Source organism: Gopherus evgoodei, chromosome 8 (genome assembly GCF_007399415.2).
Source record: "Gopherus evgoodei ecotype Sinaloan lineage chromosome 8, rGopEvg1_v1.p, whole genome shotgun sequence".
Lineage (NCBI taxonomy): Eukaryota > Metazoa > Chordata > Testudines > Testudinidae > Gopherus > Gopherus evgoodei.
The window spans coordinates 68,676,128-68,820,306 of NC_044329.1; the positions used below are offsets into that span (position 1 = coordinate 68,676,128).

Here is a 144,179-nt window from a genome sequence, read left to right on the forward strand (position 1 = left end):
AAAAAATAGAAATACTGGGCCTGTTCCACGGCTGCTGTAAATTGACATAGCAATGGAAGTCAATGGATTTTCTGAAATCTCTGCAAATTAAAGCTCATGTAGCCCAATTCTCCACTGCCCTGCATTTTGTGTAATCATTTTCACAGGCCGGATTAATCTTTTGTGGGCCCCGAGGCCCTGCCCACGCTTGGCCTCTTCCCCCCAAGGGCCCGCCCACGTTTTGCCCGAGGCCTTGTCTGCCATTCGCACGGGAGGGGATGGGGCGGAGATGAGTGAGGGCGGCAGGGGACAGAGAGGAGTGAGTAGTGGGCAGAGTCTCAGGAGGAAGAAGCTGAGTGGGTGCAGGTCCTTGAGGTGGAGGGGAGGGGTGGGACCACAGTCCAAGCACTGGGGCCCCTTCTGAGTGTGGGCCTGGCACCGCTGATGCCATTGTAAACCCAGTGCTGCATTTTCACCTGTGCAAAGTGTAAGTTGCTTCCACGTAAAAATTCTCCAGTCCTCTACGCTGGTGGTAGCATTCTGTTTTGTACGCACTTTACCCCATATGGAAAGGTAGACCCCCTGTGATATTCACTGACTCCCCACTGCCTAAACAGTTTAACTCACTAGGGAGCCATAGTGCTACTTTCTCTTTCTGTGGTCACACATCGAGCCTCAGAGAGAAAGTTAATGCTGTAACTAGCTGTTGGCCTCTTAGCTTTGATATCCCAGAGTGCAATGGCGTATTAGGAAAACTCTGATGTCTTATAAAATTAGAATTTGCTGATTTTTCCATTACACAATTTGACTTTGATTGTTAAAAGTTCAGAAACAGCAACCTATGCCAATGGTGTGCTTGGCCTTGTACAAGAAACAAAGGAAGATATGGTCCCTGCCCCAAGGAGTTTACAATCTATAAAAAGGAATTTAGACTCCAAACAGTTTCAGATCATGTCAAGTTTTATAATAACTCCCTGGAGTTCTTGGGTTTAAATCTTGCAAACCTGGAACAATACAGGCCTTTGTTACTAAATTTTTAACAGAAAGCTCACAATGTGAATTAATATCGTGCCTCATTAAGTGATTTAACAGACAGTGTTAAATGCCATGGAAATACATGTCAGTTCAAAAATACATACAATCATGAATTTTTGATTGTTTTTGAGTAAAGAATCCTCTATCTGATTAAACTTTATATGGTGCATATTTGTAAGCTTAGAGGTGATAGGGTCACATCTTCACCTGATGTAAATTGAAGTAGCTCCATTTACTCCCATGGAACTATATCCATTTGACATCCACTAAAGCTCTGACCCATATGATGTTCAGTATTTTTTTTTTAAAGAATTGGTGCAAAGACATTCCACCTTTGGGATAAGTTTTTTGTCTATCTGTTGTGTTTTTGCTTGCTTGCCATGCGCCTGCTTGATTGAAGTTTACAATATGGTCTGGTTGGGAGGGAGGGAAGGGCGGCTGTGTGCTGAGCCTTGCGGCTTTCTAGGCCAGGCTGAGAGCTTCCTAAAGAGGCTCTAGCCTGCCATTCTTTGATCTCTTGAAGATCTCTTGACAAGGGGGCAGGGCTAACTTGGAAGAACAGCCAGCTCATAAGTGACCAGAGGAACTAGCAAACGGGAGTTTTGTAAGGAAGTTTAGAGAGGACATGTGAGAGCCAGATAAACATTCTTTAAACCTAGGCCACTGACCAGCTGTCTCTCTTTCCCCCTCACCTCCAAAAACACACAAACCCCTCAAGAATAAAAATAATCAGGGAGCAGCCTGACAGTAGAGCGGGAACTATTCAATTTATTGCACTGAATACAGCTTGTATGATTGCCTGTCTTGTGGGCAGGTGGCATATATGTGTATTTGGTGCAAGTAGCTCATGACCCTCAGAGATTGATAACAGGCTCTTGAGACCAAAGTGGCTGAACTGACAGAGGTAAGTGAGACAGGGAGGTCCCTACATGAGGCTTTCTGGGACACAGTAGAGTGCTTCCACTCCCAGTCTGAGGTAGCACTCTTATCTCCTATCTTAAGTATAGGGAAAACCTGTAATATCTCAGATATTATTTATGCACTTTTCCACAATATGCTATTTGGACAATCTTTACATAATTTATTGTATAAGACTAATAAACATAAATGAATGAGGCTTTCTTCCCTTTTTTAGCAATCCTCTGAACTCATGGTGCTGCTGGTAAATGTTGGTAATCTTAATGTTGATCACTAAAGTGGTGGTAGTTGGTTCAAACCCCCAATGAAAGAGGCAATCCCAGCATTTCTCCCCCTTTAACCTCTCTTCTGCTCTTCACCATCCAACTGGACCCTAATCAGCTGTTGGATACTATTCCAGTGTCTGCAATGAAGGAAGACATCTGCAGTCCTTTGCCTACAGCAGGAGGGACTAAAATCCTCCAGGACTGTGCTACCCCCTGGTAAATATTAGAAAGAGACTAAATATTCTATCATAGGGATGTGTCAACTTTTTGTGGAACTGACTGCCAAAATTCAGATTCAGTATATTGGTAGGTGGTAGTATGAAAGCCTTAGACAACTACAGCATGTTGACTGCCTAGATACAGAACAGCACAAGAAACAAAATATAGGTCATCCATAGCCATTTGGTATTGAGTACTGTCATGATAGGAATTGCATTTTTGCAGAGAGACTGTTATCAAAAGTACTTTTTAGACCAATGTTCAAATGTTATTCATTTAACCGATATTCACTTCAATAAGAACTAGGTATTTTTATTATGGCTGTATTGTCAGCTTAATATGTTGATTCATTATGTTCTCAGAAGGATATTTTTTCTTCCTCAGTATAGCTTGAAAGAATACATGGTTCATGAATGACCAGGCACTGGAACAGAGCTAAGTTACAGAAAAGCTTTTGAAACATGAAATTCTTTTCAACTCTCCTTCAGTTCTTCCGCAGAAATGGTTTAAAATGATCTATTTGGCTGAATTAAGGAAGTTAAACATTAGTGCAGCAACTTATGAAAAACCCTCTTGACTTCCTGGAAACTGAAAAGAAAAAAAAAGCGGCATTTTAAAGAAGTAGGTAAGATTGTCTCTGACATCACTTAGCTATATAGTGAGATCGCGAGTGGTTAGTCTTTGGGTGACAGAGGAAACTGCTCCCTGACTGATAAGCAAGCACTGCAATGTACGTGCACAGTTATTCTGCTTTTGATTCAAGTTTTGCCGAAAAATACTTTTACAGAAAGATAACAATTATTTTGCTTTCCAGAGAGACACACATGCTGTTTCATAAGGATACTCCTGCTTTCCAGATATGACCATGTTTTTGTGGCTTGAACTCTTGGCATTTGGCTTTGCCCTTCTGGACAACAATGTTTTTGTCAAAGGTAGGTACCAACTGATATTTCATGTTCTAAATTTGGTTCCGTAAAGTTCTTTTAGCAAAACAGAATGTTGAAGCTTTGCAAAGAGGAGAACTGACAACTTGTCCAGAAACTATAAAATATTGGTACTGCAGCCATAATGTGGCAAAGGCTACACTAGAACAGGAAGACGTGGCTTAGAATGTGCAAGAGAAAAAATGTTTCCTGTGTAGCCATCCGTGAATATGTATAAACTTTTTTAAAGAAAGCTTTGCATTTTATATTTTAATTGTCTTTTATTCAAATAATTTTGAAAAAATAATTGATTTGGAGCTCTCATAAATGTCGGTTCAGTGGAATCCTAGTTCATTTTTTAAGAGTCAACATTTTATTCCTTCACTGTTTAAAAACATTAAAAATATCACTGAAGGAATCTTTAAAAAGTAAAACTCTCTTTGTATTTAAGACACTCCTTGATGCCGATGGCATGCAGTTCCTCAAATTTAGATTCATATTGTAAAGAGTCTAGAAAAAAATCCCAAAACTGACTGGGGTGATGGGAAATTGTAGAATTTGTGTAATTACCATTGACAGTTTTCAAGAAATAAAGTAATTTTGTTGGGACATCCACTTTGCAGTTAGTGAAAATTAATTGAAGGGACTTAGAATTTAGAATGGTCCGCAACTATTTTCCATTATAAGTGAAGTTAGCTCAATCTTCACTTGTCAGACTTGAAAAAGAATGGTATAGTCTAAGGGCCTGATCCTGCAACATTGACAGCTAGGTTTAGTGCTTGCTAATGTGAGTAGTCAATTAAGTCAAAGTAGTAAGTATTACAAATGGCCATCAGTGTCTGTAGAATCTGGATCGTATGATGATACAGTTTTGAATTAAAGAAGGCACAGTGTTGCAGCATGATTGCCCCCCACCCTCTATCATCCTTCCAGTTAGCTAGTTTATATAACTGAGGATGTCCACGCATTCATGTTAGCTACGGCAGCTGTTTGTTAAGCAATGTTCATCCTAAAAGTGGTCCTTAATTCACTTAATTCCAGATAGTAGCAAATGGCATGGTCTGATTCTCCGCTCATCTACAGCCGTTTTATGCAGGTATATTATTAATAATTTATTATTAATTGATTTCAGTGGAGTTATTCCTGATTTACACTCTTGTAAGTGAGAGAAGAATCAGACCCTGAGTTGCTAACATGTTTTTAGCTGGTTTGGAGTCTGGGTATTAGTTGTGTAATCTTTGAGAGCCTATAGAAGGTGAGTACTAAGTAGATCTGGTTAGTCGCTGTTGGATATTATATGGAAACAAGTGAATCCTGCACTATAAATAAAAGAGACGAATTCTCTTTTTTTATCTGCTCTCCCATTTCTCATTGTTATAACTCATGTCTACAGATGCCTGCTGCTCCCTTTTCTTCAGCAAGGGCAGGTCGATGCCTGCCTCCATTGCAACCCCTCTTGTGGGTCGGTGCAATGGCTAATAGAGGGGCCTGTAAGAGGGGATGAGGAGGAGAGGATAGCACTACTTTTCCTCAAAAGACAGATTTTATCTTCTTTTCTGCATAGACTGGTCTGGCTTCTGCCAGTTCCTCCCTATCAAGTTGCTAATACAGTTGTTATAGGAGCCACAGAAGGCGAAAAACAGAATAAAGTCAGTAAAAGTTCAAATACTGAAATGGCATTAAAGTATTGGAGAATTATGAGGGAGAAAATATTTGGCTTAAAACTTTGCTCAGTCTCCATTTCTTGGAAGGAAGGAATTCTTTCCTCTCACATCTTCCTCTGTGATTTTGGGCAAGTCACTTCACCCCTTTGTATCTCTGTCTCCCCTTTTGTTAAATGGAGATAAAGCTATTTACCATCTTTGTAAACCATGTTAAAATCTACAGATGAAAAGTGCTGTACAAGAGCTAGTTGTTATTGCTTGTGATTAGCCGTACCATATTAATTTACTGAATTCACTGTGTCAAATATCCAACAGTATAGACACTGTAGGTCCCATTGGGACTAAAATCAAAGATGTAGCAGGGAGGGAGCACAGAACACCAGGACTCTGGGATCTGCACTGTCTGCCTGTTGGTTACCAGGTGGAATTTAAGGCGTTGCTTTTACCTATATAATTTGGCACGTGCTTATTTGAGAGACTCCTGTCCCCATGTCTTACTGACACAAATTATGGTCAATCATTGTAACCTTCCTTCCCCCCTTGTGCGAAATAGTTTACATTTGACTTTCAAGACATATTTAATGCCTATCTATTTTTCCTGTTATTAGGTAGGGAAGAGTTTGATGGGGGTGGACCTTTCTGTTAGGACAGGTGTATTGGTGGACTTGATATTTTTTGTATTGGTTACCATTGGCTGGTAGGGATGGAGTAGGTGCTAGGTCCTATCTGGAGTGGTTTGTTACCCGAGGGGTTATACTGGGAGGGAAGGAGAGGGTCTTTAATCTTGCTGCAGGAATAGTTTGCTGATTATTGTTAGTCAATGGTGAGTTTGTTGCTGGATTTGTCTTTACATTATGATTTGTGGCCAAGATTCAAATATGCTTAGTGATTTTTTGGGGGAGGAGGGGAAGGGGTTCAATTTGTGGGGCCCAATCTGAGATGTTTTAAAACAGCTTGATTCTCTCAAAGTGTCAAGCACCCACTCTCTGCCAGTCAGACCCCTGTAAGGTTGGGCACCCCTACATTGAGGCATTTAGAAACACTAGTCACATTTAAGAATCTTGACCTATGTTTTTAAAGAATGTCAAAGAAAGCTAGAACCTGGGAAAGGTGCCTTTTTATATATATATTGTTAGAAATTTCAAGAATTTCTATAAGTGGCCATCTGCAGTGTGTCAATAATAAATATAGGAGTAATATTATTTGTAGCTGTTCAGTACCCATTTTCCAATGAACATTGAAAACTTCCATACTGACACTGAAGTAAAACATCTCCAAGTTACCAAGTGCACTTAGGCTCCATTCCTGAAACTTGGTCTGTACAGGGAGACATTTGTATCCACGAAACATCCCATTCAGGTCACTTTTTCAATGTGGTGTCCGTCGCTCTCAAGTCCACTTGCGCAGAACAGCTTGTAATATCAGGGCCTAATGCTGTCTGGCATATGCTATGGGGCTTTATAACGATCAGTGTCATAATATGCTCTTTTGTCTAACTTGGTTTTCTGACAAACAATCAAAATGTAAGTCTTGTATTTCCGGGGTCTATCTACAGTGCATATTGAAGCATATCTTTATGAAATGCTACAATTGTTCTCAGATTTTTTTAAACTCATGCTGGCTGAACATTCTCTCATCCCATGGCTTCAGGCCATCCTTTCCCCCCACTAAAGAATGGGTTTGGCAACAGTTTTCACAAGCCTTTTACTCACCACTGATCCACTTCCTTTTCACAAGAAACTCCAAGTTCCACTTAATAATTTGGGTTTGACTTTATTATTATTATTATTTATTGTTATTATTGTTATTATTTATTAATTAAAAGTCTTCTGCAGGCTCAGGAAAATCACTGCCTGAACAACTTCCAACCTTAACGGCTAATGAGCTCGGTCTCAATGCCTTTTCTTCTTTGCTTTAGCCAGAACCTTTGGCAGAGCTTCCCTACATCTTTGGCCTCCTGAATGGCAGATAGTCTGAAGGATTGTGCTGGAGTGCAACTCAGGCTACCCTTCTGGAAAGATCTAGTGAAGCCATGTTGTAGTTATAAATTATAACTGTTGAACGCCCATGGTAATGCTGGGACGGTGCAGTTGTTAGAAAAAACAGAATTGCAAAAACAAGAGCAAGATATTAGAAGAAGAATAGGGGAAGAGAGAGTGTTCTGAAATACACTCTCTTCTGTGACGCTTTTCACTTACAACAGCCACCTGTCTCTTGAAGATGTGTAGAGTATTTCACTGTGTTGTTTTCAATAGTGCATGTAGACAGCAAGTTCTCTGAGGCAGGGACCTTGTTTGTGACAAGTCAATGACTTTTCAGTGCTCTGCTCACTTCTGGTATTTCAAAATCTGATAATAGATGGGAACCAGAAGCACGAAAAACAACAGAGGAAGGAGTGGAGGGTAAGAGAGACAGAGAAAGGGAGGGAAGAGTGAAGAGCATGTAATATGATAGGATTATTGTTGAGGTGTATTGGCTGTTATCTAAGGAATATAGGGAAAGGAATGTTGGTTCAAGGCCAACAAGTTTTCTTTACACCCTGCATGGCAGACCTCTGATTCCAACCATATAATTCATTTAGATTTCATCATTAAAGCATTTATATTTACAAACTGAAATGCAGCAAACCACATTTAGAATCAGAGGGGTAGTGTGTCAGTCTGTATCCACAAAAACAACAAGGAGTCCGGTGGCACCTTGAAGACTAATGGGTTTATTTGGGCATAAGCTTTCATGGGTAAAAAACCCCACTTCTTCAGATGCATGAAGTTAAAATTACAGATACAGGCATAAATATATTGGCACATGAAGAGAAGGGAGTTAACTTACAAATGGAGAACCAATGTTGACAAGGCCAACTCAGTCAGGTTGGGTGTGGTCCACTCCCAATAATTGAAAAGGAAGTATCAATACCAAGAGAGGAAAAAATGCTTTTGTGGTGAGCCAGTCACTCCCAGTCTCTAATTAAGCCCAAAGTAATGGTAGTAAGTTTGCAAATTAATTGTAGCTCTGCAGTTTCTCTTTGAAGTCTGTTTTTGAAGTTTTTTTGATGAAGTTTTAATAGGTGTTTCTTTTCTTGAGAAGCTGCACAGAGGTACATTCTGTACCATACTGAGAGTGAGATGCAGGAGAAGACCATAAAGAGTTTAACGCCCCGGTGTCCTCTCTTCGTATTTGTGGTCTAGTTAGATATTATATCTAATTGTCAATTTTCCTGAGTTCTGCCATGGCTACCTCTCTTTGCCTAAATGGCTGTTGCCTCTTAAGTCTCCACTCAACCATGACCAGGGCCTTAGTTATTTTCTCAGTTAAGCTCTTTAATGGGGATTGGATTGCCAGGCCCATCCAGGAAATGGCAGTACAATCTAGAAATATGTCACCTCGGGTAGCCTATTGCCTTTTCCATTACTTCAGGGTGCCCACTGTCACACATTGCTGTTATACTCATGTCTGATTAACAGTCAAGAGGATGTTTGATTTCAGCTAGTTCATGTAATTTCAGTCAGGAAAACCACTCTGAGCTAGTAGGCAGTTTTTGCATGGAATGTTTACTATCTTTGAAGCTGAAGTCAGGCACTGAATCGGTCTGGAATCAAATTGATGCAACATAACGATGTAAAGCCCTGAAATGGTAAAACATTGATTTCTTCCTGTAAATATCAAGATTAAACAACAAAAACAACCTACAGTGCTTTGATTTTCTCAGCTGAAATGGAGACTCAGACTGCTGCATTGTGTATCTAGATATATTATTTGTGCACTTTCAGACAGGTCATGTTCACTGGTGTTTCAATAATATGTTAAACCATTTTATCTATTTCCAGATTTTTTTCTCTTTCTAATAAAAACAGATTGGGTGCTTCAGTATCAGGGTTTTAAAAACTGACTTTGTGAGCATTTCAGTGTCATTGTCCATAATGTTGTATAGCTACAGAACCTATTTCCTTTCTTTTCTTTTCTATTTCTTTCTCAGTACTGTGCTCCTAGTTATTCCTTCTATGTCAACGTACACTCAGCTGGTATGCTTTCTTGGATTTCTGTTTTGCAAATTCAAAGACTTCTCTTACAACTGTGCTCCTCATTCACAATCTCACCACTCTATAGACAGTTGTCAACTCTAACAATATATTTCATTGTGCATGGAGGACTTTTTTTGTCACAAAAATGTGGACTCTGTGGAGCAATTTTTGAAATAGCCTTTGAAATAGTCTTTTCCTGACATGTGATGAAACAGGACACATGCACAAATCAGACTAATAGCATTATAACACTGGGGGTGGGGAGGGAGAGGTCAAATCAAAGAATATTTCTGTACTATGTATAACAAGTAGCAGATCATTAAGTATATTAGCTATCTCTTAGCACCAGGAAAATGTAAGGCAATACACAAGGATAGCAGTAATTTCTGTCTCAGAAGGATTGGTGTATAGGCATATGGTATTAAGACACTTTCAGATAATTAACTAGTTACTGCAAAGGCACTCACCCCCTTGAAACTGTGAACAGGTTACCTTAAGCAGTAGTGAGTTCCTGAACTGCTTCTAGATGGTGGGAGATAAGAAGGAATGAAGTGGATAAGAAAAAAGGGGGAAGATAAATGATAGAGTATGGCCAAGTGGCTAGAGCACAGAAGTGGGTGTCAGGTTCTGTGGATTCTATTCCAGGCTCTGTCACAGACATGTTGTATGCTGTGTAGCTGTAGCCGTGTTGGTTCCGGAATATTAGAGAGACAAGGTGGGTGAGGTAATATCTCTTATTGGACTAACTTTTATTGGTGAGAGAGACAAGCTTTTGACTCTCAGAGTACCTCTCCCTGACCTGAAGAAGACTGGTGTGGCTCAAAAACTTCTCTCTCACCACTAGAAGCTGGTCCAATAAAAGACATTACCTCACCCATCTTGTCCCAGAGACATGTTGTATGAACTAGCTTGTCATGTAAGCTCTCTAAATCTCAGTTTCTCCCTTTCTAAATTGTAGATAATACCTACCCCATGGTGATATTTTGAGCCACAATTCATTAACGTTTAACAAGATAAAAATTATTGACTACCCTTAAATTATCACAAAAGAGTTACTCTGAAGAAGCTGTCTGATCTCAGGAAACATTGTCTTAGGACATAGAGCTATCCACAAGAAGTGCAGAAAGTATAAAGCAAGTGACTGTCTGAATATATGGCAAAGGATTGATCTCTGCCCTCACACCTGGAGCATAGGAGCCGACAATGGGAAGGTGATGTTTTTGCAGTGTAACAACTACTCATGTAAAAAAAATTATTCTGCGCAGCCATAGTCAAATCAGTGGGACTGTTCTGAGAGTAAAGAGCTACTCAACTTGAGTAAAAGTAGCAGAACCAGGCCCCATATGATTAACCCTCTCTTGTCTCCTGTAAATTACATATAGTCTCCATTTTAACAAATGAGGAAATTGGGATACAGAGAGGTTAAGTGGAATGACTGAAGTTGCACAGTGAGTCGCTGTCTGAGGACAGACTGGTATGGTGGTGTCCTGGCTTCCAATCTACTTCATAAATCAGAAAACCATGTCCCTCAAAAAACCATAGATATAAAAGGCCTGATTTTGAAAAGTGTTTTCCATTTTGTTGATGTAAATGCTACCATAAGAATGTCAAACTGAGAAATGCAATTTAGATGTTTAAATGGTAGCATTTGTGGGTACAAATTATTTCAGGAATCAACTGGTTGCACAAAAATGGAAACTAGGTCAAGGATCTCTTAGAAACCAGACCTCAAAACAAGGTAAAAGAAAGTTTTCCCATTCTTACTTCTGGACTTTTCTCCATTGGTCAATAGCTGATTTGGCTATTGCAGTTCCATTCTGTATCAGTGTCTTTTCTATATACTTCTAGATAATTTAAAAATGAATGTAAGGTAACATGCACAAATACTAGAGAAATCATTTTGTTTTATAGTGCTTTGGAGCAGATACACCAAAGAGATTTTATTCTCAGAATCAGTCCTCCTTGTAAAATTTATGTCCCATTAACATTTTATTTTAAAAAATTGTATATAATTTTAATAATTTTATGTTTGGTACCTTGTTGCAATGATAAAATATCATCTTAATTTTTTGCAATCAATGGAAAGAACTGGAGAAATATATACAGTATAAAAACTGCAATAGTTGTAGCAGTTCTTTATATGGGAGAGGCCTTAAAATGGATAGGCTATTGTTAGGCTCAGTCTTGTTTGCTGGGTTTTTGTTTAATGCTTCTGTGTTCAATTGTGTTGGCTCATCAGAATCAAAAGGCATTTCTATATCCTCTGCACCTGCTTCACGTTTCATATAAGAAGCATGGCATATGGTTTAGGTTTCAGTGAAAGATGTGAAATGGCAATAAAGTTATATAGATGCTAGGGGGTTCTGGGTCAGTGCTACTCCTCATCTAGTAGTGTTTGCTAGGGCATTTTGATTGCCTGAGTAGTGAATTAAAGGACTTAGAAATAAAACCTACTAAGAGCCTCCCCAATAGATGCTCTTTCCCCTTCAGAATATTAGGGTCTATGATAACTTAAGTCAAGGTGAACTCAGGTGCTGGAGAGGACACAAAGGCTGGCAAAAGAGAGAGAGCTCTGATTTAAGAAGCCCTGGCAGGGATATAAGGTCTAAATATGATGGTGACAAAAAGGAAAGACTGGCATGTGGAAAGACAAATTTTTCTTGGATGACAGTGAACTCAATGTTTTGAGGGAGACAGAGGTAAAACTTTCATGAATTTCAGTGAAATACAGCTATTGATCTCCTGAGTTTGGCATGTTATATTGTTAGGAATATTGGACTGTTTGACCACTAGAATAGAATCAATGAAAAAGAAAAGTGTTCTAGATGAAGAAAGATGGATTTTTAGGGAGTCACAGTATGATATGAAAACCATGCCTGCAGACTCCTTTTTGAGTGGAACATAGGACATATTAAAACTATTGCAATGTTTCAGTGCAGTTCAGGAAGTAACTTCATATCTTTATAGCAAAACCCACAAGAGTTCAGGAGTGCTTTGTTAGATAAACAAAGATCAAGATGTTCTAGCTGCATTTGTCTCCCTGTCATGATTAACGTTTGATCTACCAGGTTTAGTTGTAGTTGAAGACTATCCTGCATATGCTACTATTTGGGATTTTAGTACATGTGGCAGTGTTGGGGAGTGGGCATATATGGACATGATCCTGTGCCATAGTGGTCAATAGGAGTTTTGTCACTGTTTTCACTGGCAGCAGGATTATGTCAAGGGAAGGATGGTCAGCAAACCAAAGCCTCTAAAAATGACTTTCTACTGCACAGAAATGACACTTTACCCATCACATTACCTCACACCATTGGCCCTCATTCCTCTCATTAAGTCTCTTGTTTTCTCTCCCCACTCAAAATGTTAGTCACCTAAGCCTCACCTCCACAGTGACGTCAATGGAAAGTCCACAAAGGCAGCAGCACGACACATTCAAACTTACAAGTATTATTTTATCTCTGTATTTTTTTTCTTTAGTAGTTTGTTGAATTTTCTTTAGTTTCCTATGATAAGATAATGCTAATACCCATGCTGTTGGATTATATTCACAATAGGATAGTTTTTGGGTCCTCAAATGCTACAGCTTCGCTTCAGCATTTAATTTCCCATACAAGGTATTCAGGACCAGCATCTACAAATGGGGCAGTATGTTCAAAAGAGCTTGGCGATCATTCAGACATCAGAATTTAAATTTTTATTGCTCATTATATTGTAGATATTCCACCTGTATGGAATGCAAGTGTGTAGTGGTACCTACATACAGGGTGACCAAATGTCCCGATTTTATAGGGACAGTTCTGATTTTTGGGTCTTTTTTTATATATGCTCCTATTACCCCCACCCCCTGTCCCAATTTTTCACATTTGCTGTCTGGTTGCCCTACCTGCATACCAAAGGAAAAGGACAATATTCTATTCTATTCTTTCCTATTCAGAATCTTGTCCCAGATTCATCACTGATCTCTGAGCACCCATAAAACCAAATATAATCATAATAATAAGGAATTAATTCTCACTCCAGACATGTCATTGCCCTAAAAGATTTACCTACACAGAAAAGTATTGTACTATAACTCTTCACCCTTCATCAAAAAGAAAAATACACAAAATATATGTATGAAGGGAAATACAGGATTTAACAGCTAGAGTCCAAGGGTTTGAAATCACATTTCATGAAGTGCATGTTGCAGATAAAGTGAAGCCAAAGATAGCATTGGAAATTGTCTTCAGTGAATGAAAGTATGGTCCAGATCCACACTGCATCATTCAGTATTGGAAGGAGATATTTATTGAACTAAATAATTGGAAGTGTGGTGCTTAGCACTTTTGAAAATCAGGTCGTATGCAGCTGTATGTGCACTTTGGAAATGTTTTACTTTCAAATTGCAAAGGGATTTGAGTGGCTGAGTTTATTAGTAAGATAAAAAATGTTCACTGAAAAGGGATTATGACAAAGTCTTGAAATACTGAAGAAGATACGTGGTACACTAAAAAAGCTGGGTGAAATTTTTTCAGTAAATAGTATTGTCACTGAAAAAATGCATTTTGGGGATGGGGGTCTGAAACTACATGTTCAAATTTTGGTCAAATTTGATGAATAGTTTTGGCTGATTTATTTTGAAAAAGTAAAAAAAAATAGATTTGACCATTTCTAAATGTTTTGGTTCAACTTTTTGGTTTCAAAATGTTTCATTTTGAACACTTGAAAATGTTTCTTTTAGTTATTTTTGTTCCAAAATATTGTCCCATTTTGAATTTTGGCCATTTTTTTTAAAAAGCCACAAGAAAAAGGTGAAAAATGCCCCCCAAATGACTGTATTGAAACAAAAGAGGTCAAAAAATTCATTTTAGGTTGACCCAAAATGTTTTGGTCAGTTCCAAACAAAAAATTTGTGTGTCCTTGCTTTGATGAAATTTTTTAAAAAATATCCATTTCAATTCGATTCAAAGCAAATTTGGGAGAATTTTTTGCTTTGGCCCCAGAATAAAAAATATTTGCTCAGATTTATATAGAAATTCTTTAACGACAATAACCATTTGCTCTCTCTGAAAATAATCTGTCACATTAGCTTGTCTTACAGTTGACCTACAACTTGTCTTCATGATAACTGGCATATTAAAAAATGGGCAGCACCACAAAGTCTATTTTAAAGTCATTTAAAATCTTTATTGTAGACTTTGGAAGCCACAACAGTGATTGAAAGGGTGATACATCATCTAATTTACATCTGCCATGCTTTCACTCTTTGCTCAATGATATTTTCAAAATGTTCCAAAAAATATATCATTATATTTTGATAAATATTTGTTCAGAAAATGGTTTAAATGTAGAAGGACTGCGTAAATGCTTAAAATTATACATGTGCTTAAGTGGTTTGCTGAATCAGGACCTAGAGACTAAAGTCATCAAAAGAAGAACAAAGAACAGCCCTTCTGATATTTTCCTTTCCATATGAGATGCTAGTAATGCTTCCTGTTTGTAACATTATAAAATAATGATCATATATTGAAAAAAAAGCAGGTAACTGTGATTTACTAGGTATAATTGTGTCACAGGTTCTGATAATGATATATACCAAAGAGCAAATCTCAGCAGCTTATATTGTGACTTACTAGAACTTTGAGACTGAACTATAACCCCATGCTTCAAAATTTGCCTGTTTTCTATTAAAATATGAAACAATATAGTTTAGGACGTTGATCTGATACCAGACCTACTATTTTCCTGTTTCTTTTGAGATGATGCTCCCTGATTCGAAGTCATCTTTTGGCCCCTGCTTCTCTTCTATTGAAGAGCTATACTTCCTTCAGTACCTTATCCTAGCCTGAAGGGACTTTGCTAAATTATCCTTATCTGAAATGTCTGTATGATAGCCTGGTGGGAATAACTAACTCTGACAGAGGACAGATGTTTAGTATAGTTTGTGGAGTCTTGCTGTTAGTGGTTGTGATATAAAGATTTAGTAATAACTGTACTAACTATAAACCAGCCAGAATAAAATTAGTATTAGTGTTTTTATGAATTTCTTCCTCTTTCTGTCTTTTAAGGTGTTTTGTGAGACATTTTGCTCCCAGAAAACAGAAATATTTTTCATATTTTAAAAATAGATCTAATGCAGTACTGTTCTTTTTATTATAAATAAATTATTTTGCTAGGTTTAGACATTGCCAAAGAACATAGAATTAGAATTTTGGTGTTTGAGTTTTGAATTGGCTAAGGACAATATAACACCAGTTTGACAGAGAATTAAAATCAAACAGAAGGCCACTAAGTTTAAAAAGTAGAATTTTATGATCAAATAATTCTCCTCACCTGATACATATTTTATACAAAGCTCTCTCTATTTTTTTTTAATAAAAGCTTTTGGCCTCAGTACACCACCCTCACTTGAAAAGTATACACTGGTTGGACAATCAAATGTAAAACATTAGATTGGAAACTATTTAATCTGTTCTGGGGTAACAGCTACTAGAAAAAGGGAAAATGAAGTCTTATGTCAACTATTCAGAATATATAAAAGCTGTTCAGAAAATGTCTAGCATACTTCATGTTACCGCTTTTAATGGCATAAATGAGTATAAAATAGTTAGAATATGTTTCAGTTACTCTGGATCAAGTTCTGATCTCAGCTGCACTGATGTAAGATTGCCTTCTATGGCATCACTCTGGCAGTGGGAGGCAGAATTGGGCCTTCTTTTCTTTGGATTGGTTAGCACTTTGGGTAGATATGATGCACTCCCTCAGCAGGTTTACTAGGCACAGAGTGTGTTTACAGTGACTTGTGAATGTAAATCCCATTTTCAAAACTGACATAGGCTACGTCTACACTGCACATCATATATAGCTACAAAGTGCAGTGAAAAGTGAGCTATGTCCACAATGTGGTTTGTAACTACACTTGCCAGTGAAAGGCTCTGGCAGCGGGGAGGCATCAGGCAAAAGCCTCAGCAGCAGGAAGCTGCCGGAGGAGCCTTTCCCTTCTACCTCCCACTGCCAGAGTCTTTCCCCACTGCTGGAATCTTTCCCTGCAGCAGAAAGCTGCCTTTCCCTGTAGCAGGGAAAAGTACCAGCAGCTTCCTGAGGTAGCTTTCCATGCTGCTGGAGTCTTTCCCTGCTGCTGGGACCAATCCCTGCCACAGGGGAAGGCTCCAGCAGTGGGCCACTATGCTGATCAAAATAGCAGTATAGACTGGCAGGCGCTGCTTGGGTATGTAGAAAGCCCTGTAGGGTATATACCCGGGTACATAACCAAAGGGATCAGGAGTCTCTTTACTCTCCTAAGCAGTGGCTCACTGACTACACTGCTTTTTATACTCATGTTAGCAGTTATGTAGTATATGTACTCTACAGGCTGCATGTGCATGTAGATGTACCTTTAGGCCAGGGGTAGGCAACCTATGGCAAGGGAGCCAAAGGCAGCACACGAGCTGATTGTCAGTGGCACTCACACTGCCTGGGTCCTGGCCACCGCTCTGGAGGGCTCTGCATTTTAATTTAATTTTAAATGAATCTTCTTAAACCTTTTAAAAACCTTATTTACTTTACGTACAACAATAGTTTAGTTATATATTAGACTTATAGAAAGAGCCCTTCTAAAAATGTTACAATGTATTACTGGCCTGTGAAACCTTACATTGAAGTGAATAAATGAAGACTCGGCACACCACTGCTGAAAGGTCGCCGTGGAGAGGCACTAAGGATCCTAAATGTCTGTTTTGAAAATGGGACTTAGGTTCCAAAGTTACATTAGGTGCTTTTGAAATGAACTCTGATTATCATGGATTTCATTAAGATAACTGCAGTCTTTATGTAGAAATAAATAATTAGAGCTTGTTACTATAAGTCATTGGAATTTTTGCCTACTTCAGGTCTGAGTAAACATTGAGGACTTGATCACCCTTTCCTGTGAATAAATCTCTGAGAGATGTTCCCTTTTTGGAGTTTCTCCAGAATCATTCCACTAAAGAACAAATAAGGTGTTCTGTCCCTAGATCCCATAGACCCTTTCAGATCTGTGAAGATCTTACACTAGATCAAGAGGATGAGTCTATACTGACATTTTGTGCCTCCATAATGGCATGGAATGTGGTACCAACACAAGGGTTTGTCCTTATCAACAAATACCCCTGGAATCCTTTCCCAGTGGATTTCCCACATCTTAGGGGTGGGGGATGCTAGGGAAGAGTTAATCTAGTCCAGGCAACATTGACTCTTTTGTTAGATGTATCACTGGTGGCCAAACAGGAGTTGTGTATCCTGATTCCATGCCCTGACCTCCCTGCCCCTTCCACCTTTCTACACATTCATCCTGGGTCCTGTGGAGAACCCTTCATGGAAATGGGATGGTCTTGTAAAAATGTGGGACATTTGGCTCAAAGGGTTTTGATAGCTCTCAGCACTCAGCTCCTGACAGGATAAAGTTCCAATTCTGAGCACAGGGCTGAGTAAACACAAACACCTCTGTGTTGATGTTGTCATGGAAATAACGGCCTTCATTTTCTCACTGATTACATCTGCTTCATGTCTGAGGAACAAACATTGAAAACCTGGAACAGTTTTACCAGAATAGGTAGCTTCTTTGTTTCTAAATGAGTATGGAAAATTACCTGACCTTTGATGGATGTTTTGATAATGGCAGACATACAGACCTATTATCTGTTTTCAAGAAGTGTAGGCAGAATGGTACCATTCCTGCATTATTAATAGTAGTAATAATAATAAGAATGAACAGGTAATTCTTTTAGACACATCATGGAATCTCTCAATAGAGCAGTTCAGAGGCACCATATCTCTTTTTTCCAGATACAGAGAATACAGTTCTGTTCTGCATTCATGAATAGCTGTGTTAATGCTAAGTAATCACTTTGTTTTTTAGTTAGAAGCAGTGACGTAACAAAGAAAATCATATTATTTCTCACTGATACATTTTATTCATATCTTAATAGTGGTTACCACTATAATGGTTAATAGTGGTTCTCACTATAAGGCATTTATTCAGAAAAAAAAGCCCTCAGTCCTGCAGGCCTTATGCTGACAAACCTCCCTTTCATGTGAGTTGGAGGTTTGCCTAATACCTGGTCTATACTTAGCAGTTAGGTCTATGTAGCCACATCAGTCTGGGGTATGAAAAATGTACACCTCTGACTGATGGAGCTATGCTGATCTAACCCTCTGCGTAGATGCAGCTATGTCAATGGATAAATGATTCTGTCAACATATTTGCCATCATTGTGGGAGGTGGTGTTTCTACACAGCTGGAAAATCCTTGCCATTGGTATAGGCTGCAGCTACACTTCAGGGTTAGGCTGGCATAGCTATGGCGAGATAGCTATGCTGGTATACAGTCCGTAGCATAAACATACCCTAAGAAAGGATGACAAGGCTGGTCTTCTAATCTTTTTCGAAAATATTAGAGTTTATAGTGATTTACAATCTATGTTCCTGGCCCTGCAAACATTTGTGCATATGTTTAACTTTAAACACTGACTTCAGTGGGAGAACTTAAAGGAGTAAAGCTAAGCATGTGCATGGCATTTGTAGGTTCAGAACCTAAATATTTGGTAACAGCGTAAAAAAATATAAAATATATTAAAATTACAACTCAAATATTTACTCCATTACATAACTACATGTAGTAGTACATTTCAGGCTTACCATAAAGTTAATAGAATTATTAGCATTCTCTCCAGATCCAAGTCTTACGTGCATAAGCACAAACTATAGAAAACCTTCTTACAAGTTAGTGGGTTTTATCCTAGATAGATTTCTGCATTCAGGAAATAACTTGATCTCTAGTAGTGCTCAGTACATACATTGCAGTGGATATAATCTCAATGGTAACACCATTTTAATCTTCTAGAGAACTAGCATAAGAAATTGAAACATTTTCCTCGCAAGAGAAACACGGAACGCTTTATAGTATTATATTAATTTGAAGCATATTCATGTGGTTGGAGGGGACAGCATTTATTTACTGAATTTAGGGTGCCATATTTGTTGTAAAAAATCATGTTAAAGATCAGTTTTCCAATAAAATACAAAAGAAATAACTTTGGGGCACCTATTCATCATTATCAATTACTTTTGTTACTTCATGCATAGTAGGTGTAAAAATATTGCTTTCAGGGCCCCATAATAGTTATATTTAGCTGTTACAGAGCCCTTTTCATCCATGGATCTCAAAGTGCTTTACCAAGGTATTATTATCCCCATTTTTAAAGATAGAAACAGGTACAGGGAATCAAAGTGACTCACTGGCAGTCACCAGTAGAGGAATAGAACCCAGGTCCCTTGCAGCTGAGTCAAGGACCCTTTTGATTTGGCTACATTGCCTTTCTTAAAGTAGAAGGTGGGAGATCTACAGGTAGGAAATATTATTTTATTCTTGGGCTTTATAGTTGTTTGGGACAATTTATGATTATTTCATAAATGAAATGGAGACATTTGTCAGCAAGCCCAGAAGTTCAAGCCAAAAAAAGAAAGAAGTAACAGTGTAAAAAGATAGGGGCATATTGTACCATCAGCTTTTAAACAGAACAGTCTGTTCATTTTGTGCTTGTTGGTCACAGTGGAGCTGATCCCTTTGCAGGGGGCCAACACAAGGCCTATGGACCATTCAAACATGACTTAAGCGGCTTTGCAGAAGACCCATGCTAGTTCTCTGTATAGGTATAAATTTTATCCTAAAAGATGGATGGGAGAGAAAGCTTATCTTGAGGATCAGCAAAGACAAGGCCTGTTTTACTGGGGAAAGATGAAAAGGTATTAATATTTCTTGCTGGTTCATTAAGTACATTTCTTGCTGAGAGAAGACTGCTATTGGCTTCAAATGAAGTTCTCTGCTTTTTTCCAAGTAAAGGTGGGATGCCAACTGGCTGTTTTGGAATAGTGAGTAAGATCAAAGGTCAAACCTGCTTCAAAAGTCCAGGAGCACCAGCAAATGCAAAGCTGGGAAATAGGAACAACACAAATAGTATCAGCCACTTCTATATTGTGACAGATGCACCAGCTTTACTTCATTTTGTGGTTTGGAAACGAAGCATCTAATAAAGCACATGAAGAGCAAATGAAAACTAGCATGAACTGGGATATAAAGATAGGCCCTGGGCATTTGGCCCTTACTGAGTATGTCTACACTGCAATTATACACCTGCAGCTGGCCCACGTCAGCTGACGAGCAGTTGTGGTACTTATCGGCAATGTAAACATATCCATTGAGGCCAAATTCCTATTAAAGGCAATAGAAGTTTTGCATGTGCAAAATACGAGTAACTGGAAGATCTGGATAGTCTACAATGTTTTATGAAACTGCATTAAATGTGATTGTCTAGATTGTTTAGTTGTCAAACTTCTGTTGAGTGTTGCTGCTGAAATATAGTCCTGTATCTTAACCGACACCCATAAAATGACAGACCACATATTCGATTTCTATCAAACCTAAGTGTGTAAAATAGTATTTCCATTGGATACTGAAGTTTAGCTAGTGTGCATACGGACCCAGTATTCATGCTGTCTTGCTACAAGCAATATTATCATTAAGGAAATGACCTGTCATGCAATTTGCTGTAGTGTCATATTTCAGAACAAAAAAATGCTCCAACGCTTTCAGCTTAAAAACAGCCCTGGCCCCCACCTCCTCCAAAAGACTTTTCCCCACATTGATACAGGAGATTTTACTTTTGTGATGAAGACTGTTGGGACTGAATGAAGTAGGATGATCATTTGAAGTACTGCATCTTGATTTCCTTGTACATAAATTCTGTCCAGAAGTTTCATAGAGCAGTTGTTAAGTTAGATGCCAAATATGACTGGAAACAGGTTAGAGCTTGGTTTTGCTGAACACTGATGTTCCCTGTGCTGCACACACTTCTGATAATTGTTGATGTAAAATCTGAAAAAAAAAGTCGTTTGACCTCTTTAAATGTTTCTTTGTCAAAGATGATTGGATTCTGTATTCACCTCAGTTATTCTAATGCCCTTTATTTACAATCTTACTCATACTTTTTGATACTGTTTCTGGTGCATTATATTGACCAGAAAAGCTGAGAACTACCATTTTAGTTGATACTTTCTTGCAGATGAAGCTCTGAGGAGAGGAAAACTCACCAAAGTTTTCCTTGTAAAGTTTCCTCTGATTTTTTCCCCATCGGGATAGGAGTTTCTCACTCTCCACAGAAGAAGCAGAGAGTTCAGTTCCAAAACTCTAATGATCCCCCAAATCCTGTGTATCTTGGGGATGTTTTAGAGGCACTTTTGTCCTGGGAGTACATAGCTCTTCTTCCTATTATATTGACCAGCCATGCCACAAATTTACCATGGTCAAATCCAACTCCTACCACAGGGATCATGTCCTGAGTGCATAGTATCAGCAGACAAGTCTGAGTGAAATTGGGCTGAGGTATTTTAAGATCATTATGATTAAATTTCATCCCACTGATTTTAATCCCAGAGAAGACTGTGGCTCTTAATGGTTATTTTATTTAAAGTCAGTTCAACAATGCAACCTTATTGAAACCAGCAATTTCAGAATTAAATTGTCATAGTCTTTCTTATGAAAACAATATACACCACAAGCATCTTATACTTATCTTAAGTAATATTTTGTGATGTTCTTAACTTTTCAAAATAGACTGCGTAAAGTGTCCACTTCTGTAGTTTATTCTAAATTAAAATGATCATTTTCACAAGGGAGAACGTTTTAAAGAAAGTAAATAAGGAATTGTTATTTACTCCTTCTCAAAACATAATAATAATTGGAGATATACCTATCTCCTAAAACTGGAAGGGACCTCGAAAGGTCATTGAGTCCAGCCCCCTGCCTTCACTAGCAGGACCAAGTACTGATTTTTGCCCTAGATCCCTAGGTGGCCCCCTCAAGGACTGAACTCACAACCCTGGGTTTAGCAGGCCAATGCTCAAACCACTAGGGTCCTTAAATGAAATTAATAGGCAGTATGTTTAAAACAAACAAAAGGAGGTATTTCTTCACACAACACACAGTCAATCCATGGAACTCTTTGGCAGAGGATGTTGTGAAGGCCAAGACTATAACAGGGTTAAAAAAAAAACTAGATAAGTTAATGGAAGATAGGTCCATCAATGGCTATTAGCCATTTTGGGCAGGGATGGTGTCCCTAGCCTCTGTTTTCCAGAAGCTGGGAATGGCAAACGGGGTATGGATCACTTGGTGATAATGTGTTCCGTTCATTCCCTCTGAAGCTCCTGGCATCGGCCACTGTCGGAAGACACGATACTGGGCTAGATGAATCTTTGGTCTGAACCAATATGGCCATTCTTATGTTCTTAAAAAGAAACTCTGTAGGGTAATAATGCAAATTATTAAAAGAAGTGAGAAAGTTTCTTGTTAAATCATGACATTCTGTCCACCTAAATATATGTAGTGTACTTAGAAGCAATCTCAAGTGATATCTATCATTATTCATAATTAGAGTTGCTTGTAAAAGTACCAAAATGTTTGTTTTTCCCCATAATATTCTAGAACTGTATAGTATTTGGAAATGAAACTAAAACAAAATGCCTATGTGCAAATGCCCTAATTTCCTGATTACTATACTTTGTGGCCGAGATTTTCAGTCATGTAAGGGATTTGGATGCTCAGTTCTCATTACTCTTAGGTAACTTTGAAAATTTCACTCTAGATGTGTTGCATTGGAAAAAAAGCTACAACATGCTATCCTGTGTCTTCACTTCTATTCTTGAACAACAGTTCAATGGCCTTTTTGTACTGATCTGGAGTTCTCTATCCAGTTCCTATTGGACAGGTGTCCATATCACACACCTCCTCCACATTTTTGCAATATTTGGCAGTGTTATCTGAGAAGCCAAGAACTGAATGGGCATAAAGCCCGTATCTGGAGGTGGCTTCTACAAGCCAAGATTGAAGAACAATGGCAGGACTATGTGAGGAAACTGGAACTTCCACTGCTTGTCCTATACCACTAAATTTATGATAATTTTTTGCAAATATTCTTCATTCACTAAACTTTCTCTCTCTTTATTTAAAGTTAATTTAATGTGCTTGAGAGATTAAACCACAATAATATATATAATTGTGCAATAAAATGCCTTACATACTAGATTGGAATCTTCTATGAGGCTTCTATCAATTCAAAAGCCAATTAAATATAGTTCTATAGCCATGAAAACATGTTAAAAAGGGAAGATGAGTCATTGGCTAATCACACTCTCTGGGGTTTTACTTTTGCAAAATTCTACATTTCAAACCATGTAGGCTGAAGTGTTAATATTTTTTAACATTGCTGCAATTCACTTTGCCTCAGTGAGGAAGTTAACTCACTTGTGGGTTTACAAGCAGCCCTGGCCATGGGAACCGATAGGGTGCTTGCTATAGAGTGCAAGCCAAGTGCTAGCTGCTTGCTGAAATACAACCGAGTGATCTGCAAAAAGGAGATTAAATTAAGGCACCCACATCCGGTTGACTCTAAATTGTTCTAGCATGCTGTCCCTTATCCGAAAATAAAAATGAAATCCATTAGCTCCAGTTACCGCTGAAGTACTCAAATATTAAAAAGTAATTATTTATTTCTTACATATGATGTACAGTTGAACCTGTACCTTGCCCCAGATCCTCATTTGGTGAAAATCAAAATATATTCATTATGTCAGTGGAGCTCTGAAAATTGTGTCAGGTTGTCATCTGCCCTTATTAGTTTTGTTTGTGAACATGGACATTCCTCTTATGTTCTTTTTTTAAAGTATCTATCTTGATCGTCCTAAAAACATTATTTGTTATTAGTTACTGTGTCTATTCTTATGAATGCTTATAAAGAAGCAAAATGTACAACACCTAAATTATTAAAGAACAATGAGAGATAAATATTCTCTCTTTGAAATATACAAAAATTGCAGTTTTAGTTACATTGTGGGCAGTGGATCAGCACTTCCTTTTCGCTGTGGTTGACAAGAACAAGTTTGCAAATGTGGTATGCTCTGAAGAGATAGAATGTAGAGTGTGGGCAGTACTTTAGGAATCCATTTTTTCTTAGGAATTCTAATTGAGCATTTATGTTTGTGATGGGTAGGAGTCTGGCAGAACTGAAGGTCTGTAATTCTTCTCAGTAAACTTCAATTGAACTTAATCTGGATCAAGAGGCTATTTCTGAAATTCTTCTAAAGCTCAGGGGCGATTTTCTTCTTCAGGCTGCTTCTGTTTAGGCATTGTCTGTAAGGGAAACCAATAATTTTGACATTTTTTTTCCATTTGTACTCAAACAATAAAAATGTCCTAACTGAACTGATAGCTGGTCAGAGCTGGGGGTTAAAATGGGCTGGGACCATGTCACTTGTGTCATACACTTCTTCACATTGGAAATCTAAACTACTGCCTTTATAACAAGCTGAACCAAAATCCTTGATCTGATCACCTCTGAATAGAGAGGTTCCTGAAAATGGGATTGCAATCCAATTTCTGTAGCATTAGCATTTTTAATTAGGTGGGGCAGAAACAACCTAGCTGGGAGAAACCAAATAGTCCAAGCATCCTAGACTGAGCAAACTGAGCTAATAGTTCTAAACATCTATCATGATCCTTACTACTCCTGCATAGAAAAGGGTCAGTGTTTGACTCTACAGGGCAGAGTCTCTGCCTTATTATACTTTAAGTGGCACAAAGAGAGTGGACACTGGTCATATCCATATAGCAGGGGATTTTCCTGGGGGGAGTCATCAGTGAGTTCCTAGACCATCCTTCCGGCTGGTTGCTTTAGAGTAGAAAGTGATGGGAGTAGAAGGAGATGGAAAAGAGGCATGATCAGAACATACTATTCTCAGCTGGCAGATAGTCCTGTGAGGACCATTACAGATGGTGAAAATTAGATCAACCCACTACCCTGCTCAAAACTGCTCCAAGGTAAGGGGCCCGGCAGAGAATCTGGGAGCTGCAATTAGTTGAGAAAAAATACAGAAAGTAACCTCTTAATACACCCTTCACAATATCATCCTAATGCTGTACAGAACTCTATTATGAAACATTCTAGGACTGAAAGCTACGCAGACATAATTTTCTCAGTCTTCTTTTTTATAAGTCATAAATATAGAAATGCTGTCAATTTAGGTAGTAAAAGTAGAAACTGTGAAAGAAAAGTACAGACTGAATATTATGCAGTGAATAAACTGTTTGACAGATTTTGTCGTTAAATACGAAATGCATTTAACAGACAATTTTAATTTTTTTTCAAGTACTCAACCTCCTCTTAAACAGGTCCCGGGTCACACAGGTTTTATATATGACATCACAGCCCAGGTTACTGTCACCAAACCATCAAACCACAAAGATGGAGTGTGACTTCACAGCCAGCCAATAGCCATACACCGCTGCAACACATATGGCCAACAGGCAGAAACTGCACCAGCTAGAGGGAAGTGCTCTGATTGTTAGGCCTGTAGGATATGTACTAAGGTTGACTTAGACGGAAGTTGAACTTTATTTATGTAACAGGCTAACTGTAATGATAGCCACATAGTCAACATACAGAGACCAAGTATAGCAACTAAATATAATGTACCTGCAGCATATAAAATAGATCCAGTTATGGCTAATCTTTACAACAACACACATCTCCACTACTTCTGTTATAGGACAGCCTCCATGAGCTATCACTAACAGAAAAATTAGCCAGCTTAGGCTGCTTAATGATTGCATCAGTGGTTGCATCAGTAATGAAGTCTATAATCTCTGTTGCAATGCATTAATTCTGCAGCAGACACTACAGCATAGGCAGGGCCTCATGTATTTTCCCAGACATGTGGGAAGAAAGACAATATGCAAGGGATGTGATTTAATTAGGCTTCAACTCTATTAACTTAATTCACCCGGAACCACCCAGCAATAACTGGTACAATGTAGCTCATGATTCCCTCCTGAATTGTTTTCACTTCATGGAGGGCTGCTTTCAGTCTCCCACGCCTCCACAGCTAGTATCCAATCCATTATTAGTACCCAAGAACTCTCCCCTTGTCTGAGCATTAAGAGGATGAGGCAAGGGGTTGTCTCCTCACTATTACTAGAGGTTAGGAGCCCCAAAACCTTCCCCAGATTCATTAGGAGATGCCTTCCCTAGGGGCCACTTCCCATTCTGGTTTATCAGAAAACTGGATGCTATGTAACAAGTACTTGCACCTGCCACAGGTAGGCACCAGCAATTAGCCTTATTCCCAGGCAGGTTCCCAGATAGTTAAGAGTTCCCTCCCTAACATCAGTCACAAATATATCCACTCCCTGGCTTGTTATCCCTGAATAACTCAGGTACCAGATATGATATTTTTGGTGGTCTATTACTGATCTTCCCCATTCCTGGTGATTCATATGTCTTCTGGCCTTGTCAGCCTGTGAAGGCCTGGGGGCTCCCTGCCCTCCTTTTGTTGCAGCATTCCGGAGCACTAAGTCAATTCCCTTATACTCTGCTTAAATATTGTACTGCATTTGTAATGGAGTCTGTAGTCACTGTTACAGTGCATTGATTCTGAACAGGCACAAGGACGGCCTCATGTATACTGTGACTATGGAATTTCCCTCAGAATCTACTCTTTGAAGCAGAACCATGTTCTAGAATCTTGGGTTTCACTTTTTAAAAAGTGTTTCTAGCTCTTCTGGTTGTGTAGAAGACTTTGAAAACTTGAACTGAGTGTAAATGTGGTCAATCTGAGGCTGCGGACATCCTGAAACAATAGCTCTCAGATGCAGGAACTTTCTGATCCAGTATAAAATGTTGTTAACTTTGAAAACTACAGATTTCAACATTTTAGCGAGAAATGTTCAGTTGCTAATGTGTTTGTCTCATAATCCCATACTGCCTCCAGGGCTCTGCCGTCTGTGTGCTGCCTCTAAAGGTTTCCTCAGTTTTTAATTTCAATGAAGTTGCTTCAGAATTTCTAGTCTGCCATACTGAGGGGCTACAGACTCCAGGGACCGTGACACAGAGTTCAGGTCTAGCTTGCTGCAGATTACATCGGATGTTGATCAGAGTAAACTTGATTTAACAGCCATAATGGCGGACACCCTTGGTGCAGGCCATCCCTTAAAATGTCAAACTGTTACAAACACAGGAGCCAGTCTGTTTGCATTTAGTAGTAGGCAGAGTAGTGGTTCACATGTACACATTAGCCAGTACGGATGAAAGTTGATTAAATGCTTTATCAATTCCCCGAATAACAAGTACAGTTATTTCTTGCTAGGGTGATCCTAGGATTAGAGTCAGGTCTGCAGCTTCCTGCTGCAGCAGTCCTCACAGGGTCCTGATTCAGAAAACCATCGCTGTTCACAAAAGTGCTTAAGCATGTACCATTGAAGTCAGTGGTTAAAATGAATGCTGAAGTGCTTTCCTCAACATTCATCAGAACTCCCTACCTCTGCATGTCTTCCATTACATATGTGGTATACAGTATATATACAGCAGTGTGCATGAATACCTTATTTTAATGGGCTCCCAATCCATTTATTTATAGAAAGCTACAATGAATGGATTTTAAAGAGTAGTAAATTATTCTCTTTCATACATTCATCTGCATTAATTTCAACTAGATTTCTGTGGCGTTTAGGCTTTGAAATGATGAAGTCTTACCACCTTTGGATGCATCAAGCCTCTTAAACCAGCTTTTCCATCTGTCGTCACAGTCCTACAGGTGGTATTACACATTCTGCTACCAAACATCTTTATTTTTTGTGGCTACAAATCAAGGTTTGTTTTGTTGATAAAATAAACAGCTTTGATGTCCTTCTGTTTGTAAGAGTTTCTTCTCAAGGTTGTGAATTCTTGCTGGTACTATCTGAAATGCCACTGCATGCTTCAGAAAATGTCTTATTGTCCAGGTCAGGAAAACGTTTACAGGTCTGCTAAATTCCCTGGTTTACGTACCTCACTGCTGTGTCTGTGAAAGAGAAGGAGTTTGAGGGTAACTGGAGCATGAAATCAGATGTTTTCCCAGCTATGGCCTAAGGGCTTTATCTGGGTCCCTATATTTTTAAAAGTCTACAACATGCTTTTATAAAATAAATCGCTGTGTTACATTGTATACCTGATATCTTTGCTTTCACTTTTCTTTGCCAGCTTTTTTGCTTAAAGTACTCATGCAGCATGTTTCAAAGCATTAAAAGTGAAGTGCAAAGATTTTACAAAAAGCTTCAAATATTGCGTGTTACATTCAAAAGAAGAAAAAATAGTCTATCTATGTAAAGAAAGTATTTGAAACAATATTAATTTAAGTGTTCTCACTAAGATCATGAGAAATGTGAGTTTTGTGCCACCCAATTTCTTTGGTAAGGTGAGTGAACATCACAATCCTATAAACAGATTGCTAGAGTTCTTCCATTTTGAATCCCAATTTTCATTTTCATAGATTTCTCCAAAAACTTCCTTTTGTACAGAAATGTTCCTGCTAGATGTTAAAATAAAATCAGATAAGCATTTTTTCTATTTTATCTACCACGTCTAGATACATTATTCATATTGAAATCAAGGTTCGTATTTCATATAACATTTGATAATAGCCTGTGGGGAAGAGAAGGGAAAGTATTTTGGACACACTTAAGTGTCTAAAGTTAGGTATCTATATCTGACTTAGGCACTTAAATAGCTGGCTTGATTTTCAGAGAGGAAGAATACCCACAATTCTCTCTAACTTCACTGGTAATTATGGGCACTCAGCACACTGCTGAAATCAGGTAATTCATGACACTAAGATGGGGGGAGAGGTAGATATGCTGGAGGGTGGGGATAGGGTCCAGAGTAACCTAGACAAATTGAAAGATTGGGCCAAAAGAAATCTGATGAGATTCATCAAGGACAAGTGCAGAGTCCTGCACTTAGGACAGAAGAATCCCATGCATCACTACAGGCTGGGGACCGACTGGCTAAGTAGAAGTTCTGCAGAAAACGACATGGGGATTACAGTGGATAAGAAGTTGGATATGAGTCAGCAATGTGCCCTTGTTGCCAAGAAGGCTAACGACATATTGGGCTGCATTAGTAGGAGCATTGCCAGCCGATCGAGGGAAGTGATTATTCCCCTCTATTCAGCATTGGTGAGGCCACATCTGGAGTATTGAGTCCAGTTTCGTACCCCCCCTACACACACAACTACAGAGAGGATGTGGACAAATTGGAGAGAGTCCAGTGAAGGGCAACGAAAATTATTAGGGGGCTGGGGCACATGACTTACGAGGAGAGGCTGCGGGAAATGGGCTTATTTAGTCTGCAGAAGAGAAGAATGATGGGGGATTTGATAGCAACTTCAACTGCCTGAAGGGGAGTTCCAAAGATGATGGAGCTCTGCTGTTCTCAGTGATGGCAGATGACAGAGCAAGGAGCAATGGTCTCAAGTTGCAGTGGGGGAGGTCTAGGTTGGATATTAGGAAACACTATTTCACTAGGAGGGTAGTGAAGTACGGGAATGGGTTACCTAGGGAGATGGTGGAATCTCCTAAAGGTTTTTAAGGCCCAGCTTGACAAAGCCCTGGCTGGGATCATTTAGTTGGTGTTGGTCCTGGTTTGAGTAGGGGGTTGGACTAGATGACCTCCTGAGGCCTCTTCCAACCTTAATCTTCTCTGATTTGTCTATGATTCTTTGTTCATGTCATCTAAGCTCGCTTGCAATTCTTTCAATTGCTACCCGTTCCAAGCTTATCAACTGAAGATCAGAGGCGGATACAGAGTGGCTTCTCTATTAGTTGGATTTGTTGCTTTTTGAATCATAATATTATCTTCTAAAACTCTTTGATTCCTGTTTGGCAATTTTTTTAATCTAACAGATATGTGAATAGTTAAAATCTCTCTTGGGTATAGGATCATGCACGTTAGTACACTGTGAAAGTTGGTTTGTTGGTTGGTGGTGTTTTTTGTTTTTATTATTTGTATTGTATCTTTCTATGCATCACCATTCTTGGTCCTTTGTTTCCTCTTATTTTTCTCCATACAACCTTTCCCTCAGAATTTCTTTACTACACTCATCAGATTCAGGCAGATTCTTATTTTTCACCTACATTTTAACAAAACTTTAGACCCCAACTATGGATGTTACATTTCTACAGGCAAGTGCTTCCTCACGGGAGTTATCTCTTCAAAGGGAGTGGGATGATGGATGTAAGTGCTAGACAATGTGGATATGGTTGTTCAGTAATAAAGCCCTTAGGTTTTAAAGCACGTGCAGTGGCTACTCTTGCAGTAACATCCTAGAATGTCTTTACAGTGAAGTGAGGACTCAGAGGGAGGGTTCCAGTTCTCTGAATGAAGTATAGTGCTGAGGCTAGAAATGACACTGCTGAATTTGCTGGGGTCTTGTGATAGGAATGCAGTTAGTTCACTCTAGGTATTGAGTATCACTGTATGTGTATGGAAAAATGGGAACTGAGTAGACTCTAGAAAAATATAGCAAGTGGGGGATTAGAAAGGAAGGTTAAATCTGATTCTGTGTAAAATAAGATAGTTAAGAATCCCTAACAAGATGAATTAACAGAATCAAAAATCCATTCGGGCTGTTTCTGTCAAATACTTCATATCAGGCCTGAACCAAAGCCCACTGAAGTCAATGCAAAGACTCCACTGATATCTGCGGGCTCTGAATCAGGCCCTTACATCTTGTCATGTATAATCTTATCTTGCACAACAAAAGATTGAAAAGTGAATTTTGATTTTGAGGATAGTTCTGCCATTAGCCAAATACCTTCATAGCTCTGTCTCTATAAACCAGCAGAAAGAAAACAACCAGTTTTCAAGTCTGATTCATTTTGTGGTAACATTCATTTAGGAATAGTGAGTAAATTAAAAGCTGGTGGTACTCCCTGAACACTTCTTTCGTGTTTCATTTACTTAACCTTTTTCAATTATTTTTCAGTTATAAAAATTAATCCCCTTTTGTCTGACTCTAGGCAACTTGTGATGCGGCATTTCGCTGCACCATAAGTCATAGGTATGGAGCTGAGCTTAATCTGCATAAAGACCAAGTTCTGCCATGCCATTGCGTGCCGAAAGTAAGGGTGCTGAGAGTGAGATGGCACACTCTGGTTTCCATTATATACAGAGTTTATAGTTTTGGTCAATGGCTTTCAGCACCCCACCCCAAAATTGGTTCAATGCCACTGTTTGCCATCCTTACTCATGGTGAGTAGTCCCAAACTTAAGATACTTCCACCTTTGCTCACATTAAAGAGTATACTCTGTGACTTGTCCCATTTTCTTCAACAGCACTACTTGTGGAGTAAGGTACTGCCAGATACTACTAAGATGGCTCAGCATGATGAGAGAGCAAATTCTGGGCAAGAGGGTACTACCCAATAAGAGCGGCAGAACTAGAGGCATAAGCAGCTACAGTCTTTTGTGTATTGCTCTCTATGGTACTTATATGGTCCCTATTATCTGAGCACCTCACAATCTTTAATGTATCCTCATAGCACCCCTCTGAGGCAGGGTAGTACCATTATAACCATTTAGAAGATGGGGAAATGGAGGCACAGAGCAACTAAGTGACTTGCCCAAGTTCCCACAAAGTCAAAGGTGAAGCAGAGAATTGAAACCAGGTCTCATGAGTCAGAGCGCAGCACCTTGCCTCTGGATTTTCCTTCCTCTTTGTACATCAGTGAGAGGAGAATTCCAAATGAACGTAAGAACAGAGACTATATAAGAAGATTTTTTTTATAGTTGACAAGCCTTTGTTTTGCAAGAATAGTTTTACACGTCTGCATTTATCTAGTTTATCTAGTGAGCTACATACAGCTTGTTAAAAATGAATCAATGTACTTGATTAATTGTATTCAGCCAACTTTAAAATGGACGAACCTGCCAAATGGCATATACAAGCATCAGGAATGAAGTTGAAATGACGTTAAGCTTTTTCTGCCCAGCTGGATGGATTTTTTTTAAAGCTCTCTACCTTTTAGGAAACAGGTATAGGATCTCTATCAGTCAGTGCTGGTTTGATACTTTTCTTAATGTTGGAAGGAATTTGGGTCATGGAAGATGAATGAGACTAGCAATGCAGTTTAGAGCACAGTTTTTTAGTGATATGAGGGCCGGGATTCAGATTCAGAAAGCACAACAACTGCTGAAGGATCAGTCAGACTCAGAGCAAGAAGTTGTAGAATCACAAGTGACAGTTCACTGGAAAATAAAGTTCTTTTGGAAGGTTTGATGTAATTTTATCTTTATTCTGTTTCAGATATCTCTGTTGTTAAGGTTTCTTCAAAGCCCTCCTAGGGCTACAGCAGGCAGAGTAGTGGTATAATAAAAACTATACTGCACGTTACAGGTGTAGTGCAATGGCATACAGATTCCTCCATTCTGAAATAAGACTGCTATATTTGGGCCCCCCCCCCCACTCCAAGCTTGAAATGCACAGCCCTAGAGGAATTATACAGATCCATTTTATCATCTAAGCAGTCAGGTACAATTTGATTCTTGCCTGATTCAGATAAAATTCAAGTTGTCTTCTCTAAGGCCCTGATATTGTTCCCATTAAAGTCAATGGCAAAACTGCCATTGACTTCAGTGGGGCAGAATCAGGTCCTAATTTGACGATTGCTCCATCAGTAGTAAAGTTAGAGTGGTCAGGTGTCCTGTTATTAGGGACTTTGTCTTATATAGGCAATTCAACCTCCAAAAGGGACCCAATTTTTCATACTTGTCCGGTCATCCTAAGTAAAGTATCATTGCAACTCTCAAATTATTACTCCATCTCTATTAAGTGAGTCTTTTGTCTAAATATGTGGCGATATTTTGTGCTGATTTACACCATCCCACCCTTCACTTCAAAAGACCCCATGGAGTCAAATTTTGCACTGAAATGCTGTCCAATTTATTGAAGTCAATAAGGTATAAGTTAGAATCTGCAATTTTACAGTAGATACATTAAGGGCCAGATCCTTAGTTGGTGTAAATCAGTACACTGTAGTCCTTTGAAGTCAATGGAGCTATGCTGAAATACTCCAGATGAGGATTTAGTCCATAGTAATAATCTCTATTGATTAAAAACAGTTTTAAACCTCCACCTACAGTACTTCTATAGCACAAATGACAACACTTTGATTTTGCAATTACAGTGGGAAATGCAATAATAACTTACACACATAGGTAACTGCATACTCAGTGCCCCCAGGAAATGTGCACTTTTCATAGTCTTGTTGAATTACTAGTCTGTCAGAATGTGAACATTGATTTGCTGACTTACCTGACTCTATGGAAGTACTGTACACAGCACATACACACAGACATTTAATTGCACAATTAAATAAAAAGCACGTTGTGTTGCATTGTGGTTTTAGGAAAGACTCAAATTAAATTGTACTGTACTGCTGTAACTTTACCCATTATATATTGGAAGACTTACAGCATCTACTTCTTTGTACCATTGCCTACCAATTTGCTTCTTAAATGTACTTAACAGTTTGTACAGATGTCCAGAGGAAGTGCTGCAATGTGGAAACTTTAATATTTTAGACAAATACGAGGTTTATTTACACTCTCTATATTATGGCTTCATTTAAAAAGCACACAAAAAATATACAGGCAACAACAACAAAAATCCAGTAGCCAGAAATTTTAGTGTGAGCACTTTTAAGAATAACTGCAAGGAAGTTTATATCTTCATACAAAACAAAACAAAACAAAAATCCCCAAACAGATAGAGGAGGAAAGTGATATATCCTTTAGGCTATATCCTACTGGTGGGGAAAGGAAGAACTTGTGTTAAGGTATTGGACTGGGACTCGGTGGAGCTACATTCTGTTTCTACCATGGACTTCTTGTGTACCCTTGGGCAAGTCACTCTCAAGCTTGTCTCTCTCCTGCCTTAATTTCACAGCTATAAAATTGTGACAGTACTTCCTTTCTCCGACCCTTTGTCCCATCTTGTCTATTAAGACTGTAAGCTCTTTATTTTTGTACAGCACCTAGCACAAAGGGTCTTTGATTTCAGTTGGGGCATCTAAGTACTACTGTAATAAACTAAATAAACTTTGAAAAGAACACCATCTTCTTAAAAGTGTTACATATTTATGTTTATAACTTTTCCAAAAAGATTAAAATAAAATAACTGGAAAATGGCCTTTTTGTACAAAAAATATACACCAGTTGTACCCAGCATTATTGGAATGTAGTTTCCAGGCAAAAATAGTTTCTCCCAATATTTTCCAGATCACAGGTAGCACTAGAATTGTAATGGAACTCAGCGGAATATAGTTAGAAAAGAACTGAGAGCCAAACACCCCACAATTCCAATGAGATGGTCTGACGTGATGAGCACCACTTCTAACTCTATTCTGATCCATTACAAGGCACTGCTGGTTTCAGCCTTCTACCCCTTTCAACCCTCTTCAGGGCTGTGCTCTCTCCTTCACCTGTTCAATCCCCACCCCAATGGTGCTAGGAGAAGCAGCAGTGAGAATACTGGGGGGGGGTCGGTAGCTTAGTAATTATTTCCCCCCATTTTCTTTATTGGTCACAAGCAATAGGCATTTAGCAGTTTCAATCCAGTGTCCCTGGTGGTTCTGTCCACAAAACCATCATCTTGGTACAAATGCTAGTCTGCTCATAGTCAATTCTGGAAAGGAAGATCAATAATATAGCAGTGCCGGAAGATTCATTGCTAACGCTGGGTGGTGAGACTTGCAAAACAAATATTTAATGTTGTATCTACTTAAGTATAGCTCTCAGCTTCTCACTTTCATGAATACTGCAAATATTCAAAAGGAAAAAGCAAACAAAGATGTAGGCTTTCTTTGATTCAACATGGAATTGCCAAGTAAACATCACAGTGTCAATAAATACCACTGAAATTGTTTCATACGGCAGCCTATACATATACAGTCTTGCTAGCTAAATATTTTAATCTTTTCTATTGCATTCCTCACATACAGAGGATGTTTATGACTGTGCACAAAAAACAGCATTTTGCAAGTGTAATAAATATTACGCCAGAATTAGAGCTGCTCCCCTCTTGCAGGCATATTTCATGTGTTCACAAATACTCCCTGAACAGCACACTTCATTGTATTTCCAAAGATTACCGGTGTCTTCATGTTGGAAACCTTGCTTTCTATCATATAAGTGGTCCTGTACAACTAAAAATAATTAGAAATGCAAATTTGGTGAAAAGAAGTTAATCAGGAAACTACATGACTGCTCTAGAGAAGTTGTGGTTTAGCACCAAGATAGAGCTGATTACTTGAGCATGCGGGTGCTATAGTAACCCAGTTTCACCATTTGGAAGCGCTTAAGCTCTAAACCACAGTACACTGCACCCTCTTCCTTTTTAGTAGGGTTCTGAAGAAGAAAAACAGAAGTAAACAGAATGAGAGAAACCACAGAGCAGCAAAGGCGTTGTTAGCTGTAGTTATACAAGCAGTCTATGATACTTGCTCTAAGCCTGTGAAGATGATGGATGACATTAAGTTTAATGTGTAATACAACTGACAGACTTGCTTTTCCTGTATATCTGATAATAGGTGGGATTCTTAAGTAATTATGATTCTAGCAAAGCTTTGTTTTTAGTTTAGATTAATTATGTGCATGGCAAAACTTAAATTTGTATTGCTGCATTTCTTTTTTGTATTTCTTTAAGGGTTTAGGGGAAGATTCTCAGGAGAGCTGATTGGGAGTTTTCCAGTCGAATGATTTTCTGTCAGAAAATGTAGTTTCTTCAAAACTGAAGTTTTCTCTGGGAAAATTTTGATTCTTGCCAGAAAATGTTGATTTTCTATCTGGCAAATCTAAGTGAAATATTTCATTTTTGGTTGGCTCAAACAAATCAGCCGAATCAGAACATTCATATTTTGAACTGACCTGAAAGGCTTCATTTTAGATCAGTTTAATAGAACTTTAGTTTAGCATTTCCTTTGTGTAATATTGCCAGATGAGACATGTAATTTCTCATTATCTGCCATGCTTTCCCAGGCTCCCTGGAGGACTACATCTTCCATAATGCAGTGTGGCTTCATGCTGCGCAGTACCTCATGTGAGTCACATGACTCTGGGTGCATTATGGGAGATGTAGTCTGGCTAAGTTATGCTCAGACCAGCAGATCATACCTCTGGTTCATAGAGGTGAATGCCAGCATCAGGTTCCTGATCTACAACTCCAATAAGATAATACACCACTGTGAGTAAATGCAGTTTAATATTGAACTGATTTGAAAGAAAGTGGTTTTGGACAGTTAATAAACCAACACGAAACATTTCTATTTTGGAATGTCAAAATGTTTTGATTCAATCAAATATGTCAAAATGAAACATTTTCCAGAATTTCCTTTACATGATTTTCAAAATTTCAGGTTTTGGTTCCAATTTGGGAATCAACAGGTCTGGGCACAGAATGGCTTGGAACAAAATGGAAAATATTTTTCAAAACAATTCATGATAAAGAATAAAATCTGACTCTATAGCCCTGAACCCCAAACACTTTTGCACGCAAGTAACTTTACACACGTGATTAGTTTTATTGATTTTGATGGAGTTCCTCACCATATAAAGTTACTCATACGTAAGTGTTTACAGGATCAAGGCCTGGGTTTATACGGGCTATTTGTAAAGTAGCACCAATCTCTTAACTTCCTTCACAAAGAAACAGTAAAGTCTTAGGGCCCCATTCTCACTTACACTGAGGCTCTTTACACCAGGCTGGCAGTGTAAAGGGGCCTTAAAATAGGCATAAATTACATCTCATCCCACTTGAAGTTTAAAAATAATTCAAAAGAGGCCTGCTAGAAGCAGCTTCTAAGGCTTCTTGCCCTACTCACCCTCTCCCTCCCACCAGTTGCAATTCACTGTTAGCGTGCAGTGGAGCTGACTAATGTCTAAATCTATTCTGTTTTCTAGAAGACCCACACAAACAGCTTTCCTCTCTCCTTCAAGTAGGTCACATCCTGCTGCATCCTCTGCAGATGTGGAAGGCTCTGACTCTGAAGAACTAATGCAGCCTACCTTCTGCACCTCAACTCACTCCAGAGCTCTCCTCAGTGGGGGCTCCTGTGTTACAATGTGCTGGACATTTGAGGGGTGGTAGGGAAGGGCGGAGGTGGGGATTTGCAACTATGCAAAATCACTGACCATTTTCCCCTGTGGAGGGGGAAATCACATCATCTGCCAGTGATACTGCAGCCTTTAGACTGAGGGGCTTCAAAGCCTGTCGGGAAGGATAACTTCCCCTTCCCTCTCCCCACACCCACAAATCACAGTCACTTTGACTTCACGACTCAAGGAACTGAATTAAAGTAGTTAAAAGCCAAATATGCCATTGGTGTTAGGGGGGCCCAACTTCATTGGCTGCTTGTGCTTGTGTGCAGCAGGGAATGCAAAATTGTTGCAATTCAACACCGGTATGTAATGAGGGGATAATTCTGGGTGCCAGTAACCTTGAGGACTAGGCACAGTCCTTTGCATAGAGCCATAGTAAATCTCAATCCACTTGCAGGGCCGCCCAGAGGATTCAGGGGACCTGGAGTCTTCAGCGGCTGGGGGCCCCTGCTTCGGCGATAATTCAGCGGTGGGGGGTCCTTCCGCTCAGGGACCCGCTGCCAAAGTGCCCCAAAGGCCTGCGGCAGAGGCCCTCTGCTGCCAAAGTGGGAACCACAGCTGAAGTGCCCCGCAGGGGCCCGGGGCCTGGGGCAAATTGCCCCACTTGCTCCCCCCCGGGCGGCCCTGTCCACTTGTGTGCCACTTGTGCGCCTGTAACGTAAGAAAGGGGGTGGAGAATGCACATGTCTTTTGAGACATGGATTTAAGTGCTCAGAATAATCTGATAGCTAAGCAGCATTGTTTTCAGTTTTTAATGCAGAATTGCATCTCTATCCTGCTTGTTAGATTTCTCTTGCACATACACATAATACCCCACACTTGTATTGGGTAAGGTTAATCCCTAAACACGTTAGTCTGAATCTTTTCAAGCTTTTTTGGTTGGAATTATTCTTGGATGATGTGTTACATCTGTCAAATTAGTCTGATACAAATAATTTGTATGTTGTCTTTTCTGAATGGACAGAATTATAAGTAGGTTATTTGAGTGACCATTGCACAGTATATCAGGTCCATAGTCATGGTTCCAAGCAAAAAGCTGTTGCTGCTGTTTATGAATGTAGTTAGTACATCTTAAAGTTCCGGGGATTTCAAACACTCAACTCTTTTTTAGCCTAGTTTCTTCACAGCAGTCCTTGAATTTGCTCATCTTGTTTAATATTTAAAAGGTCTCTTTAAAATATAGTAGTCCTGCTTTTCCCTCTTTGGGCCTGGGCGTCTAACTGCTTCCAAAGGAAAGTACTGTCAGCTCAGGTGTTCTGGGTTTATAACCTTGGGAGTCTTCCTTCCCCATCTGAAGCCTTTTCCAAGAAGCAGCTGCAATTGTGTCCACCAACTAGTGGCCAGATGTTGGAGTGAACTAAAACAATTAGCCAAGTCTTCCATCTGTTGGCTGGACTTGCTGTGAATGTGCTTTCTGCAAATTATCTGAATAAGGATATAATCTGGACCTTCATGGTTAATAGGCTGAAAATCTATTAGGTGAGCCAAGAGGGGGAGGGCTACACATGTCTTAGTTAGAGGAAACTGTTTGCATCCCTTACATTTTCCTCCCCTTCCAGGTGCTTATATGTATGAGTCAATAACTTCCACATCATCTCAAAAATTATTTAAGGTTTGATTAAGTCTGAGATTTCATTAAAGGTTTGGGATGTTCCCTATTTCATCCAGACTGGGTTGCCAATCCCTTAATGTCTCAGTGATTGTCAGACTTTCTTACAACATATTGTACTTTTTGTATTCAGAACAACTTAGAGCTTTGGAGATATCCTTGAGTTTCATTCCAGCTATGAATTTTAGAAACATGCTTGCTGATTGATATGACCGGGGCAGAAAGTTGTGACTTCAAGCATGATTTTGCCAGTACAGTCACTGAAATATTTTGAATTGTAGTGTATCACGTTAGGAAAAGTAAATTCATGGTAAAAATACATGTATTGGACTGGAGTAATGTTATTTTAAGATCAAGTACCCTGTGATCTCCATTTCATCTTTTTAAAAGGATATATTCAATTTGTCTGGTATCTCACAACAGGATTATAACAGGAGATACAACTGTACAAGGTTTGAGAGTTTTTTGGTGTTATGGTGCCACCTACTGAGTTAATACTAGCTGCATCTTATTCTGCTACTATAATAAATTAAATTAAAAAGAAAATATGCGGCATACAGAATGTTTGTCATAAAATTGCCACAATAATCTGTTCAGAGAACAATACAAGAAAAGGAAAGATAGCACTATTACCATCATCTGTAGTAAAGCTGTTTAATAATAATACTTAGCAGTAGTCATCATCAAAGAGATTTACAAACAATTAATGAATCCTTCAAACATCCCTGAATGGTAGTTAAGTTAGTACCATTTATTCCACATTTTTAGAGGCATAGAGAGGTTAAGAGATCTGCCAAAGTCACAAAAGGAGCCAGTGTCACAGAGAGGATTAGAACTCAGTGATTTCTGGTTCCATCTTGTGCTCAGATCAACAGATTATACCTCTCTTGAAGCACTACAGCTTAAGAGTGTCTGAGCATATCTTCATCATATTTACACTGGAGATGGATGAACTCATTGTGGGCATTTCAATACCTTCTAAATAGAATTTCGCTTTGACTTGGTTTGCAACTCCTTATTCAGTTCCTGCAAACATGCGTTCAAATGGAGTTCTACCTTTACTATGAAAGTTCAAAGAATGTGAAATTTGGGTTCAAGGCTAAAACCAAATTAATACATTGAAACAAAATTAGATTTTGGAATAGTTTATGAAGAATAAGTAATCTGCTTGAAAGTGACCAAACTGTAGAGCTCAGATATGTAATTTAAAACATTTAAAGGCATATTCTAATCTACAGGTCGAGATTTGCTGTCTTATCTCATAAGATTTCCAATTTTGTTCATGTATTGCATGTATACAAATGTTAATAAAGTAGCTGCCTATCCATACGCAGTAGATATGCACGTTCAAGAGATTTGGATAGTTCAGATGAGCATCTATACTTTTGGATATGTGTCTGTACCCAGTCTCTGAGCTTGCTGAGGTTCAACCATTACTGCCTTAATAGCAGTGAGAAGTGTAAGTGGTTTTGGAGTATCTGTGGTGGTGCTGTATGGTGGATAACAGGAATGAACCCACTAGAAAAACCCTACTCATACACATTAGTACTAGGATGGCTGTTTCAGCATTATTTTTCTACCAGTTTTATTTTAGTTCTAGCTAATAGATCTGCTCTAATACACTAAGTTATTGGCTTTTTACAAATGTTAATAAAAAGAGACCTAGGGTGAAATCCTGGCCCCAGTGAAGTTGATGGGAGTTTTTATCATTGACTTCGCTGGAGTCAGGATTTCACCTCTGGTTTCTTTCTCTGTCTCATTTTTTTTACTGTACGTGAACTTTTTCAAAGTTCCACTTAGCAACTGAGCATTTTCCTGGGGTGCCTTCTTTCAACTTGGTGGCTACATTTTTTTTTTTTAAACTGCCCAGATAGATTGTGGAACTTGTAGCATCTTTTGAGCAGCTGAACTATTATGATGTTGCTTGTCAGGTCAATGAGGAGAAATCCCTTTGAGTCCCTGAAGGTCTGCCTATGGTGAGCCTCTGTGCTGGAGACTAGAATCCAATTTGGACCCTTGTGTGTAAGGGGGAAGACAATAAAGCCTTCAGATGTGAAGGATTGAAACTTAAGTGGCATTTTGGTTGTTCCTGTTCTTCTCCAAAGTGTGCTCATCCTGCTGTTACTTGACTTGCTCATGTAACCCCCACACCTTCTGGATGTGGTGCTCTGTCCCATCGAGTGGCATCAAGACCACTTAGAGAGAAATTACTGAGTCTGCTTTACAGCCTTAAGTAACAGCGAGTTGGCTTTTAGCTCCTGCGGTAGAGACCCATGCACTAAACTCCTGAGATCCCTGGTTCAAACCCACCCGCTGATGACTGGGGTCTGTCGGCTTTACACGCAGACCGCCAGGGTCATTTATTTCTGTCTCCCTCCCTCCCTCATAATACTAATTTTACTGAATTCAAGGCTCTTAGGACATCTAAAGGCCTAAAGGCACCTGTAGTCATCTGTATAAAGCACTGTATCCATTGATGAAACCTGTCCTACAATACTGGCTCCACATTTTAAAAAGGCTGTTGAAAAATTTGGAAGGGTGTGGAAAAGAGACACATGAAAAGATTTGAGGACTGGAAAAAATGCCTTACAGTGAGAGACTTAAAGAACTCAATCAGTTTCACTTGTCAAAAAAAAGATTGAGAGATTTGAGTATTGTGTAGCGGTATCTTCACAGGGAGAAATTACTGGGTACTAAACAACAGGTTTCAGATTAGCAGCCTTATTAGTCTGTATCCGCAAAAAGAACAGGAGTGGGTTTTAGCCCATGAAAGCTTATGCTCAAATAAATATGTTAGTCTCTAAGTGTCATAAGTACTCCTGTTCTTTTTGTGGATAGTGGCTCTTTAATCTGACAGAGAAAGGCATAAGACTCAATGGCTGGAAGCTGAAGCCAGACAAACTCAAATTAGAAAGCAAGCACAATTTCTTAAGAGTAATGGTGACTAGCCATTGGAACAAACATTGGAACAAACAAAGGGAAGTGGTGGAGTCTCCATCTCTTGATATCTTCAAAGCAAGACCGAATGCCTTCTTGGAAGATATATATGTGAATTTAGGCATGTAAATATGGAACTTGACTTTTAGAGCTGATGAAGGACCACAGCTCCAATGAAGTCAGAAAACATTATGGGTGCTCAAGAGGTCATTTAGTCTAGGCCCCTGCACTGAGGCAGGTTCCCCCCTCAGTCATCTTTCCTCAAGATAAAACATGCCCATGTTTTTTAACCTTTATTTATAGATCAGGTTTTCTAAACTTTTAACACTTTTTGTAGCTCTCTTGTGGATTCTCTCCAGTTTGTCCACACCTTTTCTAGAGTGTAGCGCCCCAAACTGGACATAGTGCTCCAGCGGAGGACTCATTGGTGCTGAGTAGAGTGGACAGTTACCTCCTGTGTCTTACATGTGACACTCTTATTAATACTCCCTAGAATATTAGTTTTTTTCTTGCATCACATTGTTGATTCATGTTCATTTTGTAATCCAGTATAATCCCTAGCACCTTCTGAGTGGTACTACTGCCTGGCCGGTTATTCCCCATTGTCTAGTTGTGTATTTGATTTTTCCTAAGTGTAATACTTTACACTTGTCTTTATTAAATCTCATCTTGAGTTCAGACCAATTCTCTAATTTTTCAAGGTCATCTTGAATTCTAATTCTGTCCTTCAAAGTACTTTCAGTTCCCTCCATTTTAGTGTCATCCACACATTTTATAAGCATGCTTTCCATTCCGTTATCCAAGTCATGAATGAAAATGTCAAATAGTACCAGACACAGGAGAGACCCCTAGGGAACCCCACTAGATATGTCCCTCAGTTTGACAGTGAACCATTGATAATTACTCGTTGAGTACAGTCTTTCAACAAGTTGGTCCCCTACCTTAGAGTAATTTCATCTAGATCTCATTTTCCTAGTTTGCTTATGAGAATGTTACGGGACAGTGTCAAAAGCCTTACTAAAAACAAGATATATCTCCTCTGTGGCTTCTACCCATGCGCTAGTCCAGTAACCTTGTAAAAGCAGGAAAATAGGTTGGTTTGGCATAATTTGTTCTTGACAAACCCATGTTGTCTATTACCTACAATCCTATTATCCTTTAGGTGCTCACAAATTGATTGTTCCGGTATCTTTCCAGGTATCAAAATTAGGCTGACTAGTCTATAATTCCCCAGGTCTTCTCCCCCTGTCTCCAGTTTTTAAACAGAGGTACTATGTTTGCCCTTCTCCAGTCCTCCGGGATGTAACCCATCCTTATGAATTCTCAAAGATAATCACTACTGATTTCAAGATTGCTTCTGCTGGTTCCTGATGTACCCGAGGGCGAATTTCATCAGACCCTTGATGACTTGAATACATCTAACTAATCTAAATATTCTTTATGCTGTTCTTTCCCTATTTTGACTGCTTGTCATGTCCCTTGTTGTAAATATTAATTGTGTTAAATATTTGGTCACAATTTGCCTTTTTTAGTGAAGGCTGAAGCAAAATAGGCATTAAACACCTCTGCCTTCTTGTTGTGTACATATAATATAAGAGAGCATCGTGAAGTTATCCCACTGTAATCAATGCTGTAGTAAGAAATATGGTCCTAGCTGGAAAACTAATGGCAGCTGACATTTTTTTCCTATTTAAATTGTACTTTTTTGCTATGTACACTATTCAATTAATAATATTTTTCCTATCACGTGACAGGAGAAACAACTATAAATTCTCCCATGCCCACAAGCACATCACCTCTACCCGCACGCTTCACTGCACACTCATCTGCAGGCGACAATGAAGGTAAAAGTGAAACATGGGGCACAGTTTTGTTCTCAGCTTGTTTTCCCTGAACTGACATCCAGCTCCACCACACAGATGTTACAACAGTCATTTACAGTTGTTCACACTGGCTTACCTCACATGAATAGTACATTAAATAATTAAATTAGGAAAATAATTCAAAATATTTGTATACCCTTGGTATATTTAGTATCTGATTCTCATTTACATTAAGACATCTTGATGCTGCCAGAACAAAATGCAAAGAGGCTTTACGTAAATGAGAATCAGACTCTTAAAGCTTAAAACATAAGAACATAAGAATGGCTATACTGGGTCAGACCAATGGTTCATCTAGCCCAGTATCCTGTCTTCTGACAGTGGCAAATGCCAGGTGCCCCAGAAGTCATGGTAATCATCAAGTGATCCATTCCCTGTCGCCCATTCCCAGATTCTGGCAAACAGAGGCTAGGAACACGTTAGAGGATGGTTTTGCATCCCTGCCCATCCTGGCTAATAGCCAATTTAATGTAATTTCTTTCTTAGAAACACAGGGCCACATTCTCAAATGCAGACACCTATTGCTAATTGTATCCATAGGGTTTGTGCGTGCACGACAGGTAAGTGCATGCATAAGTATCCACTTTGCATGCATAAAAACATGAGCATGTGCAGGTGCAGGTGCAATTTAGGCAGCCATATTGTAAAATTTGACCCATAGTCCTGATGCTTCTAAAGCTACATTTCCTAACAGTGAACCTGGAATATTTCATTGTAGGCTGTTTACCAAAAATACCAATATGGCGGTGTGGTATGGTGAACGAACCCACGGAGGCCCTGGAAAGGATTGGGCTCAGCATCATATATTTGTACTATAGCTGAGGCCCACAGCTGAGGGAAGTCTTCTTTATATATACACATTTAGACAAATATGGCCTTAAAGGCATCAGGCATTGTTTGAGTTCTCATTCTACCTTTGCCTCCCAAGTGCTTGAACTCCAACTCAGATGTGGAGGTTTCCTTGGCTCAGGTGTCACAGCCTGTCACAGAGAATTAACAAATTAAACTAATTCTAGTTTTAACCTGTCTCTTGTATAATACATGTTGTTCTACGGTAGTCAATGTACTGCATGACAGATAACTAAGCACCTGGATGAAATAATGGAGCTCAGTGTCTCATGCCTTGAATTCACATTCTGGATTAAAGAAAGAATGACAGAATAAAGACAATTATTATTTATACTGTACATTTCACAGTTAAGTTCCTGTCAGTTATGTATCACCAGGTGTTATAGGGTTATATAGACTGGTATTGAACTTCCATTTTTACATCCTCTACACCTGAGAAAACCATTTCACCTCTAGTTACAAACATCTTTGGGAAATCTCCATCCCACGCCCATTCCATCAGAATCCCAGACTACCAATATCAAACTACAAGATAATTCCCCCGAAAAATCTTGTTACAATGGGTTGAGTGACCTACAAGGTTAAAATCTTTTTAGATTATAGGGGAAGTCCAGAAGCAGTCAATGTGAAGTTGGGAAGAAAAGAATGGTTCTCCTCTCCCCATGGACAACTGAAAAGCGCTCTTTGGTATAGCACCAGTTAGTGTTACTCAGGAGTATTGGGCCAGATCCTCAGGTGGTGTAAATCTAGCCAGCTCCAATGACATAGGTGGAGATACATTGATTTACACCAGCTGAGGCTCTGGCCCATTATATTACATCCTAATTTGTGAATGTTCCAGAAACATTGTTTTGTTTTTATTGCTTAAATTAAAAGGGCCCTAAGCTCTTCTCCTGCATGGGGCAAGGATCTGTTTGCATGAATCTGATTGCAGGATTGAGGCCTTAATGTATGGACACAAATGTGTATAACGTTCTCTTGACATACCATATTTACTCCTGTTTTTATTCCTTTTAGGGCAAATGCAGACCTCTACTGAAACTGGTAAGAGAACTATTTTTACTTTCCTTACAGAACTGCAACACTTCTCTATGAAATTTGCTTGTATTGTGGTTGTGTTCACTTCCAATATGCTTTGTGTGTACAAGTATTATCTTTTAGATTGTTTAATGCCTTTACATTTAGAATAGTGAGATCACAGGTGAAATAATATAGACTGGTTTAAAAAGGAGGAACCAAATGAACCAATTTGCTTTTGTCTGAATTTGGGATTTACATGTTGTGACAGACCCAGGCCAGTAGGATGCAGGAGTCTGGTAGAGGGCAAATATACTGGTCACTGGGTGAGTAGTTTTCTGTTCCCTGAGTGACCAGAGCAGAGTCTGCACTAGAGTAATCAGGAACCTGCTAGAACCAATTAAAGCAGACAGGCTGATTAGAACACCTGCAGCCAATCAAGGCAGGCTAATCAGGGCGCCTGGTTTAAAAAGGAGCTCACTCCAGTCAGATGGGGTGGAGCCAGAGGAGAGGAAGTGCATGTGAGGAGCTGGGAGCAAGAGGCACAAGGAGCTGAGAGTGAGAGGGTGTGCTGCTGGAGGACTAAAGAGTACAAGCGTTATCAGATACCAGGAGGAAGGTCCTGTGGTGAGGATAAAGAAGGTGTTTGGAGGAGGCCATGGGGAAGTAGCCCAGGGAGGTGTAGCTGTCACACAGCTGTTACAAGAGGTACTATAGACAGCAGCAAATATAGGGCCCTGGGCTGGAACCCAGAGTAGAGGGCGGGCCCGGGTTCCTCCCAACTCCCGATCAGACACAGGAGGAGTTGATCCAGACTGTGGGGGAGATCACTGAGGTGAGCAAATCTGCCAATAAGCGCAGGACTCACCAAGGTAGAGGAGGAACTTTGTCACAATGTATTTCACTGAACATATCTCATTCACTTAACATATTCATTTAGATTGTAAGTTCTTCAGGGCAGGGACTGAGTCTTTGTTATATGTTGGTACAGTGCCTAACACAATGGAGCCTTGGCCTCCAGGCATGATTGTAATACAAATTATTAATAAAAATAATAATAGGTAATAATTGGAGATATACCAATCTCCTAGAACTGGAAGGGACCTCAAAAGGTCAGCATGTCCAGCCCCCTGCCTTCACTAGCAGGACCAATTTTTGCCCTAGATCCCTAAGTGATCTCCTCAAGGATTGAACTCACAACCGTGGGTTTAGCAGGCTAATGCTCAAACCACTGAACTATCCTTAGTTTAAACAGAAAATGTGTTCATAATTATTTGGTTTTGTTACTTCCAGATAGTGTTTCCACATTTATCTGACCTAGCAGAGTTAAACTTTTACAAAAATTACAGAAAACCCCAATAGAATTTAAAAAAGAATCCAGAGCCCACTGAAGTCTTTCCACTGAATTCACTGGCTTGGGACCAGATCTATACAGTAAAAAACCAGTAATATAAATATAGCACAAATAACAGAATTCAAGTTCTTCATCCTATAATAGAACTTTACCACACACTTACAAAATCGTATTATCTTTATCTGCAAACAAAGAGTTAAGAGGTCACAGCTCAGAATGAGAGAGACAACAGTGAAACTGGGGCTGAAGACACAGAAACGCTATAGGGAGACTGAAATAGCAGTGAACAGTACAATGAGAGGTATCAGTGTGCTTTTTGGACATGCAGAACAGACATGCCAAACCCATGTAAAAAACATGGAAATTGGGTTTGCTTTTAGCTTAATTGGCTTTTGAGTTGCTTGTTGGCTAGTTTTTGGCTTCTAGCTTGTTGCTTATTTGGCTTCTAGCTTGTTGCTTCATTTTTTTTGATTCGCTCCCGGCAAGCAGGGGCAAGGGGCAAGGTAAGCAAAGGAGCGGGGGAGAGTCAGTGGTGCACAGCCGGCTCACCACAGTCCCAGACTGCACACCAGGGGAATCTAGTCATATAGACTGTTGGGGTTCTTAGGGATTGGCTTGTTTTGGCCTTGTTTTGAAATGGAATTAGCTTGATTTTTGGCTTATTGTGAAAGTCAGGGTGCTTATTTTCCACGTGAAAGTTGGCAACTGTGATGCAGAAGATGAAAAACAGACAATAGAGTTGGACAAAAGTGGAACCAAGATGCCAAATCTCTTGAAATGAAAAAAAAAACAGGTTAGAAGTTATGATTTCTTGTTAAATAAAACCTGGTTTATTTATTTTTCCTTTTGTGAAGCAATGATGACATCCAGTGGTCCTTTAGGTTATTTATAGGTATATATTACATACAGGTATTTCAAGAGATGAATTTTAGCTTCCATTTCCCTATTCAAAGAGTCAAAGTAATGAATACTGATTACATGCCATTTTTGGACATACATTTATTCATGACTTCTTTCAAACCAGTCTAAAGAATATGAATCAACTGAGAATCCTGGGGAAGATTTTATGTCCTCTGAGAGTGCTGTGCAGTGGTTAGATCAGGGGACTGAGAGTAAGGATTCCCAACTTCTGTTCCTTGGCTTTTCCACTGACTGGGATGTATGACCTTGTGCACACTTGTACAATGTCTATAAAAGCGTTTACCAACAGAATCTGATCCTTACTGGGTTATTCAAGTGAGTTGGGACAATAGATTAGTTTTTACATTGGTTTTATACATAAGAGAGTATTAGAGACTAATAGTGACATTTATATTATTGTTTTGGAACAGTTATTAAAATTACAAGGGTAAACCTCTCTCTCTCTCTCTCTCTCTCTCTCTCTCAGATGCCTGCAACTCTGATTTCATTTCATATAGAATGCATGTTTATATATTTGCTTTTGGCCTTACATATAAGTAATAAAGTGAAATTGTATAACTGCCTAAAATATATGGTCTTAGTTTTCCTTCTTTTAACATTATCTATTCAGGAATAGATACCTTGTTTCCATGTGACTTTGTTGTCATTGTCTGCACCTGATATGTTAGGAAGCACTAACAGAACTATTGTACTTCCTTACAACAGGCATCATTCCAACAAGCAGCACAAACATCAGCACTCATGAAGACTCAAACTCTTCCTTTGGATCCAGCAATCAGCCACACAGCAGCACTGCTGCCCTTACTTCACTCACTCCTGCTACCACCACATATAAACCATCAGGTTTGCTGTATTCCTTTAGATTCCCCAGGTTGGCTTTAATACAATTGCTTGAGCTGCACATGGAGAAAATTGTGTAATTTGGCAGTTTATCACACTTACTGCTCAACAAACTGAAAATGTTCCTAAGCTTCACAACTGACCCAGGACCACAAGGTGTTTCTGTGTTTTATTTCCAGAATGTGACCTGATCTTACAGTCACTATTCAGGCAAAACTCTTCCTGCAGTCAATGAGAGTTTTGCCAAAGCCAAAGCTGCAGGAACTGGCCCAATACAGAACTGATAAAACAGACAGTGAGTGGTTTCTAAGCAATGAAATAAATACCAAGGCACTGTAAGTGGCATACCTGACCTGGCAAACACATACTGCTGAAGGTAGTGCTTTGCCATGAGGAGTATCATGAGTGTAAGCACTATGCTTAGTAGTGTTTGAGGAATTGTGCCTTATGATAAGAACTATGGGCAAAGCTATGTTTACACAATGGGATAAAACCTGCAGCTCTTATTCGGGCAAAGCTTCTGTTGACTTCATTATGCCCCATATATTTGAGAACTGATTGACACATAAAAGAGTCCTGATATTGTGAATTCTAGTTAAAGATTCTTGTTATGTTCTTTAATGGAAATACTAAAACAACCTTTCTTGCAGCTCCGCTCAATCTTTTGGTAAGATAATTACAAGAAGAAAGTACATAATCCAAGACGTTTATGATATGATTATATGAAACAGTGAACGCGCTTTCTAATACTAATTTATTCTGTCCTTGCAGATACTTCCAATCCGCCACGCTTGCATGCCACCTCACCATCTGTGAACCATACTCCAACCAGCACTCAAGCAAACATTTCTCAGCCTTCCTCAAAAACCACTTTGACTACTCCCACTCTCACACCAGGTGACAAACCTGCACACAGTTCTGGCAATCCTAACACTGCATGCATGGGAAATGTGTTAGAATGAGGGCACTGAAGTGACTTTGAGTATTTTTTTTTAAACCTAACAAGTGATTTATTCTACAGATTCAACTGCAGAAAATTGCATTAAACTAAAATCTCTTAGGATGCTTACTACTCCTAACGTAAGAGTTAACTGATGTAAAAGAGGCCAGATTCACTTCTTGTCAGCCAAGTGGAAAATTAAACTTATTTTCTAAGGAGTAATATAAATCAAGGCTAAACCCTGAACTCCTTATTCAGATAAATCTCCTATGGGTATCCATAGAAATTTTGCCCAAGTAAAGGAGGAGTGCAGGATCAGATCCCATAGATTTGTTTCATGGTTTTAGAAGACTTACAGACAAGGCTGGCACTATCATTTAGGCAGCCTAGGCAATCGTCTAGGGCGCCAGGATTATTCGGGGGGTGGCATTTTGCCGGGGGGGCAGCAGGCGGCTCCAGTTGACCTGCCGCAGAGGGTCTGTTGGTCCGTGGCTCCGGTGGAGCTGCTGCAATCAGGCCTGCGGACGGTAGGCTGCTCGCGTGGCTCCGGTGGACCGCCCGCAGGCATGCCTGCAGCAGCTCCACCAGAGCTGCGGGCCAGTGGACCCTCCACAGGAATGACTGCGGCAGCTCCACCGGAGCCGCGGGATCAGCATGGGGGGGTGGCAAACTGGCTGTGTGCCTAGGGTGCGAGAAACCCTAACACCGATCCTGCTTACAGGTTGTTTCACTAAATAACTAGTCTGCTGGGACTTATGCATGTAAGTAGGACTTATGCATGTAAGTAACTTCATTCACATACATTTACAGTCAATGACACTAATCACGTAAGTTATTCATGCACTTGGATGAATTGCATCCGAAGAGTTTTAAAAGAGTTGGCTCAGGAGTTCTCACCTCCTATGTTAATTTTTAAGGAGACTTGGAAATCTGGGGAAGTTCCAATAGACTAGAAGAAAGCCAATATTGTGCCAAAGACAAATGGGATCACCGCAGGTTAAAATAGGCTAGATGACTTGACATTAATCCCAGACAAGCTAATGGAATGGCTGATATGGGACTCCATCAATAAAGAATTCAAGTATAGAAATATAATTAAATCATCTTGATTGGTATTGTAAAATAAGTCCTGTCAAGTTAATATTGTTATTTGCCAAGATTGCAAGTTAGGCTGATAACATAACTGTGCTGATAAAGTATACTTGGATTTCAGTAAAGTGTTTGACTTAATACTATACAACATTCTGATTAAAAAAAAAACTTATCACTGTATAAAATTAATAAAACACATGTTAAATGGGTTAAAAGATGGCTAACTGATAAATCTGCAAACATGTTTAATGGGGAATTTTCAGCTAGGGAGGGTTTTTGTACCTGGGTCTTGCAAGGATCAGTTATCTCTCCAATAAAATTTAATATTTGTATCAATAATCTGGAAGAAAATATATAATCATTGCTGATAAAGTTTGAAGTTAACACAAAGATTTGTGGAGTGATAAATAAGGACAAGACAGGTCACCAGTGTAAGCAATTTAGATTGCTTGGTAGACTCAGCCCAATCAAATAATACACATTCTAATGCAGCCAAATACAAGGTTCTAAACAGCTAGGAATAAAAAAAAATATGCTCTAGTTATAAGAATGGGTGACTGTATCCTGGAAATCAGTGACTCAGAAAAAGACTTAGGAGTCGTCATAAACAACTGAGCATGTTGATTAGGGGTATCGTACAGCTTCCGTATGAGGAGAGATTTAAAAGACTGAGACTGTTCAGTTTAGAAAAGAGATGACTAAGGGGGGATATAACAGAGGTATGTAAAATCATGAATGGTGTGGAGAAAGTGAATAAGGAAGTGTTATTTAGCCCTTCATATAACACAAGAACCTAGGGCAACCCAATGAAATTAATAGACAGCAAGTTTAAAAGAAACATAAGGAAATACTTCATCACACAACACAATCAACCTGTGGAATTCGCTGCCAGAGATGTTGTGAAGGCCAACAGTATAACTGAGTTAAAAAAGAATGGATAAGTTCATGGAGGACAGGTCCATCAATAGCAATTAGCCAAGATGTTTAGGGGCGCAATCCCATTCTCTGGGTGTTCCTAGACCTCTGACTGCCAGAAGCTGGGACTGGACAACATGGGATGGATCACTTTATAAATCGCCCTGTTCTGTTCATTCCCTCTGAACCATCTGGCACTGGCCATTGTCAGAAAACAGGATACTGGACTAGATGGACAATTGGTCTGACCCAGTCTGGCCATATTCACGTTCTAACATGAGCTTCCAGAACAATATTATGGCAAAAAAGGACTAAGACAATATTTGGATGTATAAAGAAAATATCAAGCAGAAGTAGAGAAGTGAAACTACCTGTGTATAGGGCATTGATGAAACCACTATAGTGTGTGCAGTTCTGGGGTCCAAATTTTAAAAAAGATGTTGAAAAATTGCATAAGATACAGAGAAGAGTTGAATGCCTTACAACAAGAGACTATAGGATCTCAAGCTATTTAGTTAATAAAAAACAAGGTTTAGAGGTGACCTGATCACAGTCTATAATCATGTACAGAGAGAAGAGATATTTTATATTAGAGTGCTCTTTAATATAAGAGACAAAGGCATAACAATAATCAGTGGCTGGAAGTTGAAGGTATCATTTTGTTTTGCATCAGAATGAAAACAGATTTTGAAACTTCTAAAAAATTTTTGTGACATAGAATTCTTATTTTCTGGACAGATCTATTTTTAAATCAAAATTGGATCTTTTTCTAAAAGATATAGTCTGGTTCAATGGTTTTCAACTTGTGGTCCGCAGACCCTTGGGTGTCCTCAGACTGTGTCTAAGGGGTCCGTGAAAGGTTGTCATTATCATAGAACAGTGGTTTTAAACCAGTGGTCTGCAGACGCCTGCTGTAAAAATAAAGTTAAGAACCATTTATAATGAGCAGTATGATCTGCAATTAACAATATCACTAGGGAATAATGAAATGCATAGTATCTAATAGAGTTAGTTAAATGGTGGGAATTATTGCATACATTTCATTGAATTTTCTTCCTTTTTTCAAATACTTTTGAAGATCTAAATACAAATATCTGCACTGAATGTACCAGAGCTTTGCACTGTCCTCTACAACTGAATGTAGAAAGCTGCCTTATGATATTCATTTGTTTTTCTGTTTTCTTTTCTTTTCCAGAAACTACTATAGTGCCAACTACTACTCAAATACCTTGTGGTAAGTTATGTTTAATAAAAGTGAAATGAAACTTTTCAAACCAGAAAGAAACTCTCTCCATTTCACTCATATCAGCTAAATGCTCAGATAAACCAAATCAGCTCCTATCTCAGGTTGTTTTTTAAACTTTCTTACTATTTTAGAATAATTGTTTTAAACTTCCTCAAAGTTTCTGACTTTCTGCTCTCCATTTCCCATTCTGTTGAGGCATCCTACTGGGCACTAGGCTGCTGCTATTAAGTACTCATCAGTGCTGGAGCAGAGTCTGCCTAAAGGAGAAAAAAGTCTGGTTTTATTCAACACCAAAGGGCCTTCTAAGCTTTTTTTTTGCAATAATCTTATTTTACATCATGTGAGAGAGGAAATGAATGCAAATTTTAGTGGCTGATCACTAATTCAAACTAGACAAGTCTCCCCAATTCATAGGTGGAGTCCAGATCTAATTATTTGGTAGACAGTTTGGACTATACAATGTTTTTGCAGTTAACTGGTACTGCAACAATATATTTTCAGAAGACCAGGTTTGTTTTGTTTCCTTATATCAGGGGAGTAGAAAAATACATTTCCAAGTTTCATACACCAAAACAGATGTTTTCAGGAGTAATTTAAAAAATGAAAATTTTCTTTTGCAGGAAATGTCAACATTTTAAAACTACCTTCCTTTCAGATTATGAATGAAAAGTCAAAATATTAAAAATTTTCTCAGAAAGAATAACTATGAAAAGCTTTGAATCAGAAATAGTGAAATGAAAATTTCAATAGTTTTGATTCACACAAAATTAGTCAACATGTCAAAATAAAAAAAAATTTAAATTGATGTTTCAAAATGTCAAATCAAAATTTTTTTTTGTTTTGATTTGTCCAATTGGAAAATTGAAAACAAATTAATTGAAATTGACATTTTCCCGTGGAAATTTTCTATTATGACAAAACTACATTTTCTGACAGGAAAATGTTTTGGTTAAAAAAAATTCAACCAGCTCTAATATTTTCTTTGGGGCCTTTAAAGCACAGACTGTGTTGGAGAGCAGGACATAGTGTTGAACCAGTAACTCTCTAAATGAAGTATTAAAAAAAAGTAAGAAAAATTGTTGTTAATCCATTTTTCACATTTTCTCCCCTTCTGTTAGAAAAAGTTGATTTTAATGTGATGTATAACTACAGTGATGTAGTCCCAGTCACTGCAAAGTTGTACATTTCTGGAGAAAAGAGAGAATACAATATTTCCTGCAACTCCACTTGTAACGTGAAAAAAGAAGACCAAAGTATTGAAGGACTTATGGAATGTCAGGCATATAACATTACCGTTAGATATAATGAATGCGACAGCGTATCACGTGTAATTCATGTCCCACCTGGTAAGTATAGCTTTTTGTTCAGTTTGAGGTTTTATTTAGCAAACATCGTGTTATGTTCTTGATGCAGAGTTTCAGAAATCTGCTGCTTGACTGGGTGGACTCCAAGTGTTGTTTGGGGTGGAAATTCCTCTCTCTTGTACCCTTAGACTTCAGACTCTGAGATTTGGTATTATTAATCTTTGATTAAAGCACAGATTTACACCTCTTCCCATGTCCATTCAATGAAAATGATATAATAGTGATGCAGTATACATGCTCAAAGAACAAATAGTGTATTATACATGGAGTCCTGAAAAATTGCCCCCTCAAATATCTTAAATATTATCTTCATTTGAAATGCACATTTCTTGATTAGGCTTGTGTGTTTTGAAACTCTGGGTGATGTTTTAAATATTTCTTGGCACAAGGTGTATGGCTTAAAAGACAGTTGATCAAGAAACTGGCTTTGTAATTATGTTTTCAGTGACATACGTGTATTGAGCTTTTTCTTTAATTCTTTCCACCCTAATTATATTATCTGTAGTCCAGGCTGGTGTTTTGCAGATTGTGTGGTATGAGTAGCATGTAATATATTTTTATTTAGTGTTCTACATTCCATTATATAGCTTGCCAAATGATGCCCATTTATCTCTAGACTCATAGTGCAGGAAGACCAAAACATTCTTTAGTGACATGATATGGTGGGGGAAATTCTATCTGATAAACTCTTCAGATGTACAGTACAGAATAGGCATGAGTTTTTGAAAAGATGGCCTCCATACTTGCACTTTCAAGCTATAAGACTCCTTTATATCAGGTCCAATTGTACAGAGTTATCTGCAGTGGAAGCAAGCATTAGAAGCCTTCCTCATCTGCTGCTGGCCTTCTCATCCTCATAACCATATGTTACATCCTTCTGCTTCTTCCCTCAGATCTCTGTATTAGTCAGAGATAGAGAATGACCACTACAGTTCAGTTTCCCAAAACAGTTTCCTTTTTAGCCAGCTCCGTTTTTCACATGCTTATAACCAGGATGGGGATAGTTATTGTATAGCCAGGATACTGGCCTGGTGGGTCAGTCCTCTATATGGGTCTCAGGACTGATGCAGAATGAGGAGATTTAATCTGGGGTAAAATTTTCCAAAGAGTATAAGTGATTTAGGAATCTATGTCTCATTGATTTTCAATGAGATTTGGGTTTCTAAGTGCCTAAGCCACTTTGGAAAATGAGATTTAGTCTCCCAAATCACTTAGGTCAGATCATTAATGGTATTTAGACTCCAAATTCCATTGAAATCACTTGATCCTTTGAGGATCTGGGCCTTCAATCCTGAAATTTTTATTTTTGTTAGGCAGAAAGGGAGCTGGTTTCATGTTTCAAAAGGGAAAAAGAAAGGAGGAACAAAACCATCATGGATATAAGCAATAGTACTAGACACTATTTAATAGAAAAGTGAATAGTAATGTTACAATTAAAGTGTGTGTGTGTTTTTTTTTTAATAATAATGGAGGAGGTATGGAAAGATTTTTTTGTTTTTGGTGAAATTCAGCCTGTTTGTTGATAGTGCTGCATCATCCTGCGATGATAGGATACGCCCCTTTCATCACTGGCTAATAATAATAATTTATTTCTGCCTTTGGAAGGCATTACAGTGCACAACATTCTACATATTGGAAAAACAAATCCCTGAAACATTGGAACTCTCTACAAAGGATTTATCACATCTCCAAATGTACTCAGGACTAATTCTTCTCATTAAATACAGTCCATAATAAGAGGCAATATGAGTGGTGCTCTGTCCTGAAGCAGTGAGAGGAGGAATTTGTTCTCAACTCCATGGCACTTCAAGGAAGTGCACCTGCTGTTATGTTCCTCAAGCTGTGCAGCTGATTGTTCCTTTTGTGCAGGTCACACTCCCATATGTTGAAATGGAGCTTCTTCAAGCAGAATGTGTCTGGCCCTTACGGGGGACAGGAAAAGTTTCTTGCAACTTCTTCTCTAGCCTTTGCACCCACATAAAGTTGGCACTCAACAGAGTGTGAGCAGCTATAAAGTTGTTCAGCTTTCCTGGGCCTCCTTGTCTTTCCCTGTCTATAATTTTCTGAAAAAATGGGCTGAAATTTTCCATATCTGGTCTTTCTATAGAAAAGATTTTGTGTTTTAAAATTTTTGCAAAATATTTTCAGGCATTTTTAAATTAAGATAGAATGTAAAAAATAAATTTTTGCCATTGTGTAAAAAAAAAAAATCTAACTATGTTATCTTTGAATGTGGTATAACAGAAACTTTGAATTTGGAAAATTAGAATTTGTCACATCCCTTGTGTTCCATGAGGACTACTGGTTTAGAATTTCAAAGGCCAACATTAACTTCACTCAGTTAGATTTATATTATTTTTTAATCGCTGTATTTTTTTTTGGTTAATCCCTTAATTCTTGGTTAAATTTTTTAATGTATTACTTGGTGTCATTTGTTTGTATTTATTTTATATAACAGTAGAGTCACCAAATAAAAACATGATTAATTGGTGTGGAAAGGATTAATATTGCAAAAAATGTCTCAATAATATAATACATGAATCCTTTTTCACAGATAGAGCTAGGTACAGTTTGGAAAGCCATGAAATAACCGATACATCTGTAAAATTGAGTTGGAATGACAGATCTTCTTGCTCTTTGAACTACACTTTTGCCTGTGAAAATGGTAGGAAACTTTTTGTACCTTTTAAAAGTTACAGTTTTAAATTATTTTTGTTTTGATTTGAATGGACAAATTTAAAGCAAGAAATATCATTTTTATCCTAAATGTCAGCATAAACTGAGATACTAGAGCAGACTTAAAATGCCTATTTATAAAAATACAGAGGTGTGAAGACATTCCGTCATAAACCGAGTATGAGAAGAGGGACAGAGGATGGACAGTAGAGGCTGTATGGGAACTAAAAAATATATATACTATTCTATATACTATTGGACCTTACCTGAGAATATTAACTGATGACCAGATGGTTGTTATGAACTTTGAATGCCACATAGAAAACCTGTCTTCTAAATTATCACATCAGATATAATTAATTTCTAGAGCTTCTGAGAAACCAATTTTCAGTTCAGTTTTAGAAAAAAAATCACCCTCAGCTGGGACAAAAACCAGAACCTTGAAAATTTTGGTAGAACTGAAATCCCACAATTTTTCACTTTGGAAACAATGAATATGGTGGCAATTCTGAAATGAAACATGCTCCCCAAGATGCCTAGCTACTTGTTAGATGGACTGCAGCAGTGGAGAGGTCCTGACAACCTTGGTATCTGATGCTTTAAATTGACATAATTCCGGTCAGTTTTGTGGCTGCACACCACTGAATGAAAGCCATGAATCTGACCAGACTCTTATCAAGTTAACAAGAGTTTCATAACTGCTGTTCAATGAGGGGCAGCTCTGGAATCCCCAGCTCTGGGAACGGCCACATAGAAGGGCTGCCCCAGAGCTGCAGACCTTAGAAACTCAAGCTCCACAGCAGCCTGTCAGGCTGACAGGAAACCAGGCAGGTGTCGAAAGGGCCAGTTTCAAAACCTGCCTGAGTTCCATCAGAAGTTCCTTGAAATCCAACCATTTCAGCAAAATGTTTGACTTCAGCAAATTCTGATGAAAAAATATTTAATCAGAATTTTCCCAACCAGCTCTATTAATTTCTCCTGTGACTTGCATGGTAAACTAGTTGAGGGATTGGGGAACTTCTAAACAAAGATAAAATAAAGCTATTATGCACACTAAATTATAATACTTGAAATGGAAAACAAACTAGAGAAAAATCCTCTAGTAGGCGCTACACTTCCAGATTTTGAGTAGTGTACCGGGCTTTGATTTTTTATTTTAGTTGATATTAACTAAACAATTTTTAAAGGAAATCTTTGTTGTATTCTTTTCTTTGATTTTAATGTAACACTATGGGTGTAATCCTAGTCCCATTTGAAGTAAATGGCAAAACTCCCATTGTCTTCAATAAGACCAGAATTTAACTCTTTAGTTATATTTGTTGTTTTGGCTTTGGCCAAATTTTTTGGACAACTTTGACAAAAACATAAATTTTGCTATGTTACATTTTTATCAGTTTAATCAATTAATTCATAATGTTGAGTGAATCAAAGAAACAAGAAACCACCTTGAAAGTCAATATACCTCAATATAACGCCACCTGATATAACACAAATTTGGATATAACACGGTAAAGCAGTGCTCTGGCGGGGGGCGGGGGAGGGCGGGAAGCAGGGCTGTGCACTCTGGTGGATCAAAGCAAGTTCAATGTAACATGGTTTCACCTTTAATGTGGCAAAATTTTTTGGCTCCCAAGGACAGCGTTATAGAGGTGTAATTGGTTGTACTTGAAATCCAGATACACATTCATAATGTCTAGACTTTCTTCTCCAAGGAAGATGTGTACAAATGGTTGTTTATCTTGATAATCTTTGAGCAGGATGCATTGAATAGAACATGCCCCTCTAACCTTAGGGAAGATGTATGGGGCGGGGGGAAAATGGTAGGTGTTTAACTCACCACTGCCAAAATAGAGCCTTTAATCTTAAATGAAGGAGGTCATGTATTTAGCTCCCTTTTTGAAAACCGATCACAGGGTTTTCATCTAATATCTATCAAAGTAAAAGGAATAGATTATGAATGTAAAACATTAAAATATTGAAAGGTGGGATTTTCAAAAGCACTTAGCATTACTGTAGCACTGCCCCTGCTGAAGTCAACCTTCAATGTCAAATTAGACCAATAAAAGCAGCAAAGAGTCCTGTGGCACCTTACAGACTAACAGACATATTGGAACATGAGCTTTTGTGGGTGAATACCCACTTTGTCGGATTAGGCCAATGTTGAGCTCTTTTGAAAATTCCGCCTAAAATTATAACTAGAATTTCTGGGTTTATGAAAAAGTGTTAATGAAACTTTGCATTTTTACATAGGGAATGATAACCAAACCATTACAGAACATCAGAAAACACTGAGACATTTATCACCCAACACGAATTACACATGCAGTGGAACTATATACTATTTTGAGAATACAGTTGTGCAGAAAACCATTACTATATCAACAGATTATGGAAGTGAGTATAATTTTTTGTTTATTTTTTAATGTTTCTGATACAGATCCATTTTTTATTCATAGCAGCTATATTTTCTGGGGGAGGAAAAGAATGTATGGAGAAGGGATAAAGGATATTACAATTCTGATCCCAGATTTCATGATATTGGCGTAGTATAAATCCCATAGATTCTGGGAGGGAGCAGAGAGCATGGTGTTCAAAGAGGTTGGAAGAAGGAGCACACGGTAGTGAAAGAGGATAGTGTGTTTACAGGCAGGGATTGGAGAACACAAAGATATTGATCTTGAAGGAGCATAAGAACATAAGAATGGCCATATTGGATCAGATCAAAGGTCCAACCAGCCCAGTATCCTGTCTGCTGACAATGGCCAATGCCAGGACCCCAGAGGTAACAGGTAATGATCAACTGATCTCTCTCTTGACATCCATCTCCACCCTCTGACAAAGAGAGGCTGGAGACACCATTCCTTACCCATCCTGGCTAAGGGCTGGTCTACACTGGGGTTGGGGGGATCGATCTACTATACGCAACTTCAGCTATGCTGTTTGCATAGCTGAAGCCGAAGTATCTTAGAGTATTTCTACACTATGGGATTATTCTGATTTTACATAAACCTGTTTTGTAAAACAGATTGTATAAAGTTGAGTGCACGCAGCCACACTAGGCACATTAATTTGGCGGTGTGCGTCCACGGTCCGAGGCTAGCATTGATTTCTGGAGCGTTGCACTGTGGGTAGCTATCCTGTAGCTATCCCATAGTTCCCACAGTCTCCCCCGCCCTTTGGAATTCTGGGTTGAGATCCCAGTGGCTGATGGGGCAAAAATCATTGTCGCGGGTGGTTCTGGGTACAGCCTCACCACTCCCTCCGTGAAAGCAGCAGACAACTGTTTTGTGCCTTTTTTCCTGGGTGAACTGTGCAGACGCCATAGCACGGCAAGCATGGACCCTGCTCAGATCAATACCGCAATCGTGGACGTTGTAAACACCTCGTGCATTCTTGTGCAGTCTATGCTGAACCGGGACCTGCAAAGCCAGGCGAGGAGGAGGAGGCGGCTACGACAGCATGACGACGAGAGTGATGAGGACATGGACACAGAATTCTCTCAAACCGCGGGCCCCTGCGCTTTGGAGATCCTGCTGGTAATAAGGCAGGTTCTAGCCATTGAACGCTGACTTTGGGCCCGGGAAACAAGCACAGACTGGTGGGCCTGCATAGTTTTGCAGGTGTGGGACGATCCGCAGTGGCTGTGAAACTTTCGCGTGCATAAGGGCACTTTCATGGAACTTTGTGATTTGCTTTCCCCTGCCCTGAAATGCCAGAATACCAAGATGAGAGCATTCCTCACAGTGGAGAAGCGAGTGGCAATAGCCCTCTGGAAGCTTGCAATGCCAGACAGCTACCGGTCAGTTGGGAATCAATTTGGAGTGGGCAAATCTACTGTGGGGGCTGCTGTGATGCAAGTAGCCAAAGCAATCAGTAAGCTGCTGCTACGAAAGTTGTGACTCTGGAAAATGTGCAGGTCATATTGGTTTGTTTTTCTGCAATGGGATTCCCTAACTATGTGGGGGTGATAGATGGAACCCATATCCCCATCTTGGCACCGGAGCACCAGGGCACCCAGTACGTAAACCGCAAAGGGTACTTTTCAATGGTGCTGCAAGCACTGCTGGATCACAAGGGACGTTTCACCAACATCCACGTGGCATGGCCAGGAAGGTTTCATGACGCTCACGTCTTCAGGAACACTACTCTGTTTAAACGGCTGCAGCAAGGGAATTACTTCCTAAACCAGAAAATAACAGTTGGAGATGTTGAAATGCCTAGTTATCCTGGGTGACCCAGCCTACCCCTTGATGCCATGGCTCACGAAGCCATACACAGGCAGCCTGGTCAGTAGTCAGAAGCTGTTCAACTACAGGCTGAGCAATTGCAGAATGGTGATAGAATGTGCATTTGGCTGTTTAAAGTCGTGCTGGCGCACATTACTGACTCGCTCAGACCTCAGCCAAACCAATGTGCCCTTTGTTATTGCTGCTTGCTGCGTTCTTCACAATCTCTGTGAGACTAAGGGGGATACCTTTATGGTGGGGTGGGAGGCTGAGGCAAATCACCTGGCCGCTGATTACACGCAGCCAGACACCAGGGCAATTAGAAGAGCACACCAGGAAGCGGTGCGCATCAAAGAAACTTTGAAAACGAGTTTCATCACAGGCCAGGGTACGGTGTAACTGTTGCATTTGTTTCCCCTTGATGAACCCTCCCCCCTTGATTGACTCATTCCCTGTAAGCAATCCACCCTCCCTCCCCCTTCGATTACAGCTTGCTTAAGGAAATAAAGTTACTATCGTTTAAAAATCATGTATTCTTTATTAAAAAGCCATTATAAAAAGAGGGAGTCATTATAAAAAATCATTATAAAAAGAGGCAGAGAACTGACAAGGTATCCCGGGTGTGGTTTGGGAGGAGGATAGTAGGGAAGGAAAAGGCCTCTAAAAACATTTCAATGTAATGACAGCCTTTTGGTTGGGCTATCCACGGGGGTGGAGTGAGCGGGTGCACGAAGCCTTCCCCCACGCGTTCTTACACATCTGGGTGAGGAAGACATGGAACATGATGAGTGGTGAGGGTGGTTACACAGGGGCTGCAGCAGCACTCTGTGACCCCGCTGCTCTTCCTGAAGCTCCACTAGACATTGGAGGATATCATTTTGATCACACAGCAGCCCCAGCGTTGCATCCCGCCACCGCTGATCTTCCTGCCGCCACCGCTCATCTCAAGCGTCCCTCCTATCCTCACATTCGTCCCTCCTATCCTCACGTTGGTCCCTCTTGTCCTCATGTTCACTGGCATCTTTCCTGTAATTTGATACCACGTCCTTCCACTCCTTCAGATGAGCTCTTTCATTGCGGGTTACTTCCATGATTTCTGAGAACATTTTGTCTTGCGTCTTCTTTTTCCTCCGTCTTATCTGAGATAGCCTTCGGGATGGAGTAGGGAGGCTTGAAAAATGTGCAGCTGCATGAGGGAGGGGGAAAAAGAGGGAGAGAAGTATTTAAAAAGACACATTTTACAGAACAGTGGTTATACTCTTTCACAGTGAACAACACTATTCACCTTACGTAGCACATGTGATTTCGCTACAAGGTTGCATTTTGCATCTTAATATTGAGTGCCTTCGGCTCTGGTGTTACAGATCTCACAGATGCAGGCCCAGGAATCAGAATTCAGCTTGCATGAGGCCATGGTAAGCCATTGTCTTTTGGCTTCTGCAGCCTTCATATACACAGTGCCTTCCTTTCCCAAATACCAAGCAAATCCCATTCAGTGATGCTTCTTTCCTGTTAACATGCAACAGCAGAAGCCACCCCCCGCCTCCAATTCTGTGGGATGATCCCTTTACCCCTCCCCCCACTATGTGCTGGTAGCAGAGAAGATCCCTAATAGCCAAATGCGAAAAAGCTCAGTGCTATTCCCCTCTTTCCCTCCCCCCGCTTGGCTACCTGCAAGGAAGGATTTCTTTTAAGCAACAGGCAAACAGGCCAGTAGTAATGGCCATCTCTGTCCCCTTAATTAAATTCCTGAATTTCAACCAGGTTACCATGAACGATATCACTCTCCTGAGGATAATACAGCGAGATAAAGAATGGATGTTTCTTGAATGCCAGCAATCACCAGGACCATACGCAGCTATGCTTTGTCATGCAGTGATACCCGATTACTTGCTACATGCATGGCGTGGTCAAGTCTCTTACCATCGTGGACGGAATAAGGCTGCCTTGCCCAGAAACTTTCTGCAAAGGCTTTTGGAGTACCTCCAGGAGCGCTTCATGGAGATGTCCCTGGAGGATTTACGCTCCATCCCCAGACATGTTAACAAACTTTTCCAATAACTGTACTGGCCGCGAATGCATCCCAAGTCCTCAGGGCAAATCAATAATTAAAAAACGCTTGCTTTTAAACCATGTTTTATATTTACAAAGGTACACTCACCAGAGGTCGCTTGCATGGTTTCACTGTCTGGGCTAATGGCTTGGGAGGGCTGGGAGGGTAATTCCATCTGGGTGAGAAAAAGTTCCCGGCTGTTGGGACTAATGGAGTGCTGTGTGCTCTCTGCAAGCTTGTCCTCCTCTTCCACCTTGTCATCTTCCCTGTCCACAGAATCCTCAGCTATGGCTGAGATTACTACCCCCACCTCAAATCCAGGGACGGGTGGGGTATTGGTGGCGGACCCCCCTAGAATTGCATGAAGTTCAGCGTAGAAGCGGCATGTTTTTGGCACTGCTCCGGACCTTCCATTTGCTTCTTTGGTTTTCTGGTAGGCTTGTCTGAGCTGCTTAACTTTCACTCTGCACTGCACTGAGTCCCTGGTGTGGCCTTTCTCCATCATAGCTTTGGAAATTTTTTCAAATATTTTTTCATTTCATCTTTTGGAACGGAGTTCTGTTAGCACAGAATCCTCTCCCCATATAGCGATCAGATCCAGTACCTCCCGTGCGGTCCATGCTGGAGCTCTTTTTCGATTCTCAGGAGACTGCATTGTTACCTGTGCTGGTGAGCTCTGCATGGTCACCTGTGCTGATCAGAGCTCCACGCTGGTCAAACAGGAAATGAAAATCAAAAGTTCACGGGGCTTTTCCTGTCTACCTGGCCAGTGCATCGAAGTTCAGATTGCTGTCCAGAGCGGTCACAGTGGTGCATTGTGGGATACAGCCCAGAAGCCAATACCGTCGATTTGCGGCCACACTAACCCTAATCCGATATGGTAATACCAATTTTAACGCTACTCCTGTCTTGGGGAGGAGTACAGAAACCGATTTAAAGAGCCTCGTAGTGTGGAGGGGTACAGCGTTAAATCAGTTTAACGCTGCTAAAATCAGTTTAAATGCGTAGTGTAGACCAGGCCTCAGTTCAACTTTCCTGGCCGTCCTCACAATGGCAAGTCGACCGCTGCGGCTCCTCATTGACTCCACTTACTCCTCCTGCCAAGGTGGAGTATAGGCATTGATTCAGGGATCAATTTATCGTGTGATAAATCAATCCCTGATAAATCGATTACTACCTGCCGGATTGTGTAGACATGGCCTAAGAGCCATTAATGGACTTAACCTCCATGAATTTATCTAGTTTGCTTTTAAACCCTGTTATAGTCCTAACCTTCACAACCTCCTCAGGCAAGGAGTTTCACAGGTTTGCGTTGTTTGAAGAATATTTTCCTTTTATTTGTTTTAAACCTGCCGCCCATTCATTTCATTTGGTGGCCCCTCATTCTTATACTATGGGAGCAAGTAAATAATTTTTCCTTATTGACTTTCTCCAGCCCCTCATGATTTTATATACCTCTGTCATATCCCTCCCTTAGTCACCTCTTTTCCAAGCTGAAAAGTCCTAGCCTCTTTGAGAGATTTGGATATAAAATTATATATTAGAAGTAATTGACAACTGGGTAGGAAAATGCTTTATTTATATTTAATTAATGTTAAACATGTGCTAGGTAGTTTCACCAGCCCGGTAAGGGAACTAAATCTCTGAGCATGTTTTATATCCTTTCTTCAGGGCTTGTTTGTTATCCACAAAATGCTCACAAAACAAACAAATAGAAAACAGTGGGGAGGAATCCCCAGAGGCTTTCCCTATTTCAACCAGCCAGGAGGAAAGAGCGTATACCCTTGCCCTTTGACTCAATTTTCCTTTCCTTTCCATGGGTTACTCTAACTAAAAGCAAACAAGGCAGTTGCCTAGGACAGGAGATACCTGGGAGAATGTCTGATAATGCACAGGATTGCAGCACCACTCACTCAGATTTGGCCTTGCAGTACTCCTGTCATGATGGAGGAAATTAGCTGTGGCTACCAGCTAATCAAACAACATGCACAAACCAATTAGGACACAATAAGTCCAATCCTATTCTTAAAAAAGGTAAATTTTATTAAGAACAAAAAGAAAGAAAATACACCTGGAACTTAGGCTCTTGCAAGATTTTAAAAGAGCAATTCCAAAAATTGAACACCCAAAATAGCTTTCTTGGGGGTTCAGGTTACAAGCAAACAAAAGCATCTGGGGTTAGCACAGAGGAGTCCACAAGCCAATAAGAAATAAAAGAAATAACCCTAATCACATTTATTTACACACTGGAGTTCAGATAAGTAGTTTTCGGCATGATCTGATGACTTATAATCATACCTGGCTTAGCTGGTTATAGTATGGCTGCCCTGTCCCTGGCCACTGCTTCCCGCAGCCCCCATTGGCCGGGGACGGCGAACCACGGCCAGTGGGAACTGCAATCGTCCAAACCTGCGGACGCTGCAGGTAAACAAACCGTCCCAGCCTGCCAGCAGCTTTCCCTGATGGGCCATGTGCCAAAGGCTGCCGATCCCTGCTCCAGAAAAAAGAATGCCATGTTCTCATGGGTTGCGTCTGGTCCAATGGAACATTGTCGAGGCATGGAGCTGTACAGTCAGATGCCTATCATGTCAGCCAAGTTTGGTCTCCTTCATTGTCTGCAGCCATTTCAATGAAGTATGGTTGATGACCAAAGTAAAAGGCACTTTATCACTCATTTTATAGCTCACATTCCTTCTTAATCACCAAATAGTTTCTCTCTGTGGGCAGCAGTTTCCTGCAGATGGTATAACATAAATGCTCTCCCTGTTCCAGCTCCTGGGACAGAACAGTCTCAAGTCACAGTTCAGAGGTATCCTTTTGCAGGATTAACTCTTTTTGTGAAATCCTGACCATATAGCACAGGTTCACTGCAGCAGATATGTGTGATTTCCACAAAAGCATCCACACACTTTGGGAAACCAGTGGACTTTATGGTGCCAAGAAAAACATTGGCTTGGGGAGCTATTGTTGTGGAAAACTGGGGCACAAAGTGTTGTTAGTATCCAGCCAACCCCATTATCTGCCATTTTGTGGCAGGAAATGGAGAGTCTAGTAGGACCTTCCCTGTACTACCTAATGGTTTTGACTTGTCCAGTTCTTCTGGTGTAATCCTCATATTTAGTCTCCATGCAGCTAATACAACTGAGTTATCTGTTAGTCCTCCCTGTGATCCCAAGAGATTGCAGCAGCTCTCTTGTAATGTTCCGACCAAGGGTTGAATAGACTACCACATTGTCCAAGTAGGCTGCAGTTTAAGGCTGATGAACGTGGAACACTCTATTAAATGCTGAAATGTAGCTGGAACAAAAATGGAAGGGCCTGCATTTGATACAGTCTGAAAGGCATGACACATACTCTCTCCTTCTCAGTCTGTGGGCCTATGGTATTTGCCAGCATCCCTTGGTGAGGATGAGGGTAGTTATAAATTTGCCCTTTGCAAGTTTGTCCAGCATTTCAACCACCTCAGGCCTGAAATAGGCAGCAAACTTAGAGGAGCAATGTGCTGGCTATTGCACGTGCCAACACAGACCATAAGCCCACAGCTTCAGGGTATTGAGTGGCATAATCAGTGATTACTAAGATATAGTGGCAGCTGCTAGCATAGGACTGTAGGTGTCCTACCAGGTCCACCTCAATATGATCAAAATGGGTATTAAAGAGTAGGAGAGGAACCAAGGGACTTTGTGATTAGGCCTATATTTAAGAAAGGTGAAAAAAGTGGTCAAGGAAACTACAGGCCTGTTTCTTTGACCTCTATTGTATGCAAAGTCTTGGAACAAATTTTGAAAGAGGGAGTAGTTAAGGTCATAGAGGTAAATGGTATTGGGATAAAATACAACATAATTTTACAAAAGGTAGATTGTGGCAGACCAACTTGACCTTCTTTGAGAAGATAACTGATTTTTTAGACAAAAGAAATGCAGTAGATCTAATCTACCTGGATTTCAGTAAGGCATTTGATACAATTCCACATGGGAAATTATTAAATTGGAGAAGATGGGGATTAATATGAGATTTGAAAGGTGGATAAGGAACTGGTTAAAGGGGCGACTATAACAGGTCAAATTGAAAGGTGAACTGTCAGGCTGTAGGGAGGTTGTTAGTGGAGTATATCAAGGATCAATCTCATTTAACATTTTTATTACTGACCTTGGAACAAAAAGTGTGTCAAACTAATAAAATGTGCAGATGACACAAAGTTGGGAGGTATTGCAATACAAAGGAGGACTGGGATATAATACAAGAAGATCTGGATGACCTTGTAAACTGGAGTAATAGAAATGGGATGAAATTTAATAGTGTAAAGTGCAAGGTCATGCAGTTTGGGACAAACAACAAGAATTTTCAATATCAGCTGGAGATTTATCAGTTGGAGGAGAAAGACAGGGTAGGAGAAAGACCTGGGCATATTGGTTTTTTAAAGGATGACAATGAGCTGTCAATGTGGCATGGCCATGAGAGAGGCTAATGCAGTCCTAGGATGCAACAGGCAAAGTATTCCCAGTAGAGAGAAGGAAGTGTTAGTACCATTATATAAGGCACTGGTAAGATCTCATATGGAATAGTGTGTGCAATTTTGGTCTCCAATGTTTAAGAAAGATGAATTCAAATGGGAACAAGTGCAGAGAAGGGCTACAAAGATGATCTGAGGAATGGAAAACCTAGCTTATAAGAGGAAACACAAAGAGCTTGGCATGTTTAGCCTAACCAAAAGAAGGCTGAGGGGAGATATGACTGCTCTCTCTAAATACATTAGAGGAATGAATACCAGGGAGGGGGAGGAGTTATTTAAGTTAAACACCAGTGTGGACACAAGAACAAATGAATATAAACTGGCCATCAACAAGTTTAGGTTCAAAATTAGGTGAAGGCTTCTAACTATCAGAGGGGTGAAGTTAGGGAACTGTCTTCCAGGAAAAGCAGTGGGGACAAAAAACCTAACTGGCTTAAAGACTGATCTTGATAAGTTTATGGAAGGGATGGTTTGATGGGAATGCCTACAATGGCATATGGCCACTAGTGACTGTCAGTAGCAGAAAAAAACCACATGCTGGAGATGGGATAGTAGATAGGAAGGGCTCTGAGTTACTACAGAGAATTATTTCCCAGGTATGTGCCTGGTGGGTCTTGCCCACATACTCAGGGTCTTACTGACTGCCATATTTGGGGTCAGGAAGGAATCGTCCCCCAGGTCAGACTGGCAGAGACCCTAGAGTGGGGGAGGTTACCTTCCTCTGTAGCATGAGGAATGGGTCATTTTCAGGTTTAAACTAGTGTAAATGGTGGATTCGCTGTAACTTGAAGTCTTTAAACTGTGATTTGAAGACTTCAGTAACTCTGCCGGAGGTGAGGGGTCTATTTCAGGAGTGGTTGAGGTTCTGTGACCTGCAATGTGCAGGAGGTCAGACTAGATGATCACTATAGTCCCTTCTGACCTTAAAGTTTATGAATCTTTAATTTCTAGAATCATAGAAATGTAGTGCTGAAAGAGTCCTTGAGAAGTCATTTAGTCCATCACCCTGCACTGAGACAGGAACAAGGACCTGACAGGTGTTTGTCCAACTTACTCTTAAAAATCTTTCATGCTGAGGACACCATAACCTCCCTTAATAATCTATTCCAGGAATCCTCAAACTGGGGGTTGGGACCCCTCAAGGAGACACGAGGTTATTACATGGGGGGTGGCGAGCTGTCAGCCTCCACCCTATACCCTGCTTTTCATCCAGCATTTATAATAGTGTTAAATATATTAGTGTTTTTAATTTATAAGGGGGGTTCGCACTCAGAGGTTTGCTATGTGAAAGGGGTCACCAGTACAAAAGTTTGAGAGCTACTGCCCTATTGCAATACTTACCTATACTTACAGCTAGAATGCTTTTCCGAATATCTAACCTAAATTTCCCTTGCTACAGATAAGCCAATTACTTGTGCCCTACTCTTGATAAGCATGAAATACAATTGACCACCATCATCTTATAATAGCACTAATATATTTGAAGACTTATCAGTTTCCCTCTCAGTTTTCTTTTCTAATCACTAAACACGCTAAGTTTTTATAATCTTTCCTCATAAATCATGTTTTCTAAACCTTTTATCATTTTTGTAGCTTTCCTCTGGACTCTCCCCAGTTTGTCCACATTTTTATCAAAGTGTGGCATCCAAAATTGGACATGGTATTTCAGCTGAGGTCTCACCAGTGCCAAGAAGAGCGGGACAATTACCTCCTGTGTCTTACATGATATACTCCTGTTATTACACTCCAGAATAGTAGCCCAGATATTGGCACTTGGTTCTGAGCCTATCCAAACTGCCTCCACCAAAGAGTGGCTATGGGACCCCCATCCTAACCCAGCACTGCCAGAATAAATGTCTAGTAATTGCTATGTCCTGGTCTCCTGTAGATAACCTTATTCTGATTGTGGGATAGGGCTGGACGTCCCCATGGATACAGCCTATGTGTAGACACTTCCCACCCGCCAAAGCTCAGGATACATCAGCTGTTTCTACACAAACACCTGGCTAGAGTCAAGTGCATCAGACCTAGGAACTGTATTCCATTCACTGTGTCATCATGTAACCTTCTGGACCCATGGGACACTTGGCCTTTGATGTGCAGCTTCAGGCATAATCATATACAGAAAATGCTTTGTTATCCGGCATGTTGGGGGACTGGGGTGCTGGTTAATCAAAAATTCCTGTTAATTAAGAGTTATACTTACCAATGTAATACCAATTTTCAAAGAATTAGAATACATGATTAGTTTCTTGAAGCACTTAGGTGTATACGGTAAAGTTTTCTATACAGTAGGTTATCTTATGACACTACATATCACTGTGGGCAGTGCATGGTGTACACTCGGATCACTAAAAATACACTTAACACTAAAACTATACTAAACATAATTTAATCTTTCTTTGATGATTCAGAAGGCACTTCAGATCTTGCAGTGCCTTAGGGTCATCATTATCAACATCAATAATAATTGTAGATGTAGAGGTGTAGGAGATTGGGCTGAATCTGTAATGACCCTATGACACACCTTGGAAGCTGCTTTTTTGAATAAATCCCTGATATCAGCTTGCTTACTTGTCTTCTGCCTCTTTTGCATAAAAGTAGAGTGCAGAATGTGCAACTGCATAACCTCCTGGGCAGTATACTAGTTCCAGTGAAAAGAACCAGAAGTACTTGTGTTGTGGCACCTTAGAGACTAACAAATTTATTTGAGCATAAGCTTTCGTGGGCTAAACCCACTTCATCAGATGCATGAAGTGGAAAATACAGTAGGAAGATATATATACACAGAGAACATGAAAAAATGGTTGTTGCCATACCAACTGTAATGAGCATAATCAATTGAGATGGGCTATTATCAGCAGGAGAAAAAAAACTTTTGTAGCGATAATCAGAATGGCCCATTTCCAACAGTTGACAAGAAGGTGTGAGTAACAGTAGGGGGAAAATTAAATAAAATAGTTTTTACTCTGTGTAATGACCCATCCACTCCCAGTCTTTATTCAAGCCTAATTTAATGGTGTCCAGTTTCCAAATTAATTCCAGTTCTGAAGTTTCTCATTGAAGTCTGTGTTTGAAGTTTTTTTTGTTGGAGTATTGTCTACGGCAAAGCTCTAAGATACAACCGTATTTGCTCCAACCCCTCAGACAGAGACAAACACCTACAAGATCTCTGTCAAGCATTCTTACAACTGCAATACCCACCTGCTGAAGTGAAGAAACAGACTGATAGAGCCAGAAGAGTACCCAGAAGCCACCTACTACAGGACAGGCCCAACAAAGAAAGTAACGGAACGCCACTAGCCGTCACCTTCAGCTCCCAACTAAAACCTCTCCAGCGCATCATCAAGGATCTACAACCTATCCTGAAGGATGATCCCTCACTCTCACAGATCCTGGCAGACAGGCCAGTCCTCGCTTACAGACAGCCCCCCAACCTGAAGCAAATACTCATCAGCAACCACATACCACACAACAAAAACACTAAACCAGGAACCTATCCTTGCAACAAAGCCCGTTGCTAACTCTGTCCACATATCTATTCAGGGGACACTATCATAGGACCTAATCACATCAGCCACACTATCAGAGGCTCATTCACCTGCACATCTACCAATGTGGTATTTGCCATCATGTGCCAGCAATGCCCCTCTGCTATGTACATTGGCCAAACCGGATAGTCTCTATGCAAAAAAATAAATGGACACAAATCAGATATCAAGAATTATAACATTCAAAAACAAGCAGGAGAACACTTCAACCTCCCTGGTCACTCAATTACAGACCTCAAAGTTTCAATACTCCAACAAAAAAACTTCAAAAACAGACTCCAACGAGAAACTGCAGAATCGAAATTAATTTGCAAACTGGACACCATTACATTAGGCTTGAATAAAGACTGGAAGTGGATGGGTCATTACACAAAGTAAAAACTATTTCCCCGTGCTAATTTTTTCCCTACTGTTACTCACACCTTCTTGTCAACTGTTGGAAATGGGCCATCCTGATTATCATACAAAAGTTTTTTTCTTCTGCTGATAATAGCCCATCTCAATGGATTATGCTCATTACAGTTGGTATGGCAACACCTATTTTTTACGTTCTCTGTGTATATATATCTTCCTACTGTATTTTCCACTGCATGCATCAGATGAAGTGGGTTTTAGCCCATGGAAGCTTATGTTCAAATAAATTTGTTAGTCTCTAAGATGCCACAAGTACTTCTCTTTTTTTTTTTTTTTTTGCTGATACAGACTGACACGACTACCACTCTGAAACCTAATCCCAGAGACTAGATTGAAAATTTGCATTGGGAGATATCAGAAATGCCAGTTAACAGAACTTTCTAGTTGATAAAGTGCCAGATAACACAGCCTTTACTGTACCATGGTGAGGCAAAAATGGAACACATGGCCTTCCTGTCTACAGGAAAAAAATACTAAAGGATCAAAAGTTCTCATAGCCGAGCCCTCCTTCCCTATAGTTAGGAAACCCTTCGCTCTAGGCCTATCCTCTTTAGCACCAGACCCAACATGAGGACCTACCTCTGGATTCAATTCTTCTACCTCCAGCTTTCTAGGGCACCGCAGCTGAACCCTTCAGCCTAGAGGGTTCCTTTCTCTTTAGTGTTCTTGGGATCCTCTGCTGTTCCCTCATGGTCATGGCTGATAATGGCCTGCCTCCTGAAGAGAGAACCTGGATCAGAAGTCTAGCAGCAACCTCACAGTCCAACTCTGCTTGCAAAATATGTTGCCTCATCAAGGCAGGTTGCTTGGTGGCAGCAATCCCACTCCTTATTTTTTGCTAGTACAATATGGCAAAATTATCCCTGTGCCACCATTGATTTCCTCTGGGGTACGTACTGCAAGATTAACCAGCAAGTATTTTCTCCAAAGCAAGAGGCAGTGGAGCTGGTCAAAGAAAAGGTCACCAGAATTTTTTAACATGGATAAAGTAACATGTTTTCCTGTAGCCTCATTCTCAGAAATGGCTGAACTGTTTTGAGCAAAATTAAACAAAAACAAAAAACAAACAAAATCAGCATGTGGCAGAAACCCATCATAGAAAATTTCATCCTAAAGGGTCAAAGTTTGACAAAGTTGTATAATGGGTCTTATAATGAGAAGTGTCAGGCACCCTCCATAATAGACAGTGCTACCAGTCCCCCACTATGATTAGCCTTCAGTGGTTGTGTGTTAAACTATTCAATTTCTTCCCTTTTGGTTGCACTATATTAGCACTTGTATAAAGTGAGTTAGAGTTTAATTGACAGTATGTAGTAGTGTTCACAAGTAGCTACCACCAGACTCTTATGTTAATGTCCAGTGAATCTTAATTCCATCAGCTACTTTTTGAAAAGCAAGAGTATACCAGGCTTTTTACTGCAAATTTTCTCCTTAATTACTGAGCTAGTTATCATTTGAAAAATAATGTTTTCTTCATTAAAAGTGTTACTTCTCTCTCTCTCTTTCCCAATTTTCTAAACAGAACCAGAGAAACCTAAGGGACTTCAAAATCAAACAATTACTTCTGATGCTATATCATTTAGCTGGGAAGCACCCCAAAACAAATTTAAAATTCCTGTCAATGGCTATCGTGTTAAGTGTGTAGATAAGGGTAAGCATATTTATTTTTAATATTAACCATTGATATGGATTAGTACACATGTATGTAGCCTCATTAGCACAATGGAGCCTTTATGTCATTGAGCCTCTGGTGTTACTATAATACAAATAATCTATATAATTCCAAGATTGTCTCTCTGTCTGTGTGTCACTCTGAAGACTACATGTCTATTGAAACAGTGTGAAGAAACATCTACAAGTATGGTTGAAAGCTATTTTTTTGTTTATCATATCACCCTGTTCAGTCATTATCGGGATTCACAGTCTGTTACTGTCCATTTTTCAAGTTCTCAGCCATTTTTTGCTTTACACTTTATGCTGTTGTATGGGTGCAGTTCATAGACTTTCATCTAGTAACGTAATAGTTTAGCAGCACAGTCATTTTCCTATTAAGATTTTTTTCGTCAAAACATATTTCAGTTTAGTCATGTCGTTTATTTGGTTTAATATTACAGGGCTTTTCATACGTTAACTCCCTCGGTTAAATTATCAGTCATCTCATATTTTAGACAAGTAATTTAGCAGTAAGTTACAACACATCCATTAATAGGTGCACATCCTTGGTGATCAGTTGTGAGCAGAGTGTCTTCCACCATCAGAAAATGTATTAAATAGCCAACTAATGCAGTCTCTTGAGTGACTTATTCTTATTGGTGTTTGTTGGAATTTTAAATATAATTTTTAAAAAAGTTTTTGGGGAAGAGTTATCCTTCGCATATGAAAAAATAAATTTCAGTAGAAGGCTAAGGGAGAATAGTAAGGAAACTGTTAGCAACTCTTTCTTTGTTATTATTTAATCCCACACCCATAATATAAGGTTTATGGAGGATTGGATTAAGGCAGCACTGGGCCCCTCTTCTCCAGTTATGGCCCTGCTCCCCACCCCAGGGTAGCAGGAGGCCCCTTTCTCCCCTCCAAGAGTGACAGCAGAAGCCCACTTTCTAGAGAAACAGGAGTGGTAGCAGCATGGGTAGGAGTAGCAGAATGGGGTTTCCTTCTCTCAGTCAGGAGTGACAGCGGAAGGCCCCTCAGTATTTACTTCAGTAGCCAGGAAGTAGGTGTTTGGGTATAGGAACCAGGACCACTATTCTCTTCTCTTCCTGCCACACACACACAGCTCAGATAGGCGGCTCACTCCTCTGATGTATTAGTTCAGGCTGCCTGCACACTCAGGTAGATATTTCTGTGTCAGTTACACTTGGGTCATGTTTTCAAGTTCTTCACAACCACAAGAGCTAGAAACTTTTATTTTTTTAAGTGAAAACTGAGATTCTGATATAATCACATTATTTTAGCAGCCACAGCGCTAAGCATAGGCCTAAAGTCCCTATGCTTTAATCCAGCCCTGAGTTGACAACCTTTTCTCTTCTTCTGGTCTAATGTTACAGGTTTTGGATACAAAAGTGGCCAAATGCTGCAGTGTTCCTCCACTCCTTTGACAATCCTCTTTCTCCTCAGACCTCTATTGGCCATCATGCAACTAGGCACTAGCCCAGTGAGCTAGTTTCTCTGACTAGCTGGAAATCTGGTGTGCTTCCAGTCCTGAGGTCTCTTCCAACCCTGATATTTTATGATTCTAGTCCCATGTTACAGATGGGAAAGTGAGACACAGAGATTAAAGCTAAAATAGTTAATTGTGTCAATGAGTTGTTGGGTGCCCAATTTGAGAAGCATAGGAAATAATTTTATCAGGGAATTTGTCATTTTATAGTACTTAATTTGTTTAGACCACAGCTCCAATCAACTTCAGTTGCAGTTGTGAGGGCTCAGAACTTTTGCAAATCCAGGTGTTTTGGGTTGACCATCAGAAAATGGGGAACACAAAATGGATACCTTTACTTTAGTGTAACTTTAGTGTAATTGACTCACCCAGAATGACTTAGAAACTCTATATCAGAGGCAGCTATAGAATCCAGTCCTGTAGGACAACATTCAACTGCCTTAACCATGAGGGAGGAGGGATATCTCAGTGGTTTGAGCATTGGCCTGCTAAACCCAGAGTTGTGAGTTCAATCCTTGAGGGAGCCATTTAGGGAAGTGGGGATTGGTTCTGCTTTGAGCAGGGATTGGACTAGATGGCCTCCTGAGGTCCCTTCCAACCCTATGAGACCATCCTTTCTCTTCTTGCAACCTGCATCATAGGCCTTCTACCTTCTGCAACAAATGAGGGCAGGGATTCTACAGGCAACAGTCTTCTTCACTACACAGACCTGATGTCCAGCCTATACACTGAATAGGGTAGGGTCCTGTGGGAAAAATGTGATCATGTAATTAAAGACTATATAATAATGGGGCCAAATTAAGATTAAACAGGCCACCTTAATTCTGGCATTTACTAACTTTGAGAACTTGATTTTACAACATTAAACTTCTTTTAATGTAATTTTGTTAGATGTAATTTCTTAGGTTTTCTAAAAACATAAAAATTAAAACAATAAAAATTTCATTCATTCAAGTTGCCGAATTGGTTATCAGCAGAGCTGTCTGGAATTTTTTTCTGAAGTCTGAATTTTTGGCAAAATATTTTGGCTGAAATCACAACCATTTTGGCCAAAAACTTTAATTTCTATTCAAAATGTGCTGCTTGCTTCACACGAGATGTAGTTTGGGAGTCTTATGCTCCTATGATGCACCTGCTTCCCTCACTAAGAAGGTAGAAAGTGGTATATCATGGAAGATGAGGTCCAAAGAGGGAGCCTAGTCTATAGAGCAGAATGGAACATGAACTACAGACCCCATAAAACGCTGTGGTGCCATTTTTAATCACAACTTTTTTTGTCTGAAATATTTCAATTTTTGACATTTTGATAAAATATTGAAATTTTCCATGGAAAACCAGACACTTTTTGCAAAAAATGTTTAGTCAAAAACCCAATTATCCTTCAAAAAAATATTGAAGGAAAATTTTCAAACAGCCCTAGTCATAAATAGGTTTGGTTCTTTAAATCTACAGTACAGTTGTCTACCCCTTGAGCTGACTGAGTAACTACACCTCTACCTCAATATAACACTGTCCTTGGGAGCCAAAAAATCTCACAGCATTATAGCTGAAACTGTATTATATTGAACTTGCTTTGATCCACCGGAGTGCACAGCCCTGCTCCCTTCCCCCTACCCCCGGAGCTCTGCTTTTCCACATTATATCCAAATTTCTGTTATATCGGGTGGCGTTATACCAAGATCGTGGTGTAGTAGCACTAGAAGGCTGCTATCTTAAATATGGACCAACCCCTAGAGAAAGACGGAGACAGTGGGTTTTACAGCTATTTGCTAAACAGCAGAGAAATGCTAAGACTCGGTAATAATGGGTTCAATTCCAGGTTCTGGAGGAAAAAGTGCTCAAGTGGTTACAGAATCTTCTGCCCCATCCCCATCTGCTCTTATCCCTCCACCCCAGCTCCTGCCCATGAGTCCTCCTTACTGATATCCCCACAGCTTCTGCTTGCCCTTCCTTGCCCAACTCTTTCCTCATTCTCCCCACAAGTACTGACCTCTTGCCTCTGCCCTCCCCAGCTGCTGCTCCCCTCCCTTTCTGCTCCTGCCCATCTTTTCCCACTTTTCCTGCTCCTCTTCCCTACTCCACAGCTCCTGCCCCTCTCCCTACCTTTTATTCCTTCTCCCCTCACTTTTGTCCTCCTCTTTCCCCTTTCTAGGGTTACCGGATAGCAAGTGTGAAAAATCTTGACAGAAGGTGTGGGGAGAGGAGGGGTAAATGGTGCCTATATAATATCGGGGCTGTCCCTATAAAATCGAGACATTTGTTCACCCTGCCCCTTTCTGGCTCCTGCTCCTTAACCCATCCCCCCAGGCTCCTATCCCACCTCTATCTGGAGATCCAGTCTCTGTCCCTGGTGCCATGCATATATTCCCTCTCTCATCCTTCTCCTCCTCCTTTTGTACAGGTAGCTTCCTCATTTCCTCCACTGTGCCTGGACCCAGCAAGGGGAACATTAGGACAACAGGACAGACAGTCTCCTTGCCCTCAGTTATTGTGCCCAGCAGCCAGGTGTATCAATTGCTTAAGCATTGAAGCCCTGGACTGGCGCATGGTCAATCACTCTCTGGGGATGGCACATGCAGAGTATGGTCTACATCAGGGGTAGGCAACCTACGGCACACATGCCAAAGGCAGCACACGAGCTGATTTGCAGCGGTACTGACACTGCCCTGGTCCTGGCCACCAATCCGGGGGATCTGCATTTTAATTTAAATTTTAAATGAAGCTTCTTAAACATTTTACAAACCTTATTTACTTTACATACAACAATAGTTTAGTTATATTATAGACTTACAGAAAGAGATTTTCTAAAAACATTAAAATGTATTACTGGCATGCAAAGCCTTAAATTAGAGTGAAAAATGAAGACTCAGCACACCACTTCTGAAAGGTTGCCAACCCCAGCACATGTAGGAGCTGTGAGAGGCTGGAACATTCTCAGTGCAGATGAAATCGTAAGAAAATTTAGCTGCCACACTCTAACAAAGCTGTCCTGAGCACGTGCAAACTGAGATTTTTCAGAAGTTTATGATTTGGCCAAATTTGGGTGCAAACTTTGAATAACATGCATAGAATTAAAAACATATATAAGGCATGCAGACCAATTTTTCAGAGAAAAAGATGACAGTCAATCTAGTATTGACCTTTGCTAGACATAGGAAAATGGATGAAGATGGATCTGTGGCCTGATCCAGTATAGCAATTCCTATATTACTGTTATGAAGTCTTAACTTAAGCTTTTTATTTATTTATTTATTTATTTATTTTACAGTCGAACTTGTCTCTAGGACCACTTTTAACTGCTCTAACTTAATGCCTTACACATTATATAATGTGTCAGTAGAGGCATACACAAACAGCAAATATCCACCAAACGACAAAGTTTATGGGAACGCTGTAATTGAACAATGGCGCACAAAAGCATCAGGTAAGTTTATGTATTTACTTACTTTCACTGAAAATTCAAAGAACTAATGTATGAGAAGAAAAATATATTTCATTTTTGTTTCACTATTTCTAATTTGTTACTTTATACACCTTACATACAAATTAAAAAGAAGAGGTGCTAGAAGATATCCTAGGAACAGGGAAAATGTTAGTACATTCTCCATTGCCTTTCGTTCCTACCCTAGCCATATTCCCCTGGTGTAGAGTTTCCAAAATATAAAAAAGTCTTAGATCAATACCATCCTTCTAAATTTTGCTCAAAGTTTGTCTTGGTTAACAGAATCAAATGCCATCTTTAGATCTATGAAGGCTACATACAATCTTGTACCCTTAACAAAAATATATTTATAAACTATATACAATAAAAAAAATTACTAGTTGTGGCTCTACCTACCCTAAAGCTGTACTGCTCTTTGTGTTATAAATTAGCCTTTAAAGCCCATATTTCAAGTTTAGCTAGTAGAAATCTGGAATAAATTTTCTCTGCCACATCTACCAGAATAATAGGTCTATATGAAGCAGGATTTTTCCATCCCCTTTTTTTAAAACAGGAACTATGATACTGGACTTTCAGCCATTCAGTAAATAATTTAGCAAAGACTGGGGACCAGCGATCATGATTCTCCTACAAAACTTAACCAGGGAGAAAATTTTCCCCTGGAGCTTTTTTATGAGATTGGGCTAAAATAAATGACTAGACTTCATTGCCTGTTACTGAAGGCCAGAGTGGTATATCAAAAAGATCATTCCTTATTGCATCGGCTATGGCAGAATTAGTTTTTAAAAAACTGGTTGCGGGGAATCATTAAAGACCTTGCCAAAATGTGCTATCCAGTCTTCATTATTAATATGTGGTTCCTCAACTGGAGTATATCTACCAAAGCTAGAGACTTCTTCCAAAAAATGGTAGAATTTTTAGCTTTAGCCGCTACTTCAAAATCTTTCCACAAGGATCTTAAATATTATTGTTTTTATGATATAGTAAACTTTGTATCCTCTTCTGGCAGCTACTAGATTTTGAGTAAGTTAGGAGAGGGATTGCATCTTGTCCTATTTGTTTTAGGTGCTAAAGCAGACGTTTTGTTCACACAGATCGCATAAAACCAAGTAAGCTTACCTTTTAAAGCATTTTTGGAATAATTAAAACCAAAATCAAATTTATTTAGAGAAAGTGGTTGCAAGGACTTTATCAGCAGCTCATGTGATTCACAAATTTAAGACGATTCCTCCTATTACTTAATAATTATGTTTCTAACATCAGAGACGTCCATCTTCTTGATAATTGATCATAAATGGCTGGGGTCTATTTTAGTCTTTTACAACCATGTTGTTCTGAAGGGGTAATTAAGGTATTTTGACCCATCAGAATTATAACTCTCTCTCAGAGTGCACATCATTCATAATTATAGACAGAGAGGTTGGTGGTTGCTGTCTGGACAAGAAAATATAAAGAAATCCCTGTGGAAAGACCAATTAATTATAGGGATAATAATATAATCAATATTACCACCACCAGGCAATGAAATAGGTAAAATGTTCTTCTCTAGCCCCTACACTTCATCCTTGTATAGGTTTTGGATTTGATATATCAAATAAAGCCTTTAATTTTTGTCCAGACCTAACCACCTGATCTCTAGAGTTTTGAAGGGAAGTTAAAAAATATCCTCAATGTTTTCTTCCCAATACTGAGTTTGTTGGAGGACCTATTTGAAGATTAAAATCTCCTAAAATAATTAGATGTGCCATTTGAAACTGAAGACCTTCCATATCAATTTGCTCATCTAGGCATTCCCACAAGGACTCCGAATAAAGTGGGGAGGATATTGGGCAAGAAGAATATTGACTATTAAAATTTGGAGATTGGGAGAAAATTTTAAAAATATAGCCTGAATGCCCTGACACTTGGAGTATGTCTACTCTGCAATTAAAACCCCTCATGCCAGCTTACTCAAGCTCATGGGGCTTGGGCAAAGGGGCTGTTTAATTGACATTTAGGTTTGGGTTGAAGCCTGTGGGACTCTAGAACTCTGTGAGGTGGGTAGGTCCTAAGATCTCAGCTGCAACCTGAGCCCCAATGTCTACACCGCAGTTAAACAGCCCTGCAGCCTGAACCCCATGAGCTGAAGTCAGCTGGCACAGGCCAGCAGAGGGTTTTTAATTGCAGTGTAGACATAACCTTTGATTCTAAAGTTAAAATCTGTGCTTTCAGATGTAAGGAAATCAAGGTGAGAACTCCTCCTGATATGTAACTCCTTTTTGATAATTGACTTCCTCCATAGAGATAGGGTTCAAAACCAAGAAAGACTGATGTCAGACTTAGCTAACCATGTTTCATGTAAAAAGAAAAAATCAAATAAAAAGTTTCTAAAAATCTCCATATAATTAATCTTATTTTTTAAACCTGGACATATTCCAGGACAAAAATATGTAAATTGTTGTGGTAAAGTCTCTCCCTAGTGGAAATTGGGAAGGAAAGAACTGGACGGTCTTTGCCTTGAAGAATATTTGCACCCTTTAGCTCTCCAGATGCATCCTCCTCCACTGCAGTCTAAATTAACTGATTTCTTCTACAAGAAGTAAACTCCCTTACTCACCACCAGGGTTTGGAACACACCAGTTCTGATTCTCCTGACACTTTTCAAGTCTGAGGGACTGACTAAGCACTTTATGGATAAAGATCTTACAGATTTAGAATTTATGAACAGCAGGAGCAATAACTACAAAGCTATATAATCAGACTTGGTGGATTAGGACCCTACTTTTAATGATTCTCAATTCTCATTGGTTTTATCTTTGTTAAACTCTCTTATGGAGGAGCTAATGCATAGTAAGAACTCTCCCTTTGAATTTTAAATTTTTGGGGGTGGATTATGGGAAGATTGGTCTAACTGGCAAGCTAGATGCATCCACCATCCGAGTCTGATCTGGAGAAGGAACAACCTAAACTATAGATAATTCAACTCAGATTCTGGCATGGCATTGGTGGTGGGCTGGAGGTGTCTCCTGGGCTGGCTCTCCCGTTCTTCCCACCTAGTCTCTCTGGTGTCAAATTCAAAACTGCTGGAGACTCTCCTCACACACATAGCTCAAGCATCTGGCTCCTGCTCTGGGGGTCAATCAGAGTTGGTTCCCTGCCCTCCGAGGGCAGCAGGACCTGGTCCTAGGCACTTGGTCTTGGTTTCAGTCCCCTCCTCTGCTAGGCTTTGGATGCTGAGCCCCATACAGCGGTAAGGTGTGTGCAGTGCTGGGAGGTCCCCCAGCACTTTCAGTCTTCTGGCTTGTCTGTTCTGTCAGTTAGGCAGCCCTTCCCCACAGACCAGTCACACTCCAGAATTTTATCGATAGTGGATGAAGTTTTCTGTAACCTTTCATTAGCAAAAATAAATAAATAAATAAATGAAAACCCTAAATGTACTTTTATGAAAAAAAAATAAAAAGTAGCATAAAAAAACCAGATACAACTTCCTCCCATGTTTTTCTAAATCAGTGGTTCTCAACCAGGGGGACGCAGAGGTCTTCCAGTATGTCAACTCACCTAGATGTTTGCCTAGTTTTACAATAGGCTACAGAAAAAAGGACTAGTGAAACCAGTACAAACTAAAATTTCATATAGACAATGACTTGTTTATGCTGCCCTATATCTTATATACTGAAATGTAAATACAATATTTAGAGTCCAATCTAATTTATTTTATAATTATATAGTAAAGATGAGAAAGTAAGCAATTTTTCAGTAATAGTGTGCTGTGAACTTCTGTGTTTTTATGTCTGAATTTGTAAGTAAGCGGTTTTTAAGTGAGGTGAAATGTGGAGGTACACAAGACCAATCAGTCTCCTGAAAGAAGTACAGTAGTCTGGAAAGGTTGAGAACCACTGTTCTAAATCACTTTATCACAGAATATTTACTGGGAGTTTTAAGTATTTTTTATAAACAGGAGCTATCACTTGCACACACATGGAGAATGTCTTTGTTTGCGAAACAAGCTCTTAGCTATAACAGTATCCCAAATGGAGAATCACAGGAGGACGAAGTTATGCATTACTGTGCCATTTATCCTTTATGAAGGACCACAGGCCACCCTCTTCTCACACAGTCTTCTATCACAGTGTCACTCCAATATATGGAGGTATCAGTTCAGCAAAAGACTTAAGAACATGCTTAACTTAAAGCATTATTGACTCTGCTGAATCAGGAGTGGAGTTCTTCTAAGTGGTGAAATATAACAAATGTATCAGTGGTACAGAGAGGTAGTGATTAGTGAAAAATATGGGTGAAACTATAGTGGTTAAAATGTTTGGTTCCAAAATATTAAAATATAACATGGTATCATTTCTTTTATAAACAGAACCAACTAAAGTGAAAAATATAGAAAAAAAATGGATATACAATAATGCTGTCCTCATTACATGTAAAGAGGATTTTGTAAATGGGGAAAAAAAAACATTCACACTGGTATGGGAGGGGAAGGCTGAAACTAAAGAAGACACATGTGAGTTTCGAAAAGAAGATCTTTATTATCTGAAGCAATACAACTTTGAGGTAAGATATATATTTAAAGGAAGAGAAAAAGTTCATTGTATCACAAAATTATTGGTAGCTGCAATTTTTTTTGTTTTATTGCATTTTTCATGTTTTTATCAAAAAAGTCTTTGTGGTACATTCTTTTCTTAGTAGAATTAATATTTTACAGTTTTAAATATTTTTAAATGTAACGATTACTGATGACAATTCACAACTGCACATCATTGGTTATTTTACATTTCAGACTGTAATATCCAACTTATGTAATTTTCATGATTATCAAAATGGTAGGAGACTGAAAGGTACGTGGGTGAGTCAGAACATAGGCAGTGCTTGATTTGTAAAGAAAGAGGCATCAGGGCTCAAGAAATAACGAGGGCATCCTCCACACAGCATGACTTTGCACACCCCTCACATGCAAGGTTACATCTTGCAAGCCACTGACAAAAGAGGTGCTGAGACTGTGTCATAGCATGAAAAGAAGTACAAGAGTGGAGCCTCAGCAAGCCCCAGCACAAATTAAACTCTGAATTTAGGTTATGTGGGTAATCTTTAGCAAACATATACTTTTAGATTCTTTACTAATTTTTCACTGTGGATTCTTGAGAATACTCAAGGTCTATTCCATAAATTTGTTGTTTTCTGGGGCTGATTAAGATGACTTCAGTGATCAGATCCCAGTCAAAACATCAGACCTGAGCCGTACCAGACCCTGAGACAGGCTTTTCACACTTCTCCATTGAGCCCTCACCTTCCAGAGAAACATTCATCTTCCTCCATCTTCCTTCATCCATCTTCCTCCATATCTTCTCTCAGATAAAGTTTTCTTTCTCCTGACTGCCTCCCACTAGTTCCCTCCACCATATTCCTCCCTTCCACTATAAGCATGGATGGATATCCCCTCCTGGGATTTTATCTCTACAGCATTTATCACTCTTCTTATAAAGCCTGTATACTATATCTGCAACTTCTCGGAGCATTTTCAGGCCCTGGTAGCTGCTCCTATAGGCTAATTGAGCTAAGAAGGTACCTAGGAAGAGGCTCAGAATTTGGTTTCTTTCTGGAACCAGGATCTTCCCATTTTTCTTCATTCCTCTCCTGCCTTCCTTTTGTCTTGCTAATGAAAGGCAGCTTTAGACAGTGGATGCTAATCTCCTGTTTGGAGATTGTTCACTCATTTTATACTTTGAACTCAGAGACATTCTCTAAAAAATAACAAGAGGGCCTGAAATTGCCCTAATGATGAGAGCAGAGTGCAGGCCTTTTGCCAACTCCCCCTGCACCACCTTCGTTTACACAAGGACTTCGCTTTGCTTCTGGAGAGATTTCTGAAGACGGGACCATGATTTAGCCCATTCAGCCTGATCCTCACTGATGAAGTCAGAAGGGTCTCCTAGGTAGCAACAACAGGATTCTGACTCTGGCTCTACTCAAGAGAAAGAAGAACATAAGAATGCCTATACTTGTTGTCAATGCTAATTCTCCAGTCTGGCACTTTGAGTGCAGAAGGTGGGGGCCCAAAGAATTCTAAAAATTAATACTGGCCACTCTGGGCTTGTATTAAACTCCCAAGGTTACAGCTTTTTTCTGACCTTGGATTGGTAGATACTGCCATCACCCAATTGCAAAACCCCTTTGAGAGCCCAGGAAGGTGCACTTGGGAATTCCTTCCTGTGGGGTACCCTCAAGCCTTTCACCCCACACTCCAGGGAAGAGCTGAGAAATGGGAAAAATGATTACTTAAGGTCACATACTGTACCTTGCTGAGCACTCAGTGCCCATTGAGATCAATAGTTTCTGAGGAAGCTAAGCACATTACAGGTCTGTCGCAACTTACACACATTTAACATGCACAATTTCAGCTTTGCGCGGTCAGGAGAAAGAAAAAACAACAACAACAAAAAATGGGCGATTCCACAAGCACGAGAATCTGCTGTTCCCACTATAATATTTTTGGGGGGGACTTGATAGCAACAGCGTGTCTTTAGGCCTGTGATAAAGATCTCCCCTATAATAACACTGGAGAGTTGGCAAAAAAAAAATTTAATAGTGTGTCTGCCCTGGAGTGAGTGTGAGATGGGAGAAGCGAATCTGCTGTTCCCACTACAGTACTCAGTCCCCCTGTGCCTCTCATATTATGCGCATCTCACCATGCTGAGTGAGACTCAACTGTGTTTGTACTGTTTAAAAAGACAGTATGTATTTTTCGTACTGTATAACATGGCCCCTAAATGCAAGGCACCTACTTCATCTGGTGCTCAACTGAAGAAGCATCAATGTGTTCCAACACTGGAGGAAAAACTGGCCGTGTTGGACTTATTGAGAGACGGTATGTCCATCGCCAGCGTAGCGCCCGTAAATAGGGCCACAATGAATCTAGCATCCATGCCGCCAAGATTCAAGAGACAGAAATTCGTCAAGCTGTGGCATCAAGTGCTCCAGTAACTGCTAAGGTGATGAGTCAAGTCCGTGATAAGACTTTAGTGAAAACTGAAAAGGCATTAAACGTATGGTTGGAAGACATGAACCGTAAACGTGTGCGAATCAATGGCAACATGTTGCGAGAAAAGGCTCTTAGCATCTATGCGCTGTTCAAACCTCCCACTGAAGAGGGACAGCCTTCTGATTAAGAAGGAATTCAAAGCCAGCCAAGGTTGGCTTAAAAGTTTTAGGAACCGCTTCAACCTCAAAAACGTGCAGATTACTGGTGAAGCTGCATCTGCCAATAAGGACGCAGCAAAAGCCTACCCCGAACAATTAAAAAAAATCATAGAGGAAAGGGGCTATCTTCCAGAACAAGTTTTTAATGCTGATGAGACTGGGCTCTTCTGGAAAAAAATGCCCACCCGCACTTACATTTCAAAATCAGAAAGACAAGACCATGGCTTCAAAGCAGCTAAAGACCATGTGACTGTGTTGCTTTGTGGCAATGCGGCTGGGCATTTAATAAAGCCAGGCTTGCTCTACAGAGCTGCAAATCCCCGTGTCCTAAAAGGCAAGGACAAAAATCTCCTGCCTGTGTTCTGGCAATCAAATAAAAAGGCTTAGGTGACGGCAGCATTATTTCTGGATTGGTTCCACAAGTGTTTCATTCTGGAGGTCAAGCAGTACCTTGAAGAAAAAGAACTTGACTTTGAAATGTTGCTGATCATAGACAATGCTCCTGGCCACCCTGCGGTACTCCGGTTTGTGCATAACGACGTTGAAATCATCTTTCTCCCCTCCAATACCACCTCCATCCTCCAACCTCTTGACCAAGGCATCATTAGCTGTTTCAAGGCCACGTACACTAGGCTTACATTCTCATGGATACTTACTGCTATGGATGCTGATCCCAATGTTAATATGATGGAGTACTGGAAGTCCTTCAACATTGCTGATTGCATCACTTAAATGAAACAGGCAATGGATGCAATCAGGCCTGAAACAGTCAATGCATGTTGGCGAAAACTATGGGAAGACTGTGTGAGTGATGTTAAGGGTTTCCCGGCCATTGATAAAGTGCAACTCATTGTTCAGGTGGCCAGGCAAGTGGATGGTGATGGCTTCGTCGACATCCTCGAGGAAGAAATTAAGGAATTAATTGAGGGCCATAGAGAAACATTGACTAATGAAGAGTTAGAGGAACTGATAAAATCATCTAGAGAAGACAAAGATGATGATGAACAGGAAGAGCCAGCAACTTGGAATCTTCATACATTTTCTGAAGTGTTCCAAGCAGCGAAACACTTGAATGATTTTAATTTCTGAATACGATCACTCTATGGAACGACGCCTCAAAATCACACACAGTATTACGGCTGATTTGAGACTATACCAAGAAATGTTTGAGAAGCTCAAGAGATAACAGCAACAGTTGCCAATCACTATGTTTTTAAAGAAAAAACAACCAGCAGCAGCAAAGCCTACACAATCAACTTCTCAAGCTGAACCAGAGCCAACCACTTTGTCTACGACTCGCTTTCTGCCACCCAAGCCTGGCCTATTGTCTCCTGGATTGACACCAAGCCCTGATGACCCAATAATAGTGTTGTTAGGGGAACAGGAAGACTAATCATTGGAGTGTGTACAGTACAAGACTCGTGACTGTTCAGTACTGCACTGTACTGTTTTCATTTTTTATTCTTTCTTCTGTCTCTCTGTTATGTTATTAAAAATACTGTAAATTATATTTTGCATACTTTATGGGTAATTTAAGGGATTTTCAAGGGTCATTTTGACTATACGCAGTTCTTGCTTTACGTGCTGACTGCGGAACGTAACCCCAGCGTAAGATGCGAAAGACCTGTATAAGATTGAGTGCCTAATTCCTAGGGATGGCATGAGCCTAAATTAATCAATAATGTTTATAAAGTGCTTTGAGATTATTTGTTTGGAGACGCTATAGTTTTAGTTAAAACCAATTATATTTTGAAAAACTAAAGGCTACATTTAACAAATATTATATTGCATAAGAATGCCTTAAAATCAGAAAATGCATAAACAAAAGGAAATGTAGAAAGATATAGTATTTGGAAATTAGATGCACATATTGCATTTTAACTTGGTGTATAAATATAAGAGAAATTGTGTGTATGCAGAAAATTTTACACTATGAATCCTATATGGAAATTACACTTCTGGAATTTTCTTTAAGAACACATGAAGAGATTCCAGATTGCTTTTGACATTGCGTACTTTGTATATATAAAACTGCATTAAAATATTACACTATTTATTGCATAATGATCCATTTTATAAAATGTACTTGTCATATTTACCGAATAACCATATAAACTATAATGTTCTATTCCATACTGCACATCATCTTTCAAAATAAAAAATATATCCATGCAAGATGCACTCTCATTATGATTAATTATTTCTAACTGATTTTTTCCAGAGACTTTGTAGCCTAAATGCTATTGATATATCACCAAAAAGGTTATTTTTAATAGTTTGTCTTGCAATGCACTTCTTCAATTTAGTAGCAGCCATATTTAAGAGCTGAAAAAAGACATGGAACAGATCCTCAGCTAGTGCATAGCTATTTGAAAATCAATATTTTAATTTTCTGGATGCACTTTTGTTTAGTACAAATTAACATGATGAATATCTTCATTTACTGCAATTCAGATTTATCTGCACAATGGACAATATAGAGGGGAATCTGTCAAAGAGCAAATAACGACAAAATGTAAGTAAATATTTTCATTGGACTAGTTAACATTTTTATGTACAGACTTGTTTAAGTGTCATTGAGATGGCATACAATGTTAGTGTGCTTTTTAAATTCTGCTATTGTCATAATTCCAATATTTACATGAGTACTCCTTTGTCACATAAAAAGTTGCATTGACTAATCAGGTGAATAAATATTTGCAAAAGACTTAGTCTAACTTATTAATGAATGCATGCAAGACTCAGCTTATTTTTAAAACATCATGATGAAAAACACCAGTACAGTAGAACCATTTCCCTAACTCCTTTTGAGTTTAATGAGTCAAGGGCCCTCAGCACCATAAAAGAGGTACTCATCTCGTAACAGGATCAGATACTATGGTCTGTGATACAGCAGGGCCAAGAGCAGTGGGAGAGGGGAGATATATAAGCCCTAGGCTAATTAAAGCATGGTTCCCTGTAGACTAGGGAGGGTTGCTACAGGTTAATTGAAGCACCTGTAGTCAATTAATGCTCTGCCAGGAGCCTAATTACCCCCCACCCCAGCAGATGGGGGTGCGAGGAAGGAAAGAGGACTGGAGTTTGGGGGTGTGTTGCTGACAATTGAAACACCAGAGAACCAGAGGAAGGGGAACGCTGCCCCAGCAGGACAGGGAGACTCCCTCCCCCTACTAAATTTAAGGACCGAGGGTAACTCTACCCAAAGAGGAAGAGGGTAAGAAACCTGCAGGAGCTGAGAGCACACTGGGGCTCAGAGAGAGAAGCAAACCCAGATCCCTTCCCTGCTTCCCTCTTCTACCACCTTCCTGGGCCACTAGCAGGGCCCTTGGAGCTGCAAGAGCAGGGGCAAGGGGTGGCATCCTAACTTCCCTGCCAAGAAAAGCTTGGGACCCACCATACCAACATCGGCCATTTTGCCACAGGTCTTACAGCACAATGCAAATTATTTTTATATATAAATTTGTCACGGACTCACAGATTGTGCCCACTCATGGCCCTGTGCGGTCTGTGGGTGGTGCCCCTTTCAGTGAGACAGCCTTTCTTGGGGATCCACTATCTCTCAGGGTTGGCCCTTCCACCTCCTGGAGCCACACTTCTCTGAGCCTTAGCATGTCTGTCTCTGCCGTGGGCCCCTCGGTGAGTCCACTCATTCTGGACCCCCGGGGCCTCCACCCCCTGAAGGGGATGATACAAACCTGTTCTCTAGACTGGAGTGACTCTCAGCCAGCATAAAACAGAAGGGTTTATTGAGCATTGAACACAGCACAGGAAACTCCCTGACCCTTAGGCCTGACCTCCCTCAGCACAGCACATTCCCCGTCTTCTTTCTTGCATCCCGATCGGCCCCCGACCTGCTTCCTCTCTCCAGCCCCTAACCCCCCTGCTTCCCAGCTGGGCATCTGAGATCACCAGCCCCAGGCCCCACCTCTGTCCATTGTCTTCTTTCCAGGTAAACAGGGTCGTCTGGGCCTCCTCTCCTCTCCACCCTCCTCTGGTTGGAACCGGCTGGTTAAGCCACTGGGGTCCTCTCATTTTAGTCCATTGTCCTCCCACTGGCCAGAACTGGCTGCGACTCCCGAGCTGGGTCTCTGGGTCGTCGGGTCACCAGTCGCTGGGGTATCCATCCTCCAGGCCAATAGCTGGGGTCCCAAGTTCTCTTTCCGGTCCTCTGTAACAATGAACTCCCTCTCTCCTCACCTCGTTAAACCAGTAATAACCAGAGACTGAGTCCCACTCCTTCTGCATGCAAACCATTGGAAAACCACAAAAAGATAAGAAAATCCCCCACTTCATCACAGCATTACACCTCTATACCTGTATAATGCAACCCGATGTAACACAAATTCCAATATAACTCAGTAAAGCAGCTCTCCGGAGGGGGCAGGGCTGCACACTCCGGGAGATCAAAGCAAGTTCGATATAATGCGGTTTCACCTATAAAGTAGTAAGATTTTTTGGTTCCTGAGGACAGCGTTATATCGAGGTAGAGGTTTATTTATTCTTTGCAGAGAAAACCAATTGAGTTAATGTAAAATGATTTATTGGCTTATACAGTGTGGGATCACGGTCTACCTATTTGATGGAATGCAGAAGCTATCCTATACCACCAGTATTACACTACCATTTTATTTAGAGTTAGATTCAAGATACAAAATTCAGCTCTGGATCCAAAATTCCGCAAAATTCAGGTGTATTTGAATCTGGGGCTTTGTCTCAGATCCATCACCATTTTTATTAGGTAAGTAACTGAAGAATAGTTTATACAAATGAAATTTTGGTGGGAATTTAGGTAGGTAGAATGCAATTACTCAAGTTGGAATATGGCCAAGACTCTATGGTCTTGTCTACACTAAAGAACTGAACCTTTTGTAATTGAACCCAGTTCTGTTAGACTAATTAAAGCACTAATTATTCAATGTATTCATGTTAGCCAAGATGGATCATGTTAAGAACTCTTACAGGTTTTTCCTATGTCCAAAAAAGCACCATTTCACTTGTAATGTCCTCTAAGTATCTATATGACAGTTTGTGGAAATAAAATGTCGAAGACTGGCATTAACAATGGGACATCCCAAAGATGAAATGCAGTGGGGAATTAGAGTGGAGGAGGTGGAAGATTAGATGTGTTTCAGAGATAAAAAGTGTGTATTTAAAGAGGGTAGGATTCATGCCAGGACAGGAACAGTTGAGAGGAAATCATTATCAGAAGAAAAGGATAGATGGCCAGATTCTTAGTTCTGCTAAGGCTCTTTTGTGCTATTCTGGGAATGCAAAGCATCAAGCTGTCACAGGGAATATGTCCAGGGAAATATGCTTATGAAAGACATAAACACTAGAGCTAGTCAATTTAAAAAAATGTGCAGCATTTTTTCTCAATATAAAATAGCTATTGGACAAAAATGTAGTTTTTAATGGAAATTTTTCATTTTGGTCAACTTGTTTTGTTTTTAGATGAAAAATTACAAAACAAAATGAATATTTTTATTAAAAAAGTATTTTGTTCTTCAGATTTTTTCCCTTTTCCCGCCCCTCTATCCAGCAGGATTTTTTTATTTAGAACTTTTTTCATAAAACAATACAAAACAAAATTATATTTCATACAAATATATTTCAAATTCCAACCAGACCTTCTAAATGCATGTGAATACACACAAATATAATATGAGTAAAATTGTTATGCTAATTCTAATTGTTTGTTCAAAATAACTTATTAATATACTCACACTCTGGTTTTTGTTAATAGACAATTCTCAAGCCCTGATTATATTCCTGGCATTCTTGATTATTGTGACATCAATTGCCTTACTTATTGTTCTGTATAAAATCTATGATCTCCATAGAGAGAAATTAAGGTAAGTTTCTCCCTCCTCCATCTCCTTGTTTTAGAAGTAGAAAAAACATTTTGAAGGTTTTATAAAACAAAGTGATGATGTTTTAAATATATGGCTTAGTTATTTCATTTGATATTTGAAAAAGAAATACCTCTGCCTTTAAAAAAAACCAAGAAAAACTAAATAATGGATATTTTTAGTGGCTTGCATGGTAGCAGGCACAATATAAGAATCTGAAATAAGAGAACAGAATATCTATGATTTAATGTTGTTCAAGTTACCGAAGAGCTGGTCAGATAATTCACAAATAAATGTGCTCAAAGGCTGCCCCCGTTCTACTGTTGGTTCAGCTGGTACAAACAGCTTCATTCTCTCCCTGTGTCAGGAAGGCAACTCATCGAGCCAGCACATTAACTCTGTTAGAATACCCTTGAATAAAAATGAATAACTCTTGATTCATCAAACACAAGTTACTGGGCTCACTATAGGAGTAACTGGATTCAATTCTGTGACCCCTGTTATCCAGATGGTCAGACTAAATAATCTAATGATTCCTTCTGGTCTCTAAATCTATGAATCTATAAAGGTTTTCTATAAGCAGAATTCTTGCCAAACCACAAGAAATAAATATCTAATGTTTCTTTTTTGTTTTCATATGAACATTAGATTGTATCTGGCTTTCTTTAGTGTGCACAGTGATCAAGGTGCTCTACAGACTTTTCTTCCAGATCTGTGCTAAAACAGAAGATTTCAGCACTGTGTTAAGGGATCTGGGGTTTCATGCAGAAGTTTGACCTCAGATACGTAATGGCAAAGCAGAGGGCACTGGCTAGAGCACCACTTATGAAATGGCAGTAGTCTTCTAAAACTGAGGTCTCAGTCCTCAGCTGTGCCAAGCTCATGTTCAGCTTGGCTAAAGATGGGGAGCCAAGTGTAGTTATAATTTGCTCTTCCACCTCCTCTGATTCTGGGACCACTAGAGGACTCCCATATAATATAGGAATCCCTGACTGCCTCTATCAGGCAACAAAGTGCCATAAAGGGATTTTAACCTGGTTTGAAGATCTCTCTGCATTCTTCCCCACTCCCCAAAGTCCTATAAGACTCTACCTTTATTTAATTAATTGTATCCTTTAACTCATTGTCATACATATATCACATTAGTCAAAGCCTTAACAAACACTCCTGCTTTTTACAGCAATTCAGGTGAAGATGTGGTGCTTGTTAAGAGGGGTAAGTACATTTTCCGTATAAGATATTAGCCAAATGTCTTATTCCAGCTCATAGCCATCTATATATTAGATGGCCAAAGTCTAATTAATTTACACAAATTAGCTATTAGATATTAACACAATCAAACCTTGCTCAGGCCAAAGGTAGAGGTCAGTGAATATTCTATGCATGTTATTTAAGTGAATGATTGCAACTTTATTAAATGTTGACAAAACTTGGAAAATCTAATATTTATATTTATTATCTTGACAGTAAAACTATTTCTGTATCTTAAATAATGGCCATAACAGAATATAGAAAGGGGCTTCAGAATACCTCTTGAGATTCATCTCTGAAGTGAACTCACCCCAAGTAGACCTTTACATGATCCAAAAATTGAATATAAACAAGAGGTGCCTTAAATCTGTACTTAATTATAAATGCCTTTCTGGATGCACTATGCCTAGTACCTTGCACTCCCTGAGCGTACCAGCAATTCCTTATCCCCCTGAAAAATGGGAAAAGAAGAATCAGTGATTGGTTTGACAGTACCAACTAATCTCAAATTAATTCACTGGGAACAAACAGTTTTTATACCAGAGTCAGAGTTTAAAAACAGATATGTTAGGAGATTGCTCCAGTTACTATGGGAAGCTGTTCTCATTAGATGATGAAAAGTAGTTTGACTGTGTTAACTGGGATTATCTGTAATAAATTTGGGAAAATTTCTTGCATGAACTAATGGTTTCAGTTCCATTTTTTAATTTACAAAGGATAACTTTGCCCATTTTTGTACCCTCCTTGCTCTTCCTGTTTCCTTCAGGTTTAGCACCCTGAGTAATTTCTCGTAGAGAAGCAATAATATGGAGACATTACACTGGAATTCCCACTGTACACATTTTGCTGTTTTCTGTGCAACTGATATTATTTTATTATTGATTAAAAAAAACAGAATCCACTTTTCTGTGGACATATTGAAAGAATATAAACTTATTTCTGGTTATAAAATTAATCATATTAATTGGAAGTTCACAGTTGTATCCATTTGTCCTGTTTCTGTATGGAATACCAAAAACATTTAATTTAAATTGGAATAAAAATGCATAAGGACTTAACATTGTAATTAACGATAATAACTCAGGGAAGACTGAATGATTTTCACATTAGTTTCTGACATTAGTGTAATGCTTACTGTTACTGTGCATAACACAGTAATATAATTTATTACAGCTAATAAATGGTTAATTATTACTCAAATGTAAGTGGCAGCACAATCTAACTATTGTCCCTGTTTAGGTTGAAGTGTCTCATGCCAGGTTCAGATGTTGCTATGGCCTTACTGGCCACACATTCACCACTTTGCCAAGTCACCTCTGTGCTTTCAGCATGCTACTTCTCTACCCACAGGAGGTGCAGAAGTCTTAGAATAATAGAAATGTAGGGCTGAGAGTGACCTCAGAAAATCATCAAGTTCAGCCACCTGCACTGTGGCAGGACCAAGTAAAGCTAGACCATACCTGACAGATATTTGTCCAACTGGCTTTTAAAAATTCCCTTAATATATTTGAAGACTATTATCAAGTCTCCCCTCCATCTTCTTATCTCGAAACTAAATCTACCCAGTTTTTTAGCCTTTCCTTATAGATCAGATTGTCTAGATCTATTATTATTTTTGTTGTTCTCCTCTGGACTCTCTCCAGTTTTCCACATCTTTCCTAAAGTGCAGTGCCCAGAAATGGACATAGTCCCTGCGTGCAGTGTTTCTTTGATATGTCCCACTCTGGAGAAGTTCAATTGCTTTGGGGGCTCTGTTTACTCACATATGAAGGGGTGGGACTTGGTGCTATAAACATATATGGCTTATTTTGATTGAAGGTTCCTGTTCTTGTTAGCTAATCTTACTGTTTAATAAATGTATTTAGTGAGATTTTATGTACATTTTTAAAACCAATACAAATAAATATCAAATATATGTCTGTATATTTAAAGATGATGAAAAACAACTGATGAATGTAGAGCCAATTCCTGCAGAAATGTTGTTGGAAACCTACAAGAGAAAGATTGCTGATGAAGGAAGACTTTTCCTTGATGAATTTCAGGTTTGTGCCTAGTCAGAAATATAACACAAATCCCAGACCCAGATATTATGGAACATGCCATTAAAAAGAATCTGTCACGTTCAATAACCAACCCCTTTTGTTTTATGTTCGCCTACATCTCAGATGTACCAGCAGGCTGGTGAATAAGGCACTTATCTGAGAGACATGCTCTGAATCAGGCAGAGCCAATATATGCCTACCATCTCAGATGAGTATGTACTCAGGACATCTAGCCGCTTGTAGTGCTACATTCTATTTTTAGTGCGCTAGCTGATCAGAGCTAGCACTGGTATGTCTTTTCAAGCTCGGAATTACACCCCCAGCTCAAAGTGTAGACACAACCTTAAGCTGAGCCAAGGTGGTCATAACTGCTGTGGGCTTTAGAACCCCTCAGTTTCTAAAGATTTTACTTTTATGAGTTGAAGTTAGAAGTGTATTTTTATTATTTGTTTGTTTGTTTGTTTTGTGGTAGTTTATAGAAGCCCCAGTCAAGAACCAAGGCCCCTTCATGCTGCATTTCAGAGCAGTTTTATTCATTTCTGTTCAGACTAGAATCCAACATGGAGCTTTTTTATTAGTCTTTTGAGGGAGAGAGAAGCATCTTTTGATTATATGAAAAAATATATTAATCTTTATATACCTTAATATTTGTTCAAAAGCTAATCAGCATGAATCATAATATTGTGAATAACAGAATGTTATCTTCCAACTGTCATTAAGAACTAATTAACAAGTATGTGAATTTTGTTGCCAGTTGAAGTTATCTAAAATGTGTTTCATGAATAAAAGAAGCATTATATTTTACAGAGCATTCCCAGAGTTTTCTCTAAGTTCTCAATAAAGGAAGCACGCAAAAACTACAACCAAAACAAAAACCGTTACATTGATATTCTCCCTTGTAAGTACTGAATGTGAATTCCATACATTCTGTAAATACTTCATGGTATTCGCTTACATCAATATATTGAGGCAACTTGGTTAATGATTCTATTACTTTGTTTTAAATTATCTAAACAGATGATTATAACCGAGTTGAACTCTCAGAGATGGATGGAGACCCAGGATCAGACTATATAAATGCAAGCCATATCGATGTGAGTGACTTCTCTCAGTAAAATTTTTGATAGACAAATGAAAAATGGTTTATATGTGTCCCATTTCAGGCAACAAATGCATTTGATTGACTCTTCTTGAACTGATTGTTTCCACTTCTTTAGTTCTGTCTTTATGCTGTGTTTGGTACTGTTGGATTGGTGTCCATATTATTGTGCATGTTAAATACGTAGATTTCTGAAGTGACAAATCTTTTTACAATCTTCATCTGCTATCTTTAAATGATTAGTAATGATACATATTTTTAAAATAGGGTTTCAAAGAACCAAGGAAATACATTGCTGCACAAGGTAAATTTTTACTTTATTTTTTATTTAATTCTTCACCCAATTATTCTGTAATCAAAGTGGTGGAGTCAAACGGTATTAATATATTTAAACAAAAATTGGATGGCCAGCATATGTGGAATTTAATAAATAAAGCAGTGCTTGACTGTTTGGGTTTGGGGAGTTATGACCAACCAAAGAAGGGAATTTGAGGACTGCAGAATAGACTTTTTTCAAATTATACTTCATACATATTGGCTATAAGTATTTGCTTTATTTTTACACTGGAGAATTTTTGTCCTCAGCCACACACCAATAAAGTTTTAAAAGTATGTAGACTAAGATGGTGGAATCATAATTAAGTCATTCAGTCTATGGCTAGTATTGCATGACCTTTGGATGGCTTCTGAGCCATAATAGGTATAGTAACTATGTTCTAGTCTTTCTGTGTTTCCTAATTTTTGGGAAGGGATCTCTTATCAAATACATTATCTGCTAGGCCCCAAGGATGAGACCACTGATGATTTCTGGAGAATGATCTGGGAACACAAGGCAACAATTATTGTTATGGTGACTCGCTGTGAAGAAAATAATAGGGTGAGTGTGATATCTCTCTCTCTCTCTCACACACACACACACACACACACACACACACACACACACACACACACACACACACACACACACACACACACACACTGCAGTATCCAGGAGGTTGCTCTGCTGTGGTGAATTATGCTGTTCTTTTTTCCTTTAAATGTTTTCTCTGCATTCAAGTATTTCTTTTGAATCCTTGTTCATTCTTGTTTTTACTCTCTATTTGTGATAGAATCTCCGAAACTGAATAACATTAACAAGCCTGCGTGGTTCTGCCTTTTAGAATATTTGATCAGCAGCATTCTCAATAATATCATCTGACGCACTGCCCTAAGGAATAGGGAGCTACATTCCATCTTCTTGCAGATACCCTTCTTCTAGAGAGTATAACTTGCCTCAAACTCCCTGAATTAGAATTTGCTGAGCTGCACTAAAATCTCTCTCCCTCTCTCCCACCCTTGCAGACCTGTCACAACTCTTAGAGAAAAGTGGGATATTTTGTATTTGGGACTTTCCTCCTCTTCCCCCAGCATCCTGTCCTAATGTCTTGACATTGCCTCCACAGTTCTCTGCCATTTTGTTTTCTGCACTCCTTTGGGTGACCAGATGTCCCTATTTCATAGAGACAGTCCCGATTTTTAGGTCTTTTTCTTATATAGGCTCCAATTACCCCCCACCCTGATTTTTCACACTTACTGTCTGGTCACCCTAGCCCTCCTTTTCCTACTTCTGAAACCAGACTTGGAGTTTCCCAGATTTTTAGGCCAATTCCCAATCTCAGTTATACCAGTGAAGCACCACTAGTTCCTACAGTGGAAGCAGTGATTAGGAGAGTGCTCACCACCCTGGTAGGACCACATGTTTCAGATGCAGATGGGAGTATTGATATTCTGATTGTTTTAAGGAAAAAAGTTGGCTGGCAGCATACATGTTTGCAGTATAGGCACACTGCCAACAGGAGTGGAAGGGCATTTGGGCATGAATTGTGAGAGTCGATGGTGCATGACTATTGCATCTGCAGCTATGTATATTCACTGACTAGAAATATAAGTAAGAGTCACAGACTGAGCTGCAATCTCTACTGTAGCCTTCAGGCAGTCAATGATTGTGCATGGACTGTGCAGCTGTTTTGCCCATACAGTTAGGTTGGAGGATAGGATTCCTTCCCATCTTGTTCTCTATGTAAATCCCTTCAGGCTTTGTGCATAAGGCCAGAATCTGGATCTTTGGGTTTTTAAATGTTTAACTAAAGCAGTGGTAATCTCTTTAAGGGACAAACTACAGTATTTATCAGAAACTGAAATGGTACTGAAGTATTGGTTATGTATTTTATCTAGTATTGATTTTATTTTATTTCAAGCTTTCTTCAGAACCTAATTTCACTGTCACTTTGATATCCTGCTTCTAATCCATTAACTTTGTATTTTCATAGAACAAATGTGCTCAATACTGGCCGACAACGGAGAATAGCACTGAAACTTTTGGGGACATTGTTGTGAAGAGCAATGAAAGTAAAACATGTCCTGACTACATTATTCAGAAACTGCATATTACAAATGTGAGTTGGCTTATTAATGTGAGAATAATTTGAATTGGTCTGTATAGTTGGTATAAAAGACTATTATCAGAGATTCTTCCAGAACAACAGTGACAGTTAGTCTTTTCCCCTGTTTCTACCAAGCAACATAGAGCTTGAGAGAATACCTAGTAGATGGTGTATAATGTCATAGGGCAAATATGAATTAGAAACTTATCTCATCGCTAGGATTTCCCTCTTTACCGTGGGCCCGGTATTCTCAACAGAAACACCAGTAACTTTCTGTTCTATAAGCCAACTGACAAGGCTGGATAAATTGTATGCAATATACTGTTGTTTTGTTAGAGATTTACCCCTTTTAAATTAGGAAAACTTGTTATTGGTTTATGAACATAGAATAATATATGTTTAAATTAACACTGAGACCACCACATTGAATATTATTTCCCCCTAGTAAATTCACTCAGAAATGTGGCTCTTAGAACCGTATTGCCTGTCCTTGTCTGAACTGTATGGGGACAATTACAGTTTACGATAACCTCTATTGTATTTATAAACTTCCGTGATTTAGAGCTATGAGGGGTCAATATGGGGTTTTCAAGATTTTTTGGCCAATTCCCAATCTCAGTTATACAAGTGAAGCACCACTAGTTCCTAGAGTGTAACTGAGTGTAGAATTTACTCTTTAGGGATACATTTTCCCCTTTTATTCCTTGCAACTTTATTTCAGTGGGGATACATAGCATGTTAGTCAGGGCACCATTTATTGTTTGTTGTGTTAGATTTAAGGACTGAATGTGCTGGAGGTTCAGGTCATCTTGAAACATAAATAGTATAGCACCCTCCCAGACCCATCTTGCTCCCATGTTTTCATCTTTAGGCTCCAGTTCTGCTACCTTTCCTCACATGGAGTAGAAGCTTACTCTGGGACTAGTCCCACTAAGCCTAAGATAGTTACCACTTACTGTGAGTAAGGTGGCCATACCAAGCCCCTTAAGTGTTAATAAAACTCTATGGCATCATGCATAGGAGAGACTCCAAATTACAATAGCTACAGTGTTGCAGATCAGAAGTAATATGAATTAATTTTTGTCATGTATCAATTTGTTTGGTGCTTGCTTGCTTGGCTGTAAGATCATATTAACAAAAAAATTAAAATTAAATACCTTGTGACTGCTGTCATGGCTGATTATCATTCAAAGTACTGTAAAATATCAGTTGATTTTTATGTAGGCTAAGAATGGAGAAAAAAGCAACAACTCAGGAACCCTTATGAAACTTCCAATCACATTTTATTAAAGCTCATAACCTAGTAGGAGCAACCGTACAATAATTATGCAAATTCTATGCTCTGATTGGCTACCTGGGACTCTCAGTCAGTTGCCTTAGGATTGCCAGCCCTCCAGGATTATTCTGGAATCTCCAGGAATTAAAAATTAATCTTTAAATTAAAGATTATGTCATGTCCAGGAATACAGCCAACCAAAATTGGCAACCCTATTTGGAGATTCACCTACTGAATAGGTATCGGGGAATAAGCAGATGGTCATTGTATAAATTAAATATCAGCTAGTCAGAGTGCAGAGTATTGCTTGCGTGTAAGATAAGCATACAGTTATGAATCAGTGGTAGCTTCCTAGCACTTTGCCTGGGTGAGAGAATTCAATTTCAGTATATTACATCCTAAACAGGCCTGGCTTCAGGTTAATATCTAACCAAGCACAAGGTGAGAACATGTCACATGGTATATTCAGACTGCCACAATGATGGTATAGTCTGCTGACTGCAGAATGCTTCCTGAGAGACAATAATACAGGTTTTATTGTTCTTCTGCTGTTAGATCTCTGTCACCACTCTCCATTCACAACAAGAGAATGGAAACAGTCAAGATGTATGTTGTTGTTTAGTCATTGTGATTCATCTCCATCATGTAGTCAATGGTGAAGTGCACCCCATTGTAATTTTTTTTCTTATTTGGATTCACAGTCATAGTTCCCCAGCTACCAAAATGTGTTTTCCCTTCTCCCTGATCCTGGCAACAGCACATTAAAGCAGGGTCTGTGACCCTATGGGACCTGGTATGCCTTAAGCCTTGAATACAGTGACTTAGAAATCATGAGCAGCCTCAGTGATTGTCACAGGTTTGACAGCCCCACTTCTATTCTGAGTTGCTGTTTTTAGACTTCCTTCATTCCTCTGTGGGTCTGTGTGACCTTAGCAGGTAGTTAAAAATACAGATGACAAAATAACCAACAAATACACTTGGCAGCACATAGACCTTTATGGTAACTTCCTAAATGATGTACAAGTACAGTGGAGAACACATGGTACATTCTACATAATCACAAAATAAAGTATCCTTATGATGATAATACTGGACTTCACCTTAGTGGATTGTCATTATAGTCTTTCTTCAAGTTATCACATGTTCCGCATGTATGGCTCTTATTTTTAACCACTTTTTTGTTATTAAAATTGGAAAATGTTCCAACTTCTGAAACCTTGGAAAGAATATGTGACTGTACAGTGTCTGGAATCGCTGTTGCAATACTAGATTCCTGCTGTACCTATTTTTCTGCTTTATTCTATACTTTGTATATTTACATTTCATTTTGGTGTGGTGCTAATGAAACAATTCCACGTTGTCTAGAGAAAGGAGAAGACACCTGGGAGAGATGTGACTCACATTCAGTTCACTAGCTGGCCAGACCATGGAGTGCCTGAAGATCCTCATCTTCTCCTCAAATTACGTCGCAGAGTTAATGCTTTAAGCAACTTTTTTAGTGGCCCAGTAGTGATTCATTGCAGGTAAATATTACAGAAACTCTCTAATAGTAAACAAATTCTAGCCAGAGCTACCAAGAAAAACAAGTCAGGGAAGGTTAGCAATAGTTGCTTAGACCAAAATTTTCAAAGTTGGTTGCTTTAAAGTAGGGCACCTAATCCATATTTACAGACCTAAATAAGAGGCCTGATTTTCAAAGGTAATAAAAAGCCTACAACTCCTATTCAGGTCAATGGGACCTGAGGATGCTTGCAACTTTAAAAAAGCAGACACTTATTTAGTTTGAAAATATTGTCCTTATTTATTTAAAAGATATTTAAAATGTAAGTTTAACAGACTTCTGAATTGTGGATTAATTTATTATAAGCCACACTCTTTGCACTGCTTTGCATCAACTTGCAGAACATGACTGGCATTCATCCTCCTCTCTCAATAACTATCACCTTGTCCTTGTCAGTGCTGGTGTTGGACGTACTGGAACCTATATTGCTATCGATGCTATGCTGGAGGGGCTGGAGGTGGAAGGCAGAGTGGATGTTTATGGCTATGTTGTAAAGCTCCGTCGACAGCGATGCCTAATGGTTCAAGTGGAGGTATGTTCTAGAGCTCGCTGCTTTGTTCCATTTATTAATCTCCCTCAGGGAAAGCCGTGCCCAGCTAGCTCAGCCTGGGTGAAACTAATCTGGCCATGATCTTCCATTGCCATTGTCTAGGGAAATATAAAACTATGAAAGACCAGGGGGAGGAAAGCCATCTATGAAGCAGGACTGGTCAGCATTTTCCAAACTTTGACATTTCAACCATTTAAAAAAAATTTAGAATTGCAACCAAAAAAAAGGGACAAAAATATATAGAAGCCTGATCTCTTTTGGCACCAAAATATGGACATTTTTGGGCAAGGTTAACTATGCATATTCACTATTTTTTTCTTTAGTGTGGGATTTTCAGAAGTACTTAGAAGCACAGGTTCCATTGAAAATGACTGATGGGACCTGAGCTCTTAACTTAGGTGGGTGTTTTGGAAAACCACACCCCAGATTTTCAGTTGTACAGCCTGAGTTACGTTACATTTTATTTATATTGCACCTTTGATCAAAAGCACTAAATGTTGCACTAACACTGCCAACTGCATTTAATTGACATAGCAATAGCTGGATCTACTGCCAATTTAATATAGCAACAGTAATAAGAATACATGAATATTATTATATGTTTTAGATAGCAAGAGCAATTTGAAAAATCTTTCTAATTATTATTTCCAATTTTTGAAATCCCCTCGTCCTTAAATTGGGGAACACTAGTCACAGTACATCCTGATCCATCAAGCACTGGTGGAATACAATCAGTTTGGTGAAACAGAGGTCACTCTCTCTGAACTGCACACCTACCTTAATAATCTAAAGAAAAGAGATCCTCCCAGTGACCCATCTCTGCTGGAAGCAGAATTCCAGGTAAATACAATAATGCATTCTGTTTTATTCGACTCTCTGTTCTGATTTTAAACAAAAAAGTGACATGCGGTAGTTTTAAATAAGCCAATAATTCGGAGTCAAATTCTGCCAACTAAATTGGTCATTTTAAATGAAATCAACAGATTAAGGAACTGCTCAAAGTGAGGGTGGCAGAATTAGATCCAATATTTGGTTGCTGGGGAATGGGGATGGGGCCAGATATTCATCTGGTCTAAATGGGCATAGTGACATTGTCTTCAGCTGAGCTAGGCCATTTTACAAAAATCTGGCCCCTGGAATATTCATACTGAGTATTACCAGTTCCAGTTTTTCTGATAGTAAATCAATATTTTGTATTTTTAATTATTTTTATCTTATTGAAAACATACAGTAATTCTTTTTTTTCCTCCAGTTTTTCCCCTTAGGGTTCGATAGCTTTATTTCTTTTTCCTTCTGAGACACTAGAGACAAAATATAATGGACAAGTATATAATTTCCTGTGGCTGAACCAGGAGTGTGTATAAAATTAAAGATTTAGGCTCCAATCCGGCAAGCTTTTCCACATGGATGCAGAACAAGCAACTGCCTGAGTAGAATAGCTTGTAGGATCAGGATCTTAGAGAGATGAAAAATGTTTTAAAAAATTGAATCTAGGGTTATCAATTTATTTGTAACAATAATGTCTTTGTGCCAATGTGGATGTGAGGGTGCAAATTACCACTAGCGATCCATGTATTTGACAAAAAATCAGTTTGCTTATGATGCCCACGAAAAGTGGGTACCATAGTTGGTAGATCACTATACAGATGTATTTTGTGTGGCATATATACTCTGGCAGTACAATAATAAACTTAATACATTAACTTTGTGTTCCTGGAAAAACTTTTAAAGTGGTGAAATGTCTTAAAGAAATAGCAATTTTGTTCCCTTTTTGTTAACATTGTTCATAAAATACAGCAGTTCAATCTTTTTAAATTGTTTCCTATCTGCATGATTTCTTATGGTACTGCACATGATAGGTTCAAGGATTCATAAATTGTGGTCCAGGCACTTCCATGGAATGAAATGAAGCAGTAGGGGACTGAGATATTAAGAGAGGAGATGGGTCTTTGAGAGTATCACAGTTTTATGAAGCTGGCAAACCATTGTTTAGCACATGGTGTGACCTTGTATGCTTTCTTTCCTTAGAGGCTACCATCCTACAGGGGATGGCGGACACAGAACACTGGCAATCGACAGGAAAATAAAAGTAAAAACCGTAATTCCAAAATGATTCCATGTAAGTGTTTGCGATGATGTCTGCTGTCAGTTTGTTCTAATTGTATGAAGGCTTCTTACAAAAGATTACGGATAAAACAGGACAGTAAATTGCCATATTGCTATGTACTCCACCGCAGAAAATTTAGGAAGTGAATGATTTATTACAATATAAGCTGTGAGGAGTCCTTGATTTATTTTTCCAAACGACCATTGTGGCATGTCTGCTGCCTCTTGCCTCTGTGCCATTGCATAACTGCAGAATAACTGCACTTTTTCTACATTCCCTTTCCATTGTAACAAAACTAAGAAGGGAGATGGTTGCTTTCCTCCTACCAATAGAAGCTATTGTTGTGACCCTTTTTTTTTCCAGATGACTTTAACAGAGTACCAATTAAACATGAAGAGGAGAAAAGCAAAGAGAGTGAACATGATTCAGAGGAATCATCTGATGAGGACAGTGATTGTGAGGAAGCAAGCAGATACATAAATGCATCATTCATAACTGTATGTATTCAGAGGATAAAACTACTTGTATCTAATATGCTTTCCGCTGATAGTCCCTATGTGCCAATTTCTGCTCATCTTACTTTCTCCAGTAGTCCTATTGGCTTCGTTAGCATGGTACTAGTTATGGGAGTAAGACAATCAAGATCTGGCACTTTATTTGGATGTTCATTTATAGACTGAATCACAAAGATCTTGTAATATTGGCTGTCCCATGGGAGAAAGACAGAGTTCTTACCTTACACTGTCCTAATCTATACAGCCTCAAAGAGTTAAATACTTCAATCATAATAGCCCTAAGTCTAGTGAATGTTGCAATAAACAGAGTGATGGTAAAATAATTATCTTTTGTAGTTTCTTTTAAAACTTGACTTTCAGCTAGGCTTTTCAGTGCCACCTATATTTTTGCCAGCACATATATGGGTAGACTTCCACCTATGTGAATTCCAGGTACACACAAGTAGTTATATATATTAATTTCCCTTACAGTCAATTTTATATAGTTTTTTGTGGGTACAAAGTTGGCCTAGTTAAAACAGAGGCCAGCATTGAAAAGCAAGCTTTTAGTGTCCCAGTCACAAAAGATACCATCTTTGGAGGGCCTTTGTTGGACACTAACAGATCTAACTGATTATAAGATTATGCAATGAATGGGATTTGTCTGAACTCTGTAGACAAAAATACAGCTAGCATATCTACTGATTGTAAATACTGTATCAGTTTACTAATAGATACAATGTTAGTCTGCATTGACTTGCTTAGCTACTCTATGATGTTGCTAGAGTCGTCACTCAATATCCAGTTTCTAATACCAACTGTGGTAAACCTTCTTTTTAACCCCAAAATACATTCTGCCTCAGATATTGGCAGTCTAAGCTTTCCCACAGAGCTGTACAAATGTGTCTCAACTTTGGCCTGGATAAAGGACTGCTAGTTATGCAGAGTCAGTCATGTGCCCACAAATTTTTATCCTTTCTGGTGACACTGTGAACTATTGCCAGTTGTGATGATGGTTTTTTAAAATGGATACTTGTCCTCTAGAAACTATGCTGAGACATTAACTCATTTCATGTAGGCTACCAAACTCCCTTTAGATGGTAAATACTTCTTTACATATGACAACTGCCTTTCAAATGAATTAGTAAAAATAAATCACATGTTCAAATGGTCTGTTTTTAGGGCTACTGGGGTCCAAAAGAAATGATTGCAACTCAAGGGCCACTACCAGAAACGATCAATGATTTCTGGCAAATGATCTTTCAAAGAAAAGTCAAAGTAATTGTTATGTTGACGGAGCTGAAAGATGGAGATCAGGTTAGTTTGTCATCTTCAAAGTAAAGTATATGATACAATACTCTTCAGAAGAGAAAAGAACAGAATTCCAATCTCTAAATTGCAATGAAATTCTAATTTCCAAACCAAAAATGTGACTCTGTCAGAAAATGACTCAACCTATCAACTATTTTGTTTTCTCATAGGATTTATTCCATCCTTATATTTTAAATTGTGCTGAAAGTTCATCAGTGATGTATTTTATGATAAAATGAAACTGAATAGTTATAGAATATATGCATCCTTTAAATTGATTTGGAAAGAAAAGCAGACATAATGATAAAGATAAGGACTGATTTATACTTCATTTCTAGCAACTCTGTGCACAATACTGGGGAGAAGGAAAGCAAACATATGAAGGTATAGAAGTTGAAATGAAAGATGTCAACCTGTCTTCTAGCTACACCATACGCTCATTTGATGTAACACATGTGAAGGTAAAGGATAAAAAATCACAGACGGGAATTTTACACTTGTTCTTCTATTTTAAACTTAGTCTTTTGTAAAGGGCAAACAAAATAAGGAACAACCAAAAGACAAGAACAAACGTTTGTGTTTTGCTAGCTGATGTTTTATTAGTTCCTTCCTTTAAACATTTTAATAGCCATTAAAATGTGATTTACAGTCACCATTGAATTACAAAGTCAGACATAAGTAAAATGAGGAATAGAGACCTCCCTGAGGCACAGCTCCCACCTTGCTCTTCTCTGTCTCCAGTGGACAGTAATTTATTGCTGGCCTGGTCCCACAGCAAGTTATGACACACTGTGAGGTAATTCAGTCAAGTCTCCACCCAGGCCCAATCTACTTCCTAAATGGATAGTAGTGGGTGCACAAGGTCTGAGTACCCACAATGTTGTCACACTTCGCAGGCATAGTTCAAGTCAGTCTAGTCCTAAGTGATTATCAGGGTTTTTTTTTAAATTAACGTGGAATAAATATAATGTGGATCATTATGTTATCCTTTGAATTTACTATATGTTAATCTCTGTTTTTAGAGGAAAGAAACTCGAAATGTGTATATGTACCAGTACCACAAGTGGAATAGCTTGGACCTTCCTGAAAATCCCAAAGACTTAGTCACCATGATTCTGAACCTCAAACAAAAACTTGCAGCTAAATGTGTCACTGAGGACATCAGATGCAGCCGTAGTGTTCCAATTGTCATTCACTGCCGGTGGGTCTGGGTGCTATAGATATTTTAGTGCATTTCTACAGTTTGGTTATATTTGGCAATAGCAGTTTCATAATTCTTACTGTTGCTTCTAAGCTTTCGTAAAGCCCGGAGACTAAATTCACCCTACAGTGTATGACAGCTTCTCCCAGCAGAGGGCTCCCATTGCAGACCTTTCACCTGTGTATCATGCAACATTGCAAAGTGGCCACAACCTCCCCTCCATTGAGACATGGTTTGGGCAGAAGGCAAGAACTATCTAAAAAGTAGATGTGCTGGCTGGTACAAAGCCATGACCAGAGAAAGGTCCGCTCAGCACATTCTTCCAACATTTTGTTGGCAGGGGTCCTAGTGAAGCTCACAGTGGCTTATAGGGATGCACCCACCAGCTGGAAAGGCCAGCCTTGTTCAGGGAGGTGTAAATTTCACCAAACCTAGTATATATGGACCTGGTTCCTTTGCTGGCCATTAAACCTCGCACATGGCTAGCTGTTAACATCAGTATGGTCCGAGTCTTATGTGTCCTGAGTTGGGAGTGACGTGAAGCACCAGTGCAGTGGCATAATGCCTCTTCAGGGCTCTGTGTTGCACTGGGGGGCAGTTTACTCATCTTGTAAGACAAATCAGCAATTCTGGCCACTGAGAGCATATTGGGGGTGGGATGGGAAAGGAAGAGTTATGGTTACACTTACTCCCTACCCACTAGTAAGCATCATTCACCACTGAGAGACCATTATGATAGTAGCCCTGTAGTCCCCAAGGGCAGGAGCTAAATCTGGTTGATCCTTACCGAGCTACAAAAAAGGGAGAATAGGCTGCCTTCCCCCCAGCCACCCTCACAATTGAATGGCTACATAAGGGCTAGCTATAATGTAGCACAGTAAAAATTGGATGTCCTCTTTGTATCTTAACGGTACTCTTGGTTACTATAATCTCATTCCAGTTAGAAATATTTCAGAGATAGGAATCTTTGTGATTGTTGTCAGTACAATAATCTTTAAAATAAACCTAACTGCTTGTGATAAATTGTACTGATTTTTGAATTCCAATAATGTGTATCTTCTAGTGATGGATCCGAACAAACTGGTGTATTTTGCGCCTTGTTGACTCTCTTGGAAAGTGCAGAAACAGAAGATGTGATAGATGTCTTCCAAGTTGTGAAGTCTCTTCGACGTGCCAGGCTAGGAATGGTCTCCACTTTTGTAAGTAAATCCTGTGAGTTAACCAAACAAGGCAATAGATTTGCTTATCTTTAGTCATAAACATTCTAATAACCACTGGCATTGTTTCTGCATAGGAAACGTATTGTAATTATCTCATGCGTAATTATTCATCAGCAGTTGTGAATTAGCTATTGGTGATAAGAAGGAACTAGTCTGCAGCCTATCCACAGCTATAATAATCAGTTTCTTGAAACTGAAAAGGTCAACAGTACATGTTGTTTGTAAACCATTAATATTTACGGGATTTAGGAGCACATCTTCCACTGAATTCCACGGGAGTTGGATGCCTAACTGCCTTAGGCAGGTTAGAAAATGCCCTCCTTATTTTCTGAAGAGTGCACAGAAGAAGCTGCTTTCCTGCTGCATGCAATATGCATTCTTCTCTCTGACAATCCATCTAAATCATCTAGATTTGCTAACTCTGCTGTGGTTTATTAGAGAACTGAACAGTAGACACTACCATACACTTAATCCACCTGCTTCATTCTCTTTAAAACACACTTTTGACATGTGAATCAAGAGGGATGGATTCTGCGAAACTGCCTTGGGACTGAGGTGATTATAGATAGTGACCTAGTACCTGATCTACCTGGAATTAGGGATGCCCTCAGTGCCGTGTCACCAAAAACTCCGAATTGAGCATAGCAGGGAGGTGCTTCAACTTCCTGTGGGCCAGTAGCCATAGAGACCACCTTATGCTGAATGTTTCAGTAAGATGGAAAGATTCGCATTGTCAACACTTAAGACAAAAAAAAAAATCAGCCATCCTGGCTCAATCACATGGCATTTCATCCACACTAATCCTTTCTTTTTTGTTTTAGGAACAATACCAGTTCCTGTATGATACTATTAGCAGCATCTACCCTGCACAGAATGGACAAGTAAAGAAAAACAGCAAGCAGGAAGATACAGTTGAAATTGACATTGAAGCAGATAAAACAAATCAGGAGGCTAATTTGATTACTATCGATATCACTTCACTGGAGTCAGAGGCCAATATGAATATGGAAGTGCGTGAAGATTCCAAATCTGCAGATGGCACTCAGGGAACAGAAAGCTCTTCAAATGGACCCAAGACTCCAGTTTTAACTGAGAGTGCATAGAAAAATATATGAAATTTGGATATACAAAGGCATCTTAAACAGAATAGGTAGTAGAGATTTGATCTTGAGTTAATTTTTCAGAGGTACGATATGGAAAGAATACTTGAAATTTGTGGATAATGTAATGCACTGTGAAAATTTAATTTCTGTGTAGATTTGCATTTTATTCCTTTCAAATTATTTGAATTATTTTTGATCTTTTTACAAATCTGTATATTGTAATGCTGATTTTCATTATGGTCTGGTATTCAGGAGTGGAAAGAAAAGTCATGCTACCTTTTTTCAATCTTATTTTTTGTTATAAGAAAGTAAGTAGCCAGGACCGGAATCTCTAATAATGTACAGTCATAAATATAAAGTTAGAAGTATGGCAAATATGAGTTTTTTTGTAAGTAATTATTGTCTTACTATCTTTAAATTGACTTAGTGGCTAAGGAGTATGGCCTGAATTTCAGAAATGCAATTCCTATTGACTTTAGTTAGGGTTGTGCTTGCTTTGCAGGTGCTTTGCAGAACAGCAAAGCCATATCTGGGCCATATCTTACAGATCCATTGAAGTCTATGGGGATTTATACAAGCTGAGTAATTAACTGGTCCCCCACATCCTTACCAATCTAGGACTGTAAGCTTTGCATTTTTCTAACTGGCCTCAAGATGTCCTCATTGCTCCACACAAATTCATCTAAGGTTTCAATATTTGAAAGAAGAAAGTCCAGAACTTGGAGTATTGACTGATTGGAGAAACTTTGGTAGTTAATTGAATTGATATTTGGCCACTTGAGATCCCATGTGTTACCACAACTGCTTCTTGTGCTATTTTTTTCTAATTTAAAGAGAGAGCTTCTGCAAAAGTGTCATACCTATTTCCAAAATACTATGCTAGTAATAGTACATGCTACTAGCACATTGCTGATTTTATTTAGTAGTTTCATATTATGTGATGATTTGTATGTTACAGTTTGGATTATTTTACTATTGCCTTAGTGGATTTCAGCCTAATCTTTTAAAGCCAAATAAAAAAGACAATTAATAAATTGCACAGTGGGAATTATTCTGAAATATGTAAAACTCTATGGCCAGGTCCACACTACAGCGTTAAATCGATTTAAACAGCATTAAATCGATTTAACGCTGTAACCGTCCACACTACAAGGCACTTAAAATCGATTTTAAGGGGTCTTAAAATCGATTTCTGTACTCCAGCTAAACGAAAGGAGTAACCCTAAAATCGATATTACTAAATCGATTTAGGGTTAGTGTGGACAGATATCGAAGTTATTGGTCCTATTCTTTTACTGAGCTACCCAGAGTGCACCGCTCTGGAAATCGATGGTACCCTGGGACCATGGACGCACACCACCGAAGTAATGTGCCCTAGTGTGGACGCGTAAAATCGATTTTATAAAACCTGTTTTATAAAATCGATTTTACTAATATCGATTTAAAGCTGTAGTGTGGACGTAGGCTGTGTAAAGTTACTTATATGTAAAAGAATGAAGGGTCTTGAAATGCACGTGCTCTTTGTAGACTATGCAAATAGGTTGGTTTTTATTTACACTCAGCACATAGTTTTGTAGTTCCTCTTATCTGCTGATTTCAGCAGAACCAATGGGAGTGTTTAATTCTTGTATCATTCGCTTCATCTGAAAAGATCAGACACTTTGCAATGGTCGGTAAGTATTAGCTTCCTCATCTGTAACATGAGGATAAGGAATACAGAAGTGATATTGTTATGCCGAAGGGTAGACCCCAGTCAGCAGGACTGAACTTGGGACCTCAGGAGCATGAGCCTCTACCGCATGGGCTAAAAGCCCGCTGGCTGTTAGCTAAGACTGTAGAGCAGGCTCATTTTATCTCTCTTTCTAAGTGGTCTCAGTGCCACTAGATGGGACAGAACACCACACTCAGAAGGTGTGTGGGTTACATTTATTCAAGGTCATACAACAGGTGGCAGAGCTAAAATTCCTAACTTTCCATTCCAATATGCTATTATTTGGACTACACATTCACACCAGCTCCTAGGTAGAGAGCCATGCCTTAGGCTATGTATACTTGATTAAAAAACACTGAATCTGAAAGCTGCCCAAAAAGTGATTGATCCCCTGAGAGCCAAAGAATGAAAGTGTAAAGGGGTTAACTTAATTTTCCAGTTTTCCTAGGTCAGATGCTTCATTCATTCTCTGCTTACACAAGTAAACATCTACTCAGCAGTTCACTTAAAGAAACAACAAGAATGCACAAACAGTGGGACCTTCCTTGCCTGCAAGTTGAACTTTCCTTCCTTTCTAGCCAAAGCCTCACTGGCTTATGAATTCTTTCAGGAGACAAGATCACCTATAGTCAAAGAGATTCAGGAATACCTGGCCCTGCTCAGTAAAACACAATTAGGACACCAAACCTGTTCGCATATTTTGAGAAGATCAATGTAGCAGAGTTGCAAATGTTGGGGGCAGCTTTGGGGATGAAGAGCTCCAACCTACTCCTGTATTTTCAGAGGCAAAGGCCACCAACAATTTGAGGAGTTTTCTGGAAAATGTGAATGCCCCATAAGTGAATGGGGTACAGATCAGGCTGATCCTGTGTTAACTGACCCCTCCCTGTGGCACAATCAGGGTGCTTGGCCTGCCTCTGAAACATGCAATCCTCTTAGTTTGTTTCCTCTGCCCACCCCATCCCCCCGCTAAGATTTGGTTTTCAGCAAATCTCTAGTTGTTTCCCAAGGTGTCATCCACCTAAAAACACCAAGAGTAATATGTGGTTATGTAGTATGTATGCACAAAACAGAGAATGTCAGAACTATAGGAAGAACTGTAAATATCTCCCAAGGCAGAAGACAGCTAGGCCCAGATCCTCAAAAGGTATTTAAACTCTTGAAATCAGTGGAAGTTAGGAGCTTAAATACCTTTTGAGAATCTGGGCCCTAGAGCTATATGTTCTTCTGGTGTAAATCAATGTAGCTCTACTAATTTGCAACATCTGAAAATCTGGACCCTAAATTCCTTTAAATTCCTGCAAAGCTGCTGGGGCTGTAGAAATTCTGGAGGATACTTATTGTTTGAGTTGGTTTCTGCAGGTGACTTAGTGCTCTCCTGACTTTTACGTATTTATTGCAAAAGTGCATGGCAGGCTGTGACCTGATTTATATAGACACTAGCAAAGAGAGATTCACAGCTCTGCTAAATCTTGTCTAATTCATACCCACATTACTATCCTATTGAACGGGTAATTGAATTACATTTAAATATCTCAGGTGCCTAGTGTAAACCACTTCTGGAGTAATGTTCTTTCTATTAACGGAAGGATAACTGAGCCCTTGGGTTTTAATTAGGGCTGTTGATTAATCACTGTTAACTCATGCAATTTACTCAAAATTAATCATGATAAAAAATTAATCATGATTAATCAGTTTTAATCGCACTGATAAACAATAGAATACCAATAGAAATTTATATAATATTTTTGGATATTTTTTCTACATTTTCAAATCTATTGATTTCAATTACAACACAGAATACAAAGTGTACAGTGCTCACTTTATTTTTATTACAAATATTTGCACTGTAAAAATGATAAACAAAAGGAATAGTATTCAATTCACTTCATAAAAGTGCTATCGTGCAAATTTATTATGAAAATGCAATTTACAATGTAGATTATTTTTGTTATGTAACTTCACTCATAAACAAAACAATGTAAAACTTTAGAGCCTATAATTCCCTTCAGTCCTACTACTTGTTCAGCCAGTCACATAGGCCACGTCCAGACTACCCGCCGTATCGGCGGGTTAAAATCGATTGCTCAGGGATCAATACATCGCGTCTAATCTAGACGCGATATATCTATCCCCGAGCACGCTTATATCGATTCCGGAACTCCATCAACCCCAACGGAGTTCCAGAATCGACATGGAGAGCCGCGAACATTGATCCCGCGCAGTGTGGACGGGTGAGTTATCCGATCTTAGATATTCGACTTCATCTACGTTATTCACGTAGCTGAAGTTGCGTATCTAAGATCGATTTCCCCCCCCTAGTGTGGACCAGCCCTAAGACAAACAAGTTTGTTTACATTTAAGGGAGATAATACTGCTGGCTTCTTATTTACAATGTCACCTGAAAGTGAGAACAGGTGTTCACTTGGCATTTTTGTAGCCGGCATTGCAAGGTATTTACATGCCATATATGCCAAACATTCATAAGCCCTTTCATGCTTCGGCCACCATTCCAGAGGACATGCTTCTATGCTGATGACACTCATTAAAAAAATAATACATTAATTAAACTTGTGACTGAACTCCTTGTGGGGAGAATTGTATGTCTCCTGCTCTGTGTTTTACCCACATTCTGCCACATATTTCATGTTATAGCAGTCTCAGATGATGGCCCAGCACAGGTTCATTTTAAGAACACTTTCACTGCAGATTTGACAAAATTTAAAGAAGGTACCAATGTGAGAGTTCTAAAGATAGCTACAGCACTCCACTCAAGGTTTAAGATTCTGAAGTGCCTTCCAAAATCTGAGCAGGATGAGGGTGGAGCATGCTTTCAGAAGTCTTAAAAGAGCAACACTCCAATGTGGAAACTACAGAACCTGAACCACCAAAAAAGAAAATCTACCTCCTGCTGGTGGCATCTGATTCATGGTGATAAAAATGAGCATACATCAGTCTGCATTGCTTTGAATCATTATCGAGAAGAACCCCTCATTAGCATGGGCGCATGTCCTTTGGAATGGTGGTTGAAGCATGAAGGGACAGACATATGAATCTTCAATGCATCTGGCACATAAATATCTTGCGATGCCAGCTACAACAGTGCCATGTGAACACCTGTTCACACTTTCAGGTGACATTTTAAACAAGAAGTGGGCAGCGTTATCTCCTGCAAATGTAAACAAACTTGTTTGTCTGAGTGACTGACTGAACAAGAGGTAGGACTGAGTGGACTTGTAGGCTCTAAAATTTTACATTGTTTTATTTTTGAATGCAGTTATTTTTTGTACATAATTCTACATTTGTAAGTTCAACATTCATGATAAAGAGATTATATTACAGTACTTGTATTAGGTGAATTGAAAAATACTATTTCTTTTGGTTTTTATAGCACAGATTTATAATACAAAATAAATACAAAGTGAGAACTGTACACTTTGTGTTCTGTGTTGTAATTGAAATCAATATATTTGCAAATGTAGAAAACACCCAAAAATATATAAATAAATAGTATTCTATTATTAATAGTGCATGATTTTTTAACCGCACGATTAATTTTTTAATGGGGCAACAACCTTAGTTTTAATAAATATCAAAGTAAATAATCAGTAACATTAAAGCCAATGTTACTAAAACTAAGTATTAATAGGAAACAATATCAAAACAGTATTAAGGTTGAAACATGAACCAGTAAAAGGCAGAGGATTGCTGAATTTAGGCTGCACAGCCAAGCTAAGGCTCAGAAAAATCTAGGAATTAGAGAGCAGTTGCTTGAGCGAGTCAGATCATTGGTCTGTATAGAAGGATAATCCGCTATAGTGGTCAAGGTCTGTTGCTTGGAAGGAAAGTGAACCCCCATGTGAATGGGTTCCTGCATGGGCCACACTGAGAATGCTATAGTCAGGGCAGACTGCAAGGAATAGGGCGGACAATCTCCAAAACTGTGGTTTAGTCTATGATAAATTCACCAAGCCAGTAACAAAGCAGTTTCTGTAATATCACACCAGTTATCAAGAAGCCTAATATAGTTCCCTTTAAACATTCCTGTCCTTGACTCCCATCTAGACAGCCAAGTGTAATATAGTGAGAGGTTACTGAAAACCATTGTGAGGTTCTCCAATCCCCAGGCACTGGACACTTATCCCCAAGTCAATATGAGTTTCAGATCTTACCCAATATTCATGCTGATTCCAATCCTTTAGTAACTAAAAACTAAAAGTTTAATTATAAAAGGAAAAAAAAGAGGAGAGTTGAAAATGGTTAAAAATTCTATATACATACAAATATATGTAAAATCCTTAAGTTAGTTTCATAGCAGAGATGGTGAGACTGCTGATTTGTAAAATTCTTTCTGGAATCAATTTAAAGGGTTATAGTCCAAAAAGCTATCCAGGTGTACAGTCTATTCAAGTCTTTCTATGCATTTCCCAGGTTATTCCAAACCATTATTTGGAAGATCTCCATTTTACGACTTATACTTTCCCTGTTCAAAGTTTAAGCAGACTAGAGATAAAAAGAATCAGGCTCAAAGCTTCCTTTATAACTCTCTAGCAATCTGACAAGCCTCTTGTCACAGCAGGACCTCCCCCAAGAAAGAATAGGCAGTGCAGATTGTTGTTTTGAAACTAATCTTCTATTTACTATGCATAAACAGGTAAGCTAGTGGCATTCATTCACATAAGGCAATTAGCCGGTATTTCATTATAGCATAGATAGTTAAGTTGAAGACTTATAGATATATAGATAATATTTTTAATTTCCTGCAGTATCTTTCATCTTTGATCTTAAGGTTAATTGAACCACCTGCATGCATAATATAAGGCAATTAAGACAGGAAAGGGAATTAGCATCTACAAATTAGTCTGGTTATATTGTTCAACAAGAGATAGGTAAACATACAAATAGACTTAGCATCTACCCTTGATTTCTACTACAAATTAATGGGTTAATGATTGCTGGTCTAATGCAACTCTTTGAAATTTACATACTAGTAGATTGTCTTGATTACATTTTAATACCTTTTGTTAACTTATTATAGGTCATTCCCAAGTTGGCCAGTCTGTCGGTGTCATGCCCCATAATAAATCCCACCATATCTGCAAAGCTGTGAGGGGAGGTGTGGTGAGGTGAGATGCTCTTTTGAGTCTCAGAGGACCCCAAAAACATGAGATTTGAATGACTTTTTATGTATTTTCACAAAATGACAAAACGGCCATTAAAATTATCCAGCCATAATTTTTAAGTATTCATTTGTCCCACTGACCTGATGTAGCATTGTTCTTTATTTCAACAATAAAAGTGAGAGGATGCCACATTCGTGTTGAATGTAGTAACTTGGGGAGTAAAATGTGTGTTGGTCTTAAAATGAGGGACATTTAAGAGGTAAAAACCAACTGGGTTTAACCTGGGACTCCAAATCCGAATACTTTGATCTCAGAGATGCAAGCGGGAGGGACAGGAAGATTTGGAAAGACGAACTCAAACCCATGTGGGAATTTTACGGCCCAGGTCTAGCTCAACAGTCATTGTTTTCTTGGGCCGAAACTTTGAGATACAAAGTGCCAGAGCTGAATGAAAATAAAATTTCCCTTGCACAGACATTTAGATTTTTTCAGGGGAAAAAATTCCCAATTCAGGATGCAAATCGGGGCGGGGGGGGAGAACCTTTTAAAATTGAGGAAGGAAAATTCTGTTTTGAGAGACTAGAAATGAATTGCTTTGGCTTGCATCCAGCTGCCTAACTTCCTGGGAAACTATCAGAGGGGTAGCTGTGTTAGTTTGGATCTGTAAAAAGCGACAAAGAGTCCTGTGGCACCTTATAGACTAACAGATGTATTGGAGCATGAGCTTTCCTGAGAAAGTGTTTAGTCACAATATTTTTGACCACCTCTAGCAAAGACCTTATTGTCAATTTCCTGGGACCATGAGGGCCGCACCCAATTTGCATATTGATTAACATTGCAAGCTGCATACATTTATTTGAATAGCTTTTATTGCATTGATATTGTTTGTCCACTAGGCTGTGCTGAAACATTTCAAATACATTGGTTTTAAAACAATATTGACATATGTGCGTTTATTGTATTTACTTAATGTAGTACTCTTCAATGGTAATATGCATGTGACATTTGTTTGTACAGCACTGTATGTGTGTACCTGTAAGAATATGCTTTGCTTCAGTGTATATAGAAGCACTGATATACATATCTGATCTAGTTTTAATCTGTATATAATAGCCTTGATTGATCTTGTGCCCTTACAGAATCTCTCAGCATCCCTACTATGAGGTCACAATCCCACCACTCAGTAATGGCTAGCAATGGGATCATTGGGTAGCTACTCAGGAAAGCAGCACTGTGAATTAACATACATTTAGTCCATGGGTACTAGAGAGTTAACACAATGTTGCCTTACATGGTGAATAATCTTTTCTGGCATTTTTTTTTCAAAAGTGAATTTATCAGAGGCAAAGCTACAAGTGAAGTGCGGTACATAAAAGAACACACACATTGCTTAGATCTTAACCCCTCCCCCCACAATAAATCAACAGTCACCACTCCCCAATATACAACTGTTAATCAATGCTCCCCCAGCCCAAGTAAAATCAATTATTAAGGTCTCCTATCACATATACATACAGCTGGTTGAAAAATGTTAACAAAATTTTCTGTTGGAAAAATAGAATTTATTTGAAAATAAAATGTATCAAGGGAACATTTCAATTTTGATGACATTTTTGATGGGAGAAAGAAGATATGAATAATTTCTCATTTCATTTTGATAATGTCAATGTTTTATTTAAAAAAGACAAGTTTAATTTCAGTACAATTTTATTGCATTTCATGTGGACTTTAGTTTTAATATATTTATATTTAGTATTCTATATTATAACATTTTATCTCATCAAAATTTTCATCTTTACTGAAACAATTAAACATCAAACATTTTGTAATTTCAATTTTTTTCAGTTGATTTGGAATGAAACATTTTGAAATGTTGGAATTTCCCATGAAATGGAAATTCTGTTTTCTGACCATCTTCAATACAACCTAATTAATAAGAAATGTGCTTTTTTCTTAAATGAATTATGAATTATTCCCATCATCACTGAATGATCTCAGCTTTCCCCTTTCCCATGCCCCAGTATATGAATTCTTTTTTTTACCACCCTATATTCACGGAGTCAGGGCTCTTACCTTTCTCTGAAATAATCAATTCTGGTCTCACCTCCACACCGCAATTAGTGAATTCTCAGCTTTCCCCCATCTCTCTCCCATCCCACAATTAATAAATACTGGCTTCTTTCCTTGTCTCTATCCCAATAAATTAATGGACTCCATCCCATATTATTTGTTTCTCTCTTTCTCATAAATTAATGAATTCTGAGCTACATACCTCTATATAGGACTTCTTGGAGGTTGCCATTTTCCTGGACACACAGGATGCCCTCAGCTTTCCAGGTTCCATTCTCCATGTTGGAAGTGGGTCTACTTTCCACTCTCTTGGACAATGTTTCCTCTGTTCTTAAGTGACCAGGCTTCTCCAGCTACTAGCAATAAACTATCCAGCCAGGCACGTGCTGCTTTCACTGCAGGTCTCAAGGGTAATCAGTTCTCCTTTGGCCAGCCAGTGAGAGAAGAGGAAGGGGATGTTTGAGTGAGCTGAGCTCCTAAAAGCCCAGGAGGTGGAGAGGAGACAGAACTTTCCCTTGCTGAAAGCAGAGGAGGAGGTTCTGCATTCACATAGACTAAGCTGCACTTTAACTCCTATCAAACATCTCTAGCTTATTGGCCTGATGGTAACCCAATGGACTCTGAAATTATTTGCTCCACAGCTCTATCATGTTGGCTTAATGTGAAAGCAAAGACTTCTGTGTGCTCTCTGGCTCATCACTGCTAGCTGGCTGTTCTAATGACAAGAAAGACATCTCTGAGGTCAGTAGTTAATTATCTGCTGGATGGAGGTCTCCTATAAGGCCTACTGCCTCAACAGTTTAAGTTTGTGGAGCTGAGGCCATGGCTCAGGCCTTTATGAGGTGCCTACATCAACACTCTTTTTGTGTGGCGACTGACTCAGCAGTCGGGACAATGTCTAAGCAGAGGCTTCTGTGAAGTCTCTTACTTAGGATTTTTAAATTGCTGGGCTGAAGGTAAGACAAAAATCTTTGCAAGATTACTGTTTTAACACCACTAGTTTTCTGGTCTGTTGTCAGGATATAGATGTCTGTCAGGTCTTTGGATCAACACCTCTAGTTTATGGGTCTCAAGACCATGTGAGGGCTCCAGCTAAGTATCCTGAGCACAATAGGCTGCTATCTAGGGTATTTGGCTCTGTGATTATTAGTGGTTCTGCATCTCTAACTTGGTGGTCTAATGTGAAGGCACTTACATCTCTGTAAGGTCCTAACTATCACTTTTAGCTTGGTTTGTGGATATCAAGCTCTCACTTGTTGGATGAGTGCCAAGGCTCAGGCCTTTCCATCAGCACATCTAGCCTCCTGTCAAAGAACAAAACTTTGTGGAGTCACACTTGGCTAGTCTCTAGATTTCTGGGTTGATGTGAGGGCCCAGGCCTTTGTGAGATGTTTGGCTCAGAATCTCCAATTTACACCACTTATTCTAAAGCAAAAATCCTATCAGGTCTCTGCTTCAGAATCTCTAGTTTATGGGCCTGATGACAAGGATCACAGGTCTCTGTGGTTACTGCTTCAGCAGCTGTAGCTTGCTGAGTTGATGTCCAAGTACATAATTCTGAGGTCCCTGTCTCAGCACCTTAAGCTTGCTGGGATGACCCCAAATCAAAGTTCTTGAGACATTAGGATGTTTGGCTGATAAGAAAGCAATGGCCTTTGTGAGATCAATAGCTCGGCACTTCTAGCTTGTAGGGCTGATTTGGGAGTTTTCTGGTTTAGCATCTCAAGCATGCTGGTATGATGTCCTGGATTAGGTCCTTTTCTGTCTCACTATTTATCAGCTGTACGTGGCTGGACTGAAGTCAATGCACAAATCTTTGTGAGGTTAATGTCTTAGCACCTCTATTTTCCTGGTCTCATATCAGAAAACAAGGTAGTCATATCACTGACTCATCTTTTCCTTTCTGGTTTGTTAGGCAAAGACCTTTCTGAGTTCAAACAACAAGGCGTCTTTGTGGCACCTTAGAGACTAACAAATTTATTCGGGCATAAGCTTTTGTTGGCTTTAACCCACTTCATCAGAACTTCATTCTGAGTTCACTGACTGTGTACTAGTTTACTAGCTTGAAGCAAAAGCATAGGCCTCTGTGAGTGTGATGAAATGGGGAATTTTCTGTAGTATTTGAGTCCGACGTGTGCCTCAGTTTCTCCTATATGTTGCACCACTACCCAGTGAGCGAGATGGGGGGAAGAATTGTTGGTTTTCAGGGCAGACTGAGACACAGGGTGTGTGTGGGTGTGTGAACATCCTGTCTAGGTGGAACAAAGAGTTGTTAAGGAACTATTTGGAACCAGCCCAGGTCAACAAGGGGTCCAGAGAGACCATGCAAGGTCCAATGATTTATGGATTTCCCTGCCTCTGATAATGGAAGCTAAGCAGAAACCCCATCTTCAGAACAAAGGCCGGCAAGGTGTAAGGTGAGGGAATAAAGGGTTGGCTTCTGGAACGAGCCTGTGCTTTCTCTCCTGGGAACTGACTAAGAAAGGAAGCCACAGAGAGTCTGAAAGTGGGGTTGAGTATAGCTTGACTGGTGCCCTGGGCTGATCAGAATGGATTATGCTTAGCATTCTTATATTAGCATAGGGAAATGGACTGCTAGTGCTGCATTCCAGTTGACTAAACCCTGCTCTCTTCAAAGTACTGCTTGAGTGTCACTGTAAATACTTGGTGAAGTGCATACGTCTCTATCACAGGTGGACTCACTGAATAGAGATCATGATGTAAAGAAGGAGTTCAGAAGCCTCAGAGGTTCAGTCTCAGAAGGTGGCAAGGCCGCATGGCTTACCCTGAAGGAACAGAGAGACCCCTTGCAGGTCTGGAACATCAAACAGGATTCCTCCAAGACAGTGTCCCAACCTGGGGATGTAGCACTACTCCTGTGAATCTGTGACAGTGAGGTTACCAATTCAGCACCAATGGTTAAAGTACATCAGAATAGAGGGGAGATCAACAATTCCAGTGGTTATATTTGTTTTATTACGATATGTTATACTGAAGTCATGTTATAATGTGGCATTGCATTATCTTATTTGATGGGACATGGAAATAAATGTATTTACAAGGTGTCCTTGTCCCCAAACAGGCATATAGCCAATCAAAAAATGGTATGTTTTTGTACAGGTGCAGAATGTGGAACTGCATACCTTTGTGCCCTGCAACCATCTTCTCTATTCTCTCAACACTCCCCACTCCCATCTATAGATAACCAGAAATTGAGAAACAATTTCCCTGCATTATAGTTAGGGTTCAGAAAGCCAGTGGCAAAGCCTCCCTTTTTCCATGGAAAGAGGAGAACTGGAGACACCATATTCTTCCTCTTTCCCTCTCTGCCTCCTACAACCAAGGAGGGAATACACATCTTTCTGTAGAAGACAGTCAATAAGCAGCTTATGAGCTTGGGCAATTCTCTCATCAGGTGGTGGTGATGCTGCTGCAGCTACACCCACTGGCACAAAAAACTTGGGAACCCACAAACTCCCCAGACAGGAACCAGTCCTGTCACTGGAAATCCAAAATTGCCCACCTAATGAGTCTGTATTGCACCAGCCAGTGAAGAAGTAGAAGGAGAGGGATCATGTGTGTATACACACTTATGTGGTGGTATGGGTTTTGTGTTGGTTTTTTTAGAAGAGTGGGAGCTGAGAGATTCCCCATACTACTCCTTTATTCCCCATTTCCATCTAGACAAGGAACCAGAGATTCCCCTACCCCACTTGTTCAGGCAACACAGCTACTCCTCCTAGGTATGTGTGCAAGTGATATTTACATTCTGGTTATATATTTAAGTATCTGAGATTTGGAGCCCTCAATACTATAGCATTAGTTACAGTACAAACATGAGAACAGTGGAAAGGCATGAGTATCTGATTGCTCTTTGATGATCTATGTGAAATGAATTTGGTGGCATCAGTCCAGTTTGTAATGGAGAAGTCTGCGGCAGCAGTGATCATGAGCCTGTGGTATAGTTAAGACAAAATGCCAGTAGATGGCACTCAAGTGTCCACAGCATAGTTCCTGGGATTTATAAGACCAGGAATACTTGTTTTACAACACAAATGACTCCCTCTGTGCAGTTGTTTATATACTTTGAGCTCTCAACGATGCCCACAGCACAATTGCCATCCTTCTTGATGGAGGATTGGATGAGCATGTAGACAGAACTGACTCTCAAGATGGTCTCTCAAGGACAAGATGGTTGTTGTGGGTGACGTATGAGGGTGGGGAGAAAACTTATACTGGTACTGCCCCCGTTCTCTGTGTTTATATATATATACACAGAGCTTCCCAGGATTTCCAGTGTGGCACCCCCTCATGAGCCATTTCACTAATATTTTTTATGAAATAAAATGTCCAGTGTGCATATTCCCCTATAACGATAGATGTTTTTCTCTTGCTTTAGATCTATGGTGCCAGTTATTTAAATTGTACCTCAAATTTCAATTGCTCAACCTCAAGATTTAACTTGTAGCTAAAAATATATATAAACAAGTAGTTATTTAGTTTAATTCCTGATTCTGAATTTTTCCTCCTTTCAACTGGCATGTTGAATTAGCTGCTGCTTTGCTCAAAAATCATCAAATACAGAAGGGTCCAAAGTAAATAACTGCAGTAAATCAAGTATGATAAATTAAATAGTCATAACTTCAAAATCTAAGATAAACAGGAAGGAAGGGAAAAATATTTTTATAAAGTTTATTCAGGTTTCTTTGGCAAGAGTTTGAACTTTAATAGGCGTTCAGGCTGATACCTTTACCCTGCAGTCTGACACCTCTTGGCTCAGAGACATTACAAACAGACTGAGCAATCATGTGATGGCAACTGCTCCAAACAGTCTTAGTTTGTGCAGATGAGGCTCCTGTCAAGTGGTTTTGGGGCAAAGACCACATATGTAGGGCCATCATAAGGCAGCATGAGTAATACAGCACAGATGCAAGAACAGGATGTGTCTTCAGTTTAGTGAAATGGGTTAACACAAGAAATGTGCAGGTGTTCTGCTGCTGGACATGTATATGGGAAATGGGTGGGCCAGATTAAACAACAAAAAGGTGTTCCAGCCATTTGTTTGTATAACAGCATTTTAGCAAAACTTTACATGAAGGCAAAGTGCATGCTTCATCTAGAGTGCAAAACCAGTAGGAGGGTATGGTGGGGAGGCATCTGCCCACTACTTTAGCCCTTTAATATTTGTTTCAAACGTGCTTTTTTGCAGTATCCACAGTGGGCCAAGCAGGCATCTTAAGTGCCAGCGGTGGGTGCAAGTATTATGACTATTGTTGCTATGGTTGTGCAGGATTGGAAGACTCAGACAATGAAGAACTGAGGATAGTTTGTCAGCAATGGAGGGCTGACAAACATTTCCGTTGGGATGAGGCCATTGAGGAGAAGGTCTCATCCAAGTATTCTCCAAAAGGGCCAGAGTGTGTAATTTGAAGGAAGAGCTGGGTAGATGCTGCATCATCTCCTCTTCCCCCATTTTCAACGGGTGGTGGTGTTAGGTAATAAAGCAAGTCCTTACTCACCTCTCCAGCACCCGAGTTCGTGCGGGAGGCTATGGGCACACAATTCTGTCAGAGACCAGACACAAATGCGTTGATCAACGGGCTCACACTAACCCAAAAGCTTTAGAATAAGTGTGGCCCCTTTATTAGGGGTGAGCATCAATATTTATACACAGAAGTAAACAAAGTGATTAATAAAAGATAATGGTCATGCATAATCAATCAAGATTTTACAGGAAAAGCAAGTTTAACAAGTAAATGCATAGAGATAAAGGCTAATGGCTACTTGATAAAGGGGGTGTCATGAGTAGTTTGCAGGTCAGTGCTTTGTTCAAAAAAAAAGGTTCAGAAAGGATTATGCAGAGACGGCCAGTCTGGGTGTTTTTTTGGCTCCAAAGTTCACCAAAAGTTTAGACCCAACAGTGGAAGGTAACCCCATGGGGATTTCAGTGAAGAAGATCATACTGCTGTAATCATGAACTTTTGATGATTTCTCTCCATTTACATGTAGCTAACTGCTCAAGGGTGGGGGTCTCCTGACAGTACAGTATCTGAAAGAGCCATGCTGTCTGAGGGATGGAAGGCTGAAGAGCTGCCCTTCTATATTTATAATAAACACCTATATAGATTTCCCTTTGGCTCCTGCTATACCTTCAATGGTGTCTCGAAACTAAACACGTTCACATTCCAGTAAGGTGGGGAACTGCCTCCTCCAGGGGGATAATGTGCATGCAACCCCCAGATTTGACACTGGTGGCATTTGGGGCCTTACTCTCAGTTTTCCTTGTATAGGATTTTCATACATGGGGCATGTTAAAAACCTGAGGGATTAGGTTCCCTAACCAAACTGCTTGTTTGGGGTTTCTTAAAACTTTCTTGTGATGCCAGTCCTATGAATCCTCTCTAAGGACTCAGGACCTGTCCTGTGCCATTGATGTCAATAGAAGCCTTTCATTGACTGGATGATGCAGTAGATTGAGCCCTATCAGTGTCCAGCAATTATCTGTGAAGCACCTTCAATCACTTTTTGGACTTAGAATACTACAAACATTTATGCTGGCAAATGACATTTCCAGTCAGAGAGAAACTCTTAGTTGTTTCCCCCCTTGCCCCAAGAAAATAACTTTGTAAAGAGAAGTTACCAGTACAAGATTTGCACTTGGCTCACCTGCCGCACAACCCTATTTCTATTTCACTATCAATATTGCACACTGCGATAGGTTTGTGTGTAATTTAATGCTTAACTGTTCAGTTTGTCTAAAACCAAAACAAATAGTGCTTGTTAAATCTTACTTCAGTGTGTACATCTTTATTATATTAGTCTGCATTTTAGAGGTTGCCTGATAGCAAGCTATTCTGCTAATGCACAGTTTAGTGCCAGGATTCCTGACATCATGACTAGTATGGGAAAACTATAACAGTTATCTTTGCATACCTCAGCTAGCAGGGAAAGGGTTAACATAGCACATAGGACACTCCCACCAAGCTGGGAGTTGTGTTGATCAGGAATCTTGCATCCAGTCGTCCCCCTCAAATCCTGCCTCTTTTCACAAAGCAGAATTACAGCCATTCCTCTGTAAGAGGGACCAAAGAAGGAGGGTGCAGGAATTGCCCCTTGAAGTAGTTTCCAGTGTATTGAAATTGAATCCAGTTGACTAGAAATGACCATATGATGGATTGCATGATTTTCATTGTATGATATTTAATGTCTGCTGTCTCTTTGTTGGCTTTCCATTTGGCCAGTGGTGTGTGTCCTCTCGTTCTATACTCAATGCCTGTGGCAGCCTCAGTTTAAGCACAGGGTAAAGTAATTAAATGTGCCATTTTGGTGGTCTTAGTTACACTCAGAACACCATTGCGCATTTCAGCACACTTGGCACTCTCTGCTCGGGAGCAGTCCAGTACTGGGACAGCAGCCATGGATTGCTGCTACTCATGACTGACGTGCGTTGACGGAGATGTGTGTGGGAGTTTACACATGGCCTGCCTGCACCGTGCCTTGCTCCAGCCAGGATTAATCTCTCAGCTTTGTGAGCACTGAAATTCACCAACATTTGCTCCCAACTTAAAAAATTAATAAAATTATATTACTAAAGCTGTTTCTTTTGTGTAAATAAAACCAAGTCACATTTAACCTTTGTTGCCTTGAGTCTGGAGAGCTTGGTACTAACTGCTAGTACATTCAATGGCTCCTGGGCTTAGCTGAAATTAACTCTTGGTGAGAAGGGAGATTTAGGTTGGACATTAGGAAAAAGTTCCTAACTGTCAGGGTAGTTAAACACTGGAATAGATTGCCTAGGGAAGTTGTGGAATCTCCATCTCTGGAGATATTTAAGAGTAGGTTAGATAAATGTCTATTAGGGATGGTCTAGACAGTATTTGGTCCTGCCATGAGGGCAGGGGACTGGACTCGATGACCTCTCGAGGTCCCTTCCAGTCCTGGAGTCTATGAGTCTATGAGTCTATGAGAAAAGTCTAGGATTAGGAGTCCTAAATTTGTTTTGTTTTGTATTTTCAAATCTTGAGAAGTGGAGTCAAGTTTTCAAAAGCACCAACCTGAGTTAGAAGCCTAAGTCACAATGCCAAAAACCATTTTTAAAATAGACAGATTCCAAGTATTTAAATTTAATAGGAGCTGCACCATTAAGTTCAGTGGTACAAGATCAAGCTATTAGTGTATGGTCAAAACCTAGAGAGTTAGTTTCATTAATCCACAGCCTTACATATATGACTATTTAAAAATTATGCTCCCCCAGCCTATTCAGTATTGTTCTGAGAGCAAGCCAGAGCCAGTGTCTGTTTGAAAGGCCTTTCCCTGTGAAGTCAGCAGGTGGACTCCAAGTTGGTAACGATTTAAAAAATAAAAGGAAAAAAAATAAAGAAGAGGATAAGTTGTAGCTAAATATTTTTCCCACCTCATCTTTAATCACAAATATTAAGAATGAATTCCTATTCATTTTCAACATTGATCAAGAAGCACAAGGAAGAAATGTCTTGGAGTGAGCTGTATGCTCCCCTCCATATTAATGGATTTTGTTTTTGCATAGCAAATTGTATACCCATATTTTGATTCTAACACTTGAGTATCAAAGTAATACTCCAGTGTATGAACTCCCATTCACCAATCTCTATGGCTTATCTCTTAGGGAGTTTGGGGATATAGGGGCTGATCTGACGTCTGTTCTAGTCAACAGGAGCCTTTTCATTTCTTTCAGCTCAGTCCACAGTGACCCAGGTAAGAGGAGAGGAAGCATGGTCTGGTGGTCAGAGTGTTCATCTGGGACCCCAAAAATCTGTATTCAATTCCATGCTCTGCGGCAGAATCCTTGAGTGACCTTGGGCAAGTAATGCAGGGAACTGAAGCACAGAAAGACTCTCTGTCAAATGGGGATAATAGGACTTCCCTTCCTCACTGGGACATTGTTTTGAAGATAAAAACATTAATGATTGTGAGGGGCTCAGAAACTAAAGTAATGGGGGCCCTAAGTGTGTTAGAGAGAGAGAAAACCATAATACTATTTGTATTTATTCTTTGAGACACAGTTCATGTGAAGCTTGAATACACTGAATGTAATATATTCACATTTGGTTGATCTGTGCCATTCAAGTTCTGTCCATAATAAACATGCAGAATCCCAAATGCTATTATGATTGTGAACTTCTCTGTGGAGTCTTTTGGGCTCCTGCTGTTCTCTCCCCATTGCCCACAAGAGGGCATGTGTACACCTACATGATCTCCTGCTGTGGGTCTGGGTGCTATCATGACTAGCTAGCTCTGCAGCTAGAGACTGTGGCTAACTACTGCCATTCTCTCCTTTCAAGCCTCATGGAGGTTTAGTGGTGGAAGCTTCTCTACACTTGAGGGTTAACTAGCTTTGAGGTTGCTGCACTGCCCAGGTGACTCGCTCCCACCTTTGAACATAAGCAACTTTTTGGACTTGCCACTTTGTTTCTTTCTGTTTCACTCAGCCTTAGGCTATGTCTGCACTACGAAATTAGGTCGAATTTATAGAAGTCATTTTTTTTTAGAAATCGTTTTTATACAGTTGATTGTGTGTGTCCTCACACAAAATGCTCTAAGTGCATTAAGTCAGCGGACTGCATCTACAGTACCGAGGTTAGTGTTGACTTCTGGAGTGTTGCACTGTGGGTAGCTATCCCACAGTTCCTGCAGTCTCCACCGCCCATTGGAATTCTGGGTTCAGATCCTAATGCCTGGTGGGGCAAAAACAGTGTTGCAGGTGATTTTGGGTACATGTCCTCAGGGCCCCGCTCCCTCCCTCAGTGAAAGCAACGGCAGACAATCATTTCACGCCTTTTTTTCTGGGTTACCTGTGCAGACGTCATACCACAGCAAGCATGGAGCCCGCTCACCTCACCATCACAGTATGTCTCCTGGGTGCTGGCAGTCATGGGACTGCATTGCTATACAGCAGCAGCTCATTGCCTTTTGGCAGCAGATAGTGCATTACGATTGGTAGCCATCGTCGTCATATTCCTGGGTGCTCTTTTAGCCGACCTCAGTGAGGTCGGTCAAGGGCACCTGGACAGAAATGGGAGTGACTCAGTCAGGTCATTCCCATCTTCTGGCGAGCAGCGAGGAGATGACGATGGCTAGGAGTCCTACTGCACCGTCTTCTGGCGAGCAGCCAGGAGATGATGATGGCTAGCTGTCAAACTGCACTGTCTGCTGCCAGCCTAAAGATGTAAAAGATAGATGGAGTGGATCAAAACAAGAAATAGACCCGATCTGTTTTGTATTCATTTGCTTCCTCCCTCCGTGAAATCAACGGCCTGCTAAACCCAGGATTTTGAGTTCAATCCTTGATGGGGCCATTCTGTGTGACAGTTGTTTGTGTTTCTCCTTGATGCAAAGCCACCCCCTTTGTGGATTTTAATTCCCTATAAACCATGTCGTCAGTTGCCTTTCCCTCCATCAGAGCAGACAATCGTTTCTCGCCTTTTTTTCAGCCTAGACTCCATAGCACTGGGGTAATGGAGCCCGCTCAGATCACTGCAGGAATTATGAGCACTGTAAACAGCACACACATTATCCTGGAGAACCAGAACCTGCCAAAGCAAAACCAGGTGAAGGAGGCGACGGCAGCGTGGTGACAAGAGTGATGAGGACATAGACATGGACATAGACTTCTTTCAAAGTACGGGCCCCAGCAACGTGCACATCATGGTGTTAAGAGGGCAGGTTCATGCTGCGGAACACCGGGAAACAAGCCCGGGAAACAAGCACAGACTGGTGGGACTGCAGAGTGTTGCAGGTCTGGGATGATTCCTAGTGGCTGCGAAACTTTTGCATGCTTAAGAGCACTTTCATGGAAGTTAGTGACTTGCTTTCTCTTGCCCTGAAGTGTCAGAATACCAAGTTGAGAGCAGCCCTCACAGTTGAGAACGGAGTGGTGATAGCCCTGTGGAAGCTTGCAATGCCAGATAGCTACCAGTCAGTCGGGCATCAATTTGGAGTGGGCAAATCTACTGTGGGGGCTGCTGTGATCCAAGTAGCCAACACAATCAAAGAGCTACTGATATAAAGGGTAGTGACTCTGGGAAATGTGCAGGTCATAGTGGATGGCTTTGCTGAAATGGGATTCCCTAACTGTGGTGAGGTGACAGACAGAACCCATATCCCTATCTTGGCACCGGAGCACCAAGCCAGCGAGTACATAAACTGAAAGGGGTACTTTTCAATGCTGCTGCAAGCACTGGTGGATCACAAGGGATATTTCACCAACATCAATGTGGGATGGCCGGGAAAGGCTCACTTCTTCAGGAACTCTGGTTTGTTTCAAAAGCTGCAGGAAGGGACTTTCTTCCCAGACCAGAAAATAACCACTGGGGATGTTGAAATGCCTATAGTTATCCTTGGGGATCCAGCCTACCCTGTAATGCCATGGCTCATGAAGCCATACACAGACAGCCTGGACAGCAGTCAGGAGCTGTTCAACTGAGCAAGTGCAGAATGGTGGTAGAATGTGCATCTGGACATTTTAAAAGCTCGCTGGCACAGTTCACTAAGATAGACCTCAACTAAACCAATATTCCATTTGTTATTACTGCTTGCTGCACGCTCCAAAATATCTATGAGAGTAAGTGGGAGACATTTATGGTGGGGTGGGAGGTTGAGGCAAATTGCCTGGCTGTTGATTACACACAGCCAGACACTAGGGCAGTTTGCAGAGTCCAGGAGGGCGCGGTGCGCATCAGAGAAGCTTTGAAAACCAGTTTCATGACTGCCCAGGCTTCGGTGTGAAAGTTCTGTTTGTTTCTCCTTGATGAAACCCAACCTTCTTGGTTCACTCTACTTCCCTGTAAGCTAGCCACCCTCCCTTCCCCCCTTTGATCACTGCTTGCAGAAGCAATAAAGTCATTGTTGCTTCACATTTATGCATTCTTTATTAATTCATCACACAAATAGGGGGATAACTGCCAAGGTAGCCCAGGAGGGATGGGGGAGGATGGAAGCACCGGGTGGGGTGAAGGAGTAGGGAAGGACAAGGCCACACTGCACTTTAAAACTTTAAAACTTAAAAACTTATTGAAGGCCAGCCTTCTGTTGCTTGGGCAATCCTCTGGGGAGGAGTGGTTGGGGTGACCAGAGGCCATCCCACTGCATTCTTGGGCGTCTGGGTGAGGATGCTATGGAACTTGGGGAGGAGGGCTGTTGGTTACACAGGGGCTATATTGGTGGTCTGTGCTCCTGCTGCCTTTCCTGCAGCTCAACCATATGCTAGAGCATATGAGTTTGATCTTCCATCAGCCTGAGCATTGACTCTTGCCTTCTGTCAGCAAGCTGACACCACCTTTCATCTTCAGCCCACAACTTACCCTCTTCAGCCCGCTTCCTCTCCTCGTGTTCATATTGTACTTTCCTGCACTCTGACATTGTCTGCCTCCATACATTCAGCTGTGCTCTGTCAGTGTGGGAGGACAGCAGGAGCTCAGAGAACATTTCATCCTGAGTGCATTTTTTTCTTCTTCAAATCTTTTGCTAGCCTCTGCGAAGGAGAAACATTTGCAGCTGGTGGAGGAAAAGGAAGAGTAGTAGTCAAAAAGACACATTTTAGAGAACAATGGGTGCACTCTTTCACGTTAAACCTTGCTGTTCACATTACACAGCACATGTGCTTTTGTTACAAGGTCGCATTTTGCCTCTTGTATTGAGGGCCTGCTGGTTTGGTGTGAAAGATCACTCATGCTTCACTCCTCCCATCACTGCGTGGGTAACAGCGGGGAACATTTCTGTTCAGCCACAGCCAAACAGCCGAGCAGGAATGGACACCTCTGAATGTCCCCTTAATAAAAGCACCCTATTTTAACCAGGTGACCATGAATGATATCACTCTCCTGAGGATAACACAGCGAGATAAAGAATGGATGTTGTTTGAATGCCAGCAAACACCGGGACCATACGCTGCCATGCTTTGTTATGCAATGATTGTAGACTACCTGCCCTTGGCCTGGCATGGTAAAGTGTCCTACCATGGCGGATGGAATAAAGCAGCCCTCCCCAGAAACCTTTTCTAAAGGCTTTGGGAGTACATCCAGGAGAGCTTTATGGAGATGTCCCTGGAGGATTTCCGCTCCATCCCCATACATGTTAACAGACTTTTCCAGTAGCTGTATTGGCCGCGAATGCAGGGCAAATTAATCATTAAACACGCTTGCTTTTAAAACCATGTGTAATATTTACAAAGGTACACTTACCAGAGGTTCCTTCTCCGCCTTCAGGGTCTGGGAGCATGCCTTGGATGGGTTTGGGGGTTACTGGCTCCAGGTCCAGGGTGAAAAACATATCTTGGCTGCTGGGGAAACTGGTTTCTCCATTTCCTTGCTGTGAGCTATCTTCAGTCTCTTCATTATCATCTTCCTCATCCCCAAAACCCGCTTCCGTGTTGCATGATCCTCCATTGATGGAGTCAAAGCGCAGGGTTGGGGTAGTTGTGGCTGTGCCCCCTAGCATGGCATGCAGTTCATCACAGAAGCGACATGTTCGGGGCTCTGATCCGGAACGGCCATTTGCCTCTCTGGTTTTTTAGTAGGCTTGCCTTAACTCCTTAATTTTCACATGGCATTGCTGTGCGTCCCTGTTATGGCCTTATCATAAACAGATAGTTTAGGGTTAATGTCTCTTTTACCTGTAAAGGATTAACAAACAGTGAACCGAACACCTGACCAGAGGACCAATCAGGAAACAAGATACTTTCAAATCTCGGTGGAGGGAAGCCTTTGTTTGTGTTTTGGGGTTTTGCTTTGTTCTCTCTGGGTCCTGGAAGGGACTAGACGTGCAACCAGGTTTCTTACCAATCTCCCTGCTACAGTCTCTTACATATACAGAATAGTGAGTATTTAGTAGAGAAGGCGGTTATAGTCTTTTGATTGTTTTCTGTATTTGCAAATGTGTAGTTTGCTGGAAGTATTTTAAATAGTATTTTTGCTGCGGGGGAGGAATCTTTCTAGTGTCTAGAAGCTGTAAGACCCTGTAACTTTTACCATCTAAATTACAGAGATAACTTTTACTTTTTTTCTTTCTTTTTATTAAAAGTTTTGCTTTTTAAGACCTGTTTGATTTTTTCCCCTTGTTGAGGCTCAAGGGAATTGAGTCTGTACTTAACAGGGAAGGAGAAGGGAGGGGAGAAGGGTGGAATCCCTTTGTTTTAGATTCATGGAGCTTGAATCTGTCTATCTCTCCAGGAGCCCAGGGAGGGAACACCTGGAGGGGAAGAGAAGGGGGAGGAACAAACCTGATTTCTCTGTGTTGTGATTCAAGGAGTTTGAATCACAGTAATCTTCCAGGGTAAGCCAGGGAGGGGAAATCTGGGAGGGGCAACGGTGAGGGAAGGGGTTTACTTTCCTTGTGTTAAGATCCAGAGGGTCTGGGTCTTGGGGGTCCCCGGGCAAGGTTTTGAGGGGGGCCCAGAGTTTATCAGGCACTCCAAGTCCTAGTTGGTGGCAGCTTATCAGATCTAAGCTGGTAATTAAGCTTAGGGGAATTCATGCTGGTACCCCAACTTTTGGACTGTAAGGTTCAGATTGAGGAAATATACCATGACAGGCCTCTCTTTCATGCCCTTTGAGACTTTTTCTAATGTTTTGGCATTTCGTTTCCTGGAACAGAGTTCAGCTAGCACGGATTTGTCTCCCCATAGAGCAAGCAGATCCCGTACCTCCCATTCTGTCCATGCTGGAGCTCTTTTGCGGTCCTGGGACTTCATCATGGTCACCTCTGCTGATGAGATCTGCACTCACCTGCACCTCGCCACTCTGGCAAAACAGGAAATGAGATTCAAAAGTTAGCTGGCCTTTTCCTGTCTACCTGGCCAGTGCATCTGAGTTGAGAGCACTGTCCAGAGTGGTCACAATATAGCACTCTGGGATAGCTCCCGGAGGCCAATACCATAGAATTGCATCCACACTACCCCAAATTCAACCCGGCAAGGCCAATTTCAGCGTCACTCCCCTCATTGGAGGTGGAGTAAATAAATAGATTTAAAGAGCCCTTTAAGTAAAAAAAAAAGGGTTTCGTCGTATGGACAGGTCCAGGCTTAAATCGAGGTAATGCTGCTAAATTCAACCTAAAATCATAGTGTAGAGCAGGCCTTAAATCTCTGGTGTGGAATGTGCAAGAAGGGAAGAAGGCCATTGTATTGAACATGGTGGCAGCAGGACACATGAGCAAGAAAAAAGGATTACTTAATCCATGTGTGTATACAGGGTATATAATTAAAAACCATGGAACTAGGAAGTAGTGTATCTAATATCACTTAACATTTTGTTTGGGGCATCCAACCTCTTCCCATATCTTCTGTAGTTTGTTTAAGCCCTGATCCTGCAGTGAGATCTGCACAAGTAAACCTCTGCACCTGTGTGGTGATTGATGCAGGATCAGGGCCTTAGACTGTAAACTCTTCATTACAGGGACTGTCTTCTTCTGTTCAGTGCCTAGCATGTGTTGGGCACTGCTGTAATATAAATTCAGAATAGTCCTGCTAATGTATGTCATGATTTTATGAAATGTGTGGGGGCAGTTTTTTGGCCAGTATAGATTTAGTGTGATGTATATAGTGCTTTTCAACCAATACAATACACAGCAATGCTAGACCCCACTAGGCGAAGGGGTTGGGGTTTTCTCTAAGTTATGCTACTGGATAAGAGATCACAAGGAAGCAATCCTATGGTCAGGATCACTACAATGCATTGTACTATAGCCCCTTCCAGTGCACTGGTGGGGTGTGGGGCACATTACTCTGAGGGTGTGGGAGAAGGGTAGGTCAGGAACAGTTGTTATAAGGGCTGGCTATGCCACTACTTCACCAGCTGAAGATTCTGCTCCAACAGCAAAAAGCTCAGGTAATACCTTTTTAAGGCAGCTTTTAAGCAGTGCAAAGGGAATATAGGAAGGGTTGTGATTTTGTTCTAGAACTTCCACATAAAATAGTGACTTGATAGTTTAATCTCTCCCTAGGTAGCAGCATAGTGACCCAGTGTGCCAGTAAATCCAACTACCTTATAGTTTAAACTCTATTTGTATCTTCTTTAAATAAGTGCCGTAATTATATTAAAAAAAAACAGCACCTCAATCTATGCTGCCAGATTGACGTGTTACGCTGGGAACTGGGTGAACCCATGTTTACAGACAGCAAGACCCAAAAGTTAACTTTCTGAGATAAATAGACATCAAAAGCACTATGACAACTAAAATTTGCAAGAGGATGAGATTTGTCATGTGTTTGATGGCATGTATATTGGCTTTGCAATAGTAAGAGTGTCATTCAGGTTGTGTCCGAATTTTTTGTTTTACAGGGTCTGTACTTCAGTGTTTCATCAGCATCATTGTGACATAATCAGGCACTCCCTTCCACCATTTCATCTGCATACTGTGCTCTGGTTGTCATGGCAATGGCTGCCTTTGATGACTGGTTTACCTCAGCTGATGATATTAAAAGAAGGGGCACAGGAGCTGTTGTAATGAAAGCAGACTCTGTTCGGATAAGCTGCTTGGTTCCTTTGGGTTTGTATGTAGGCAACTTCCTTTAAAAAAAAAGAGTGTAATTATTGCTTTCCTCAGAAAGGGTCACATGAAAATAAGACACAATTCAAGCTCATTTTCCTGTATATTGTTTATAGGCTTTGCAAAGCTTATCAGAATATTTCATTTGTTAAAAAAAAAAATGGGGGGTAGGTGGGAAATTATAGCTCTGAATCTTGACTCAGATTTCTGTTACACAACTAGAAAAGTGTCATTTAGAAGCTGCATTTACTCAAACAACTTTTTTTTAAAGAATTTAATTACTTTCACTATGTTGATCAACATGGCACTCAGTGGTGAAATATGGAGCTTCACAAAGATAGTAATGGCAATAATACACATTGAAGCTAACAAATGTGTAAGTGCTTTATTATTTAAATGGAATGCAAGAGATTATAAGGAAATTGTCAACAACAAAAACTTTTGTCTAACATTGCTATCATCAAAAAACTAATCCATAAAAAATTAAGGATTAAAAGGGTGCAAAGTCCAGTACTTTCAAGCTGAGAAATGCCAGAATGAACTTTGCCCATGCAACCTTAATTCTGGCCTCTTCTATGTATGCATTATGATACCATCTGTAATTACATAATTAAATACTACTTCTTCCACAAGACTTTTGCCTCTTTCCGTGCACAGCACAGATCTGCTCAGAGATTAATTGAAGTTGTGTAGTGGAATCTCTCTGTTAGACCCTTGCCTCATTTGTTGCAGAAGTTGCAAGATCTATAGTGACTGAGGCAGGGGACTTCAGGAAGAGAAGGGATGGACTCATGGTTAGGTCAGTAGAATACCACCGTGGAAACTTGGATTCTATCTCTGCCTCTGTTACCCAGCTCTTATGTGATGCTGGACAAGTCCCTTACATAGAACAATTCACAGGTGGTTACGTCTGCATGTAATTAAAGGCCACATCATAATACATATGACAAAGGCCCCCAATTAAAGTTGCTCTGGAAACATTCATTCTGGCATTTCCTAACTTGAGTGCTGGACTTTACTACTTTTTACTCAACTTTACATTTCCTAATTTTTTATTGTTTGTTGATAACAGCAACCTGAACTAATGTTACATTAGACCCATACACAAAACAATGTATCATGAACATCCAAATTTGTCCTGGTATGATAATGGGGCATGTCCAAATATGGAAAATAACTTGCTTTAAAATGGCATCTGAATGACATTTAGTTTCTAATAATTATTTCTTTGGTTTACTTAGGGTAGGTGGAAGAGTCTTAACTTGGCTTCCTTTATAATATGTTTATTATAAAAACATATAGAAGTTAAGGGGCAAAAACGCAAGGAATATATGAGTGCACGGTCCTCTTACTCCTTGTTATTTGTCTCTCTGGGAGATATTATTTCTATTTGCATCAATGTTCAGTCTTTCAGTGTAATGAAAACAATAGAGTTGACGTGCTTTTTGCCTTCCCAGATATTGTACAGCTCACCCTGCAGAAAAATTGCTTGCTCTTCCACTAGTACTAATTTGTCCTTAAGCTATTTTGAAGGTACATAGTAACATGTAAAAGAATTTTCTTAATTTCATCTCCACTACTCTGCTCCTCTTCGGATAATGACCAAAGGTCTGCCAGAGTAGAAAGCATAGACACAGGGGAGCATGAATACTAGAGGTCTGTTGTAGCAAAATTCTTGAAATATATTTATTTACATTGGATTATTTCTCATTTCCTCAATTGGGAGATGTGTGGGACCTTTAACTTCCAGATTGGGTGGGAGCATGTGGAGATTTTAAGCCAAAATCTCTGGACAGAGATGAATCTCTATTTAATTATAAGAATGGTCATACTGAGTCAGATCAATGGTTCATCTAACCCATAATCCTGACTTCTGACAGTGGCTGATGCCAGATGCTTCAGAGCGAATCAACAGAACAGGGGAATTATCAAGTGATCCATCCACTGTCATCCAAGGGACTAAGCCAAGGAGTTTTACAATATTTTGTGAAACTATACTGCCGATACTGTATGCCAGTAGGATATCCATTTTTCAGTTAAAAGGATTGTATAGTAGGGTCGGTTTTGTAGTCACAACCACAGCAACCTGTTCTGGCAGGGTGCAATGCTGTAAGGGGTCCTCATTTCCAATACCTCCTGCAGGCCATCTGACTCTCACTAGGTCTGTGACTCAGGCCTCCAGCCATATCGAAAAGTACAGATCCCTTCCAGGGTAACAAAGGTGGTACAATTTTAAAGTTCATAAAACATATTAATACAGGAGAGCTTTCAGCAGGAATGGCACTGGGAACGGTGCTTGTGGGGCCTACAGTCCCAGCAAATTTGCTGTAGCCACTCCTCCCAGAGCTGTGTACCCAGCTAGCAGCCACTGCTCTCTGGCCATCCAGCTCCCACTGCCACAGTCTCTCCTTCTTTGAGAACTGATCCATGGCTGGTAGGGGGCTGTGGGAGCTTGCCTGATGTTAGAAGTGGCTGTGCCCAAGTGAGTCTCTGCTGAGCTGATGTGGGGGGACAGGGAGCCTGTCTGTACCAGTGCGTCTGGCTCAGAAGTGGGAACTGCGGCTGCTGCTGTACTAAACAAGCATTTAGTCTCCTGAGTGCTCAGCTTAAAGAGACAGCACACAGACACACTCCAGCATGCACACAGTCTTTTTCACACACCCCCAATACACACACACACCCTCTCACACACTTGTATTGTTCCTACTACTTGGTACTTCCTGTCAAAATGCGCAATACACATATATTCTCTGTAATTTTATTCTTTCAAAGTTCGTTGAGGATTATAGTACTGTTATTACTTTTTGACTGGTCTGTGTATTTCATAATTTTATTTCTCTTATGCTTAAGTTTAATTTTTTTGAGTAATGAGTTCTAAAATGCCTAATCTGTCCTGGCTGGAGTAATTATCATTATTACTTTTATCATCATATTGTGCTTTGTCATTCATTACTTAAAGTGGTACAATCAAATAATAGTATCCTTCTAGAATGCAAATTTAGCTTGTACTCACCTTAGCAGTGCCAGTTTAAAAAACAAAAAGATTAGCTAAACGCATAACTTTAGACAGTGTGTAAATGAGGGTCACTTATTCTCAAATTGTATTTTTAATTATATCTGTAAAATAACTTAAAATGTGTATGAAAATAAATGTGGTTCCAAGTCTGAAACTAATAGTAATGATGTAGTCAAATGTTAGCGAGTCACATACATGATTGTGATTGGTAAACGTAAATGCCAAAATAATTAGAAAATTAAATTGCTATTCTTAATAAAAGAGGAAAATAGTTAACATATGAATTTAAAATTAAGTAAATATGCTTGAGGAACAATTGATTAAAATAGAGTAGTAACGGCAGTAACACAGAGTGTGTCTGTTAGAGAAAGCAGGCAGATTTTTATTTTATTTTATTTTATTTTTGTATTTAACTCTTCTGAAGATAGCATATAAAGTTTCAGACTGGTGTTTCTGATCTGTGTTAAGGCTCCAAAACTGATACCACTAGGTTTGTTGCTTGTTCTAAATTTATATGTAAAATATATTAAAAAGTACATATAAAATATTTTAAAAATTGCATATAAAATATTGCTTTAGTTGGTGTCTGTATATATTTTTTTCTTTATAGGAATTATAAATTAGCTGACAGGAACATTGTATCTAAGTTATTATCTGCAAAAAACTCTAGAGTTTTCAGGTGCTTAAGTAGCCCCTGTTATCATGGTTAAAGTCTTCCTCTGTACTGCTCCCCACCCCCACCCCCCCAAAAAACAACCCAACCTGAAATAACACTCCTGCTTCCTTCCTACCTGGTTTGCATTCCCAGTGAGCTGCTGCACATGCTCCGGGCCAGGCTGAGGATGCTTAGGTTTGCAATCTGGCTAGGGCTCAGGAGCTGCATAGACCCAGCATCCATCACCCTTCTCCCTGCTGCCTCCTCCAGCTGCTGCTAAAGATGGAGGACAGAGCAGAAGGTTTCTGGGAAAGGCCTCCTCCAGCCCCTGTTCTCAGTCAACCCTCTCTAGCATCGATGATCCCTGCTCTGGATTAACCGCAGTGTGAGTAGTTGTAGTATGGCTCCAAGTCTCCAAATATCCTACTTTGCTATATGCAGATGGCCTATTTTAAAATACAATTCAGTACATAAAGTAATTTCCCCCCAGAAGTTTGCATTTGTTTGTTATTATTAGCTTGTTCATTTATTAGCTTAGCTTGTTTTCTATGGATTTTCTGTGAATAAATGTGCCTCCAGTGAGCTGTCATAGATGACGTTTAAACCTGATCTATCTCTCTCTCTATTCTCCCTCTGAAGGTAACATAGATAAAACACACTTAAGAGGGTATTGTCAAAGTAAGTATATGTGCCCACAAGATTCATAGCTCAGCCTCCACACTGGGAAGAGGCTGAAGCTGCTTCTGTCTTTCAGACCTCTTCTTGAACTATTCCTTAGACCATCTTTTAGGGTCATTCTTCAGCCCCACCATGGGGTCATATTCCTTCCAGTAGGCTGGCATGCTTCTTCCTCAGGACTGGTTGGGGAAACCCAGACCCAACTTCTAACTGGGTACCAGCCCAGGGACCCTGTATTAAGCAGTTGGGTCAGCTTCATCAGGCGTGCTGCTATTTCTCTGAGTTCCTTCCCTACAGCTTGTGCTTAGCTTAGCCTCCCTCTAGCTCTCAAGCATCTGGTTCCACCTATACTCTCCTTTCTCTGCTGAGACAACCATTTTTCCATCCCTCTTAAGCTGATCTGCTCTCTTTAGGATTCCCTCCACAGAAGCAGCCTCTTCCCTCAGGTTCCTTCTAAGGCCCAAGTGCCTAATGATTCTTAACTAGCTCCAACTCAAACTAGGATGCAATCAGAGGTCCACTGATCAGCTCTTAACCCCTTGTCTAACAGATTATGGCAGTAGCTCCATTACAAATATCCTTTTCCTTCCATCTTATGTTCTTATGAAAGGCAAGTGACAGAGTTGCCATGCTGCTATCTCAAAGAAAATGACATTTTCTTAAGAAAAAGGAGCAATCACATAGGTCCAAATTCTGTTTTCACTCTCGCAAGTGTAAATCTGGAATGACTCTGACTTCATTGGGGCTACTCCAGATTTATACCAATGAAGCCGAGAGACGAATTTGGCCCTTGTCGAGCATCAGCAATTTTTTTTAGATTAAGGGATAAGTTCATCCATAAGCAAGAGTTTATGAATACTGAGGAGTTAATATATCTTTATTAGCCAACAGCTTTGTTCTTTGTAATTTGTTGTAGTTAGTGATATGTATCCTATATATTTGACACAAAACAATACCTATATGCAGCATTTTACTATATCACATTAAACATATCACTCTGAATACTTTTATGAGTATATGTGTGCTGTGTTCATATATTCCATACATATAGGATGGTTTATGCTTTTTATAACAAAGTACTTTACACATGAGAAATTTTTACAATGCTTAATAAAGTTTTGTCTCCCTAAAACTGGAATTTGGAATTCCTAAGTAAGGGATTCTATGCAATAACTTTACATCATCTGTTCCAACTTTCTTCTTCTCAGTTGAAAATCATGGCTGATTAAAAGTCTAATGCAACAGCTGTTTATGATTATATGATTGATATATTTCTAGGCAGATGCTGAGTATTAAAAGCAGGACCCTTCAGAATTCTTCTCAGTGCTTGGAAACTTTAAATTGACTTTTTAAAAAAAAATTGTAAGACGCAACTTCCCGGCAAAACAAATCATTTATATTTTTAATAGTTAACATTGATTTCTTTCTGCATAAGTTAGAAAGAGCTGATGCTTCTCAAAATCACACTTTTGTAATGTTTCATGATCACAGAATATAACTGTATACAGATGTTCCCCGGGTTACGTAAGACCCGACTTATGAAAATTCACACTTACGGAAAAAAGTTCCATAAGCCAGAAATAGGATTTTCGAGTTGCAGAATTTTTTGCTTAATGTACGGATATACTTTTCTGACTTACGCAAAATTCGAGTTATGCAAGGCTTTCTGGAATGGAATGATTGAGTAAGTCGGGGAGCATCTGTAAATTCAGCATTTTGCTGACTTCACAGATCCCAAAGCTCTTTAAAAGCTTTTATCAACTCATTGTACAAACAAATCACTTTGATTATAAGTCAGTTTGAGAATGAAACATAGCAGCACTGCACAACAGTTAGAACAACAAGTGAAGAGTGGCATAACCAACTGAAATTGCAACAGAGAATGAAGTAGTACAATGCATTTAGTCAAGCTGGAATTTAGCAAGAGCACTGGGTTTACACCTGCTTCTACAAAAGGTACCATGAGGGCTTTAATGAGTAGGGGCATTCAAAATGTCTGTTTTACACACCTGCTGGAAAGCTAGCAAGTGCAGAGTGCCAATCACAACCTTAAATTAACCTTCTTGTACTTAAGTATCAAGACAAACTTTTTCAAAAGGTTCCATGGGCAAGTAACTTGTTCTTTTGCCCACTCCAGGAATTTTCAGAAAGGTCCTCTTTAAGCATGGAGCAAAAGCTGGAGCACTAAAGCTGGATTTTTCAGGAGGTCACAAAGGATGATCACATGCCTAACCAGATGCTGCTACTTCAGTCATGTCAAGGCACAACCAATGTAATGTATGCAGTTAATGACTTAACACACTTGTTTATCAGAAGGTCATTTTGTTGAGCCAGATGCTGCATGCCTGGGGAACATACCCTTAAATGAAGTAATGCTCCTTAAACACGTGTTCCATTCTGAGGGTTTCTATTTGGCTATGGGGTCAATGGTTGCCCTGTCCTAACCAGGCAGAGTATGGCCAAAGTAATGTTTTAACAAATGTTCAGGAGTGAGCTCTTGCTCAGGAGAGAAGACACAGCACTTCTGTTAACTGTATGTAAAAACTCAGTCCTGCCTGAATCTGCCCAGGCTCCTTGAAACATGTAATTCATAGAGACTACTCAGAAACTCAGTAAGTGCCTGAGTATCATTGTTCCCATGCAAACCATGACTTATTCTGTAGCCACTCCCACATTTGTAACTTGTTGCCTATTTTTTCAATACAGATTTTTAGTTTTTATTGTTTCTTCTAGCAAGAGATGGGGAAATTTGCTGTAATGTAATAAATCAGAGGACAGATTAAGAGTTTGAGTAGTTATATTGCTGCTAGTCACTTGCATTAGCAACCTGCTCAGAGTATCTGTAGAGGGGGAGGGGAAAGGACATTTTTTTAAAACCTATGGTTAGGTGTGTTGGGGAATTTACATAAATTCAGTTATTTTTTTAAACAAATCCCACATCTCTAGCTCTGTACCTAAGGACTCTTTTACCAAGCCTTCCTACACACCTCAGGGATGGTATCATAGGTATATTAGAAAAATAGTGATCAAACATACTTGTCTTGACTTCAGTATAACAGTTTAATGTTTTTTGTTTTACTTACACTTAAGGTGGTTGGTTATGATGGAGTTTACAAGCCCTTTGGAAGAACTTCCTTAGGAGAAGTCTCCCTAGGAAATAAACAAATAGCTATAGAAAAGATCCTGACCACAGTGGTCATGAAACTGCAGCTGCTCTCTTCACTTCCTAACTTGTTTGGGTGAAGGGAAGGCAGCTGTGTTTCTGGCCCAGTCAGTTGGAACAGGAGGGTCTCATTACCCTCATCAAAAGATGTATAAGATTGGTCTTTGTTCAAGAAAGAAATGCAGGCAAAGCTGTGTGGGGGAAAAGCCTTATAAAAACCTCCTCAGTTCAGGTAGGTATAGGCTTAAGCTTTCTATTGAAATGAGTTTTTATTGTTTTAGGACATTTTGTTGTATATGTGCTAACTGTAGAAGGAAAATATCTGACTAGTGTCCTGAGGCAATCTTTGCTTGGTCATTTAAAAAGGCTGACTAGTGTCTTAAGGCAATCATTGCTCTGAGTCATCTAGAAAGATTAAAATTAAATATGAACCTTAGCTAGGATTTTATTATTTTTGTAAAATAAACTTGGTTGTTTGACTTACTTGTTTTGTTGGTCCTAGGTCTAGATCTTCCATATTCTACCTTTAAATTGTCAGAGCTTAATTCTGCATAATGTGAACAATAAAAAAAATTCACATTAGTGTAAATGGGAGTTCTGGAAGTGCAAGCAATACTGTATCAAGCTGTTAGGATAAGTTTTCATGAAGTATTGTCTTAATAGCAGTATGATAAGATGCCTAAAATGTGTAATAGGGAACTTTTAAAAGACTGCCCCCATGTCTCAATGTTCTCAATTGATATCCTGTTAGAGTATGTGTATGATAGCTATTCTTACTGAGGCTAGAAACTCAGATCAAGGAGAGGTCTTGCAATATCAACAGTACTTCTGAAATAGAATGTATGGTTTTGATGAGGGATCCATTGTATTCTTCAGTGGGAGAGCTCTCTTTCTAGAGGAGAATGAGACAATGTTGATACTTTGAGAAGGAATCAGCTCAATTATCTAAGAAATTTTTCTGTTAATGGCATGAATGTCTTAATAAACTCTTTAGCGTCCTGTGAGTGCTCCAAGACCCAGTGGGCTAAGGATATCCAACGGTTTTGCGAAATTCTTACCATCTGATTCCATATCATATAGTGTAGAAATAAGTGTCTCCTTTTTACAGCAATGTCAATGCTGTTCCTTAAATTAGCCATCGGCAGCCACTTTTGATACAGAGTTGTTCCATGCCCCACAACTGAAAGTGCCAGCTATCTTTTGACCTTATCACATGCCTCAAATATTGAAGGTGAGGGGTTGAGAATTGGGTCTTAGCACTGTGCTAGTGTAGCTCATTGCTATTTTACTTCTCACTGTTTTCTGAGCAAGTACGGTACCTAGTGATAGATGTACTTGAGAATAAACTATGTTTGTATAACCAATTTATAGAGGAAAAACAATGTGTGAGGCATCAGAGCCTGGAGAAGAACCTTGATCATGGGATTTGTCACTGGCTGCAGCCTTCTGCATTGTCTGCCAACAAATCCTAGGTGCATTGTTCAAGAGCAAATAGTACTCAGTGGAATGTTTTAAAATCTTGTATTTTAGGATGCTTCAGATCTAAACAGCTCTTCTTTATCTGTGCTTATACTCAGGGGTTTGGTTGTGTGGGTCTTTTTGTTTAACTGGGAGCTTGAGGCATATTTCAGCTGGTGATAATCTACTAGGTATGGTCAATTTGAAACACACTTCAACATTGTGGCTTAAATCTAACTTGAATGCAAAAATAGGTTAACTTTCTACTTTGGAGAAGCTAGAGAAAGATATAGATAGCAGCACAGTAGAAAAAGTAAATAAGACTATGAAAAAAGGAGGGGAGAGAGTCTAATGGAAAATGTATTTATGTAACATGAGAGATCCACATGCAGCAGCCTAGCTTTGGAGACTGGGAAAGAGTGGTGTCTTAAGTCTAATATACAACACAAGCTTCCCTTTAACTAGAAAACCATGTTTTAAATACAACTGTGCATTTGCTTGCAAAATTTGTGTAGTTACTTCAGTATTCATTCAGCCTGCCTTGCAGTGGAAAAGGTCTATATCAGACAAGGGATAATATGGTCAGGAGGTGATGTGGCAGATCCTGATGTCCCTTCCAGTGTGTGGCAAGGTATTATCTGCCTCTTGCTGTAATACTCAGGTTGGTATCTTGGGAACGTATAGCAGTAGTGTCTGGTATTGGCAACTGGCACTTGAAGTAACATGAAGAAACAGAAACTGTGTTATAAATTCATTTGGTTTTGGACATGGCTATGGGTTCACAAGTTTCATCATTCATACTTGTGGTGAAATGGTATAAATGGAATTATATCCCCTTCTTAAAAAGCTTTTTGCTTGATCCTATATGATCACAGATAAATAAGCAAAAGTCCATGAATTTCCAAATAAACATAAGCAGGTAGGCTCTTAAAAATAAATTACAAAAAAAAAGTAGATGTAATTCCTATCTTGTGCTAGGGAAGAAATATTGTATAGGCCCTTAACCTGCAAAAAACTTAAGCATATGCTGAAGTACTTTAATGGGAA

At 39.7% G+C, this 144,179-nt stretch overlaps 1 protein-coding gene across 6 annotated transcripts; it reads left to right on the plus strand.

Moving 5' to 3' along the window:
* Positions 1 to 3,039: 3,039 nt before the first annotated feature.
* Positions 3,040 to 109,776, plus strand: PTPRC (protein tyrosine phosphatase receptor type C). Of its 6 annotated transcripts, XM_030572395.1 has the most exons (32): positions 3,040 to 3,147; positions 3,232 to 3,349; positions 43,364 to 43,453; positions 45,359 to 45,385; positions 48,339 to 48,476; positions 49,245 to 49,370; positions 52,616 to 52,654; positions 53,785 to 54,012; positions 56,585 to 56,695; positions 58,957 to 59,100; positions 72,986 to 73,114; positions 77,892 to 78,047; positions 82,414 to 82,607; positions 87,705 to 87,765; positions 90,994 to 91,102; positions 92,280 to 92,314; positions 94,283 to 94,392; positions 95,200 to 95,290; positions 95,410 to 95,486; positions 95,759 to 95,795; positions 96,271 to 96,368; positions 97,801 to 97,926; positions 100,556 to 100,713; positions 101,148 to 101,283; positions 101,992 to 102,141; positions 103,330 to 103,420; positions 103,772 to 103,905; positions 105,085 to 105,219; positions 105,552 to 105,674; positions 106,236 to 106,414; positions 107,478 to 107,613; positions 108,456 to 109,776. In XM_030572395.1, the coding sequence occupies exons 2-32, from the start codon at positions 3,277 to 3,279 to the stop codon at positions 108,735 to 108,737; spliced, it is 3,723 nt and encodes a 1,240-aa protein (XP_030428255.1). In that variant the 5' UTR covers positions 3,040 to 3,147; positions 3,232 to 3,276; the 3' UTR covers positions 108,738 to 109,776. The 6 variants fall into 6 exon arrangements, with proteins under 6 accessions (XP_030428255.1, XP_030428257.1, XP_030428256.1 ...); XM_030572397.1 differs by lacking the exon at positions 48,339 to 48,476; XM_030572396.1 differs by lacking the exon at positions 43,364 to 43,453.
* Positions 109,777 to 144,179: the final 34,403 nt, after the last annotated feature.

Excerpts from the sequence above, each read along its gene's own strand:
- PTPRC (XM_030572395.1), top strand. The coding sequence starts at position 3,277 with ATGACCATGTTTTTGTGGCTTGAACTCTTGGCATTTGGCTTTGCCCTT. Across the intron at positions 78,048-82,413 it reads ATGGCGCACAAAAGCATCAG|AACCAACTAAAGTGAAAAAT; the intron begins GTAAGTTTATGT and ends TTTTATAAACAG. Across the intron at positions 82,608-87,704 it reads TGAAGCAATACAACTTTGAG|ATTTATCTGCACAATGGACA; the intron begins GTAAGATATATA and ends ACTGCAATTCAG.